At 48.2% G+C, this 141817-nt stretch overlaps 5 protein-coding genes, 1 long non-coding RNA gene and 1 pseudogene across 18 annotated transcripts in view; 4 read left to right on the forward strand and 3 right to left on the reverse strand.

Annotated features, from left to right (window-relative positions):
* Window positions 1–8482: 8482 nt before the first annotated feature.
* Window positions 8483–65214, forward strand: ADGRE3 (adhesion G protein-coupled receptor E3). The gene is made up of 16 exons (XM_021676170.2): window positions 8483–8651; window positions 18350–18400; window positions 21961–22083; window positions 23309–23464; window positions 28808–28845; window positions 31494–31677; window positions 34538–34657; window positions 36571–36755; window positions 41635–41802; window positions 42145–42342; window positions 46020–46255; window positions 49939–50005; window positions 50219–50310; window positions 56733–56901; window positions 62520–62627; window positions 65008–65214. Exons 1-16 carry the CDS (start codon window positions 8627–8629, stop codon window positions 65014–65016), a joined length of 1929 nt encoding a protein of 642 aa, XP_021531845.2. The 5' UTR covers window positions 8483–8626; the 3' UTR covers window positions 65017–65214.
* LOC105720974 (small ribosomal subunit protein eS19-like) lies at window positions 50322–53108 on the forward strand (annotated as a pseudogene).
* CLEC17A (C-type lectin domain containing 17A) lies at window positions 64867–95169 on the reverse strand. Of its 10 annotated transcripts, none has more exons than XM_064381727.1 (14): window positions 95042–95166; window positions 94806–94889; window positions 91731–91802; window positions 89816–89887; window positions 87378–87410; window positions 87245–87295; window positions 87127–87168; window positions 86614–86655; window positions 83930–84064; window positions 83782–83844; window positions 81776–81871; window positions 81414–81565; window positions 74662–74771; window positions 66043–70868 (listed from the first exon to the last, which is right to left on the reverse strand). In XM_064381727.1, the coding sequence occupies exons 1-14, from the start codon at window positions 95082–95084 to the stop codon at window positions 70736–70738; spliced, it is 1128 nt and encodes a 375-aa protein (XP_064237797.1). In that variant the 5' UTR covers window positions 95085–95166; the 3' UTR covers window positions 66043–70735. The 10 variants fall into 10 exon arrangements, with proteins under 10 accessions (XP_064237803.1, XP_064237798.1, XP_064237799.1 ...); XM_064381725.1 differs by having other exon boundaries at window positions 87091–87168; XM_064381724.1 differs by having other exon boundaries at window positions 83930–84067; window positions 87091–87168.
* On the reverse strand, window positions 83976–86570 carry LOC135276780 (uncharacterized). 2 transcript variants are annotated; one of them, XM_064381722.1, is made up of 2 exons: window positions 85825–86570; window positions 83976–85755 (listed from the first exon to the last, which is right to left on the reverse strand). In XM_064381722.1, exons 1-2 carry the CDS (start codon window positions 86218–86220, stop codon window positions 84856–84858), a joined length of 1296 nt encoding a protein of 431 aa, XP_064237792.1. In that variant the 5' UTR covers window positions 86221–86570; the 3' UTR covers window positions 83976–84855. The 2 variants fall into 2 exon arrangements, with proteins under 2 accessions (XP_064237792.1, XP_064237791.1); XM_064381721.1 differs by having other exon boundaries at window positions 83976–85497; window positions 85543–86570.
* Window positions 95170–107161: 11992 nt separating the features above from the next.
* On the forward strand, window positions 107162–112951 carry NDUFB7 (NADH:ubiquinone oxidoreductase subunit B7). Its single transcript, XM_012457791.2, has 3 exons — window positions 107162–107345; window positions 112088–112256; window positions 112763–112951. Exons 1-3 carry the CDS (start codon window positions 107234–107236, stop codon window positions 112896–112898), a joined length of 417 nt encoding a protein of 138 aa, XP_012313214.1. The 5' UTR covers window positions 107162–107233; the 3' UTR covers window positions 112899–112951.
* Window positions 112952–113047: 96 nt separating this feature from the next.
* Window positions 113048–141817, reverse strand: part of TECR (trans-2,3-enoyl-CoA reductase) — a 35887-nt gene continuing 7117 nt past the window's right edge. Inside the window, exons 1-13 of one of the 2 annotated variants that reach the window (XM_064381748.1) lie at window positions 116637–116769; window positions 116184–116234; window positions 115549–115626; window positions 115127–115171; window positions 114926–115029; window positions 114733–114848; window positions 114543–114648; window positions 114192–114264; window positions 114058–114101; window positions 113927–113984; window positions 113760–113848; window positions 113364–113409; window positions 113048–113283 (exon numbers count right to left, since the gene is read on the reverse strand). In XM_064381748.1, coding sequence (XP_064237818.1) covers window positions 113156–113283; window positions 113364–113409; window positions 113760–113848; window positions 113927–113984; window positions 114058–114101; window positions 114192–114264; window positions 114543–114648; window positions 114733–114848; window positions 114926–115029; window positions 115127–115171; window positions 115549–115626; window positions 116184–116234; window positions 116637–116754 — 1056 coding nt within the window. In that variant the 5' untranslated portion in view covers window positions 116755–116769 and the 3' untranslated portion in view covers window positions 113048–113155. Of the gene's footprint in view, window positions 113284–113363; window positions 113410–113759; window positions 113849–113926; window positions 113985–114057; window positions 114102–114191; window positions 114265–114542; window positions 114649–114732; window positions 114849–114925; window positions 115030–115126; window positions 115172–115548; window positions 115627–116183; window positions 116235–116636; window positions 116770–141817 lie in introns of those variants that run through there. The other variant, XM_012457790.3, reaches the window with a different exon arrangement.
* LOC105720980 (uncharacterized) overlaps window positions 118524–141817 on the forward strand; it is a 36278-nt gene continuing 12984 nt past the window's right edge. For both annotated transcript variants that reach the window (XR_001108246.3, XR_001108245.3), the window contains exons 1-3: window positions 118524–118679; window positions 123753–125260; window positions 127002–127130. This is a non-coding gene — a long non-coding RNA (uncharacterized LOC105720980). The remainder of the gene's footprint in view (window positions 118680–123752; window positions 125261–127001; window positions 127131–141817) is intronic.

Consider the following 141817-nt stretch of genomic DNA (forward strand, 5'->3'; position numbering starts at 1 on the left):
AAAAATAAAAATTTTTAAACTCTGTTTTTGTCTTTTTCGAGACAGTGCCACTCAGAGGGCACATGGGCGGGGCTTGCACCCCAATAGCGGAGTGGGCGGGGCCTTGGTTTGGAGGGTGGTGGTGTAGGGGCGGGGTGTGCGCCCTAGGGGCAGAGATGGGGCTGGACCTGTGCGTGGAGTGGGAATGGGGGCGGAGCTTGCACTCGGAGGGCGGGATGACAGAACTTGGGTTTGGAGGCTGGAGAGGGGACATCCCACCTCCCCCAGGGCTCTTTAGGGATGCTCAATATTTAGCTCACCCCTTTCTCCTTCCTTTCTCTCCAACCCCTTCCACCTTTATCCATGGGCTTAATCCAATCCCCTGCAAAAATATACCCGTATTAAGAATGTTTTTGTATTTTTATATGTGGCACCCCTTAGGCAACAGGGGTTGGGGCGCCACCCTGTGCAGTGGAAAATTCACTTCTAACTTTTTTTTTTTTTTTTTTTGAGACGGAGTTTCGCTCTCGTTACCCAGGCTGGAGTGCAATGGCGCGATCTCGGCTCACTGCAACCTCCGCCTCCTGGGTTCAGGCAATTCTCCTGCCTCAGCCTCCTGAGTAGCTGGGATTACAGGCACGTGCCACCATGCCCAGCTAATTTTTTGTATTTTTAGTAGAGACGAGGTTTCACACTTCTAACTTTTGACTCCCCAAAAACTTACCTACTCAGACTACTGTTAACCAGAAGCCTTACCAATAACATAAAGTTGGTTAACACATCCTTTACATATATATGTATTATATGCCATATTCTTAAAATAAACTAACCTCAGAGAAAAGACAGTGTTATTAAGAAAATCATGAAGAAGAGGAAATGTATTTACTCTTCTTTATGTGGAAGTGATCATAAAGATCATAAATAAAGGTCTTCATCGTCAGCTTCACCCTGAGTAGGCTGAGGAAGGGGAGGGGTTGGTCTTGTCCCAGGGAGGACAGAGGTAGAAAAAAATCTGCCTGTAAGGGGATAGCCACAGTTCAAACCTTTGTTGTTCAAGGGTCAACTTTATTTATTCTAAAAATAAGATAACGTATTTTTGTTTCTTCTACAGCTTGCCTTTCTCACTAAACATAAGGTGTGTGAATCTGTTTAAGACATAGATCTTTTTAAAATTATGTATTATGTAGTATATATAATACCTATAGGAAAAGTTCAAATGGGAGGCTCACTCTAAACTCTATTCCTAAATTTTCCTCCCCTGAAACAACCACTGTCACTAGTTCTCCAGTATTCTTTTTTTTTTTTTTTTTTTGAGACAGGGTCTCGCTCTGTCTCCAGGCTGGAGTGCAGTGGCACCATCTTGACTGACTGCAACCTCTGACTCCCTGGTTCAAGCGATTCTCCTGCCTCAGCCTCCCGAGTAGCTGGGATTACAGGCACATGCCACCATGCCCCGCTAATTTTTGTATTTTTAGTAAAGACGAGGTTTCACCATGTTGATCAGGATGTTCTTGGTCTCCTGACCTCGTGATCCACCTGCCTTGGCCTCCCAAAGTGCTGGGATTACAGGCCTGAGCCACAGTGCCCGGCTGGTATTCTTTATATATCAGGCACATGTGCAGTCATGCACCACATAACAACGTTTTGGTCAACCATAAACCACATACGCAGTTGTGATCCCATAAGGTTAGAATGGAGCTGAAAATTTCCCATCATTGTGGTAGCTGTCACAATGTGGCAATGCAACGAATTACTCACATGTTTATGGTAATGCTGGTGTAAACAAATCTCTGCCAGTCATTTAAAAAGGTTTTAAAAATATGAAAAGGCCGGGCGAGGTGGCTTTCGCCTGTAATCCTAGGACTTTGGGAGGCCAAGGTGGGTGGATCACCTAAGGTCAGGAGTTCAAGGCCAGCCTTGCCAACACGGTGAAACCCGGCCTCTACTAATAATACAAAAATTGGCTGGGCGTGGTGGCACGCACCTGTAATCACAGCTACTCGGGAGGCTGAGGCAGGAGAATCACTTGAACCTGGCAGAGGTTGCAGCCTGTGCGACCAGACGAAATTCAGTCCAAAAAAATAAAGAAAAGAAAAGAAAGAAAGAAAACAGCTTCTAGAACAAGGATATAAAGAAAGAAAATACCTTTATGCTGTATAATGTATCTCTTTTAAGCCAAACGTTCTTACAAAGAAGTGGAGCTGGGCACGGTGGCTCACACCTGTAATCCCAGCACTTTGGGAGGCCAAGGCAGGAGATCGCTTGAATCCAGGAGTTCCAGACCAGCCTGGTCAACATGGTGAAACCCCATTTCTCCTAAAAATACAAAAACTGGCCAGGCGCAGTGGTGGGCACCTGTAGTCCCAGCCACTGGGGAGACTGAGGCAAGAGAATCTCTTGAACCTGGGAGTTGGAGGTTGCAGTGAGCCGAGATCACGTCATTGCATTCCAGCCTGGGCAACAGACGAGACTCTGTCTCAAAAAAGAAAAGAAAAAGAAAGGAGTCCATGTATTTACAAGATTAACCCCGTTTTGTTTCTTTTTTCACTTGTATTTTAAGTCCAGGGCTACACATACAGGTTTGTTATATATGGTTAACAAAGGATTTATAGGTTTTTTACCTATTTAAAACAAATCTGCATGTGTACTTCTGAACTTAAAACACCCCCCTCATGTCACAGAGGCTTGTTGTACAGAGTATTTCATCACCCATATATTAAGCCTAGTGCCCATTAATTCTTCTTCCTGATCCTCTCCCTCCTCCCACCCTTCACCCTCAGGTGAAGCCCAGCATTTGAAGCTACGTTTTATTTCTTGTTCTTTAATCTTACCACAAGGTGAGCTCACGCGCCTAGCTCAGAGGGTTTAATCTTTATCTTATAGTGCCATCTTGTGGTAAGATTGAGGAACTTTATCTTATAGTGCTATCTTGTGGTAATCCCAGTACTTTGGGAGGTGAAGACAGGAGGATCACTTTGTCTTCCTATATATAAGCAAGAATTTAGCTTTTAACTTCAGAGCATTGACTCCGTTTCTCTAGAGTTTGTGCATCCAGAATGGTTATTCCTGGCTTTTCTCTTGAATAAGCTCTTTAACACTGGAATCTTATGCTTTTGATTATTTCAGGTTGACGTATCAGACAGCTGTGAGTGATAGCAACTAATTCACAACAGCTGGGGGATGAGTCCCGACAGAACGATGGGCGAAGAAATACGTTCTTGGTATTAATAAAATTTGATTTTATTTCTCATGGAAATAGTTCCAGGGAATAAACCAGGAAATGGGACCTGGGTGAGCCATCAACAGCATCCTCTCTATAGGGATCTACATCAACACTTAAATAAATTCAACCTGACTACCAAGCTGGCTTCCATGATAATCTTTGAGGCTGTCAAGAATTAAGCATTACAGCTAGGCGAGGTGGCTCACACCTGTAATCCCAGCACCTTGGGAGGCCAAGGTGGGCCTTGAGGTCAGGGGTTCAAGACCAGCCTGGCCAACTTGGCGAAACCTCTTCTCTACTAAAAATACAAAAATTAGCCAGGTGTGGTGGCATGCACCTGTAATCCCAGCTACTCAGGAGGCTGAGGTAGGAGAGCCGCTTGAACCTGCGAGGCAGAGGATGCAGTGAGTTGAGACCATACCACTGCACTCCAGCCTGGGTGACAGAGTGAGACTCCATCTCAAGAAATAATAATAATAATTAAGCGTTACATGCACCAAAGAATATGAAGTTCCAGTTAAATAGGAGAGACGAGTTTTCAAGATCTATTGCCCAGCAAGGTGCCAGTAGTTAAAAATTTGAAAATTATTTTAAAAAATAGATTTTGTCCAGGCGCAGTGGCTCATGCCTGTAATCCCACCACTTTGGGAGGTTAGGGTGGGAGGAGGGTTTGTGCTCTGGAGTTAGCAACATGGCAAGACCACATCTCTACAAGACATTTATATATACGTATAAATGAGCCCAGCGTCATGGCATGCCCCTATGGTCCCAGCTATTCAGGAGGCTGGAGCAAGAGGACCGCTTGATCCCAGGAGTTCAAGGCTGTAGTAAGCTATGAGCTATGATCATGTCACTGCACTCCAGCCTGGGCAACAGAGTGAGACCATATCTAAATATATATAAATATATATATATGACATTTAAACGTTCTCACTACAACAAAATATACAGGTATGTGAAGCAATGAACGTGTTAATTCACTTGGTACAATCATTACACATGCATACGTATATCAACACGTTAACATAGTACCCCATCAATATATAAAATTCTTATTTTTCAATTAAAAATAACAACAGAAATTGAAAAAAAAAATCATGTGGAAGCTGCTCGCCCCCACATCTATCTTGTGATGATGCAATATGGCTTATGAGAATTGTTATTTTGAACACTTTAAAATGAAGAGGAAGTGATGTTCACACTCTGTGTAACAACATTTGAGGCAGCGGGTGAGCATGACCCAGAGAAAGGTTTGAGCAATGCGGCCAGTGCTCCTGGTGCTCCACCCAGATGCCCTTCACGGTTGCATTCATTCATTTACCTGTAAGGTTTGGCTTGCACCCAACCCCGGGGCAGCCACAGCCAATGATTGATTGACACAGAGACCTTGCATAAGGGCCCTGCCTCAAGGTGGATCAACTCCAGGGTGCATAGTCCAGAGCTCCCCGTGGGATTAGCCTGAGGCTGGACTCTTGCTGAGACCACCTCTTTGTTTAGCTCCTTCCTCCGTCCTATCAATACTTGTCTTCTAGAAGCACCCGCTCTGTAAGAAATCACATGCATTACAACCCCTACCCCTGAAGTTATAGGCATCCCAACCTCTATGCCTCAAAGATCATGTGCATCCCACTCCCTGCACCAAAAAGAAAAAAATCCCATGCATTTTAATCCTTATCCTTCCAACAAATCAGGAGCATTCTAAACCCTGCCCCCCAGCAAAATCATGTGCACTGTAAACCCCACCCCAAAATCATGTGTGTGATGAACCCTACACTCCCCTCAAAATTCGGTGCATTCTAATCCTCGTCCCCCCAACAAATCAAATGCATCCCAACTCTTACTGCCAACAAATCATGTGCATCACAAACCCTACCCCCAAAAAAATCATGTGCATCCCAACCTCTATCCTTTGAAACATGAGCATCCCAAGCTCTAACTCCCCCAAAAAACATGCATTCCAACCACTATCCCCAAAAAGTCATTTGCATCCTAACCTCTATCCCCCCAAACATTATGAGCATCCCAACCTCTATCTCACCAAAAATCATGTGCATTCCAACCTCTATCCCTATCCCTAAAAAAAACCATGTGCATCCCAGCCTATATCCCCCACCAAAAATCATTTGCATCTCAATCTCTAACATCACCAAAATCATGAGCATCCCAACCTCTATCACCCAAGATGAAAAGTTGAGTGTGTGACTAAGTGGATGGATGAATGCATAAATGGACTGGTGGATGAAAAGGATAGGTGGGTGAGTGGATGGATGAAAGGTAGGTGGCTGGGTGAGCAGATGGATGGATGCATGGATGGATAGATGCATGGATGGATGGATGGATGCATGGATGCATGGATGGATGATGCATGGATGCATGGATGGATGGATGGATGGATGCATGGATAGATGGATGGATGCATAGATGGATGGATGGATGGATGGATGCATGGATAGATGGATGGATGCATGGATGGATAGATGCATGGATGGATGGATGGATGAATGGATGCATGGAAGGATGGAAAGAGCTATTCAGGGGCATCTGTGAGATGAACCTGTGAGAAACTCTGATATAACTGAGAAGACTTTTAGATTTCCAGCAAGAAAGCCCCTGGAATACTAAACCACAATAACTTGGTTATGAAAAGGAATTATAATATCATTTTGTCGTCACAGTTGAAAGACATTTGATTTATACTCAGGTGCTCCACTGAAGAATGTGAGGATGGCAGAGAACTAGCAATGGCCTCTGTTTCTCTCATGGGTTCTTTGAATAAACTCTAAATCACAATACTCCTGATGGTCCAGAGAAGAATACCATGCCAAGCTGTGTTCTCAAACTTAAGCATGTATCGGAATCACCGGAAGGTCTGTTAAAAACACTCACTGAGCTCTAGCTCAACGTTCCTAATTCAGCAGGTCTGGATATGGTCCAAGAATCTGCATTTCTAACAAGTTCCCAGACAGTAGTGTTGCAGCTGATCTTGGAACCACATCTTGAAAACTACTGATGTAGAGAAACATAGACATTGAAACATGGGCATCAATGACTGTGTTGAAAGTAATTTAGAAGATTCTGAATGTGAAGAAGCTTCAAGAATATCTTAACCAATTTAGTTCCCACTGCTAGTTTCCTTTGTATACATGCAACAGAGTCATGCATGACAAAAATTCATTTTGAAATAAATCTATAGCTCATTCAAGAATAAAATAAAAATTTCTAAGGAATAAGAAAGCATTGTGTCATAGTTTAATGGTTAGGTATAGTGGTACATAAAATAATGGTGCATCTTAATTTCTTTTTTTTTTTTCTTTTTTGAGACGGAGTCTTGCTCTGTCACCCAGGCTGGAGTGTAGTGGCATGATCTTAGCTCACCGCAACCTCCACCTCCCAGGTTCAAGTGATCCTCCTGCCTCAGCCTCCCAAGTAGCTGGAATTACAGGCATGTGCCACCACGCCTGGCTGATTTTTTGTTTTTAGTGGAGACAGAATTTCACCATGTTGACCAGGCTCGTCTTGAACTCCTGGCCTCAAGTGATCCACCCACCTCAGCCTCCCAAAGTACTGGGATAGGCATGAACCACCGCACCCAGCCAATGGTATACCTTAAAATTAATAATGCTTTAGATTTGATGAAGTGTGGTATGAACAGAGAAACGAGAAAAGCTAACTCTGTCTTAGAGGCAGGGAAGCGGACAGTGTAGCGTTTAAACCAAAAAGTGCCTGAGAAGCTGAGAAGAGGTCTCAATCCATTTAGAAGCTTATTTTACTAGGTTTAAGAACATGCCTGGTAGAAAGAAACACAGAAAAACTTACTGTCATCTGTTCATTTCTCCAAAGGTAATTTTGAGGGCTTCGCTATTTAAAGGGGAAAAGCAGACTAGTCGGGGAGGGAAAGAGGAGAGTTTGGTCACATTACTGAACCCACATGTTGCAAGAGAAAAAGGAGCAGGTGGGGGAATAATCAATGATGTATTCATCTTGTGCTCAGTAAATCGGCACTTTTCATAGGATAAAATGAATATACAGTAGCAAGCTGTGAAGATATCTGGCCTTTTATCTGTAGCTAGGAACAGAAGGAATGGCAGTTTCTTGCATGACCCTGCTTTCAGCTTAATTGTTTTCCTTTTAGAATAGTGAATTGGGGTCGTGAGACTTTATTTTCCTTTCACAAGAGCTTTTCAAGGAAAGATATGAAAAAGAATGCCACTTGAAGGGCATGGCCAGGAGTAGAGTGGCAAGAAAGAAAGGGCATTCTAGACGGGGCGTGGTGGCTCACTTTGGGAGGCCAAGGTGGGCAGATCCCCTGAGGTCAGGAGTTTGAGACCAGCCTGGCCAACACGAGGAAACACCATCTCTACTAAAAACACAAAAATTAGCCAGGGATGTGGCGGGTGCCTGTAGTCCCAGCTACTCAGGAGGCTGAGGCAGGAGAATCACTTGAACCTGGGGTGGGGGCGGAGATTGCAGTGAGCTGAGATCATGCCACTGTACTCCAGCCTGGGCAACAGAGTGAGACTCTATCTCACAGGAAAAAAAAGAGGGAGAGAGAGAGAGAAGAACTATGCAAATTCTAACTCAGGGATCAGCAAATTACAGCTGAGGGCCACAGCAAGCCTGCAGTCTGTTTTTCAAATACAAATAATAATAACAAAATGAAAAGAAAATTAGCCAGGTGTGGTGGCGTGCACCTGTAGTCCTAGCAATTCAGAGGACTGAGGTGGGAGGATCGCTGGAGCCCAGCAGTCTGCGCTTGCAGTGAGCTGTGATTGTGCCACTTCACTCCAGCCTGGGTAACAGAGCAAGACCCAAATAAATAAATAAATAAATATTTGTTGGAAGAAGGAAAGATTTAGAGACATTTTCTTCCAAATCCTGCAACTTGTCGGGGTTGGTCCAAATAAACAAATAATGTTTTACCCTCTATGAGACTTTGGGACTCTTAACTTCCTGCGACTCAGCGGTCATAACCAGTGAGTATCATTTACTGGGGCAAAAGGAAGCTATGTGGAAATGACTCCTCTGGAAACTTCCGATACCAACACAGACGCCCTAAAGTCTGGTTTATCCAGCTCAAAACCACAGGGTTTTTAAGATTTATTTTGGCCCCAAAGGTACTTCCTAATCCTCAGGCGATGTGATGTAACTTACATGGCATTTCTTTGTTAGGTTGGCTGATTCTGTCATCCCAGAGGTGATCAACAATAGCTAGGCAGAAAAGGTACAGCAAAGGAAAAGCGGAACCACGTGTCTGATGGCAAAAGAGGGGAAGCAGTTCACTTTTCTCATAGCAATTTCATGAGTCAGCTGACCTGAGATACATACGTCCACTCTCATGAGATTTCTTGAGCTAGGAAGGTGGTAGGCTTACGGCACGTAGGGAACTTCTACGGCTGACTGGTGTGGGATACCTGTGCCACAGGAATGCAAGGGCCATTGCTTCTTCCAGGTATGTGTGACCGTAACAATGACTGAGTCTTAATCTATCCCCCAAACAGGGGCCACTTGGTTCAACAGTTGGTTATTTTCTCCTCCTCTTTCTTCTCTGAACACTCTCACCTTTTCCCTTTGGACTGTGGTTTCCTTCCTGACCAGCCTATTCAAAATATGCTCTCAAATATCCCTAAAATGTTCCTTACCCAATCTAGTAGGTTGGGTTTTCATTTGTTTCATTTGTTTGTTTTGTTTTGGTTTTTGAGACAGAGTCTCCTTCCGTTGCCCAGGCTGGAGCGCAGTGGCACAATCTTGGCTCACCGCAAACTCTGCCTCCCGGGTTCAAGCGATTCTCCTGCTTCAGCCTCCTGAGTAGCTGGGATTACAGGCATGCACCACCATGCCCAGCTAATTTTTGTGTTTTTAGTAGAGACAGGGTTTCACTACTTTGGCCTGGCTGGTCTCGAACTCCTGACCTCTGGTGATCTGCCCGCCTCGGCCTCCCAAAGTGCTAGGATTACTGGCATGACCCACCGCACCCAGCCTCTAACAGGTTGTTCATCTTCCTCTCGGTGAGATTTGTTTTCTAATTGATATCCTCTCCTTCCTGATAACTTCTGCAACCTAGCCCCACCCTGTCTTTTTTCCTTTTTCTCCTGCTATTGTGTCTTCTTCCTCCTCTATCATTTTTCTGTGCTTTATCATTATCAAGAAAATTAATGGTAATTTTATTATTAACTTTAGAGGTCATTATATTAAGTGAAATAACTCAGACACTAAAAAACAAATACCTCATGATCTCGTTTATCAGTGGGAGCTAAATAATGTGGACACATGGGCATAGGGAGTAGAATGATAGACAATAAAAACTGGGACCACTTTGGGAGGCTGAGGCAGGTGGATCACGAGGTCAAGAGATCGAGACCATCCTGGTCAACATGGTGAAACCCCGTCTCTACTAAAAACACAAAAAATTAGCTGGGCATGGTGGCGCGTGCCTGTAATCCCAGCTACTCAGGAGGCTGAGGCAGGAGAATTGCCTGAACCCAGGAGGCAGAGGTTGCGGTGAGCCGAGATCGCGCCACTGCACTCCAGCCTGGGTAACGAGCGAAACTCCGTCTCAAAAAACAAAAACAAAAAAAAAAACTGGGACGGCTCAGGGAGTAGAAGGGGAGTGGAAAATGAGAAGTTACCTAACAGGTATGATGTAGATCATTCGGATGATGGATACTCTAAAAGCCCTGGCTTCACCACTATGCAATCTATGTATGTAGCAAAATTACACTCGTATCCCATAAATTTATGCAAATAAAATAATAGCAGCCAACACTTTCAAAAACTCACCATGCATCTCTCAGGTATTGATCTGGCATTAATCTGTTGCATCATCACAGTAGGCTGGGGTGGGGACACTCGCTATCCTCACCTTACAGATGAGAAAACTGGCACACAGAGAGATTATGTTATTTGTCCAACACCACACAGCTGGCAAACAAATAACAGAGCTGGGTTTTGAACCCAAACCATCTGTCTCCAGATGTTTGCTATAGTGCCCCGCCCACAGGATTCTTCCTGGGGTCTTCTGTTTTTCTACTCCTCCTCCCTATAGGAATCTCATAATGCCATGGCTTCCCCCACCATCTCTGTACAGATGAAACCCCATTCATCTTTCCAGCTCCAGATGAATTAACATTATTGATAGTCGCAATATCAATCAAAGCTTACATTTATTAAGCAGCTACTTTAGCCTGGCATTAGGCTTAAATTGCTTTACATTGTCACACAGCATCTCTGAATTATAGATAAGAAATTGCACCATAGAGAGATATATGAATTGCTCAAAGCCTCACAGTTATTCTGCTGCAGAGACAGCTGATAGACAGTAAATTCTATTGAAATAATACAAGCTACCCTTGAATCCAAATGTCATGTCTCCCTCACCTTTGCAACCCCTAGCATAGCATCTTATATATAAGAGGAGTTTCAGTGTATGTGGAATCAAATGTGAAAGAAGCCTGCTTTCTGGCAACTGGAGACGGAGTCCTCAACACTTCTGAGGTGGATTACTAGTGAATTTCAGTTATCCAAGAACTCTTAGTCCACATCACTGGATGGTACAGGCAAGGGCGATGATAGGAACACTGGGTCAAGAATTAGGATTCTAGGGTTGGGCATGGTGGCTCATACCTATAATCCCAGAGCTTTGGAAAGCCAAGGCAGGAAGATCGCTTGAGCCAGGAGTTCAAGACCAGACTGAGCAACATAGCAAGACTGTGTCTCCACAAAACATCTTTTAATTAGCCATGCTTAGTGGCATACACCTGTAGTCCCTGGAGGCTGAGGCGGGAGGATTGCTTGAGCTCAGGAGCGCAAGGTTACAGTGAGCTGTGATTGCATCACTGCACTCCAGCCTGGGCAGCAGAGCTCAGATGATAACAGAGGCAGCTAGCCAGAGCAATTAGGCCAAAAGACAGAAAGGAAAATCATCCAAATCAGAAGAGAAAGTCAAATGGTGACAGAGGCAGCCGGCATCAGTGGAGGGCTTTCTGCCTGACGTTGTGCTCTACACAGTCCCGTGTTTAAGTCAGCTCCAAAAACCCCACACAGTAGGTCATATTGCCACCCTATTTCACATAAGGAAACTTAGAGAAGTTAAACAACTTACCCAAATTTGCCCGATAAGTGTGCCAGCCCCTTAACCCCAGGGGCCCTGTTTCCTCGTCTACAAAATGAGCCAGTGGATGGTTGCTAAAGTTTCTTAGAACTCCGGGATTCCGACACACCGATGACTCTGCAGAAACCCTAACCGAAGACAGGTGCCCAGATTAGTGAGTACAGGCTTGCTGGCTAAGGACTAGTCTTTTTGTTTTTTTTAATTATACTTTAAGTTCTGGGGTACATGTGCAGAACATGCAGGTTTGTTACACAGGTATACATGTGCCATGGTGGTTTGCTGCACCCATCAAGCTGTCATCTACACTAGGTATTTCTCCTAATGCTATCCCTCCCATCCCCTGACAGGCCCAAGTGTGTGATGTTCGCCTCCCTGTGTCCATGTGTTCTCATTGTTCAACTCCCACCTAGGAGTGAGAACATGCAGTGTTTGATTTTCTGTTCCTGTGTTGGTTTGCTGAGAATGATGGTTTCCAGCTTCACCCATGTCCCTGCAAAGGGCATGACCTCATCCTTTTTTATGGCTGCATGTCATTCCATGGTAAATATGTACCACATTTTCTTTATGCAGTCTATCATTGATGGGCCTTTGGGTTGGTTCCAAGTCTTTGCTATTGTGAACAGTGCCACAATAAACATACGTGTGCACGTGTCTTTATAGTAGAGTGATTTATAATCCTTGGATGGTGCCCAGACTGCCTGCGTTTTAGGAACAGGTAACACTATTCAACCATATGGTTTATCAGTTGACCCCGTGAGCTGGTCATCATTTGGGCAGGTGTAAGGTTTGTGTGGCTGCTGCACTTCATGTTTACACAAAAGAAGAAAGGGCCGGGCACAGTGTCTCACACCTATAATTTCAACACTTTGGGAGGCTGAGGAGGCAAGACCACTTAAGGCCAACAGTTCAAGACCAGCTCGGAAAACACAGTGAGACCCAATCTCTACCCCAAAAATTTTTTTTTAATTAGCCATGAGTGGTAGCTCATGCATGTAGCCTAGAAGTTCAAGGCTACAGTGAGCTATGATTGCACCACTGCACTCCAGCCTGGGCAACAGAAAGAGAACCTGCCTCGAAAAAAAAAAAAAAAGGAGGAAGAGGACTTTAAAGGAAACATCAGCCTGACATTAAGCACAGCTGAGACTATTCAAAATGTTCTATGAATGCAATTGTGTAAGTAACTGATCACAAACCAGACCTGGCATCTTCTTGGGGAAAGAGTGAGAAGTCTGGGAAGATAAATAACAGCCCCCCAAGGATGTCCACATCCTAATCCCTGGAACCCGTGAATATGTCACCTTACATGGTAAAAGAGAATTTACAGATGTTGATTAAGCTAAGAATCTTGATATGGGGGTAGTACCCTGTTGGGAATGGGTTTGGAATGTCTGGAAAAGTCCACACTGAGACAATGGATCACTCAGCAGGGCTAGTTTACTTCCTGCAGAAAGGGTGCCACTCGACGGCAGTCTTGCCACAAGAGCACACCTGCACAAGGAGACGGGGACCTTTATAGTTCACAACCTGACGCAGCCGCCCTACTGCTGTGTCCAGTACCATTGGCGAGAACGGGACCGCACATTCTATGCTTGACCCGATTGGCTAAAGAACTTGGAAATTTACTGAATAGATAAGGGGAAACAAGATGAGGAAGAAGACAAAGAAAAAGAGGAAGCTAGGCAGGAGAAGGTCAGGAGGGTTTCCAAATGAGGAATGGCATACACCAGGGTTTGGAGTTGCCCAGTCCTGTTCAGACATGCTGGAGCAAGTCAGCATAGCTGATTTAGAGAATATATATACATGGGTATATGCTTATGCTAATAGCAGATGATGGCCATAGAGCAAGAGGTTGTCACTCCTTATAATGTAGTCTAAGATATTAACTTTGAAGAACTTTCCCATCTCTCACATACCCTGAATTTTCCAGGGGAGCCTAATATAATAATCAGAAAGGTCCTCTTAAGAGGGAGGTGGAAGATCAGGAAGAAGAGAATATGCCGTGCTGCGGGATTTAAAGAAGGAAGGGTCCATGAGCCAAGGAATGCAGGCAGCTTCTAGAAGCTGGAAAAGGCAAGGAGACAGATTCTCCCCTAGAGCTCTCAACAGGAACGAGGCCTGCTAACATTCTTGGTTTTCACCTATAGAGGCTGATTTAAGACTTCTGACCTCCAGAACCGTAAGAGAATAAATTAGTGCTGTTTTAACCGATTACATTAATGGTAACTTGTGATAGCAGCCATTGGAAATTTATACAAAGGGGTCCAGAAAGATTTAGATTGCTCCCATTGCCATCCTTGAAGACTCACACAGCTAGCCCCTAGGGCCTTTTCTCCAAAATCCTGCAATTCATCTGCACTGCCTGAAATGACCAAGTCACATATCACTCTCTACTGGACTTCGAGGCTCTGGTGAGATCTGGTGAGTGGCATCTGCTGGAGGAAAAAGGACAAGTCACTGTCACAATAAACGTGCCAACCTACAGTGTCTACAATCTGAACAGCACTTCCATGCATGCAGTGCCCTGTGGGATTTCTAAAAGAGAGGCCATGTGGTGTAATGGGTTATCAGCTAGAATCTAGAACCCGTGTTTAACCTCAGCTCTGCCACTGACTAGCCCCAGTGAATGGGCCAAGGTTACTTACCCTGTCTGTGCCTCCATTTCTTAATCTGAAAAATGGGGATGATGCCAATAGCACTTTCCTGCTAAAGTCTTTGCAAAGCTGAAGTAAGTTCACTTGTGTAAAGTGCACAGTATGTAGTAAGGGCTCACTTTATCTTAGACATTATGGAAGTAGAGTTGAGACCTTTGCTCAATTCCCTCACAAAGGAAATTTTCTCTCCAGGACATTAGTGAGCAATGGGGAGTGAGTGTTTAAGTTAAACAGAAATCCTGGAGCTCAAAAATGCAATTGACAAACTGAAAAATGCATCAAGTGTCTCAACAGAAGAATTGATCAAGCAGAGGAAAATTTATCAGCTCTAAGGCTATTTGAAAACACAGTCAGAAAAAAAAAAAGAAAAAGTGTTTAAATGCTAATGAGATATAGAAAATAGCCTTAAAATGGTAAATCTAAGAGTCACTGACCTAAAAGGGGGAGTGAACAAAGAGATAAGGATAGAAATGTAAACCGAAAATAGAATTCTAAGCCCTGCGACCATCTGAATGGACCCCTCCTCTGAGCAAGGGCATTCTAAAGCTAAGCTGAAAAACTGGCTCAGGCCATGCTAGAAAGTGAGAGAGAGTGGGACATGCCTCTTTATACACTCCTCCCTTTTGGAATTACTGATAATTCCAACAAACTCTTTAAGTCTGACAAGAAACATTTATAATCTATTCTCTCTGAAGCCATTACCTGAAGGCTTCACCTGTGTGATAAAACCCTGGTCTCCACAACCCCTTTATCTTAACCCAGACATTCCCAAGTCTTTAGACAATAACGTAATTCTTTCAACAATTGTCAATCAGAAAACCTTTGAATCTGTCTATGACCTGGAAGCCCAACTTCCAGTTGCCCCGTGTTTCTGGACAGAACCAGTGTATATCTTACATGAATCTGATTGATGTCTCATGCCTCCCTAAAGTGTTTAAAACTAAGCTGTATCATGTGCACCTTGGGCACGTGTTCTCAGGATATCCTGAGGGCTGTGTCAAAAAAATCTCTTCAAATATTTTGCAGAGTTTGACTCTTTTTGTCACAGAAGTTTTGCTCAGAAAAATAATGACAGAGAAGTTTGCAAATCTAGAGAAAGAAATTTATATCCACATAAAAGGTCCAAGATCACCAAGAACATTCAATTAAAATAAGAACACTCCAAGGCATATAATAATTCAACTCTCAAAAGTTAAGGACAAAGAAAGGACCCTAAAAGCAGCGTGAAAAAAAGAAACAAATAACTTGTAAAGAAGATCCAGTATATCTGGCAGCAAACTTTTTAGTGGAAAACTTGTAGGACAGCAAAAAGCAAGATATATTCAGTGGTATCAAGGTCTAGCTTTTGGGTTTTTTTTTGTTTTTGTTGAGTCAGAGTCTCGCTCTGCCTCCAGGCGGGAGTGCAGTGCCACTATGTAGACTCACTGCAAGCTCTGCCTCCTGAGTTCAAGCCATTCTTCTGCCTCAGCCTCCCGAGTAGCTGGAACTACAGGTGCACGCTACCATGCCCAGCTAATTTTCATATTTTTAGTAGAGACGGGGTGTCACCATATTGGCCAGGCTACTCTCGAACTCCTTATCTCGTGATCTGCCTGCCTCAGCCTCACAAAGTACTAGGATTACAGACGCGAGCCACTGCGCCCGGCCGAGTTCTAGTCTTATGAAATGAAGAGTTATGGAGATGGTTGCACAACACTATGAATATACTGAATTCCACTGAACTGTACACTTTAAAGTGGTTGAGAAGATAAATTTCATGTTATGTGTATTCAATCATAACTTTCAAAATGGGGAATAAAATCAGTAAGCAAGGTCGATTTTACTGTCACATTAATAGGCAAGACATAGGGATGCTTGCATTATATTTTATTCAGAAAAAGTCCCACCCGCTCCAAGTCTCGCTCTTAGCCATCAGCTGCCACATGTCCCTGCTGAGCCTTGTCTGGGCAGCCACAAGGTCCCTTCCCCACCTACTCTAGACTCAAACTCAGATCTTCTCTCAATCCTTCCAACCCCAGTTCTTTAACATGCACAGGAATCAAATAGTTCACTCTCATCTACACCCATGACCCTATTTGGTAGACAAAGACCCTTTTGTTACCAGGACCCACTTCTTAGGGGATAACCAAAGTTGCAAATCAGGTTGTGAGTCACCAGACCTACATTTCAACCAGTGCACACCACAAGACCATGGTGGTTGTTTATGCTGAAATATTCCACACCACTTGTAAATAATCATTGCCCGGAACCAGTTCATGGGACACTCCTGTCAGCCCAGACCTTGCTTGCAGACTCCACCAACCTCAAAATTTAGCAGCCAAAAGGCTAATGCCTGGTGCATCAGAGACTATCTCCAGTGTTTATTCTGGTTTGTCAATTCCTGCACCTTACCAGTTGTTAAATATTTTTAATACCATTTTTACAAATGGCAAATGATTCTATAAATAAGTATTCTAGAACCACCCAGCTGAGCCCTTCTCAGATTCTTGACACACAGAAGCCATAACAGAATGAAAAGAAGGTACAGTGAGAACAAGTGATCAGAGTGATGGAGGATTTATTAGGAAGATGAGAAAAGCAGTCCATCTGTCCAGCATCTTTGGGTCTTTGCAGAAGCAGGAGCATGACTGATGACACCACCTGATGTTGGAAAGGCATGGGAAAGAGCAAAGGGCTCTTTATATCCCCCATCTAAAATGTGTTTATCCCTCATCTAAAATGTGTTTCTAGAAATAATATCCCCCATCTAAAATGTGTTTCTAGAATCTTACTGGTCTCTTCTAGGAAGGAATAATTTGATTCTTCTCCACTTGGATCTGAATGAGCTTGTAACTTGTTTGTAACCAAGGGAATATGATAAAAGTAGTGCTGGGTGACTTTCAGGGATGGGTGTCAAGAGGAGATGCAGCCTCGTTGGTGGGACACTCATGCTTAGAGCTTCGATGTGCCATGAAAGCAGCCTGCTTCAGGTCTCCATGTTGGAAGGAAGCCCAAACAAGCCCACACCCTCAGACAACAGGTGAAGGGACAGCAATGCCCAGCTAGTTCTCAGCTGTTGCAGCCCCATCCACTAACTGACTACAATCATATGAGACCTTCAAGCTAGATCCACCCAGCTGAGCCCTTCCCAGATTCTTGAACCACAGAAACCAAGAGTGATAAGCAAACAAACGTTCTTTCTCCTTTGATTCAAGAGGTATATATGCTTGTTTGTTACATGGATATTGCATGCATAATGGTGAAGACTGGGCTTCTGATGTACCATCACTCAAATATTAAACATTGTATGCAATAGGTAATTTTTCAAGCCTCACCACCCCATATCCTCTCCTCTTTCAGTGGCTTAAAACAACATTTTGTTGAGTATGAATATCTATTAAAGAACTAAAAACAGAACTGCTGTCAGATCCAGCAGTCCCACTACTGGTTATCTACCCCCACCCCCAAAAAAAGTAAGCATTGTGCTGGGCACACTGGGCTCATCCCTGTAATTTCAGCACTTTGGGAGGTTGAGGTGGGTGGATCACTTGAGGTGGAGTTCAAGATCAGCCTGGCCAACATGGTGAAACCCCCTCTCTACTAAAACTAGAAAAATTTGCTGGGCATGGTAGCCAGCATCTGTAATCCAAGCTACTCAGGAGGTTAAGACAGGAGAATCGATTGAACCTAGCAGGCGAAGGTGACAGTAAGGCAAGATCTGGAGCGCCACTGCACTCCAGACTCAGTGAACAAAAAGAGACTCTGTCTCAAGAAAAAAAAGTCATTGTATCAAAGAGACACCTGCACTCATATGTTTATGGCAGCAGTGTTCGCATTAGCCAAGTCATGGCTATTGCAAAGTCCCCAGAGTCTGTTGTCTCCATCTTCATGCCCAGGTCTGCCCATTGTTTAGCTCTCACATATAAGTGAGAACATACAATATTTGATTTTCTGCTTCTGACTTAGTTCACTTAGGATAATGGCCTCCAGCGCCGTCCATGTTGCTGGTAAGGCCATGATTTCATTCTTTCTTATGGCTGCATAGTATTCCATGGTGCATATATACCATTTTCTTTATCTAGTCAACTGTTGGTGGACACTTAGGTTGGCTCCACGACTTGCCTATTGTGAATAATGTTGCCGTAAACATATGAGTGCAGGTGTGTTTTTGATACAATGATCTCTTTTCCTTTGGGTAGTTACCTGGCAGTGACATTCCTGGGTCCAACAGTAGTCCTGTTTTTAGTTCTTTGAGAGAGCTCCATACTCAACAAAAATGTTTTTGTAAGCCACTACATTTTGTGATTTGTTACACAGTGATAGATAACTAACACACGGTCCTTGGGAAATTTCTTTGAATCATTCCTCAATTGTTTCATGTCTCTCCCTTCTGTTTCCCATCTATTCCAGCCCTTGTCTTTCTGCTGAGCTTGTTTGGAGCTGTGATTCAGAAAACCAAAGGTGAGTGCTCAGAGCCAGAACAGAAAAGCTGTGGACCAAGGGCTGGACCTGGGGCCACCCACGTTCTCCAATGGGCTAGATAAAAGTGCCTGTTCTGAGAGTGAGATTTGGGAAGCCTTGCTCCTGTGTTTTATTATTGGCTTGCTTAATTGATCATTATATTAAACATGAATAGCCCTTCATTTATCTTTTTTTTCAATTGTAATTTGTCTGTTTTTGCTAACCACAATGGGTATAATGTCGAGCTAGAAGAGTAAATAAAACACACAAAGTCTCATGAAGTAGACATCCTAGTTGAGAGACAAAGCAGTGGTAATCTTTATCATTCTGATCATAAACAGTCAACATATAATGAACAAGATCGTTTCTGTTTAATGTTACTCCCCCGGACTCTCTCACTAGATTCTGATTCATCAGGTCTAGGGTGGAGCCTAAGAATCTATTTTTTTCTTTTCTTTTTTTGAGAGAGAGCCTCACTCTACCACCCAGGCTGCAGTGCATGGCACCCTCTCAGCTCACTGCAAACTTTGCCTCCTGCATTCAGACAATCGTCGTGCCTCAGCCTCCTGAGTAGCTTGGACTAGAGGCACACACCACACTGGGCTAAGTTTTGCATTTTTTGTAGAGATAGGGTTTCACCATAACACCCAGGCTGGTATCCAACTCCTGGCCTCACACCATCTGCCTACCTCAGCCTGCCAAATTACTGGGATTACAGGCATGAGTCACCATGCCCGCCCTGGAATGAGTGTTTAGTGGGTACAGAGTTTCAGTTTTACGAGATGAAAACAGTTACGGAGATGGTTCCACAACATATGAATGTATTGAATTCCATTGAACTGCGCACTTAGTAATGGCTAAGATGGTAAATTTCATGTTATGTGCACGTTACCATAATCTTAAAAAAAAAAGAAGACATTCATGAGCAAGGTAGATTTTACTGGCCCACTCGCAGGAAGGATGAAGGGGTATTTGCATTACAGGGCATGCCACGTTTCACTGCAAATAATTTCCATCTGCTTCAAGTATCACTTTATAGCCACCAGCTGCCACATCTCCTCTCTGCTGAACCTCCCCAGACAACCCCAACTCCCCTTCCCAGAGTTCTGGAGGCCATAAACAGCCTGCCTGAGGTCGCCATGTTGGAAGGAAGCCCAAACTAGCCCACGCCCTGAGACTACATGAAGGGACCACTTGTGCCCACCCTTCTCTGACTTAGTATGGCCTCGTCTTAACTTGATTACATCTGTGGAGACCCTGCTTCCAAATAAAGTCACATCCTGAGGTTCTGGGAGGACATGAGTTTTAGGAGGACACTATTTAAACCAGTATACTCAGTATGGTAAGGTATTACGTCCTGGAAAAGGTCAAGAGTAGACTTTCAGAACTAAGCATAACCTGGGCAGGAAGGGAAGGAAAAAAAATGAGTAGCAGAGGGTATCATCTCTCCCTGTCCCCCCAGGAAAATTGTGCATACTTAGTGGGTGACTATTTTGCTCCACTGAGTACAATACCACCTCTTCTATATACAAATGGCCAACAGGCCAGGCATGGTGGCTCACACCTGTAATCCCAGCACTTTGGGAGGCTGAGGCAAGTGGATCACTCGCAGTCAGGAGTTCGAGACCAGCCTGGACAACATGGTGAAACCCTGTCTCTACCAAAATTCCACAAAAATTATACAGGCGTGGTGGTGTACACCTGTAACCCCAGCTACTAGGGAGGCTGAGATAGGAGAATCACTTGAACCCGGGAGGTGGAGGCTGCAGTGAGCCAAGATCACACCTCTGCACTCCACCCTGGGCAACACAGCAAGACTCTGTCTTTAAAAAATGGCCAAGAAACATGAAAAAATGCTCAACATCACTAAGTATAAGAGATATGCAAATCAAAACCACAATGCAATACCACCTTACTCCTGCAAGAATGGCCGTAATCAAAAACATCAAAAAATAATAGATGTTGGCTTGGATGTGGTGAAAAGGGAGCACTTTACCCTGTTGGTGGGAATTAAAACTAGTACAACCACTATAGAAGACAGTATGGAGATTCCTCAAAGAACTAAAAGTAGATCTACCATTTGATCCGCAGTCCCACTCCTGGGTATCTACCCAGAGGAAAACAAGCCATTATACAAAAAAGATACTTGCACAAACATGTTTATAGCAGCACAATTCACAATTGCAAAAATATGGAACCAGCTCAAATGCCCATCAATAAACAAGTAAATAAAGAAAATGCACCCTGTGTGTGTATGTATATATCTTTTCCATGGTATATGTGTGTGTGTGTATATGTATATATCATGGAATACTACTCAGTCATTAAAAGGAACAAAATAATGACATAGGCAGCAACCTGGATGGGATTGGAGACTATTATTCTAAGTGCAGTAACTTGGGAATGGAAAACCAAACATCATATGTTCTCATTCATAAGTGAGAGCTAAGCTGTGAGGATGCAAAGGCATAAGAATGACACAATAGACTTTGGGGACTCAGGAGAAAAGGTGGGAGGTGGTGAGGGAAAAAAGACTACTCATTGGGTACAGTGTACACTGCTCAGGTGATGGGCACACCAAAAGCTCATAAATCACCACTAAAGAACTTATTCATGTAAACAAGAAATAAAAGAAAAAAAAAATACCACCTCTTCTGCCCAGACTCCCCTGCTTAACTATTAAGTTAAAAAACGGGAGCAGTTAGGCGACAGCTGTTAAAAGACAGGAGGAGAGGAGCAGGAATAGATGGATAAACCAGAGGCTGAGACTTGGGGGCTTAGAGTCAGGTCCTAATCCATTTGGGGATGGAATGGGCCACATCAGTGGGATTACAGGCACCTGCCACCACACCCGGCTAATTCTTGTATTTTTTAGTAGAGACAGGGTTTCACCATGTTGGCCAGGCTGGTCTCGAACTCCAGATCTCAAGTGATCCTCCCACCTCAGCTTCCCAAAGTGCTAGGATTACAGGCATGAACCACTGTGCCCAGCCCTCTTTTGTGTAAATTCTGCAGTGGTTTTGAGAATAACACAGTTATGTTGCATCAGAAATGTCTGCACTAAAATTAATTTGTTTAATGCCAACCCCAGTCCTTGATCATGCACAGGAATTCCACTTTTTCCTGTAATTATGGTTTGGTAGCTCTAATTTTTTAATGTGCTGAGATCTCACAAGAGGAAAAGGCACAGGCTTCCTCAGGCTTGAGAGGACCTGCCCAGAGGCAAGGCCTAAGTATTACTTATTTTTGTTGTTATTATTTTTAAACAGAGTCTCCCTCTGTCACCCAGGCTGGAGTGCAATGATGTGATCTGGGCTCACTACAACCTCCGCCTCCCAGGTTCAAGTGATTCTCCTGCCTCAGCCTCCTGAGTAGCTGGGATTACAGGCATGCACCACCACACACTGCTAATTTTTGTATTTTTAGTAGAGACGAGGTTTCAGCACATTAGCCAGGCTAGTCTTGAACTCCTGACCTCAGGTGATACGGAGGGGTGGCCTAATTATAACAGGTGAGCTTGTGGCCTCAGTGCATTTAACTTGTCTGTCTTCTCCCTGCAGCTTCCTGTCCTCAGTGCCCTGAAAATGCTTCCTGTGTCAATAATACTTACTGCACCTGCGACCCGGGATATACTTCTGGATCTGGACAGAAACTATTCACATTCCCCTTGGAGATATGTAAAGGTAAAGAAGTATTTTTTTTTAAGAGACAGTTTCTCACTCTGTTGCCCAGGCTGGACTGCAGTGGTATGATCAAACCTCACCACAGGCTGGGCATGGTGGCTCAGGCCTGTAATCCCAGCACCTGGGGAGGCCAAGGCGGATGGATCACTTGAGGTCAGGAGTTTAAGACCAGCCTGGCCAACAGGGCAAAATCCTGTCTGTACTAAAAGTACAAAAATTAGCTGGGCATGGTAGTGGGTGCCTGTAATCTCAGCTACCCTAGAGGCTGAGGCATGAGAATCACTTGAACTTGGGAGGCAGAGGTTGCAGTGAGCCAAGATTGCACCACTGCACTCCAGCCTGGGTGACAGATCGAGACTCTGATCAAAAAAATAAATAAAAATACTCACTGCAGCCTCCAACTCCTGGGTTCAAGCCTTTCAAGTAGCTGTGACTACAGGCATGCCACCACATCCAGCTAATTTTTTTTTTATTTTTTGTAGAGAAGCAATCCTCCTGCCTCAGTCTCCCAAAGTGCTGGGATTATAAACGTGAACCCTGCACCTGGCCAGTGGTAATTTACAAGTCATCCAGAGGCATGAGCGAAAGGGAGGCAAAATGGGGACTGTTTTGGAAATTTGGTGGTTCATTTAAGATAGTTTCTTGTTACGGTCGGGCACGGTGACTGACACCTGTAACCCCAGCAATTTGGGAGACCGAGGCGGGCAGATAACATGAGGTCAGGAGTTTGAGACCAGCCTGGCCAACATAGTAAAACCCCATCTCTACTAAAAATACAAAAATTAGCCAAGCATGGAGGCGTGCGCCTGTAATCCCAGCTACATGGGAGGCTGAGACAAGAGAATCGCTTGAACTCAGGAGGCAGAGGTTGCAGTGAGCCGAGATTGCTCTACTGCACTCCAGCCTGGGCAACAGAGCGAGACTCCCTCTCAAAAAAAAAAAAAAGATAGTTTCTTGTATCATTTCACGACATCCCTCCCAGTGTTTCCTCGGATCCTCTCCCAAATAAAGTGCTTGGACTTATATCCTTGTCTCAATGTCTGCTTCTTGGAGAATCCCGCCAAAGTCAATGAAGAAAGCAAAAAACCAAGATAAGCATGACCTAAACTGATTTGTCTTGGAAAGCCGGGCAGACCTTGGGGGAAAGAGCACAACTCCTGACACATAGTAGATGCTCAATAAATCTTTGCTGAATGAATGACGCAATTCCTTCTTTGTGTTCCAGATATTAATGAATGTCAACCACCCTTTAGTGTATACTGTGGGGTAAATGCTGCATGTCAGAATGTCGAAGGAAGTTTCTACTGTCACTGTGTCCCAGGATATAAACTCCGTTCTGGGGATGCACAGTTCAAGGGTTCCAGCGAGAACACCTGTCAGGGTAAGAACATTTCTATCCTCCTGCCTTCCTTCCTCTTTTTTCTTTTTTTTTTTTTTTTTTTTTGAGACAGAGTCTCACTCTATTGCCCAGGCTGGAGTGTGCAGTGGCATGATCTCAGCTCACTGCAGCCTCCGCCTCCTGGGTTCAAGCGATTCTCCTGCCTCAGCCTCCCGAGTAGCTGGGATTACAGGCGTGCGCCACCATGCCTGGCTAATTTTTTTGATCCACCTGCCTTGGCCTCCCAAAGTGCTGGAATTTCTTACAGACAAGAGTCCTTCCTCATTTTTTATTGAATCTAACATTGGAAAAGATGTTCTTGTTGTGGGGCCAGGGTACTTTTTTATTTTCTGCAGGGAACTAGAAGAAAACAAAGGAAAGGAGGAAGCTCAACTCGAGGGAAATAATGGGGTGAGAAAGGGAACTGTTGTTTGGAGATGGAGGAAGTGATAAGGTGATGATTGAGACCACAGTCTTTGAACTGCAAGGAAGTGAAACTCACTCAGGCTAACAGGCAGAAGAGATGGGTTTATGAAAAGGATGTGTGGCCACGCCCTGCAAGGACAGGAACACAGCTGGGCTTCTGGAATTATCCTTGTATCTGCTCCTTTCTTCTCTTTCACTGCAGGCTGGCTTTCTCTGCTTCCTAGACCCCAGGACAGAAAATATGACCACCGGCTGGGAGGGATGACTCACGCCTGTAATCCCAGCACTTTGTGAGGCTAAGGCAGATCAGTTGAGACCACGAGTTCAAGATCAGCCTGGCCAACATGGCGAAACCCCATTTCTACTAAAAATAGAATTTAACCAGATGTGGTGGGTGTCTGTAATCCCAGCTACTAGGGAGGCTGAGGCACAAGAATCTCTTGATTCCAGGAAGCGAAGGTTGCAGTGAGACGAGATTGCGCCACTGCACCCCAGCCTGAGTAACTGAGTGAAGGTCTGTCTCAAAACAAAAAGAAAAAAAAGGAAATATGCCCACCAACCACTCCAGATCTTACCATTTTTGTTGCACCAACCAACCAAAGAGAGATCAGTTGACTCTCTCAAAGACCCCATTGCAAATTCTTCGGGAATGAGCAAATTGAGCCAGTTTGAGCCCCATGTGCACCCTTGGCGCTGTGTCCAGGGAGAGGTGCTGTGTCATATAAACACGATCACTCCCACGGGAAACACTGATGGGAAAAGTCTATATGAGAAAAGAGATGAGAGTTGGCAGATCACCCACGAGATATTGGCTGCTGTTGGGATAATAAGAGAAAGACTTTTATTTTTCAGAGATGGGGTCTCAGTCTGTCACCCCGGCTGGAGTGCAGTGGCACCATCATAGCTCAGTGCAGCCTTAGATTCCTAGGCTCAAATAATCCTCCAACTTCAGCCTCCTGAGGAGCTGAGATTATAGGTGTGAATCACCATACCCGGCTAATTTCTTCTTTTTTTGAAGAGATGAGGGGGGTCTCGCTATTGTTATAAGTAAAATGTTGATGCTACAAAAGAAATTACCCTCGAAAATAAGTCCTCTCGGCAAGGCAGTTTACTTCTATAGAAGGGTATGGTGTACAGACGGGACAATGGTGGCCGCACGCTAGGACAAGGCGGGAAGGGGTAGTTATGCCTGACGGGGGTCGTCCCTACTCCTGTGTCATCCCCTATTGGCTAGGGTTAGACTGCACAAGCTAGACTAATCCGAATTGACTATTTTAAAAAGAGCAGGGGTCCGAGCTGGAGTGGGAGGGTGGGTGTTTTGGCGAGAAGGACAGTTACAGGCGGGTCAGAGCAGGTAGCCAGGGGTGAGCAAGTGACTGAGATGAGTCAGGATGGTGGGGGAAGGGGGAATAGATGTGAATTACTGATTAGAACTGGTGGAGAAGGTTGTTTACTGGAATTACAAGGAAGTTAAACTTTAAAATAGAGAATTAAAGAATAAGAGAACTGAACATACTGACATACCGATTCTTTGAAGAGACACTTGGGGTTCACTGTAACACTATGTTGTCCAGGCTGGTCTCAAACTCCTGGGCTCAAGCGATCCTCCTGCCTTGACCTCAAAGTGCTGGGATTACAGGCATGAACCAAGCCAATATGACATTAGAATTTAGTGTAGCCAACAATACATTCTAATGTCGTACTACAGACCTTCAATAAATGCTGAATGAATTAACATAAGAATGAAAAAAGAACTCCTGCTCCAACTAGTGAGGCCATGGGAAACTCCAGATACCTCTTTAATATCAAGAGTATTTCTTTCTGCCTGTGGCAGGAGCTCCTGCAGGATTCAAGCCCGTGTTCCTATACTTCCCCAGATTCAAAGCTGGAATCCACACCAGAGTCTAGAGACTGCATGAGCTCTAAACGTAGACTGGGGTTCATGTGGGGAAAGTGAAAGAAAAGGGGAAGAAAGAGTTGCTGGATCATAAATTCACCCTTTTCATGTTCCTCGTGTTAGTTCATTCAATAAATAGTTGTAGAATGAATGAATAAATTAATGAGACACTCAAAGTGAATCAGTCTTTTTATTTATTTATTTATTATTATTATTTTTTTCCCTTTGGAGACAGCACCCAGGGCAGTGGCATGATCTCAGCCCACTGCAGCCTCTGCCTCCTGGGCTCAAGTGATCCTCCCTCCCCAGCCTCTTGAGTAGCTGGGACTACATGTGTGCACCACCATGCCTAGTTAATTTTTGTATTTTTATTTTGTAGAGACAGGGTTTCCCTATGTTGCCCAGGCTGGTCTCAAACTCCTGAGCTCAAGCAATCCTCCTGCCTTGGACTCCCAAAATACTGGGATTATAGGCATAAGCCACAGTGCCCAGCCGTAAATCTGTCTTTTACTAAGCAATGGGCGCCTCTGTTGACAATGTACAAGCAGACTGCGATTCTACCTGGGTTCTGATGTTAATCTCTTAAAATTGCCTTATTTTACCAAAAAATGAAGATGCCTTTGGTTGTTTTCCTAATGTTAAGAGCTCTGCACTGTCCTTTTATAAAGATTGAGCCCATTTGGGGTTCGTTACTACCAAGGCTGGTAGGTCTAAGCAACTCCCACCCCCACTGAAGGGCAAAGTGTGCAGCTTTGGTTCAAAAGGGCAGTTTTCTACAGTGAATATGGTTTCCTATAAGAAACATATTCTACTGTTGATGTGGGAGGCAGGTAAAAAAGAAAAAAAAAGAAAGAAAGAAACATATTCTAAACTCAGGGTTGTAAGTCAGAATTCTTCAGCTCTTAAGATAAAATGTTCAGTATTAAAACAAAGCTGTTTGTGCTTTTAAGCAAATAGACTCAACTGAAAACCAAGATCTAGAATAAGTACAGATTTAATCTCAGCGTGATGATAATAGATATGTACACATTTGCTACCCTTTCCTTGTCCTTTTTTTCCCCCGGAGACAGGGTCTTGCTGTGTTGCCCAGGCTGGAGTGCAGTGGCACGATCATAACTCCTGAAATAGACTAATAGACTAGGCAAATAGACTCAGCTGAAAAGCAAGACATAGAATCAGTACAGATTTAACCTCAGCTTAATGATAACAGATATGTAAACATTTGCTAGCCTTTCCTTGTCCTTCCCCCCACCCCCAGAGATGGAGTCTCGCTCTGTCTCCCAGGCTGGAGTGCAGTGGTGTGATTTTGGCTCACTGCAACCACTGCCTCCCGGGTTCAAGGATTCTCCTGCCTCAGCCTCCCGAGTAGCTGGGATTACAGGCACCCGCCACCATCACATCTGGCTGATTTTTGTAATTTTAGCAGAGACAGGGTTTTGCTATGTTGGCCAGACTGGTCTGGAACTCCTTGGGCTCATGTGATCCTCCTGCCTCAGCCTCCCAAGCAGCTGGGACTACAGGTGCACCCTTCGTCAAATTTCTGAAATAGAGATGTTCTCACTAAGCATAGGAACCGACACAAAAGTCTTCACTAACAGCTGATGGCCAGCCATGGATGCTTCTGTTTCAGTTATCATTCCCAGCCAGGACGACTTTAAAAACAGAAGGCTTCTAATTTTCTGTTTTCTCAGCCATTTCAGTTGTAATTTCCAGCCAAGGTGGAAGAAAATAACTTGGAGACCAGGTGAGGTGGCTCACGCCTGTAATCCTAGCACTTTGGGAGGCCAAGGTGGGCAGATCGCCTGAGGTCAGGAGTTCAAGACCAGCCTGGGCAACATGGCAAAACCCCATCTCTACAAAAAATACAAAACAAAACAAAAAAAATTAACCAAGTGTGGTGGTACAGGCCTGTAGTCCCAGCTACAGCTACTTAGGGGGCTGAGGTGGGAGGATTGCTTGAGCCCAGGAGGTTGAGGTTGCAGTGAGCCAAGATTGTGCTACTGTACTCCAGCCTGGGCAACAGAGTGAGACCTTGTCTCAAAAAAAAAAAAAAACTAGGCTCGATGGCTTACACCTGTAATCCCAGCCCTTTGGGAGGCCAAGGTGGGCAGATCATGAGGCTGACAAGACTAGCCTGGCCAACATGGCGAAACGCCATCTCTACTAAAAATACACATGCACATGTATGTTCATTGTGGCACTGTTTACAATAGCAAAGACCTGGAACCAACCCAAATGCCCATCAATGATAGACTGGACAGGGAAAATGTGGCACATCTACACCATGGAATACTACACAGCCATAAAAAATGACAAGTTCCTGTCCTTTGTAGGGACATGGATGAATCTGGAAACCATCATTCTCAGCAAACTGTCGTAAGAACAGAAAACCAAACACTGCATGTTCTCACTCATAGGTGGGTGATGAACAATGAGAATACATGGGCATAGGGAGGGGAATATCACACACTGGGGTAGGTTGGGGGGTGGGGCTAGAGGAGGGACATCGCGGGGAGGGGAGGCTGGGGAGGGAAAACACTGGGAGAAATGCCTGATGTAGGTGATGGGACAATGGAGACTGCAAACCACCTGGCATGTGTGTACCTATGCAACAAGCCTGCGGATGTGCACATGAGTCCCAGAGCTTAAAGTGCAATTAAAAAAAAAAATACAAAAATGGGCCAGGCCTGGTGGTGCGTGCCTGTAATCCCAGCTACTTGGAGGCTGAGGCAGGAGAATCGCTTGAGCCCAGGAGGTGGAGGTCGCAGTGAGCCGAGATCAAACCATTGCATTCCAGCCTGGGCAACAAAATGGGACCCTGTCTCAGAAAAAAAAAAAAAATAATAATAATAATAATAATAATAATTAAGAATTTTAAAATTTTAAATAAACAAAAACTGTGAGTTCAGACTTTCACCTTTCTAGGTGCAAAGTTGCCCACCCCGTTACCTACCCCACCTGCCCACCCCTCTACCTGGACACTCTCAATTCCAATAGTAACTCCCTCATGACGTCTTTTGCAGACGCCACCTCCTCAGAGACAACCCAAGGCGGGAAACAGGTGAGTGGAGGCTGATCCCTGGACCCTAACCAAGTAACAAACATCAGGTAACAAATACAAAGCCCAAAGTGAGCAAACGGGGATGGATTTAGGGCAAGAGGTATATGTCATATATAAATATATAAAATATTATTACCATATAATATCATATTGCTACATAATAGTACATGTTTACACATTGTTCACATATTATATACAATTATATACTATATATAACTGTGGTATATATGCATATATCTATATATATCTAGATAGCTAGCTAGATAGATAGATATAGCCATTAGGTATACTACCATGTGTATCATTACATAGCTGACTATAGAGATATCACCATATATACAGGTGAACCACACACATTTGAACTGCAGGGATCCACTTACACAAAGACATTTTTCAATCAAATGTGAATCAAAAATACAGTATTGCCGGCCGGGCGTGGTGGCTCAAGCCTGTAATCTCAGCACTTTGGGAGGCCAAGGCAGGCAGATTACTTGAGGTCAAAGTTCGAGACCAACCTGTCCAACATGGTGAAACCCCATCTCTACTAAAAATACAAAAATGAGCCAGGTGTGGTGGCGCATGCCTGTAATCCCAGCTACCCGGGAGGCTGAGGTAGGAGAATCACTTATATCCAGGAGAGTGGAGGTTGCAATGAGCAGAGATGGTGCCACTGCACTCCAGCCTGGGCGACAGAGTGAGACTGTCTCAGAAAAAAAAATAAATAAATACAATATTGGCAGCATGCAAAACCCACAAAGAGGAAAGACTGACTTTTCATGAGCGAGTTCCAAAGGACCCACTGTGGGACTTGAGCATGCATGGATGGATTTAAGCATATAGGGATGGTCCTGGAACCAACACCATGTGTATACCAAGAGAAGACTGTATCTATTATCTATTTATAGACATCAGTATAGACAGACACACACACTGTGCATGTAGTTACATGCATATGAGTGTGTGTGCGTGTGTGTGTGTGTGTGTGTGTGTGTGTGTGTTGCCCTCTAAAGACAGGAATCTATCCCAGCCCGAGAAAGACAGGCTAAGAGAGAGTGTGTTAAGGTCTGCTGAACAGCTACACAAAAGAGACCCAGGTGTTCAATGGTAATCATCATTGTCTCTGGCCAACTGACAGCATTTATATAAATATGTAATCACATCACGTAATCAATCCCTAGACTGTAAGCTTCTTGAGAAAAGGAAGAAAACCGACCCCAAATTAGGAGTTGAAGACTTCAATGGTCATTGAAGTCATGAACGAATAAAGAATCACGTAATCCGGCCAGGCACAGTGGCTCACATCTGTAATCCCAGCACTTTGGGAGGCCAAGGCAGGTGGATCGCCTGAGGTCAGGAGTTTGAGACTAGCCTGGCCAACATGATGAAACCCCCATGTCTACTAAAAATACAAAAATCAGCCAGGCATGGGGGGTGCATGCCTGTAATCCCAGCTACTCAGGAGGCTGAAGATCAAGCTTTTTTCTGCACTTGTTGCCCAGGTTGAAGTGCAATGGTAAATCTCGCTGCAACCTCCGCCTCCCAGGTTCAAGCAATTCTCCTGTCTCCGCCTCCTGAGCACCTTAATTACAGGCATGCACCACCACACCTGGCTAATTTTGTGTTTTTAGTAGAGATGGGGTTTCACCATGTTAGACAGGCTGGTCTTGAACTCCTGACCTCAGGTCATCCACCCCCACTCGGCCTCCCAAAGTGCTAGGATTACAGGCATGAGCCACTGCGCCCAGCCCTCTCTTCTCTTTCTTTTGCCTACTAAACCTCCACTCCTAAACTCACTCCTCATGTGTGTCCATGTCCTTAATCTTCTTGGCACAAGATGAAAAACTCTGGGTATTTACCCCAGACAATGACACCGCTTCAATAGTGGCAACCACGCCCTTGTTGTGACAGTGACAACCAAAATGTCTCCAGCCATTGCCGCATGTGCCCAGTGGAGGGAGTGGCAGAATCGCCCCCCAGTTGAGAACCACTGTCCAGTTGCTAATAAACTTATCACTACCTTGTTGGCAAAAAAAATGTTCATAATAACTAACCCAGCTGGGCACGGTGGCTCACTCCTATACGCCCATCACTTTGGAAGACCAAGGCAGGAGGATCGCTTGAGCCCGGGAGTTCTAGACCAGCCTGGGCAACATAGCAAGACTCTACCTATACAAAAAATAAAACATAAAAAAAATTAGCCAAGCATGGTAGCATGCACCTGTAGCCCCAGCTACTCAAGAGGCTGAGGCATGCGAATAGCTTGAACCCAGGAGCTGGAGGCTGCAGTGAGCTGAGATCCCACCACTGCACTCCAGCCTGGGCAACAGAGCAAGACTCTGTCTCAAAAATAATAATGATGACTCACCCTTACATAGCTTTTGCCAGGCACAGACACTGTCCTAAAAGCATAGCATGTGTTAACTCTAATCTTCCAGAAAACCCTATGAGTTCCTTTTCCTGTCCTGGGACATAGAGTGATTGAGCGACTTGCCCAAGGTCAGACAGCTGGGACATAGTGGAGTGCCTGGATTTGAACGTGGTTCCTCCAGCTCCAGAGCCTGCTTTCTCGCACTTTCTGCTGCTGTTTTGGATGTGGGGACTTAACAGATTACATTTTTTAAAAAGGAAAATTCTTTATGTCTTCAAAGCTGCAAAAAATTGTGGACAATTTTGAGTTGCTTCTCACCAATCAGACTCTATTGAGAACAGGAGAGAGACAAGAAATATCATCCAGAGCTACCTCTATTCTTCAGGATGTGGAATCAAGTGTTCTAGAAACTGCCTTAAGAACGCCAGAACAAAAAGTCCAGAAAATCCAGAACAGTACTGTGGGTAAGACAATGATGACTAGTTAGCAGCTGGGGGGAACTGGTTAGCAGCCGGGGTCTGGGTTAGGCAATTAGAAAAAAATAATTGAATACACCACAAGAGTCCATTTATGTAAATTACATAAATCTGTATAAATACTAGAAGATACAGACTTATCTGTAGTGACAGGAAGGGGCAGGAGGGAGGGATGGCAGAGGCATGAGAAAGCCTGGGGAAACTATTGAGGTGATGGAAATCTTCCCGCCGTGACTGTGGTGTTGGTTTCAGAGGTGTATACACCCAATAAAACTCACCCAATTGTACACTTTAATATGTGCGGTTTGTTAGACATCAGTTATACCTCAATACAGTTGCCTATTCAGAAGATTGCCAATGGTTTCCAATCCCAGGTCTGGAATTTTCACTTAAATGTAGTTTGAGGGCCAGGCATGATGGCTCATGCCTGTAATCCCAGCACTTTGGGAGGCTGAAGTGGGAGGATTACTCGAGCCCAGGAGCTCAAGAACAGCCTGGACAGCATAGCGAGACCCCATCGATTAAAAAAAATTTTTTTTTTAATTTGCCAGGTGCAGTGGTTCGTACCTGCAGTCTTAGCTACTTGGGAGACTGAGGGAGAGGATGGCTTGAGCCCAGGAGTTTGAGGATGCAGTGAACTATGATCATGCCATTGCCACTCCAACCTGGATGACAGAACAAGACCCTGTCTCAAAAAATAAAAACAGGTTTTGGGCTGAGCATGGTGACTCCCACCACCCACACCTATATTCTCAGCACTTTGGGAGGCCAAGGTGGGTGGATCACTTGAGGCCAGTAGTTTGAGACCAGCTTGGGCAACATGGTGAAACCTCGTCTTTACTAAAAATACCAAAATTAGTCAGGCGTGGTGGTGCACAACTGTAATCCCTACTCCAACTCCTGACCTCAAGCAATTAATCGGCCTCAGCCCCACAAAGCGCTGGGATTACAGGCGTGAGCCACTGCACCCAGTCATAAAATAGTGTCATTCTTGAAGTGCTATTTTATTGCCTGCTTCTTTTTTTTTTAATCTTTTAATATACACAAAAGGAGATAGGAGAATAAAACCCCCGATGTACCTAAAAGTAGGCCAACATCCAAATACAGGAAAAACAATTCCAACTCACAGCCAGTCTTGGGCTGTCTGCTTTTAAGATACATGTTTTCATAAGCTTAACTTTTTTTAGCTTTATTGAGGTGTAAATGATAATAAAATTGTATATATTTAAGGTGTACAGTATGACTTGATATACATATATAGTGTGGAATGATCACCACAATCAAATTACCTAACACATCCATCACTCACCTGGTCACCTTTTTTTCTCATGAGTTTTCTTGATTGTAGTTCATTTGTGACTTTATTTTTATTTGAAGGCTGATTCCCCACTGTAGGGATATGTCATCACTTATTTATTTATTTACTTACTTATTTTTGAGACAGAGTCTCACTCTGTCACCCAGGCTGGAGTGCAATGGCGCGATCTCAGCTCACAATCTCCACCTCCCCGGTTCAAACTATTCTCTTGCCTCAGCCTCCCAAGTAGATGAGATTACAGGTGCACACCACCATGCCCGGCTAATTTTTGTATTTTTAGTAGAGTTGGGTTTCACTATGTTGGTCAGGCTGGTCTTGAACTCCTGGCCTCAAGCAATCCACCCATTGTGGCTTCCCAAAGTGCTGGGATTACAAGCCACTGTGCCCAGCCTACATCATCACTTATTTAATCAATTGCTTCTTGTTGAACATCTAGCTAATCTCCCATTTTCCACCATTATCATCTAAGCTGCTGTGAACTTTCTTGTACCTAAATCTGCCCTCTGTCCAAGATCATTTTCTGAGAATAAATTCCTAGGATTAGAACTGTTGCTTCAAAGGTGGTATGCTAGGGGCTGTTAGTTAAGAACTTGGGTTCAGGAGTTAGAGTCTTACCTAACTTCTCCACTTCCGTTTCCTCATCTATAGAACGGTCCCAGCTGGGCACAGTGGCTCACACCTATAATCCCAACACTTTGGGAGGCAGAGGCGGGCAGATCATGAGGTCAGGAGTTTGAGGCCAGCGTGGTCAACATAGTGAAACCCTGTCTCTACTAAAAATACAAAAATTAGCTGGGCATGGTGGCGGGCACCTGTAATCCCAGTTACTCGGGAGGCTGAGGCAGGAGAATTGCTTGAACCCAGGAGGCGGAGGTTGCAGTGAGCTGAGATCACGCCATTGCACATCACCCTAGGCAACAGAAGGAGACTCCATATCAAAAAAAAAAAAGAGGATGGTCCCTCATGAGGTTATGGGTTATCGTAAGACAACATGAGCTCTCAGCTCAGTGCCCAATACATCCCTAGACATTCAGTGTGTGTGAGCCCTTTATGCTGCTATGAACTTTTTTTTTTTTTTGAGACAGAGTTTCTGGAGTGCAGTGGCGTGATCTCGGCTCACTGCAACCTCCACCTCCCAGGTTCAAGCGATTCTCCTGCCTCAGCCTCCCAAGTAGCTCGGATTACAGGCATGCACCACCACTCCCAGATATTTTTGTATTTTTAGTAGAGACAGGGTTTCTCCATGTTGGTCAGGCTGATCTTCAACTCCTGACCTCAGGTGATCCACCCGCCTCGGCCTGCCAAAGTGCTGGGATTACAGGCGCGAGCCACCGCACCCAGCAACATTTTTTTTTTAAGGCAGCATCTCATTGTGTTGCCCAGGCTTGAATTGCTGGGCTCAAGCAATCCTTGTGCCTCAGCCTCTTGAGTAGCTGGGACTACAGGCATGCACCACCATGTCCTGTTCTAATGCACATGTTTTAAGCTTCTTACAATATCGCTAAGCTGGCCCATTGCTTTTCTTGCCAGCTGTTGAAACTCGAGTGATTACAGACAATTGCTCTGAAGAAAGACAGACATTCAACTTGAACGTCCAAATGAACTCCATGGACATCCATTGCCGTGACATCATCCAGGGAGACCCACAAGGTACGGTGAGGGCTGCACTGAGAATCCGTCACACGGAGTCGTGTCCTTGTGTGAGTCGTGGGGAAATAGCCCACTGGGCTCCTCCCCTAATGGGCGTGTTACCCTCAAACTGCAATATTGGAGACTCTCCCTTAAAAAAAAAAGCAATTTCCCCAAACGGAGGCTTTCTATTATTCAGTATGGGAGGGACTTCTTTGCAATTTGGGAGGGCAGGGGAGTGCTGTGCTGCCTGTGTCCCAGTTTAGGTTCACCCAGAAGCAAACCCTGAGTGAGGAGTTTCTTTGGGAGGTGATCCCCAGGAACAGCAGTGGTGTATTCATCAGGGTTCTCCAGAGAATCACAACTAAAGAGTTAAAGAGTGTAGGGTGTGGGAGGTGTGTGTGTGTGTGGTGAGAGAGAGAGAGAGAGAGAGAGAGAGCAAGACGTGAGAGAGATGGAGAGAAAGAGATGTGGAGAGGCAGATGGAAAGAGAGGGATGGGAGAGAGAGATGGATACAAAGGGATAGAGAAAGTGACGGGAAGAGAGATGGGGAGAAAGATGAGAAGAGAGAGATGCAATTAGACAAATGGGGAGAGAGAGATGGAATCAGAGATGGAAAGAGAGATACAGAAAGAGACAGATGGAATCATAGAGGTGGGGAGAGACAGAAGGGAAGAGAGATGGAAAGAGAGAGATTGGGAAAGAAATGGAATTAGACAGATGGGGAGAGAGAGATGGAGAGAGATGGGGAGAAAGAGTTGTGAAGAAAGAGATGAGGAGTCTCTGTCTCAAAAAAAAAAAAATAGAAACAAAGGCAGCACAGAGAGGTAAAGTAACTTGCTCAAGATGACATCACTAGGAGTGGGGAGCTAAGATTTGAACCTGGGCAGTCTGGGAGGAGACCACGGGTGGAGGCAGCGGTGGTGGGACTGGAAAGGTTGGGAAAAACGCCAGGGACTGGGCCGCATCTGCCCTGCCCACTGCTGTAAGGCCAGCGCCCAGGGAGAGCTTAGCACACAGTAGGTGTTCTGAGTGTGTTCCTGACACGTGAAGGAAGGGGAGGGGAAGGTGGGGAGGGGAGGGGAAGGGAATATAATGGACTGTTACTTGGTCAGAAAAAGCAATGAAGCACTGAGCCATGCTACAGCGTGGATGAACTTTGAAGACGTGATGCTGAGTGAAAAACTACAGACATAGAAGGTCACATAGTGTATGATTCTATTTATGTGCAATGTCTCGAACAGGTAAATTCACAGAGACAGAAAGCTGATTGGTGGTTTCCAGGGGCTGAGTGAGGATTGCTTATGGGAATGGGTACTCTTTTGGAGGTTATGAGAATGTTTTGGAATGACATAAAGGTGATTTAAAAAAAAAAAAAACATTGTGAATACTCAATTCCACTGAATACAATTCACTTTTTCTTGAGACAGGGTCTTGCTCTGTCACCCAGGCTAGAGTACAGTGGCACAGTCCTGGCTCACTGCAGCGTCAGTCTCCTGGACTCAAGTGATCCTCCAGTCTCAGCTTCCTAAGTCACTGGAATTACAGTCTCCTGAGTCACTGGAGGTGCAACTGTGCCTGGCTTTCAGGAAGCTTTTAAAGATTCCATTTTTCAGCTAGGCATGTTGGCTCACGCCTGTAATCCCAGAACTTTGGGAGGCGGAGGTGAGCAGATCACCTGCAGTCAGGAATTCGAGACCAGCCTGGCCAACATGGTGAAACTCGTCTCTACTAAAAATACAAAAATTAGCTGGGTGTGGTGGCGGGCACCTGTAGTCCCAGCTACTCAGGAGGCTGAGGCAGGAGAATTGCTTGAACCTGGGAGGTGGAGGTTGCAGTGATCTGAGACTGCACCACTGCACTCCAACCTGGGCTACAAGAGCGAGACTGTCTCAAAAAAAAAAAAAAAGATTCCATTTTTCTGTTTCCTCAGGTCCCAGTGCCGTTGCCTTTATCTCATATTCTTCTCTTGGAAATATCATAAATGCAACTTTTTTTGAAGAGATGAATGAGAAAGATCGACTATATCTGAACTCTCAGGTAGTGAGTGCTGCTATTGGACCCAAAAGGAACGTGTCCCTCTCCACGCCTGTGATGCTGACTTTCCAGCACGTGAAGGTGGGTCACAGGTGTGATTTGAGCTTCTCAGGTCTCAAGGAGGCAGCCTGAACGATGTGTGCATCATCCCAGGCTTCAGTTCTAGACCCGTGCTGTCCAGGGTGGAAGTCGTGATCACCTGTGGCTACTGAGCATTTGAAATGTGGCTGGTGTAAATCGAGATTTTGAAGACTTAATAAGAAGAAAACAATTAGCTTGATTTAAGCCAGGCAGGCTGGCATCCTCCTATAAGTTGCAACTACTTGGGAGGCTGAGGCAGGAAGATCACTTGATCCCAGGAGTTGGAGGCTGCAGTGAGCTATGATTGCACCACTGCACTCCAGCCTGGGGCACAGAGCAAGACACTGTCAGAAGAAGAAGAAAAATGAGAAGGAGAAGAAGAAAAAACATAGAGGAAGGAAGGAAGGAAGGAAGGAAGGAAGGAAGGCGGCGGGGAGGAGAGGGAGGGAAGGAAGGGAGGGAGGGACTGAGAATTTCCCCAGACCAATGTCAAACACCAAATCACAGATCCACAGATCCAGTAAGTTCAGAGAACCAATAAGAAATGAAAAAAAAAAAATTGGCTAGATTTAATCATTCTACATTGTAGGCAAATACAGGTATTGTAACATCACATTGCATCCCATAAAGATATAAAATTGTAATTTATAAGTTAAACATAAATTTTTTAATTTTACTTTAGGTTCTGGGGTACATGTGCAGGTGATGCAGGGTTGTTGCATAGGTGCATACATAACCAGGTGGTTTGCTGCCTCTATTCCCCCTTCATCTATATCCAGCATTTCTCCCCACGTTATCCCTCCCACCCCCCGCTGTCCCTCCCCTAGCCCCCACAACTGCCCCCAGTGTATGATGCTCCTCTCCCTGAGTCCACGTGTTCTCATTGTTCAACACCCACCTATGAGTGAGAATATGAGGTATTTGGTTTTCTGTTCTTGTGTCAGTTTGCTGAGAATGATGGTTTCCAGATTCATCCAAGTCCCTACAAAGGACATGAACTCACCGTTTTTTATGACTGCATAGTATTCCATGGTGTATATGTGCCACATTTTCTTTGTCCAGTCTATCATTGATGGGCATTTGGGTTGGTTCCAGGTCTTTGCTATTGTACACAGGGCAGCAGTGAACATGCATGTGCCTGTGTCTTTATAATAGAACGATTTATAGTCCTTTGGGTATATACCCAGTAATGGGATTGCTGGGTCAAATGGAATTTCTATTTCTAGTCCTTGAGGAATCGCCACACTGTCTTCCACAATGGTTGAACTAATTTACACTCCCACCAACTGTGAAAGAGTGTTCCTATTTCTCCACATCCTCTCCAGCATCTGTTGTCTCCAGATTTTTTAATGATTGCCATTCTAACTGGCGTGAGATGGTATCTCAATATGGTTTTGATTTGCATTTCTCTAATGACCAGTGATGATGAGGATTTTTTCATATGTTTGTTGGCCTCATATATGTCTTCTTTTGAAAAGTGTCTGTTCATATCCTTTGCCCACTTTTGAATGGGTTTGTTTGTTTTTTCTTGTATATCTGTTTTAGTTCTTTGTAGATTCTGGATATTAGCCCTTTGTCAGATGGGTAGATTGCAAAAATTTTTTCCCATTCTATTGGTTGCCAGTTCACTCTAATGATTGTTTCTTTTGCTGTACAGAAGCTCTGGAGTTTAATTAGATCCCATTTGTCTATTTTGGCTTTTGTTGCCAATGCTTTTGGTGTTTTAATCATGAAGTCCTTGCCTATGCCTATGTCCTGGGTGGTTTTGCCTACATTTTCTTCTAGAGTTTTTATGGTGTTAAGTTTTATGTTTACATCTTTTATGTTTAAATCTGGAGTTAATTTTAGTGTAAGGTGACAGGAAGGGGTCCAGTTTCTGCTTTCTGCACATTGCTAGCCAGTTTTCCCAGCACCATTTATTAAACAGGGAATCCTTTCCCCATTGCTTGTTTTTGTCAGGTTTGTGAAAGATTAGATGGTTGTAGATGTGTAGCATTGCCTCTGAGGCCTCTGTTCTGTTCCATTGGTCTATATCTCTGTTTTGGTACCAGTACCATGCTGTTTTGATTACTGTAGCCTTGTAGTATAGTTTGAAGTCCCACAGTGTGATGCCTCTGGCTTTGTTCTTTTTGCTTAGGATTGTCTTGGCTATGCGGGCTCTCTTGTGGTTCCATATGAAGCTTAAAGTGGTTTTTTCCAGTTCTGTGAAGAAGGTCATTGGTAGCTTGATGCGGATAGCATTGAATCTATAAATTACTTTGGGCAGTATGGCCATTTTCATGATATTGATTCTTCCTAACCATGAACATGGAATGTTTTTCCATCTGTTTGTGTCTTCTCTTATTTCATTGAGCAACGGTTTGTAGTTCACCTTGAAGAGGTCCTTTACATTCTTTGTTAGTTTTATTCCTAGGTATTTTATTCTCTTTGTAGCAATTGTGAATGGGAGTTCACTCTTGATTTGGCTCTGTCTGTTATTGGTGTTATGGGAATGCCTGTGATTTCTGCACATTGATTTTGTATCCTGAGACTTTGCTGAAGCTGCTTATCAGTTTGAGGAGATTTTGGGCTGGGATTTTGGCTGAGATTTTGGGTCTTCTAAATATACAATCATGTCGTCTGAAGTACAGACAGTTTGACTTCCTTCTTTCCTAATTGAATACCATTTATTTCTTTTTCTTGAATTTGAAATTGGAGTATATTCAATATATCCACTATATTGAATAGGAGTGGTGAGAGAGGTCATCCTTGTCTAGTGCCTGATTTCAAAGGGAATGCTTCCAGCTTTTGCCCGTTCAGTATGATATTGGCTTTAGGTTTGTCATAAATAGCTTTTATTATTTTATGATACATTCCATTGATACCTAGTTTGTTGAGAGTTTTTATTATGAAATGCTGTTGAATTTTGTCGAAGGCCTTCTTTGCATCTATTGAGATAATCGTGTGGTTTTTGTCTTTGGTTCTGTTTATGTGATGGATTATGTTTACAGACTTGCATATGTTGAACCAGCCTTGCATCCCTGGGATGAAGCCTAACATAAATTTTTAAAAAGAAGTAAATCTGAACAAAAAAAAAAGAAAGTAAAATATTTCCTTGATAATATCTATGTTGATTATATTTATTAATTTATACTGATATATTTAAAAGATACTATGTTGACTATAGTGGATTATATTAAAGTTAATTTCACCTATATCTTTACCTTTTCTGAGAAAGGCTCTCATTCTGTTGCCCAGGCTGGAGTGCAGGTGCACAATCATAGCTCACTACAGCCTCAAACTCCTGGGTTCAAGCGACCCTCCCACCTCAGCCTCCCCAGCAGCTGGACTACAGGTGTGAGCCACCATACCCAATTAATTTTTCTGTTTTGGGTAGAGAGGAGGACTCACCATGTCACCCAGGCTGGTCTCATACTCGTGGCCTCAAGTGATCCTCCTCCCTCAGCTTCCCAAAACCCAGAAATTACAGGTGTGAACCACTTCCTCCGGCCTCTTTTTCTTTCTTTCTTTCTTTTTTTTTTTTTGAGATGGAGTCTCTGTTGCCCAGGCTGGAGCTCAGTGGTGTGAGCTTGGCTCACTGCGACCTCTGACTCCTGGGTTCAAGGGATTCTCCTGCCTTAGCCTCCCATGTAGCTGGGATTACAAGCAAGCACCACCACACCTGGCTAATTTTTGTATTTTTAGTAGAGACAGGGTTTGGCCATGTTGTACAGACTGGTCTCCAGCTCCTGACTTTAGGTGATCCACCCACCTCGGCCTCCAAAAGTGCTGGGATTACAGGCATGAGCCACTGCGCCCAGCCTCAAAGCCTAATTTTATTCATTCTCCCCATGACGTTTCTTTCCTATACTATGCCTCTCATCCTATCAGAAATTATTGTGTTGTAAGGGAGTCAGAGACAGAATCGATTGTACAAGGAGCGGGGACATTTAGCTTAGAGAGACTTTGGGGGAAAACATTATGTGAGCTTCCAACTCCACTGGTTTTTTGGGTTTTTTTGTTTTTCTCCCATGATGGGTCAAGGTTCCAAAGCCAATGAAATCTCGTGAAACTGTGGTTTCCAGGGAGCCTTCGCTTTATTTTATGTTACATAAAATCCCAAAAGAGCTGTGGTTATGGATCAGGGGCCCTGGTGGCCACATAAAATAGAAATCAGACACAGTGCCTCACCCATAACTGCAGCACCTTGGGAGGCCAAGGCAGGAGGATCATTTGAGGCCAGGAGTTCAAGACCAGCCTGGGCAACATGTTGAAACCCCATCTCTACTCAAAACACAAAAGTTAGTCGGGCATGGTGGAGCACACCTGTAGTTCCAGCTACTCTGGAGGCTGAGATAGGAGGATTGTTTGAGCCAGGGAGGTCAAGGAGGCAGTGAGTTGTGATCGTGCCACTGCACTCCAGCCTGGATGACAGAATGAGACCCTGTCTCAAAAACAAACAAACAAAACAGAAATCACCTGAGTCACTCATCACCCAGGTGCCTTAGCAGGTAGCACCTTGATGTAGATCAACACTGAGAACGGTCCCTCCTGAGGAAAAAGATAATGAGCCAGCCTGGCATGGTGGCTCATGCCCGTATGATCCCAGCACTTTGGGAGGCAAAGGCAGGCAGATTGCTTGAGTCTCGGAATTCGAGACCAGCCTGGGCAACGTAGTTGACCCTCTCTCTACAAAAAATACAAAAATTAGCCAGGTGTCTTGGCACATACCTGCAATCCCAAATACTTTGGAGGCTGAGGCAGGAGAATCACTTGCACCCAGGAAGCGGGGGTTACAGTGAGTTGAGATCATGCCACGCCACTGCATTCCAGCCTGGGCAACAGAGTGAGACTCCATCTCAAAAAAAAAAAAAAGACAATGAGCCCTTTCTATTTTCAGATAAACCCCAGGAGCAAAAAAGTCTTCTGTGTCTACTGGGAGAGCACAGAGCAGGGCGGCCAGTGGTCCAGGGATGGCTGCTTCCTGATAAGCATGAACAAGAGTCATACCACGTGCAATTCCACTCACCTGTCCAGCTTCGCTGTCCTGATGGCACTCACCAGCCAGGTATTATACCAGACTGCTAATATACACTAGCAGTCTACATTAGCAATCTACAATCTACATTTTGAGTCTACATTAGCAATCTAGAATAACAGTCTACATTACCAATCTAGATTAGCAGTCTACATTAGCAATCAATATTAACAGTCTACACTAGCAGTCTACATTAGCAATCTACATTAGCAATCTACATTGGCAGTCAACATTGGCAATTACATTAGCAGTCTAACGATCCCACACTGCCACTGGGCTTGGTGCCTGTGTCAAGGATGCCCCAGTCCAAGGAGGGGAGCCATAATCCCAGTGCAGGAAAACATAACTGTGAACTCCTTTTCTTGGTCCCAGGAGGAGGATCCCATGCTGACCGTCATCACCTATGTGGGGCTGAGCCTCTCTCTGCTGTGCCTCCTCCTGGCAGCCCTCACCTTCCTCCTGTGCAAAGCCATCCAGAACACCAGCACCTCGCTGCATCTGCAACTCTCACTCTGCCTCTTTCTGGCTCACCTCCTCTTCCTCGTGGGGATTGATCAAACTGAACCCAAGGTACTGACCGTGTCTCAGAAGATGCCCTGCCCTGCCCCAAGGGACACTGAGCTTACGGAGCAAGGCTGCACTGGATACCTTAATAAAATGTCCTTGGGTCTGTACAGGAGAAAAATATAATTTTCCTGCTACCCTTCTGAGATCGTAGTTGGGACCCCTATAACTAAAGACAGATAAACAGATTAATGGGTATGTATATTTCATATATACATGGGAGATACCCAAGGAATGAGGTATTCTCAAAGAGGTAGTTTAGAACAACAGCACTTTTGACGAAGAATTATACGTTTCTGGAGAAGGGAAAAAGACCTTGGGTCTCTAGGGGCAGCAAAGTATGGGAATCAAATATCTGGGAAATGAGTGATAGATAAAGGCTTATTAGTATCATTGGTTGTATTAGTCCATGTTCAAGCTGCTGATAAAGACATAAATGAGACTGGGAAGAAAAAAAGGTTTAGTTGGACTTGCAGTTTCACGTGGCTGGGGAGGCCTCAGAATCATGGCAGGAGGTGAAAGGCACTTCTTACATGGTGGTGGCAAGAGAAAAAATGAGGAAGATGCAAAAGCGGAAACCCCTGATAAAACCATCAGATCTCGTGAGACTTACTCCCTACCACAAGAACAGTATGGGGGAACTGCCCCCATGATCCAAATTATCTCCCACCGGGTCCCTCCCACAACACCTGGGAATTGTGGGAGTACAATTCAAGATGAGATTTGGGTGGGACACAGAGCCAAAATATTTCATTGGTTATGTAGATTCCCCTGGCATTGACTCCAGGCCAATGAGGATCTAAAGTTGTCTTGGTCACCGGGTGCAGTGGCTCATGCCTGTAATCCTAGCACTTTGGGAGGCCGAGGCAGGCAGATCACCCGAGGCCAGGAGTTCGAGACCAGCCTGGTCAACATCCAAAACCCCATCTCTACTAAAAATACAAAAAGTTAGCCAGGCACAGTGGTGAGCACCTGTAATCCCAGCTACTCAGAAGGCTGAGGCAGGAGAATTGCTTGAACCTGGCAGGTAGAGGCTGCAGTGAGCCGAGATTGTGCAATTGCACTCCAGCCTGGGCAACAAGAGCAGAACTCCATCTCAAAAAATAAATGAAGTTGTATTGGTGATCAACTTTTGTCCTCTCCGTAGCAGGGGTAGGAGGGTAGAAGGAAGAGAATAGGTAGGAGGAATGCCTTAATGTCCTGGAATACTACTCGGCCTTTAGAAAAAGAAGGAAATTCTGCCATTTGTGATAATATGGATGAACCTGGAGGATGTTATGCTGGGTGAAATTAGCAAGGCACAGAAAGACAAATGCTGCATAATCTCACTTTATGTGTGGAATCTAAAATAGCCAAACTCACAAAATCCAAGAGGAGATTGGTTGTTAGCAGAGACTAGGAAGATGGAAAAGGGGTTTCGGGAGATGTTGGTCAAAGGATACCAAATTTCAGTTAGACAGGAAGAATAAATTCAAGAGAACTCTTGCACATCATGATGACTATAGTCAATCACAATATGGTGTATATTGAAAAATTGCTAACAGAGTAGATTTTAAGTGTTCTCACTCCCAAAAAAAGACAAGTATATAGCTGGGCGCGGTGGTGCGTGCCTGTAGTCCCAGCTACTCGGGAAGCTGAGGTGGGAGGATCGCTTGAGCCCAGGAGTTCTGGGCTGTAGTGCGCTATGCCGATTGGGTGTTCGCACTAAGTTCGGCATCAATATGGTACCTCCCGGGAGCAGGGGACCGCCAGGTTTCCTGAGGAGGGGTGAACCGGCCCAGGTCAGAAATGGAACAGGTCAAAACTCCCGTGCTGATTAGTAGTGGGATCGCGCCTGTGAATAGCCAATGCACTCCAGCCTGGGCAACATAGCGAGACCCTGTCTCTAAAAAAAAAAAAAAGACAAGTATATAAACGTACGTCCTCCTTTTAGGCAAGTAGGGGGAGGGCAGAGAGCTTTTTTTAAAAAAATCTACTTCTTCTCAACTGCCTTCAATTTAAAATAATCCCCTGGGCCAGGCACAGTGGCTCACACCTGTAATCCTAACATGTTGGGAGGCAATGGCAGAAAGATCACTTGAGGCCAGGGGTTCGAGGCCATCCTGGGCAGCATAGTGAGACCTTGTCCCTTCAAAAAACAAAGAATAACAAAATTAGCTGGGCACAGTGGTGCATGTCTGTAGTCCCAGCTGCTCAGAGGCTGAGGCAGGAAGACTGCTTGAACCCAGGAGTTTGAGGCTGCAGTGAGCTATAATTGCAACCACTGTACTCCAGCCTGGGTGACAGAGCAAGATCCTGTCTCAAAAAGAGAATCATAATCATAATCTCTTACGCTAAAGTGAAACTTTTTTCCTAAATTTTATTTTTCATTGAAAAATAATAATTGTATAAAATTATGGGATACAATGTGAAGTTTCCATTGAGGTACACATTGAGAAATGATCAGTCCAGGATAATGAACGTATCTATCACTTCCATACTTATCATTTCTTTCTAGTGAAAACATTCAAAATTCACTCTTTTAGGCCTGGGGGTGACGGCGCATGCTTGTAATCCCAGCACTTTAGGAGTCCAAGGCAGGAGGATCACTTCAGCTCAGGACTTGGAGACTGGCCTGGGCAACATAGTGAGACCCCATCTCTAGAAAAATTAGTGGGTAGGGTGGCACACACCTGTGGTCCCAGCTACTCAGGAGGCTGAGGTGGGAGGATCATTTGAGCCTGGGAGTTTGAGGCTGCAGTGAGCTATGATTGTCCCTGGTGACTCCAACCTGGGTGACAGAGTGAGATCCTGTCTCAAATAAAATAAAATCCACTATTGGCCGGACTCAGTGGCTCACACCTGTCATCCCAGCACTTTGGGAGGCCGAGGTAGGTGAATCACCTGACATCTGGAGTTCGAGACCAGCCTAACCAACATGGAGAAACCCCCATCTCTACTATAAATACAAAATTAGCCGGGCGTGATGGTGCATGCCTGTAATCCCAGCTACTCGGGAGGCTGAGGCAGGAGAACCGCTTGAGCCCAGGAGGCAGAGGTTTCAGTGAGCCAGGATCATGCCATTGCACTCCAGCCTGGGCAACAAGAGTGAAACTCTTTCTCAAAAATAAATAAATAAATAAATTTTAAAAAATAAAATCCACTCTTTTAGCAACTTTGAAATTCACAATATATTATTATTAACTACAGTCACCACGCAGTATAGCAGGAGTAGAGCGTAGAATGGAGGTTGCCTGAGGTTGAGGGGGAAGTGGATGAGGAAGGGAGACATTGCTCAAAGCATACAAAGTCTTTGAGCAGTTAAAAAGGAGGAATAAATTCTGGTGATCCATTGCAAAGTGGCATAGGTGAAGGTGGCACATTCTGCCACACTTTCAGTCCCAAGGGCAGGTTGAAGTGTGCCCAGGTGGCCAATGCCAGCCTATTTTTTTTTTAATATAATTGAGATGGGATCTCACTAAGTTGCCCAGGCTGGTCTCAAACTCCTGGGCTCAAGCAATCCTCCCACTTCAGCCTCCCAAAGTGCTGAGATTAGAGACATGAGCCACTGCGTCCAGTTCCCGTTGACTTTTAATGCCGTTGGTCTGATGTCAGGTGTTCTGAACCCAAAGCCAATGTCAAGGAGAGGTCCTAGGGCCACACACCCTGAAAACACCTTCAGGCATCCCTTTCTCCTCCCCCAGGTGCTGTGCGCTATCATCGCCGGTGCCTTGCATTATCTCTACCTGGCCGCCTTCACCTGGATGCTGCTGGAGGGCCTGCACCTCTTCCTCACTGCACGGAACCTGACGGTGGCCAACTACTCAAGCATCAACAGACTCATGAAGTGGGTCATGTTCCCAGTCGGCTATGGTGTTCCCGCTGTGATTGTGGCCATTTCTGCAGCCTCCAGGCCTCACCTTTATGGAACCACTGATCGGTGAGCCTGAATCCCACCATGTGTCATGGACAGTTTCCTAAGAAAGCTTTTGAGGGCAGCATTCATGATGAGGGTGGAAATATAGTAACCAATGCACTCTATGTTCCGCTTTATAACAGTTCTAACCTCTTTCCCAGCAAGGCAGGGTGAGACAGTGCTAAGAGTTTGCAAAGTTCTGGAAGTGTTATGCAACCAACAGGGTCATATGCCCACTGCACAGTAATATATCCATCCCCCAAGACAGCAGGGTTTGCAGCAGAGAAAGAGCTTAATGAGGCCAGGTGTGGTGGCTCACACCTGCAATCCCAACACTTTGGGAGGCCAAGGTGGGAGGATCACTAGAGGCCAGAAGTTCAAGACCAGCCTGGGCAATATAGCAAGACCCTCATCTCTACAAAAAAAAAAAAAAATTAAAAATCAGCTGAGCACAGTGACTCACACCTGTAATCCCAGCATTTTGGGAGGCCCAGACAGGAGGATCACTTGAGTTCACAAGTTCAAGACCAGCCTGGGCAACATAGCAAGACCTGTGTCTACTAAAAGTTTTTTTCAAAAATAGCCAGGTGTGGTTATATTATACACCTGTAGTCCCAGCTACTCAGGAAGCTGAGATGGAAGGACTGCTTGAGCCCAAGAGTTCAAGGCTGCAGTGAGCTATGCTCAGGCCACTACACTCCAGCCTGGGTGACAGATCAAGACCCTGTCTCAAAAAAAAAGAAAAAGAGCTTAATAATCTCAGGGCACCAGCGAGGAGATGGGAGAAGACTCAAATCAATCTCCCCAAGGAGTTCTGGACTGGGGCTTTTAAGGGGATCTTGGAGGGTGGGGAGGCTGGAAAATTTGGGTCATTGTTCGTGGTACAGTGAATGAAATTATCAGGAGGCAGAAACTGCCTTCTTTGGTGGCTCAGCTCCTCCTGCGGTCCTTCAGAGCAGCTGAGGCCAGTAGTTTCACTGGTACACAGGACCTGAAAGAATAACTCAAAGGAAAATTTTTTGTAGGGTTTGTTGTTGTTGTCGTTTGTTTTGAGACAGAGTTTCATTCTTGTTGCCCAGGCTGGGGTGCAATGGTACCATGGTCTCGGCTCACTGAAGCCTCCACCTCCTCCCGGGTTCAAGCGACTCTCCTACCTCAGCCTCCCAAGTAGCTTGGATTACAGGTGCCCACCATCACACCCAGCTAATTTTTGTATTTTCAGTAGAGATTGGGTGTCACCATGTTTTCCAGGCTAGTCTGGAACTCCTGACCTCAGGTGATCCACCCACCTCAGCCTCCCAAAGTGCTGGGATTACAGGCATGAGCCACCATGTCTGGATGAAACTTAATGGTTTTTTTTTTTTAAAAGGAGTGTTGCTCTTCTTGCCCAGGATGGAGTGCAATGGCACGATCTCGGCTCACCGCAACCTCCGCCTCCTGGGTTCAAACAATTCTCCTGCCTCAGCCTCCCGAGTAACTGAGACTACAGGCGTGTGCCTCCATACCTGGCTAATTTTGTATTTTTAGAAGAGATAGTATTTCGCCATGTTGGCCAGGCTGGTCTCAAACTTCTGACCTCAGGTGATCCACCAGCCTCAGCGTCCCAAAGTGCTGGGATTACAGGCATTAGCCTCCATGCCAGGCTGAAACTTAATGTCTTATAATATTTAAGTTGTTACCTATAGAGCAGTAAACTGAAACTGTTACCCAGAATCTGTGATTCTAGGATAATAGGCACCAAACAGCTAGGAGGAAGCAGCTCAGAGAGCAAGCTGACCTGAAACGAATCCTGGATGTGTTGAAAGCTTGGTCTATTTTCATTTCTCCCATTTTCTTCTTCTCTGATTATTTTTATAAAGTTTATAGGGATGGCTTCAGAAGGAGAGGGCTTTGGGTGTTGCTCAAAAGACCGTCAAGATGAATAAATAATAGAAGAGCTTTAAGGCTGGGCGCGATGACTCATGTCTGTAATCCTAGACTTTGGGAGGCCACGGCGAGAGAATCCCTTGAGGTCAGGAGTTCGGGACCAGCCTAGCCAACATGGTGAAATCCCACCTCTATTAAAAATAGAAACTTTAGCCAGGCATGGTGGTGCAGGCACCTGTAATCCCAGCTACTCAGGTAGCTGAAGCAGGAGAATCGCTTGAACCTGGGAGGCAGAAGTTGCAGTGAGCTGTGATTGTATCAATGCACCGCAGCCTGGGCGACAGAGTGAGACTGTCAAAAAAAAAAAAAAAGAAAGAGAGAGAGAGAAAGAGAAAGAAGAAAAAAAGAAAGAAAGAAGAAAGAAAGAAAGAAAGAAAAAGAAAGGAGAAAGAAAGAAAGAAAAAGGAAGGAAGGAAGGAAGGAGAGCTTTATTGGCAACATTGGTTTGCAAACCAAAAAGAGAAAGTCTCTAGCATGAGCCAAAGTGCTCTCTCTTTGAGAAGGGAAAGGACAGGTTAGGTTTTATGCCTCACTAGATGTGTGTTACACAACAGAGTCATATGCATTCAGCAGGTTTCAAGGAAAAGCTGTACCTGTTTAAGACGGGAGCAGAGTGCATGCACAATGGATAAACATATATATGTACATATAACATACATCCCACGTTTACTTTGGGGCAGGATTTTAGCATTAAAATAAGATGGAAGACCAGGCTTGGTGGTTCCTGCCTATAACCCCAGCACTTTGGGAAGCCAAGGAGGAAGGATTGTTTGAGCCCAGGAGTTCAAAACCAGCCTGGGAAACAGCAAAACCCCATCTCTATGAAAAAAATTGTTTAATTAGCTGAACGTGGTGGTGCACACCTTTAGTTCCAACTACTCAGGAGGCTGAGGCGGAGGTTGTGGTGAGTCGAGATTGCACCATTGTACTCCAGCTTGGGTAACAAGTGTGAAACTTGGGAAAAGGAAGAAGAGAGGAAGGAAGGAAGGAAGGAAGGAACGAAGGAAGGAAGGAAGGAAGGAAGGAAGGAAGGAAAATTTGCTGTGCCAGCCAGGCCCTGAACCCTTGACCCATCTGTAATTTGGTTTCCTTAACCTTAGGATTTATCTTAGTGGATATAAGAGTGTCTATTTCAATCTCTCGGATCACGAGAGTTAGGTCCCAGCTTTATTCTTCCTGCGATTTGAGCTCTCAAAATCCTTCATTAGTGAGATGAGAATAATAGTTGTCCCCATTGTCCCAACCTCACAGTGCTAGTGTGAAAATTCAACAGAACTGTGCTCGTAAAATGCTTAACAGGACGCTAACACATGATGTATGGATCAAAGTTGCAGTCAAAATGTGTAATCAGTGCTGATTGTTGGCCAGGCAGAGTGGCTCACGCCTGTAATGCCAGCACTTTGGGAGGCCAAGAGGGGCAGATCGAGGTGAGGTCTGGAGTTTAAGACCAGCCTGGCTAACATGGCAAAACCTGATCTCTACTAAAAATACAAAAATTAGCCAGGTGTTGTGGTGCACGTCTGTAATCCCAGCTACTTGGGAGATTGAGGCAGGAGAATCACTTGATCCCAGGAGGCAGAGGTTGCAGTGAGCCGAGATTGAGCCACTGCACTCCAGCCTGGGCAACAGAGCAAGACCCTGTCTCAAAAAAAAAGGTTGGTTGTCATCAGCTGACTTTTGGGACAAATTGGAAACAATTCTCTGGTAGGAAAAGAGTCATTCTGTGTTCGTGTCATGCACTTTCTCTGATCTCTTTGTGTCTCTTTTCCCATTGTTCATAGGTGCTGGCTACACCTGGACCAGGGATTCATCTGGGGTTTCCTTGGCCCAGTCTGTGCCATTTTCTCTGTGAGTATGTGCCTTTGATGTTCCCAAACTAAGAAGAGCCAAGAGAAGTTCTGGGTACAAGGGGCTTGCATTTCCACTGTTGCATGGTTTGATTTTCCACCCGCTACCAATTCAATCCCAGGTATAGGGAGGTAGGACTCTCGTGTGCAATTTAAAGTGGGCATCATACATTATTTTCACGTGCATTTTGCCTTGTTTCTGTTGCTCCTGCAGGTGAATTTAATATTTTTTCTCTTGGTGTTTTGGATTTTGAAAAGAAAACTTTCCTCCCTCAACAGTGAAGTGTCAACCATCCAGAACACAAGGTAGGATGTGACAAACGGTACTTCCTTCTACCAATCCGTCCTGCATATCCACACACACATACACTCAACAGCCATGCTCCCAGGGCTAGCAAGACCACTGTAATCTTCCACTGTCACAATTAATGAGAACCGGTATTAGCTAGACTACAAGCTAAACTGCTGTGATAAAAAGATCTCAAAAAAAAAAGGAATAAAATATAAGTTTATTTCACTCTCATGTTGCAACCCAGAAGTGAGCAGTCCAGGGCTAATAAAGAAGCTGTGCTCCACACAGTGATCCATGGTCTGAGGTTCTTTCTACTTTGTTGCTCCACCATCCTCTAGAAGGGTGTTGTCTTTGTCAATATCCCATCCATGGGAAGGAGGTAATATAGAAGTTGCACATGCCACATTTGCTCATATCCCATTGGCTGATCTTGGTCACATGGTCACACCCAGCTGCAAGGGAAGCTGGGAAAGGTAGTCTCTAACCAAGCGACCATGTGCCTTGTTTTAAAACTCAGAGAGGCCTTTTCCCCTGGCTGGCAGCGGGGAGGCTGCACGATGCCTGGAGTTACTGTAAAAGACGTGAACCAGCAGGAGTTCGTCAGAGCTCTGGCAGCCTTTCTCAAAAAGTCCGGGAACATAAGTGAATTGATGGAGCTGAAAAACACAACACGAGAACTTCGCGAAGTATGCACAAGTTTAAACAGTCGAATTGATCAAGCAGAAGAAAGGATATCAGAAGTCGAGGACCAGCTCAGTGAAATGAAACGAGAAGACAAGATTGGAGAAAAAAGGATAAAAAGGAATGAGCAAAGCCTCCAGGAAATATGGGACTATCTGAAAAGACCTAATTTACGTTTGATAGGTGTACCTGAATGTGACGAAGAGAATGAATCCAAGTTGGAAAATACTCTTCAGGATATCATTCAGGAAAACTTTCCCAAGCTAGCAAGGCAGGGTAATATTCAACTTCAGGTAATACAGAGAACACCACAAAGATATTCTTCAAGAAGACCAACCCCAAGGCACATAATCGCCAGATTTATTAGGGTTGAAATGAAGGAGAAAATACTAACGGCAGCCAGAGAGAAAGGTCAGGTTATCCATAAAGGGAAACCTATCAGACTTACAGCAGATCTCTCAGCAGAAACCCTACAAGCTAGAAAAGAGTGGGGACCAATATTTAACATCCTTAAGGAAAAGAACTTTCAACCCAGAATTTCCTATCCAGCCAAACTAAGCTTTATGAGCGAAGGAAAAATTAAATCTTTTGCAAACAAACAAGTACTTAGAGACTTCACCACCACCAGGTCTGCTTTACAAGAGCTTCTGAAAGAAGCACTATACATATAAAGGAACAACCAATATCAGCCTTTCCAAAAATATATCAAAAAGCAAGAACATTAACACAATGAAAAATTTACATCAACTAATGGGCAAAACAGCCAGCTAGCATCAAATACCAGTATTAAACTTATATATATTCTAATTGGATAAAAAGCCAAAACCCATCGGTATGCTGCATCCAGACTCATCTTACATGCAACAATACACAAAGACTCAAAACAAAGAGAAGGAGGAAGATTTACCAACCAAACAGAGAGTAAAAATAAATAAACAAAAAGCAGGAAATGCAATTCTCGCCTCTGATAAAGTAGACTTTAAAGCAACAAAGATCAAAAGAGGCAAAGAAGGACATTACTTAATGGCAAAAGGATCAATGTAACAAGAAGAGCTAATGATTCTATAGATCAACGAGACAGAAAATTAACAAGGACACTCAGGACTTGAACTCAGACCCGGAACAAGTAAACTTAATAAACATTTATAGAACTCTCCACTTCAAATACACAAAACATACATTACCACCTCACACCTATTCCAAAAGTGACTATATAATTGGAAGTAAATCACTCCTCAGTAATCGCATAGCATATCATAGGTTTAAATGAAATATTGGTTGGCTGTTTGTTTGTTATTTTCTTCCCTTATTTTTTCCTGACTACATCATTAAGTATAATTATCGGTATAAAAGAGGTTTTCAAAACTCATTACTAAATTGCATTCTAGCCTGGGCAAGAAAGCAATACTCCCATTCTCTCTCTCTTTTTCTCTTTCTTTTTCCTCCTCTTCTTCATTCTTTTTTTTCTTTCTTTCTAAAAAAAAAAAAAAAAACTATCATGTCCTCTTCCATCTCATCTCTTTTCTGCCTTCCTCCTCTGCTGCATCTCTCTAACTGTTCTTTCTTTTCTGCAAAAAAAAAAAAAAAAAAAGTTAAAGAATGCCATGAAGCTTTTCCAGTGGAAAAATAATCAGAAATCTTTGGTGATCATCACCACAGGGGTTATCAGATGTGACTTCAAATCAGATTTAAAGGCTAAGGGGGCTTCGGGAAAAGCAAGAGGCAGAGGGGCTGGCATGTATTAAAAAAAAAAAAAAAAAAAAAAAAAGTCCGGGAAGCTGAAAGTTCCTGAATGGGTGGACACTGTCAAGCTGGCCAAGCACAACCAGCTTGCTCCCATGAGAACTGGTTCTACATGCGAGCTGCTTCCACAGCGCGGCACCTGTTCCTCCAGGGTGGCGCTGGGGTTGGCTCCATGACCAAGATCTATGGGGGACGTCAGAGAAATGGCGTCATGCCCAGCCGCTTCAGCTGAGGCTCCAAGAGCGTGGCCCGCCGAGTCCTCCAAGCCCTGGAGGGGCTGAAAATGGTGGAAAAGGACCAAGATGGAGGCCACAAACAGACACCTCAGGGACAGAGAGATCTGGACAGAATCGCCGGACAGGTGGCAGCTGCCAACAAGAAGCATTAGAACAAACCATGCTGGGTTAATAAAATTGCCTCATTCTGAAGAAAAAAAAACTCAGAGAGGAAGAGATCTCACACCAAAAGGAAGATGAAAATGGAGGAAAACATTCGTTTCTGCCACACAACACAAGATGCAAACAGGAGTACGTTTTTTGTCAAAAACAACCAACTCAGATTTGCTATTCCAACAGTTACTAAAAAGCTTAAATTCTATAGAAACCCTAAAGATTAATCCAGTAATGTCACAAAGCTGTGTCCACCCCAGCCAGTCGAGATCAATCTAGCTATATTAAATCACATGCTTAAATTACAAATTATATTCTCTGTACACATGCCAATTTAAATGTATATCTCCAATTGTGTGTCAGGTTCAATAAGGATCTAGATTAAAATATATTTTGTAGGCCGGGCGCGGTGGCTCAAGCCTGTAATCCCAGCACTTTGGGAGGCCGAGGCGGGTGGATCACGAGGTCAAGAGATCGAGACCATCCTGGTCAACATTGTGAAACCCCGTCTCTACTAATACAAAAAAATTAGCTGGGCATGGTGGCGCGTGCCTGTAATCCCAGCTACTCAGGAAGCTGAGGCAGGAGAATTGCCTGAACCCAGGAGGCGGAGGTTGCGGTGAGCCGAGATCGCACCATTGCACTCCAGCCTGGGTAACGAGAGCGAAACTCCGTCTCAAAAAAAAAAAAAAAAAAAAAAAAAATATATATATATTTTGTATAATACTACTTCAAAATATCTTGAGGTATGAGTATTTTTATGTTGCACCATCCATTTTAATTTGAGCACATAATTTGTTTTCATTTTAATCATAAAAATAAGTTTGTTCAATTCTTTTCATAGTTTTTTGAAATGTATAAAGCAAAAAGTGAAAGTGGCTAACTGTCCCTTTTCCTGCTAATTCCACTTCCCAGGAAGCCAGAATTAACAGCCTATTTGATGTGTGAGATATGATATCTATGACATTTTCCCGGAGCTTTCTCTGTGCACTTTAAGTAGAACAGACAGACACACACACAATAGGATCACAATATACAAACTGTTCCTTGGTCGGGTGTGCTGGCTGACACCTGTAATCCCAGCACTTTGGGAGGCTGAGGTGGGTAGATCACAAGGTCAGGAGTTCGAGACCAGCCTGACCAACATGTTGAAAGCCCATTTCTAATAAAAATACAAAAATGAGCCAGACACGGTGGCGGGCATCTGTAATCCCAGCTACTCGGGAGGCTGAGGCAGAGAACTGCTTGAACCCAGGAGATGGAGGTTGGAATGAGCTGTTGTTATATATAACAAATATCAGATTATATATTATATATAAATATGTATATTCATACCTATATCTTATATATCATATGATATATATGCAGATATCATCTATATGTATATATGATATGTATAATATGGAGTTTATATATATAGCTTACCTTCAGCTTACCTCAGATTATATGTATCTCAGCTTACCTGGGACGGCTGTGTCTGTTGACTCAATGTAATTATTACAGTACCCCCCTTTTATTTTTACTTTTTAATCATATATACATATGTATATGTGTAACATGCATGTTGTATGTAGATGACATAAATGCTATATGTATATGACTATATATAATATATGATATTTATATATACATATTTCATGTACGCTATCACTCTATATTGTGATGGTATACTACTGTGATAGTGCATATGAAATATATATGTACGTATATTGTGTGTGTGTCTGTATATATGCCGTAAATACTGTAAGTAGGATGGCTTTATGTTTCAGCTTAACTGGGACAGTCTCAGTTTATGTCTGTTGATACAATATAATTATTAACAGTACCCCCTTTTATTCTTATTGACACATAATATTTATATACATTTATGAAGTATTTGTGATATTTTGGTTCATATCTAAAATATGCAATGATCAAATCAGGGTATTTAAGATATCCATCACCTTAAACCTTTATCATTTCTTTGTGTTAGGAACATTACACCTCCTTTTGACCTCAAAAGCCTTCCTTTTTGAATAACAAATTATATGACCCTGGCTGGGCGCAGCGGCTCATGCCTGTAATCCCAGAACTTTGGGAGGCTAAGGCGGGCAGACCATTTGAGGTCAGTCATTTCTGACCAACATGTTGAAACCCCGTCTCTACTAAAAACACAAAAATTAGCCAGGCTTGGTGGCGCGCCCCTGTAATCACAGCTACACTGGAGGCTGAGGCAGGAGAATTACTTGAACCCAGTGAGGTGGAGTTTGCGGTGAGCTGAGATCATGCCACTGCACTCCAGCCTGGGCGACAGACCTCATCTATAAATGATAAGAATGAGAGTGATAAAAAGCACTCAGGTTTTAGAATGCCTTATGTATGTGTGGCACTAATTTTGTACCATACATTGTCTTACATACTTTCCCATGTTAAAGTCTCATGTAATCTGTAAGGCCAGTTGCCTCACCGGGAGCTCGGACGCACACCTCCCCCCCGCCTTTGTCCGAAAGCTCGGACATGCTCGGGCATGTTCCCTTCTCCCTTTCTCGCACAGCCTGGCTTTCCCTTAAAGAACCCAGTATGCAAGCAGGGTCTTGTGATTCTAGCCAACAGTAGCCAAGTCTTTCTAGCCAGTAGCAGCCGAGTCTTTCTAGCCAATAGCAGCCGAGTAATTCTAACCAATAGCAGCCAAGTCCTGTATGCAAACAAAGGCTTGTAACCTTATCTAATAGTAGTCCTGCTCTCCCACAACCAATCGAGCTCCTTCACTCCCTATAAAACCCCACGTCTGAGAGGAGTCCATGCGACTTCTCCGGCCCCTCCTGTCAGACCGCAGAACCTCGCACGGGAGCCTGAATAAACGCTTCATATTGGATCTTCTTGTTTTGGCCTCAGTTTCTTCTTTTTAAACTCGGCAAGAATAAACCTTACATAATCTTTATAGCAACCCCAAGAAATAGGGCAATTATTAAATAAGGGAACTGAGGCCATGTGCAATGGCTCATGCCTGTAATTCCAATACTCTGGGAGGCCGAGATGGATGGATCTCTTGAGGTCAGGAGTTCAAGACCAGCCTGGTCAACATGGTGAAACCCCATCTCCACTAAAAATACAAAAATTAGCCAGGCATGGTGGCACATGCCTATAGTCCCAGCTATTCGGGAGGCTGAGGCAGGAGAATTGCTTGAACCCTGGAGGCAGAGGTTTCAGTAAGTTGAGATTGTACCATTGCACTCCAGCCTAGGCAGCAGAGTGAGACTCCATCTCAAAAATAAAATAAAATAAAAATAAGATGAGGGAGCTGAGTTGCAAGAAGGTAAACTGACTTTCCCAAGGTCACACAGGTAGCCAGTACTGGCTTCCATTTAAACCTAGGTAGCTTAGCTCCAGACTTCTCACTGCCTTTTTCCCAGTTTTCCTGCTTGTAATAGTCAGCTAATGCTGTGTAACAAACAACCTCAAAAATCTCATTGCTTTAGGCTGGGCACGGTGGCTCACACCTGTAATCCCAGCACTTTAGGAGGCAGAGGCAGGTGGATCACCTGAGGTCAGGAGTTCGAGACCAGCCTGGCCAGCTAACCAGAGGGAGTTTCATGCCCATTATTAGTTTTTTGATATCCTAATCTCTGACTTCCTCCTCCCAGGATGCTGACTTTCAAAGCAACAGCTCAGCTCTTCATCCTGGGCTGCACGTGGTGTCTGGGCTTCCTACAGGTGGGTCCAGCTGCCCGGGTCATGGCCTACCTCTTCACCATCATCAACAGCCTGCAGGGCTTCTTCATCTTCTTGGTCTACTGCCTCCTCAGCCAGCAGGTAAACACTGACCCCTTTCTTTGTCATTTAAAACTTGAGAAAATTTTGGAAGTGGAGTTTAAATGAGGATTTAAGTCAATATTCTCTAAATGTTCCATATGAGATTATAATCCATGTATAAACACTCCCTCTATTTTCTCTACTTTAAAAATGTTGGCTGGGCACAGTGGCTTACGCCTGTAATCTCAACACTTTGGGAGGCCGAGGTGGGTGGATCATGAGGTCAGGAGAACGAGATAATCTTGGCCAACATGGTGAAATCCTGTGTCTACTAAAAATACAAAAATTAGCTGAGCGTGGCAGCACGTGCCTGTAATCCCAGCTACTCGGGAGGTCGAGACAGGAGAATGACTTGAACCTGGGAGGCGGAGGTTGCAGTGAGCCGAGATCATGCCACTCCACTCCAGCCTGGCGACAGAACTAGACTGTCTCAAAAAAAAAAAAAAATTGCTTCTGGTCGTAAGATACATCATTTGTTAACACATTTCAGAATATAAATAATTGCTATGTCCAAAAAAAAATCATGCCTTTTTATCAGTTTTCCCGCTTGTAATAGCTAATGCTGTGTAACAACCTCAACAATCTCAGTGGTTTAGGCCCAGCACAGTGGCTCACGCCTGTAATCTCGACACTTTGGGAGGCTGAGGTGGGCAGATCTTTTGAGGTCAGCAGTTCAAGACCAGCCTGGCCAACATGGTGAAACCCCATCTCTACTAAAAAATACAAAAAAAATTACCTGGGTGTGGTTGGAGGCACCAGTAATCCTAACTACTCGGGAGACTGAGGCAAGAGAATCCCTTGAACCCAGAAGGTGGAGGTTGCAGTCAGCCGAGATCGCACCACTGCACTCCAACCTGGATGGCAGGGCAAGACTTCCTCTCAAAAAAAAAAAAAAAATTTTCAGTCAACACCAATTATATGGCTGGGATTACAGGGGTGAGCCACCATGCTGGGCTGACTTATCTCTTTTTCTTCAAGACTTATCAGATGATACACGCCCCTTGAAGCCCTCACTGTCCCGAACTAGGTCACATTCCAGGATCACACAGCCTTCTTTGTAACACTGGGTGTCTTCAAGGGCAAACTCATAGATCCATTCCATCTGCTATTGCAGTTTTTGCAGCTCACATCTCAAACCATGGAACAGCAGTGGGCATGATGAGATCTTGAACTTCACTGTGCTGCAGGTTAACTGCCTTGTTAAAGAGAAACTGGGGCCAGGCACAGTGACTCATGCCCATAATCCCAGCACTTCAGGAGGCTGAGACAGGAGGCAGAACTCATCTCCACTCGGTTCACAGCATCACTGGCAGAGTGTTTTTTCATCAACATTATTTTTATTATTATTATTAAATTTAAGGCTGGATGTGCTGACTCACATCTGTAATCCCAACACTGTGGGAGACTGAGGTGGGCAGATCACCTGAGGTCAGGAGTTTGAGACCAGCCTGGTAAACATGGTAAAACCCCGTCTCTACTAAAAATACAAAAATTAGCTTTGTGTGATGGCACAAACCTGTAGTCCCAGCTACTCGGGAGGCTGAGGCAGGAGAATTACTTGAACCCAGGAAGTAGAGGTTGCAGTGAGCCAAGATCACACCACTGCACTCCAGTCTGGGTGACAGAGAGACTCTATCTCAATCAATCAATCAGTCAATCAATTTAAGACAAGGATCTCACTACATCGCCCAGGCTGGTCTCCAGCTCCTGGGCTCAAATGGAATCCTCCCTCCTCGGCCTCCCAAAATGTTGGGATTACAGGCGTGAGCCACCTACCACACCTGGCCACAACAGGAATTTTTTATTTTTTTTTTAAGATGGAGTCTCGCTCTGTCACCCAGGCTGAAATGTAGTGGCACGATCTTGGCTCACTGCAACCTTCAACCTCCTGGGTTCAAGCAGTTCTCCTGCCTCAGCCTCCGAAGTAGCTGGGATTACAGGTGCCTGCCAACATGCCCAGTTAATTTTTGTATTTTTTTTAGTAGAGATCAGGTTTCATCATGTTGGTCAGGCTGGTCTCAAACTTCTGACCTCGTTCCCAAACTGAAACTCGCCTCCCAAAGTGCTGGGATTACAGGCATGAGCCACCACACCGCGCCAAATTCTTAAGCACATTTCCATATGCTGGTGTAGTCTCCATATCAATATGTTTTAAGTTCTGCCATGAAATTTCATAATAAGCCAATTTTTCCAACATTAACTATGAACTCTTTCAAACATCCAAAAGAGTTTAAAGAATTATACAGTGAGCACATATGTACCAATCACCTAGATGCTGTCACTAACCTTGTGCAATATTTCCTCTGTTACATAGTGAACCTTCTATTCATCCATTCCTCTATTTCATTACAAACAAGTGTAGCTTACCTGCATAGCCAAAGAAAACCGTGGGCAGCTTTTCTCAGTGCATGTACACATCTGAATGAGCATACCAAAAAGACTTATATGTACTCTTCTTGCAGTTTATCTCAGTTTTTGAAGCATATCAGCATCCAGTTTTTAAAGATATATACGGTTTTATATATATGTCACATGGCTACTAAATCCAAACCACTTTGCGGCTGAACAGTAGTGTGTGTCCTTCAAGATGTTCCCTTACTAAGGTGTGCTTGGGGATCATCTGGACTGCACGCTGGCTCTAGAATTGACCCTGACCCCGGACATGGTGGCTCACACCTGTAATCCCAGAACTTTGGGAGGCCGAGGCAGGCAGATCACCTGAGGTCAGGTGTTCAAGACCAGCCTGGCCGACATGGTGAAACTCCGTCTCTACTAAAAAATATAAAAATTAGCCGAGCATGGTGGCAGGCACCTGTAATCCTAGCTACTCGGGAGGCTGAGGCTGGATAATCACTTGACCCCAGGAGGCAGAGGTTGCAGTGAGCTGAGACCACGCCTTTGGACTCCAGCCTGGGCGACAGAGCAAGACTCCATCTCAAAAATAAAAGTAAAAATAAAAAACATTACTCCAGAGGGTCTCATTGTGTTTATATAATGGGTATAAGCACTCATTGTTTGTTCTTGTTATGTATTTATTTATGTGTAGGTATAGATGTGTATGGCATATCCAAATGGTTTCTTTGTTTTGTTTTGTTTTGTTTTTTGAGAAGGAGTCTCACTCTGTGGCCCAGGCTGGAGTGCAGTGGCAGGGTGATCTTGGCTCACTGCAGCCTCCACCTCCCAGGTTCAAGCAATTCTCCTGCTTCAGCCTCCCGAGTAGCTGGGACTACAGGCGCACACTACCATGCCCAGCTAATTTTTTGTATTTTAGTAGAGACAGGGTTTCCCTGTGTTAGCCAGGATGGTCGCGATCTCCTGACCTCGTGATCCGCCCGCCTCGGCCTCACAAAGTGCTGGGATTACAAGTGTGAGCCACTGCACTCAGCCCAGAGTGGTCCTTACCAGGAGCAATTGTGTTCCCACCAAGGGACAGTTAGCAATGTCAGGGGAAATGTTTGATTGTCTTAACTGGGGTTGGGGGGTACTACTGCCATCTTGTGGGTAGAGGTCAGAAATGCTGCTAAACATCCTAACAATGCAGGCAGGACAGCCCTCTCCAGCAAAACATGATCCAACCCAAGATGTCAATAGCACCAATGCGGTGTCATGGTATGGCAGATGCTGTCTATGGCCCTCTCATATCCCTTTGACCTTCGTCTCTACATGCCTGGAGCTGCTTGTTGCAAACACCCATGACTGTGCCTGAGGGCTTGTTACTGCCCACAGAATATGCCTGGCCCATGCACAGGGCAAACTGGTGACACCCAAGAGTAATGACCCTTGAGAGCGACCATCAAACCTTGACTGATGGGAGCTGGTGGATAAATACCCCAGCTCCCTCCTCCCTCAGGCAAGTTGACTCTGAAGTAGTTCCATGCTATACTGCAGAGCTCCTAAATGGGGCTGAGCCCTGGATGCCCACAATGGAAACATCCTTAATTATACATCCTTTACTAGCTGCCTTCTCTTCCCTGTCCTGCGTCCTCACTGCCCTACTGGTGCTTTTTAGGCTCACCCCTCAAATAAACTCTTCACACTTCAACCCTTGTTGCAGAGTCTGCTTCTGAGGTACCCAAAACCCAGATACATGGAAGGATGCTGCCAAAATATTATTGGTGATTTTCACTAGATTGAGGAATTATCTGTAACTCCTATTTTCTTCCTTTTGCATATGCAAATCTTATAAATTTTCTTTCTTTTTTTTTTTTTTTTTTGAGACAGAGTCTCACTCTCTCTTCCAGGCTGGAGTGCAGTGGCAAGATCTCAGCTCACTGCAAACTCTGCCTCCCATGTTCAAGCAATTCTCCTGCCTCAGCCTCTGGAGTAGCTGGGATTATAGGCATGTGCCACCATGACCGGCTAATTTTTATATTTTTAGTAGAGATGGGATTTCACCATGTTGTCCATGCTGGTCTGGAACTCCTGACCTCAGGTGATCTGCCCGCCTCGGCCTCCCACAGTGCTAAGATTGCAGGTGTGAGCCACCGTGCCCTACTATAAATTTTCTACAACAATTATATACCCTGTAATGGAAGATTTTTTATTGTGGCAAAATATATATAATATAAAATGTATCTTTTTAATTATTTTTAAATGTACCAGTCGTTCAGCAGCATCGCATTCACCATGTCATGCAACCATTGTCAATATCCACCTCCAGAACTTTCATGTTCCCAGACTGAAACTCCATCCCCATTAAACACTAACTCCCCACTCCCCTCCCCCCAGACCCTGGAAACCACTATTCTACTGTATGTCTGTATGGATTTGACTACTTTAGTGTGGGAAATAGAAAAGTTCCTCTTCAAAGTTTCTTGTTTAAGAAAAATTTGTGTTAGAAATAATAGTTGTTTTAAACACTTTCTTTAAAAGCCGTCTTGCTTTTTATTGGAAGCCCTATCCTATGTAGCTGTTAGACACGCTTACAGGCGCATAGTACATTCTATGTCCTTGTACTTTAACCAAGATATCTGTGCTGAATGTGCTCACAGGCATGTCCCAGCTCGCAGCCTATGCCCTTTCCTTATTTGGACTTCCCTTTTTTGCCCTCCATTGCTTGTACCTGTTAGTTTCAAGTTATTAGCCAATCGGGTTTTAGTTTAGATTGTAAGGTCTGGCTCCAACCAACAGAGATCAGACACAGCAGTAAGGACAACCCCAAATGTGTAAGGAATAAATTTGTCTGCTTTCCTTTGTTCATTGTACTCTCATGGCAAGATGGCTAGTGGGAATACCCTTTCTGCAGGAAGTAAAAAGAATTGCTTTGCTGAGAGATCCTTTGTCCCAGTAACAATTTTTCTTTGTGGCAGCGAGCATCTATTTCCAACTTCTATTTTCAACATTTAGGGACCTCATATAAGTAGAACCATACAGTATTTGCCTTTTCGTGACCAGCTTATTTCATTCAGCCTGATGTCCTCAAGGTTCATCCGTGTGGTAATATGTGTCATAATCTCCTTCCTTTGTAAGACTGAATAATATTCAATTGTATGAATAGGCCACATTTTGTGAAAAGAAATAAGTAATAATGCATTTCTATCCTCTTCCTGACTCACTGACTTTTCTGCTCTTCACTAATGTTAGCAAAACCCATCCAGGTATTTCCTTTGATGTTCCAGGTCCAGAAGCAATATCAAAAGTGGTTTAGAGAGATGATCAAATCAAAATCTGAGTCTGAGACATACACACTTTCCAGCAAAGTGGGTCCTGACTCAAAACCCAGTGAGGTAAGTGAACGTGTGAATTGTTCTGTTTTACATACTCCTTTCTTGACACTGCAAACCCCCTCTAGTTTTGGGGAGTTTTTTGTTTGTTTGTTTTTTAAGTTCTGAGGTCATATGTGCAGGACGTGCAGGTTTGTTACATAGGTAAACGTGTACCATGGTGGTTTGCTGCACTTATCAACCCATCACTTAGGTATTAAGACCAGCATTAGCTGGGTGCAGTGGCTCATGCCTGTAATCCCAGCACTTTGGAAAGCTGAGGCGAGTGGATCATCTGAGGTCAGGAGTTCAAGACCAGCCTGACCAACATGGTGAAACCCCTTCTCTACTAAAAATACAAAAAAATTAGTTAGTCTTGGTGGTGGGCGCCTGTAATCCAGCTGCTTGGGAGGCTGAGGCAGGAGAATCCCTTGAACCCTGGAGGCAGAGGTTGCAGTGAGCCGAGATTGCACTGCTACACTCCAGCCTGGGTGACACAGCGAGACCCTGTCTCAAAAAAAAAAAATGGTTAGTTATTCTCAACAAGAGTAAAATTATTATAGGTGCAGACTGTTGACTGTGACCTATGAAAGGTTTCCCAGATAATCCAGAATAATTCCCAAAGCTGCCAGCATTCCAGTTACTGGTTCTCCACCATAAAATAAGGAAATCATTTTCATCACTTAACATTTTGGAAATTGAATAATATGAGTGTATCTTTGGAAGGGGAAAATATCAAATATTACCTGGGCAATATAGTCAGACCCTGTCTCTACAAAAACATTAAAGAATTAACCAGGTGTGGTGGTGCATGCCTGTAGTTTCAGCTATTTGGGAGCCTGAGGCAAGAGGATTGCTTGAGCCCAGGAGGCAGAAGTTGCAATGAGCCAAGATCATGTCACTGCACTCCAGCCTGGATGACAAAGCAAAGCCCTGTCTCAAAGAAAGATAAAATATATATATATACATATATATGTGAGTATGTGTATATATATATATACACATATATACACACATACACACATATATACATATCTTTTTTCTTTTTTTTTAATTTATTTATTTTACTTCAGGTGCATACTATATCTGGCATTTCTCCCCATGTTATCCCTCCTATTAATCTCTCTTTAAGAAATACATTAGCTTTGGCTGAGCGTGGTGGCTCATGCCTGTACTCCTAGCACTTTGGGAAACCAAAGTAGGAGGATCACTTGAGGTCAGGAGTTTTTTGTTTTCTTTTGTTTTGTTTTGTTTTGTTTTGTTTTGTTTTGTTTTGTTTTGTTTTGAGGTGGAGTTTCACTCTTGTTGCCCAGGCTAGAGTGCAATGGTGCGATCTCGGCTCACTGCAACCTCCACCTCCCGGGTTCAAGCAATTCTCCTGCCTCAGCCTCCTGAGAAGCTGGGATTACAGACATGCACCACCACACCCAGCTAATTTTTGTATTTTTAGTAGAGACAGTGTTTCTCCATGTTGGTAAGGCTGGTCTCAAACTCCCAACCTCAAGCGATCCACCCACCTCAGCCTCCCAAGTGCTGGGATTATAGGTGTGAACCACCGCCCCCAGCCCAAGGTCAGGAGTTTGAAACCAGCCTGGGCAACAACGTAAGACCCCATATCTACAGAAAAATATCTTATGCTTTTACTTTTTAGGCACAAAGTTTGAGTAAAAAGCTAATAGAGAAACTCTTTCTCTACAGACAAATTTGACCTTGGGTTAACTTTCTAGCTCTGTTCCCAAGAAACTTGATAAAGTTGGAAGATCAGTTATATCTTCAGGCAATGCTGCCTATAGGAAAAGCCATGCTTGACTTGCAAGTTGCATCTGGATGGGAAATTCTGTGAATGAACCATAAATACCAGGAAGGAAGACATAACTTTGAACTTCTTGCACACGATAACTCCTATAACTAGGCTAGGAACCACTAACCTCATAGGCTTCTACAGGAGATGTTGGTTCCTCTATGGAGCTTGGGGCTGTTAAACTAAGCTGTAAGTTGTGGGGTGCAAAGAGAATGACTGTTGAGTTCTACAGTGTGTCAGGCACTATGTTAGATAATGGACATTCAAAGAGGAACAAAGCCAACAAGACTCTAATCTTTCTTCGTAGACAAAAAACATCCAGGGGGCTAAAATTCCAGAGTCAGATATTATGTCTGAAAACTTGTCAAAAATAAGAATTCTTCTTGCTGAATTTTTGATAAGTCTTCCCACTCTATGCCATAGAAGACCACATTTGCCCTAGTATTTTTAAATGCTAGATCATGCCATCCTTGCCTACAGGTTCAAGCGGGGTTTAAAGCACTCCTGCTCTTTCTCCATGCTGTTGATTTCGTTTGTTTGCTTTATTATATTATTATATCTGCCTTTAATCTAAACCTCTTTTATGGGGGGGGTGGTTTCCAGGACAAGTGAAGAGAAAATATTAAAACTAGAACATTCAACTCCATATGGAAAATCATACCCATGGATCTCTTTGGCATTATGAAGAATGAAGCTTAGGACAAGGGAACTCATGAAACATATCATCCTTGGAGAGGAAATAAACAACCTTTACTTCCTGAAGTGTTTGTTCTGTGTAATAGGCTCTCAATAAATGTGTGGTAAATTGCATCTCTCTTCACTATGGCATATTCAGTCAATGCTTGTCCCTGGAAACCCAAATCATGACCACTGCAAATATTTCCTTTACTTTTTGTAAATGAAGGGGTCCTTTTCCTCAAGTTCTTAGTCTGACTCACTCTAAACTTACTCTTTTTTTAAAACAGGGTTTCACTCTGTCACCCAGGCTGGAGTGTAGTGGCATAATCTTAGCTCACTACAGCCTCAAACTCCTGAGCTCAAATTATTCTCCCACCCGGGAGAATTCCAGGTGGGATTACAAAGTGCTGGGATTACAGGCATGAGCCACCACACTTGGCCATAAACTTGCTCTTTGAACTCATTCATTCCCTCAAACCATTGGCTTCCTACTGCCTTTACTTCCTTGCTGATACAGGCTAACTTCTTTTTTTTTTTTTTTTTTTTTTTGAGACAGTCTCTCTCTGTCACCCACACTGGAGTGCAGTGATGTGATCTAGGCTCACTGCAAGCTCTGGCTCCTAGGTTCAAATTATTCTCCTGCCTCAGCCTCCCAATAGCTGGGACTATAGGTGCATGCCACCACATCCAGCTAATTCTTGTATTTTTAGTGGAGACAGGGTTTCACCATGTTGGCCAGGCTGGTCTTCTTGTATTTTTAGTGGAGACAGGGTTTCACCATGTTGGCCAGGCTGGTCTTGAACTCTTGACCTCAAGTGATCCACCCACCACGGGCTCCCAAAGTGCTGAGGTTACAGATGTGAGCCATTGTACCCAATGAGAGATTTTAAGTGAGCTATGATTGCACCACTGCACTCCAGCCTGGATGACAGAGTGAGACCCTGTCTTTAAAAAAAAAAAAGAAAGAAAGAAAGAAAAGAAAAGAAAGGAAATGGGTCTGGGCACAGTGGCTCACACCTGTAATCCCAGCACTTTGGAAGGCTAAGGCAGGTGGACTGCCTGAGCTCAGGAGCTCAAGACCAGCCTGGCCAACATGCTGAAACCCCATCTATACTAAAAATACAGTAATTAGCTGGGCATTATGGTGCTCCTGTAATCCCAGCTACTTGGGAGGCTGAGGCTGGAGAATCACTTGAACCCAGGAGGCACAGGTTCCAGTGAACTGACATCAGACCACTGCACTCCAGCCTAGGCAACAGAGTGAGATTCTGTCTAAAAAAAAAAAAAAAAAAAAAGATTGGTGGGAGTTGATAATTATTTCGACCTCACAAAGTCATGGTGAAGATTCAATGAGAGCCACTGCATTTATCTACCATGCAGTACATGTTTGATAAACCAGGGTTATTATTTTTATCCAACTGTTGCTCCCCTGGACCTAAAGTGGTAAAAAGTGACCTCTTTCATGTCTACCTCTCTGTCCACAATTAGACAATCGTGAGCGATGTGGAAAGGAGCTAGGTTGGAACCAGCTCCTCCAGGCTTCCCCCGGAGCATGACCCAGAGATGTGACCACAGCCCCCAGCTTCCCCATTTCTCAATACATGTATCAGAGAACACTCAAGTTCCCTCTTCTGAAATGTGAGAACTTCCCCTGACCCCAGATAAAGTTGCTTGCCACAACAGTCCCCTGGATGGATGGTTTACAACACCACACCCACCCACTCAGCAGGCTGCGGACAGCACCGGAGCTGGCTTTGGTAGTGATGAGTTGGGGCAGGTGCAGGGGTGGGCAGAGGTGAGAACAGACGACACAGTCGATCAAAACTCAGTAGTGGGATCGTTTGTGCCTGTGAATTGCCACTGCACTCCAGCCTGGGAAACATACTGAGAACCCACCTCCTAAAAATAAATAACGTGGCCAGGTGCGGTGGCTCACGTCTGTAATCCCAGCACTTTGGGAGGCCAAGGCGGGTGGATCACCTGAGGTCAGGAGTTTGAGAACAGCCTGGCCAACATGGTGAAAGCCTGTCTCTACTAATAATACAACAATTAGCTGGGCGTCATGGCACACCCAGCTACTCAGGAGGCTGAGGCATGAGAATCACTTGAACCTGGGAGGCGGAGGTTACAGTAAGCCGAGATCGCACCACTGCACTCCAGCCTGGGTGACAGAGTGAGAGTCCGTCTCAAAAATAAAAAAATAACGAAATAAAAGAACAAGTAGATTTAAAACAAATCAAAGAAACAGGAAGTGAAATCAGCCCCAACCTCCCCCACCCTTGCAGTCTCCTTGCTATAATCACCTGTTCTCAGACAAAATAGGAAAGAGTCTGCTATTAATAAAGGGTGATTGTTGATGAATAAATTGATCACAATCCTTGCACTTTGGAAGCTGAGGCAGGAGGATGGGATTGTTTGAGGCCAGAAGTTTAAGCCCAGTCTGGGCAACATAGCAAGACCCCTACCTCTATAAAGAAAAATTTTTTTAATTAGTTGGGTGTGGTGGGGCACACCTGCAGTTCTAGTTATATATACAGGAGTCTGAGGAGGGAGAATCACTTGAGCCCAGGTGTTTGAGGCTGCAGTGAGCTATGATTACAACACTGCACTCCAGCCTGGGTGACAGAGTGAGACCTTGTCTCAAATAATAAAATAAGGCCAGGCATGGTGGCTCACGCCTGTAATCCCAGCACTTTGGGAGGCTGAGGCAGATGGATTACTTGAGGTCAGGAGTTCGAGACCAGCCTGGCCAATATGGCAAAGCCCCGTCTCTACTAAAAATACAAAAATTAGGCAGGCATGGTGGCACGCACCTGTAATCCCAACTATTAAGGAGGCTGAGGCAGGAGAATCACTTGAACCTGGAAAGCAGAGGTTGCAGTGAGCCAAGATCGCGCTGCTGCACTCCAGCCTGGGCGACAGAGCAAGACTCTGTCTCAAAAAAATGAAATAAAATAAATTGATCGGTTTGGAGAATGTCTACCCATTCTTGGATGCAATTTGTGGATTGTCCAAAGGGAATACTATGCTGAGTATTCCTAGTCGGGAGTAATACCAGCCCTCTAATTGATGTTTGGTTGTCATGTGGCCGGGGGTCACTCTGGCAGTTTGTAGATGCTATGGGCCGAATTGTGCCACCCTTTCCAAGTGCATGTGTTGAAATTCTAATTCCCAGGACCTCATAATATAACTATATTTGGAGACAGGATCTTTAAAGAGGTTATCGTAGGCCCAACACAGTGGCTCACACCTGTAATCCCAGTACTTTGGGAAGCCAAGGTGGGCAGATCGCTTGAGCCCAGGAGTTCAAAACCAGCCTGGGCAACATGGTAAAATCCCGTTGCTACAAAAAATGCAAAAATTAGCCAGACGTGGTGGTATGCACCTGTAATCCCAGCTACGCAGGAGACTGAGGAGGGAAGATGGCTTCAGCCTGGGAGGTGGAAGTTGCAGTGAGCTGAGGTCATGCCACTGCACTCCAGCTGGGGCAACAGAGCAAGATCCTGTCTCAAAAAAGAAAAAAAAAGAGGAGGAGGAGATTAGAACCCAGACACACACAGAGGGAAAACGAGGTGAAGACACAGGGAGAAGAGGATCCTCTACAAGCCAAGACGGGAGACCTCAGAAGAAACTAATCCTGCCAACACCTTGATCTTGGACATCCAGCCTGCAGAACTGAGAAAAGGCATTCTGTTGCTGAAGCCACCCAGTCTATGGTCTTTTGTTATGGCAGCCCCAGCAAACTAACACACAGTAGACAAGGAACACCCAACTAAGTGGCATTTTTGAGAAGCACTAACATTGTAAGAGCTAATAGCCCAAGGAAGTTCACACAGAAGTAAAGTGAATTTTTTTTTTTTTTTGGGATGGAGTCTTGCTCTGTCACGCAGATTGGCATACAGTGGCACGATCTTGGCTCACTGCAACCTCCACCTCCCCTCCTGGGTTCAAGCAATTCTCCTGAGCCAGCCTCCCAAATAGTTGGGATTACAGGCACAAGCCACCATACCCAGCTACTTTTCTTGTGTGTTTTTAATAGAGACGGGGTTTCACCATATTGGCCAGGCTGGTCTTGAACTCCTGACTTCAGGTGATCTGCCAACCTCAGCCTCCCAAAGTGCTGTGATTACGGGCGTGAGCCACCATGCCTGGCCAGTAAAGTGAATAATACCATCAAAGATGTTACAACCCACAGACAGCTCAAGGGCACGTATTGGCAGATATGTCCATCGTTGTCCTGTGTGGATCTGACCAGGTTAAGGCCTGGCCTGGCCACACTATGTAAGTCTTGCTTTTCAGCTGGTATGCCTTTCTAGAAGTTCCAGGGGCCAGCCAGATATGGGGGTGCACGCCTGCGGTCTCAGCTACTTGGGAGGCTGAGGCAGGAGAATCACTGGAGCCCAGGAGGCGGAGACTGCAGTGAGCTATGATCGTACCACTGCACCCCAGCCTGGGCGGCAGAATGAGATCCTATCTCAAAAAAAACAGGATAGAAGTTTTATGGGGCAAGTCTTCTGGCAAAGGTCTGATTCTGCCACTTAGTTTGTACAAACCTCACCCAAGACATTGAGAAAGTTGCTTGTCGAAAATAATTTTGATGGCTTCTGGGTTATTTGTGCTGTTTAAGATGACAAAGGAAGCAGTGTCTGGAGAGTAGGACATGGGGTGGGTATGGAAGCTCTCCTGTCTTCTCTGCTGACGTTCTGTAATTGTTAGGTTTGTAATTTGCAATGATGGTGGAGACGATGTGAGACCAGCCCACTTAACGTGCAAGGCACATCCAAAGGTCTAGCTCAAAGGCAAATTTTGCTGTCTGTCACCACTTTCAAAGCTTTTGTTAAAAAAAAAAAAAAAAATAGGAAAGACGGGGAAGGTAAAATAAAAATAAAAATATTGGCCAGGTGCAGTGACACATACCTGTAATCCCAGCACTTTGGGAGCCTGAGGCAGAATGATTGTTTGATCCCAGGAGTTCAAGATCAGCCTGGGCAACATAGTGAGACCTCGGCTCTATAAAAATAATAATAATAATTTTGAGCCAGGCACAGTGGCTCACACCTGTAATCCTAACCATCTGGGAGGCCCAAGGAGGAGGATCAGTTGAGGCCAGGAGTTTGAGACTGGCCTGGGCAAAATAGTGAGACACCCTCTCTTTAAACACTACAAAAAATTAGCCAGGCATGGCGGTGCGCATGTATAGTCCCAGCTAACTCAGGAGGCTGAGATGGGAGGATCGCCTGAGTCCAGAAGTTTGAGGCTGCAGAAAAGGGAGCTCAGTGCCAGAAGAGGTGCCACGATGTTTCATCCCAGGTTCAATAGCAGCCCCAGGGTCCTCAGAGCTGGTATCACTTCCCAAGAGTCATGATCAGGAACTTGGTGACGATCCTTTCAACCCCAGAACTGGGAGACCTCCCACCCCCAAGCCCTGAGTGTCCTCCCAGTTCACCGTCTACTGGGGCAAACCCTAGTCTTCACTCTAGAAACAGCCTGACTTGCATCCCTGGAAACTTGCTGCATCCAAGGTGCCAATCCTGTCTGGGGCGCATCTGTGTCTGTCCATGAAGAGGCAAGGCCATCCGTGAAAGGTCAGGAGAGTCTCATCTCGAAGAGTGAGGGACGCTTGAATATGAACCCCCAGCCTCGGCCCTGAGCTTCAACAGGAACACTTCCGCTCGCAAATCCAATACGTAGATTTGTGGCAAGAGAGATCATTCCAGGTGCCGTCTTTGTTCATGCTAGCGCAGTCCTCTTCTTGGATGTTATTGGGTTCCTCTGGCTCCCAGAAGCTGGAAGGAGGAAAAAGTGGGCAGAGGGAGGGGATTTTTTAGGGTAGTGAAACTCTTCTGTATAATACTGTAATAGTCAATATCTGGTATCAGGCATTTGTCAAAACCCGTATCAGGCCGGGCACGGAGGCTTACACCTGCAAGCCGGACGCCATGAGCCACCATGCCTGGCCCTGAATCAATTTCTGAATCTGGTCAGTTTCCGTCTTGTCTTCCAAGGACTCTTTCCTTTACAACCTCCCAACCCAACCTCCCCAACCTCCTGGGAATTGTCGTGTCTTAGGTCACGTAGGGTCTGCTTAAAGCAGAGCCTGATTCAAGGACTCAGGAGTGGGTTTTTTTTTTTCTTTTGAGACGGAGTTTCGCTCTTGTTGCCCAGGCTGGAGTGCAATGACACGATCTCAGCCCACTGTAACCTCTGCCTCCCAAGTTCAAGTGATTCTCCTGCCTCAGCCTCCAGAGTGGCTGGGATTACAGGCATGCACCACTATGCCCATTAATTTTTGTGTTTTTAGTAGAAACAGAGTTTCTCCATGTTGGTCAGGCTGGTCTCAAACTCCTGACCTCAGGTGATCCGCCCTCCTCCGCCTCCCAAAGTGCTGGGATTACATGGGTGAGCCACCACGCCTGGCCGTGTGTGGAATTTATTAAAGGATGTTCTTAGGAGGGAGGTGAGGGAAGCCAGATGGAGAAGGGAAAGGAATTGAGCAGGAACGTGGACTCAGATGATCCTAGCCTCAGCCTGCCCCACAGAGACCACTGGGATGTGAACAGCATCAGAGTCATCCCAACTTGTCGTAAGGTGTCCAGGCTTATCTTAGGCTGTCACTGGTTGTGAGCTGACCCCAATAGAGTTGGGTAACATCTTTGGTGAGCACGCTCCCATTCAGCTGAGAACAACTTTCTGGAAAAAGCATTCCTGTGAGCTTTTAGTAGCCAAAATTCCACTGGGCATGGTGGCTCACACCTGTAATCCCAGCACTTTGGGAGGCTGAGGCAGGTGGATCTCTTGAGGTCAGGAGTTCAAGACCAGCCTGGTCAACATGGTGAAACCCTGCTCTAAGGAAAATACAAAAATTAGCCAGGTGTGGTGGCAGGTGTCTGTAATCCCAGCTGCTCGGGAAGCTGAGGCATGATAATCGCTTGAACCAGGGAGGCGGAGGTTGCAGTGAGCCAAGATGGTTCCACTGTACGCCAGCCTGGGCAACAGACCAAGACTCTGTCTCAAAAGAAAAAAAGAAACCAATGTTGGAAGAAGCCAGGCACCCTCAATGCCTCACCATGCCATACCAGCTCTCCAGAGAGTTATGGAATCTTCAGTTAAAAATGAGAGTTTGGCAGGGCATGGTGGCTCACACCTGTAATTCCAGCACTTCAGGAGGCCAAGGTGGGTGGATCACCTGAGGTCAGGAGTTCGAGACCAGCCTAGCCAACATAGTGAAAGCCCGTCTCAACTAACGATATAAAAAAATCAGCTGAATGTGGTGGCAGGTGCCTGTAATCCCAAGTACTCAAGAGGCTGAGGCAGGAGAACTGTTTGAACCTGGGAGGCAGAGGGTGCAGTGAGCCGAGATCATGCCACTGCACTCCAGCCTGGGCAACAAGAGCAAAACTCCTCAAAAAAAAGTGGGGGGAGAGAGAGAGATCTTGTAGAGATTATCCTCTAGTTTGTTTTTTTAAAAAATGAGATCCTGGCCAGACACAGTGGCTCTTGCTAATAAATCCCCATACTTTGGGAGGCTGAAGTGGGAGGATCACTAGAGCCCAGAAGCACCAGACCAGCCTGGGCAACACAGCGAGACCCCATCACTATAAAAAAATTAAAAATTAGCCAGGTGTGGTGGTGCACACCTGTAGTCCCAGCTACTCAGGAGGCTGAAGTGGGAGGATCACTTGAGCCCAGGAGTTGGAGGCTGCAGTGAGCTGTGATTACATCATTGCACTCCAACCTACATGACAGAGTGAGACCCTGTGCCTTTTTTTTCATGAGATCTTGCTCATTATTTTGGCAAATCAAAATCCTCCTCATCAGGCCTGGTGTGATTCACCTGTAATTCCGGCACTTTGGGAGGCCAAGGCCGGAGGATGACTTGAACTCAGGAGTTCAAGACCAGCCTGGGCAACATGGCAAAACCTCATCTCTACAAACACGTAAAAATTGGCCAGGCCAAGCGTGGTGGCTCACGCCTGTAACCTAGCAATTTGGGAGGCCGAGGTCAGCAGATCACTTGAGGCCAGGAGTTTGAGACCAGCCAGGCCAACATGGCGAAACTCTGTCTCTACTAAAAATACAAAAATTAGCCGAGCATGGTGGTGCGCACCTGTAATCCCAGCTATTCAGGAGGCTGAGGCAGGAGAACCGCTTGAATCCAGGAGGCAGAGGTTGCAGTGAGCCAAGATTGTACCACCGCACTGCAGCCTGGGCCACAGAGTGAGACTCCGTCTAAAAAAAAAAAAAAAAAGGAGGGCAGGGCATGGTGGCTCATGCCTGTAATCCCAGTTACTCAGTAGCCTGAGGTGGGCGAATCATTTGAGCCTGGGAGCCGGAGGTTGCAGGGAGCCAAGATCACATCACTGCACTTCAGTCTGGGCAACAGAGCAAGACTCTGTCTCAAAAAAAATCTTCCTCATCCTCCCACCCTCCCTTGTTTCTCCCAACTGTTAGCCCTGGAAACTTGATATACTTGAGTAGTTGTACGAAAAGGCTGAGATGTTGCAATGGAGGAAATATTGAAGGTTCAGGGTCCAGACAACCTGTCACCAAAAAATTCCCCTGGTGCTGTCCTGTCTGGCCCAGCCTGGGATTCTAGACAGCCTGTCTGCTTGGACTGCAAGGATGCCAAGCACACAGTGAAGAGGGAATGCTGGCGGAGGGGAGGGTGGTGCGCCAAAATAACAAGCAATGCCACCTGTGCACACACACCCAGCAATCAGGGTCTCTAGCCCCTTCTGTGCCAGGGACAAACCCTTTAGAGGTTAGGTGACGTGAAAGTCCAGGGGGCAGCAGAGGGACTCGAGAGACTTAAAGCAACGGCAATTTACCAAACGGGACAAGAATTTTTCTGTATTTAAAATTAGTAGAGGCCAGGAGCAGTAGTTCAAGCTTGTCATCCCAGCACTTTGGGAGGCCGAGGCGGGCAGATCACTTGAGCTCAGGAGTTTAAAACCAGCCTGGGAAACATGGTGAAACCCCAACTCTACTAAAAGTGCAAAAAACTAGCCGGGTGTGATGGTGCGTGACTGTGATCTCAGCTACTTGGGAGACTGAGGTGGGAGGATTACCTGAGCCTGGGAGGTTGAGGCTGTAGTGAGCTGAGATTGCACCACTGCACTCCAGCCTGGGTGACAGAGTGGACCCTGTCTCAAAGAAATAAAATAATGTCGGGCGCGGTGGCTCACACCTGTAATCTCAGCACTTTGGGAGGCTGAGGTGGATGGATCACCTGAGGTCAGGAGTTCAAGACCAGTCTGGCCAACATGGTGAAACCCCATCTTTACAAAAATTAGCCAGGTGTTGTGGTGGGCACCTGTAACAGCTACTCGGGAGACCAAGATGGGAGAATCACTTGAAACCAGGAGGCAGAGGTCGCAGTGAGCCGAGAGCCCTCCACTGCACTCCAGGCTGGGCAGCAGAGAGACTCTGTCTCTATAAATAAATAAGAAAACAAGTAGAGCTGTACCGCTAAGAACCAGCTCCTGACTCCTTCAATCATGTACTCCATCACCTTCTTCTCTCCCCATGATCAGGGCCAACAGAGGAAGCAGAGAGACCCCAGGAAACCTGGGCACTTGCCTTAATGTCACAGGAGACCCATCCAGCCACCTCCAGTCCCCTTCTTGTTCCCTGTCATTCAGCCCCAGCCAGTACACCCGTGGAGAGCCGTGAGCTTTGGCCACAAAATTCTGCAAATACAAACTCCATTCAGCCAGCCATTCCTCTATATGACCCTCGGGGCGAGAGCCTACCCCCTACCCTGTCCCACACATTTAGGGCTTGGGAACATCACCTCCGGAACCCCATCCCCATCCCCATGGCATGCAGAACAGGACCAGCACCATTCTCCCACTGTAGCATGTGTGGTGGGAATAATCGTGCTACTTTCTCTCATGCAATCTGTGAACTGCTCTGTGCCTCAGTTTCCTCATCTGTAAAATGAGTTAACATTAGCTATCTCCTGGTAGTGTTGTGAGGATTAATTTTTTTTTTTTTTTGAAACAGAGTCTTGCTCTGTCACACAAGCTGGAGTGCAGTGGCACGATTTCAGCTCACTGCAACCTCCACCTTCCTGGGTTCAAGTGATTCTCCCACCTCAGCCTCCTGAGTAACTGGGATTACAGGTGCACGCCACCATACCTGGCTAATTTTTGTATTTTTTAGTAGAGACAGGGTTTCACCATGATGGCCAGGCTGGTCTCAAAACTCCTGACGTCCAGTGATCCATCCACCTCAGCTTCCCAAAGTGCTGGGATTATAGGCATGAGACACTACACCCAGCCTAATTTTTTTTTTTTTTTTTTGAGACAGAGTCTCACTCTGCCACCCAGGCTGGGTGCAGTGGTGCAATCATGGCTCACTGCAGCCTCCCAAAGGTCACTGTAAGTATCCCAAAGAGCTAGGATTACAGCTAGGATTGCTATGCCTGGCCTCATACTGTAACATCTTAGTATTTAGCATTATGCCATTTAAGTGACATTTTTAGCAATAGTAACTGATGTTTTTCAGTTTCTCTTGCACTTTTGCCCCACCTGTAGCCTTAATCTGCATCCAAACAGCACAGGAGTTCGTTGTTTCAGGGAAAGAAAGAAGGAAGAGGAAAAGTAGGTTTCCTGGTTTTGGTATTTCAAAAGCCCAGACCCTTCACAAACTGCCGCATACCTGTAATCCCAGCACTTTAGCCAAGGAGGGAGGCTCACTTGAGCCCAGGAGTTCGAGACTAGCCTGAGCAACATACTGAGACCCCATCTCTACAAAAATTTTAAAGAATTAGTCAGACATGATGGTGCGTACCTATAGTCCCAGCCACTCAGGAGGCTGAGGTGGGAGGATCCCTTAAGCCCAAGAGTTCAAGGCTGCAGTGAGCCATGAATGCACCACTGCACTCCAGCCTAGACAACAGAGCAAGAACCTGCCCCGAAAAACTATCAAAATCCTGGCAGGGCGCGGTGGCTCACGCCTGTAATCCCAGCACTTTGGGAGGCCGAGGTGGGCAGATCACCTGAGGTTGAGAGTTCAAGACCAGCCTGACCAATAGGGAGAAACCCCGTCTCTACTAAAAATACAAAATTAGCTGGGCTTGGTGGTGCATGCCTATAATCCCAGCTACTCGGATGGCTGAGGCAGGAGAATCGCTTGAACCCAGGAGGTGGAGACTGCAGTGAGCTGAGATCTCACCATTGTATGCCAGCCTGAGCAACAAGAGCAAAACTCCGTCTCAAAAAAAAAAAAAAATTAAAATCCCAGACCTTTGGAAGACAAGAAAGGACTTACGTCAAAGATTAATGATAGGGAAGAAAATATAGTTAGAAGCAACTCCTCTCCAGGCAAACTAATTTATGGCAAAAGAAATCAGACCAGTGTGCCTGGGCATGGTAGCTCACACCTATAATACCAACACTTTGGGAGGCCAAGGTGGGCAGATCACGAGGTCAAGAGATCGAGACCATCCTGGCCAAGGTGGTGAAACCCCATCTCTACTAAAAACACAAAAAATTAGACAGGTGTGGTGGCAGGTGCCTGTAATCCCAGATATTCAGGAGGCTGAGGCAAGAGAATTGCTTGAACCTGGGAGGTGGAGGTTGCAGTGAGCTGAGATAGCGCCGTTGCACTCCAGTCCAGGCAACAGTGTGAGACTCTATCTCAAAAAAAAAAAAGAAAGAAAGAAATCAGACCAGTGGTTGCAGTCAGGGGCAGGGAGGGATTACTAGAAAAAGGATATGAAAAAACTTTCTAAGGTGGTGGAAAGATTACAAATATTGGTTAGTTTCACAGTTACACAGGTGTATGCATTTGTCAAAGTTCACTGAACATACACCAAAGACCTGTGCCTTTTACTATATGCAAATCACATCTCACTCACCCAACTTATCACCAAACCAAGATTCCTTAAAATATGGGGAGGTCAAAGTGCTGGGATTACAGGCATGAACTACCCCGCCCAGCCCATTTTAGACTTTTTGATTGCCCTATGATCTCAGTTATCTAATGAGTTTAGGAAAAGTTATGATTTTGTAGTTTACCTGGCTTTTATCGCTTTAGGATGTGAGTAACGCTCGTCCCAGCTTTTTACATGCTGGAATTCTTTGCATTTTAAGAATTTTTTACTAGAATCTATTTCATATGTTCTACTGTAGACAATGCCAGTTGATGTCTGCTTTTATTTATTTGCAGTTTTGATTTCTTCTTTGACCCAAAGTTATTTAGTGACTTTAAAAAAAAAATTATTTCTTTTTTTGAGACAGAGTCTTGCTCTGTCTCCCAGGCTGGAGTGCAGTGGTGTCATCTCAGCTCACTGCATCCTCCACCTCCCAGGTTCAAGTGATTCTCCTGCGTCAGCCTCCCAAGTAGCTGGGACTACAGGTGCCCGCCACCACACCCGGCTCATTTTTCTATTTTTAGTAGAGTCGGGGTTTCACCATGTTGGTCAGGCTGGTCTCAAACTCCTGACCTCAGGTGATCCACCTGCCTCGGCCTCCCAAAGTGCTGGGATTACAGGTGTGAGCCACCGTGGCCAGCTGAATTTAAACATGTTTAAGGTGATTGAAATTTTCGTAAAAAAAAAAAAATGTATATATATAATCCTGTAGTTATACCCATTGTGTTCAAAGAATGTGAGCAATAAAATTTCTGCTTTGAGAAAAAAAATAAAATGTGGAGAGGTAAGGCCACCATGGGAAGGAAGTAATAGATGTGGAGACCACAAGTCCCAGAGAGAAGAATCCGGCATCTCATTTCCGGCGAGCACCAGGCGATTGTAAAAACCCCAGGTGGGTTTAGAGACTCTAAAAAGCAGAAGGGGCCTGGGCACTATTTCCTGGGTAAAGTCCCAGGGAGGGGACAGGAAATCAGAGAGCGGAAAGGGTTCCTGTCCCATCCGGTTAGATGGAGGCTTAGAAGGCCTCATGGTGTCTTAGACCCCCGATAAGGGATAGAAGGAGCAGAAAGATCTCTTGTGCCCAAGAACAGCAAGAAAAGACCTCTAGGCCCAAAATGCTTTGATGATGGAAGACTTATCCCAATGACGGCGTCCCAGAAAAACAGAAGACTCTTTAACATTTAGAGAGTCCTTGCCATTTCTATGAACCAAAATCAGAGCAGTTTAAGAAGAGGGAACTCAGCTGGGCACAGTGGCTCATGCCTGTAATCCCAGCACTATAGGAGGCCGAGGCGGACAGATCATCAGAGGTCAGGAGTTTGAGACCAGCCTGACCGACATGGTGACACCCCAACTCTACTAAAAAAAAATACAAAACTTAGCTGGGAGTGGTGGTACCTGCCCTGTAGTCACAGTTACTTGGGAGGCTGAAGCAGAAGGATCACCTGAACCTGGGAGGTGGAAGCTTCAGTGAGCCAAGATCATGCTACTGCACTCCAGCCTGGGCAACAGAGCAAGACTCCGTCTCAGAAACAAAAAAAAGTGAGCTATGCTTCTTTGCACAGATTGCCTCATTGGATCCTTATCATGACTCAGGAATTATTATTATGCCCATTTTGTAGATGAGAAAACTGAGGCACAGAGAGGCTAAATAACTTTCCCAGGATCATTCGGTCTGTAGATGTCCTAGTAGATACCAGTTTGGAGTGAAGACAACAAGGACCCGATGTGTGCGCTCCTCCACCTTGACCCCATAAAAGCTGTCCCCATTTAGAAGTAAAATGGGGGACCCCAATTGACTGAGAGTAAATGTCCACCAGCCTCATAGAATGAGAACTCAAGAGAGAAACTAAAATGAGTAATTTAAAGGAAAAGTAGTTGTATTTCTTGTGAAACTGAGTTAGGGAATATGATTTGTACCTGCCCCATTTACACTATCTAATTTAATTCCTTCAGAAGCCCTGTTTTGGCCGGGCACGGTGGCTCATGCCTGTAATCCCAACACTTTGGGAGGCCGAGGCAGGCAGATCACCTGTGGCAAGGAGTTGAAGACCAGCCTGGCCAAAATGGTGAAATCCTGTCTCTACTAAAAATACAAAAATTAGCCAGGCATGGTGGTGCGCACCTGTAATCCCAGCTATTCAGAAGAATTGCTTGAACCCAGGAGGCGGAGGTTGCAGTGAGCTGAGATCGGGCAGACGCACTCCAGCCTAGGTGACAAAACAAGACTCCGTCTCAAAAAAGAAAACAAAACCCTGTTTAACTACTCATACAAATAATGATATGAAACAGAGATATAAAAAACAGAAGAAACATACAGGAAAATAATAAGATGATAGACCTAAATCTAACCCAATCAGTAATTATATTAAATGTACATGGTCTAAAAATACCAATTAGACTGAGTACAGTGGCTCATGCCTATAATCCCAACATTTTGGGAGGCAGAGGCGAATGGATCACTTGAGGTCAGGAGTTCCAGACCGGCCTGGGCAACATGGAGAAACCTTGTCTCTACAAAAAATTTTAAAACTTAGCTGGGTATGGTGGCGCACACCTGTAGTCCCAGCTACTTGGTTGGGAGGCTGAGGCGGGATCACTTGAGCCCAGGAGGCCAAGGCTGCCGTGAGCTGAGATTGCACCACTGCACCCCAGCCTGGGTGACAAAGTGAGACCCTGTCTCCCAAAACACATAAATAAATAAATGAAAACACCAATTAAAAGCCAGAGAATGTCAGATCAGATTTTAAAAACCCAAACCCAACTATATACTGTCTGGAAAAAAATATATAATGACGTTTTATTTTTAAATATAATGACATAAATAAATTAAAAGTAAAATGGGCTGGGTGCGGTGCCTCATGCCTGTAATCCCAGCACTTCAGGAGGATGAGGCGGGCAGATCACAAGGTCGAGAGATCGAGACCATCCTGGCCAACATGGTGAAACCCCATCTCTACTAAAGATACAAAAATTAGCTGGGTGTGGTGGTGCACGCCTGTAGTCCCAGCTGCTCAGGAGGCTGAGACAGGAGAATCACTTGAACTTGGGAGGAGGAGATTGCAGTGAGCCAAGGTGACAGAACGAGACTCTGTCTCAAAAAATAAATAAATAAAAAATAAAATGATTAGAAAACATAAACCGTGAACCTAGGCAACACAGCATGACCCTGTCTCTACAAAAGTAAAAATAATTTGCTGGGTACAGTGACAAGTGCCTGGTAGCCCTAGCTACTCAGGAGGGTGAGGAGAGAATTGCTTGAGCCTAGGAGTTTGAGGCTGCAATGAGCTATGATTATACCACTTCATTCCAGCTTGAGTGACAGAGTGAGACCTTATCTCCAAAAAGCAGAAGAAAAGAAGACATAAACCATGCTGTAGTGGTATGCCTATGCTCAAGACCGCGGACTTGAAAGCCAGCTACCCAGGCTCAAATCCCTCTAGGTGTAAGTGACCACAGGCAAGTTGCTGAAGCACACTGTACCTCGGTTTCCTCATCTGTGAAGTATGGATGATACATGTTGTGTACAAATAGTGATACTTCCTAAATTGCAGTAGCAAGTCAGTAAAGCTGTTTACGAATATTCCAATCCTCCTCCTGGTTGCACAAAGGTGAGACTTATTTCCCTACCACCTTAAAAGATAGGTGTGTACATGTGACTTCTTTGTGAGCAAAAATAAGTGGAAACCCTGACATCGATGTATGATTTGTCTCATCTACTCTTTTTTTTTTTGAGACAGAGTCTCTGCCCAGGCTGGAGTGCAATGGTGCAATCTCGGCTCACTGCAACCTTCGCCTCCTGGGTTCAAAACGATTCTCCTGCCTCATACTCCCAAGTAGCTGGGATTACAGGCACCCACCACCACACCCAGCTAATTTTTGTACTTTTAGTAAAGACGGGGTTTCACCATGTTGGCCAGGCTGGTCTTGAACTCCTGACCTTGTGATCTGCCCACCTTGGCCTTCCAAAGTGCTGGGATTACAGGCGTGAGCCACCGCGCCCGGCTGCCTCATCTACATTCCCCATTGGGCTATGGAAACTGTCTGTTACTGCATCATAAAATAATGTCTTCTGACTGACATACTAAATTACAGGTTGTCATGAGGATTGCCTATGTTAATGAATGTAAGATGTAAAGCATTTGGAATACGAGCTGAAAAACAGAAGGTGCCACCTAACAGGTATTCATTATTGTATTTTCACGTTAGAGATAAAACCGAACCTTGAAACTTGTAGAGGTTAAATCAACACAATCAGAATTCGAACTCAAAAACAAAGCATATCTTCTTAACTTCTGCATGATACTATCTCAGGAAGAGCTTGATGCTAAAGTTTTAGTAACTGAAAAGTAATTCTAGTTACTGCCACCCAGAGAAGGGAGGGATGTGTGCATCCTGAAACAGAAGCAGGCTGTCCCTGAAGGTTCTCAAAGATTCAGTGGGAACAACTCACGTGCTCAGCAAAACTATTGATGATGACCAAGTGTGAGTAATTCTCCTGGCAGAACATCCGGGCTCCATCCCATGACTTTGTGGTTGGGGAGAAGTAGTAACACTTGCTCTCAAAGGGGAGCCAACCTTCAGGACAGGTAACTCGGGAGCAGTCTGGAAACCAGATAGGATGCTGTCAGGATGGCCCCAGAACCTGAGCCATGTACATTGTATGCCACATACAGTTGTGCAGGCTGTACACTGCTCAGCTCCAGGGGAGCACCATTCACATAGACTGCACTGAGAATCACTTCAGTGGAGTAATGTAATGTGCCAGCTCTGCCATGGCCCCCATCCCTGGGCAATTCCCCAAGTCTCACTCACCTAATAAGCCCCAAAGTTCCACCAGGGACTGGTTGGTGTCAGCTCTTACACGGTCAATGTCACGCTTCAGGCCAGCTAGCCCTGCCGTGCCAGTCACTGTCAGAAGGGATGGGCTTGAGGGTTAGAGACTCAGAACCTACCCCATCCATCCACCATGGACTGCAGACACATCACAGAGAAGCAAAGTTTGCGCTCCCCACGGTGTCCACATTCCAGTGGGTCATGCTTGAGCTCAAAACCCACATATACAGTGCTCAGAATCCGAGAATGGCTCAGAGGAGGGATCAATCCCTGGAACCTGGGGAAGAGTAAGGATGGTGGGCACCCTGGAGGAAGTGGGTTTTAAAGGAAGACAATGCCAGGCGCGGTGGCTCACGCCTGTAATCCCAGGACTTTGGGAGGCCAAGGCAGGCAGATCACGAGGTCAGGTGATTGAGATCATCCTGGTTAACATGGTGAAACCTCGTGCCTACCAAAAATACAAAAAATTAGCCGAGAGTGCCAGAACACGCCTGTAGTCCCAGCTACTAGGGAGGCTGAGGCAGGAGAATCACTTGAACCAGGGAGATGGAGGTTGTGGTGAGCCGAGATCACACCATTGCACTCCAGCCTGGGCAACAAGAGCAAAATGCCATCTCAAAAAAATAAATAAATAAAACAAAGGAAGAAAGTGATTTGATAACCATGAAGTGAAGAAGAAGCCCACCAGGCAAGGACTATCTTAAAAGCAAAGATGCAGGCTGGGTGTGGTGGCTCAAGCCTGTAATCCCAGCACTTTGGGAGGCCAAGGTAGGCAGATCATTTGATGTCAAGAGTTCAAGACCAGCCTGGCCAACATGGTAAACCCCATCTCTAATAAAAATACAAAAATTAGCTAGGTGTGGTGATGCATGCCTGTAATCCCAGCTACTCAGGAGGCTGAGGCAGGAGAATCGCTTGAACCCCGGAGGCAGAAATTGCAGTGAGTCAAGATCACACCACTGCGCTCCAGCCTGAGCAACAGAGTGAGACTCTGTCTCAAAATAAAAAAAAAAAACTAAAAAAGAAAGCAAAAATAGCAAGTATGTTGCGGTGAGCTGGCAAAGCCTATAAGAGTGGAGGGAAAACTCAGAAAAGCTTGAGATCAAAGTAGAATGAGCTCGGATGTCTGTATCCTTTATTTTGTTTTTTTTAGACAGAGTCCTGCTCCGTCCCACAGGCTGGAGTGCAGTGATGTGATGGTGGTTCATTGCAGCCTCGCCCTCCTGGCCTCAAGTGATCCTCCCACCTCAGCCTCCTGAGTAGCTAGGACTACAGGCACACAACACCATGCCTGGCTAATTTTTTTTTTATTCTTTGTAGGAACATGGTCTTGCTAGATAGGGCATGGCAACTCATGCTCATAACCCCAGCACTTTGGGAGGCCAAGGCAGGTGGATCACCTGAGGCCAGAAGTTTGAGATCAGCCTGGCCAACAGGGTGAAACCCTGTCGCTACTAAAAATACAAAATTTAGCCAGGCATGATGGTGCATGCCTGTAGTTCCAGTTACTCTGGAGGCTGAGGCAGGAGAATCACTTGAATACAAGAGGCAGAGATTGCAGTGAGCCAAGATCACACCACTGCACTCCAGACTGGTGGCAGAGCGAGACTCTATTTCAACAAAAAAAAAAAAATGAAAGAAAGAAAGAGAAAGTGCTGGGATTACAGGCAGATGCCACTGTACCTGGCCCAGTGTGTATTTTATACGTAGACCACATCTCCATTTGGACTGGCCACATTTCAAATATTCAACAGCCACATGAGGCTTGTGGCCACCATATTGGACGGTGGAGGTCAGGGCACATACACACGCATGCACACCTTACAGGGACAGGGGCTGTGTCTGACATGTTTACCATTTTACCCCCCTGCTATCTAGCACAGTGCCCAGCAAAGACGGGGATGAGGGTGGATCTTGGAGTTGGATCTGAGGATTGGGTTAAGGCTCAATAGGAACGGCACGAAGGAATGGGTGAAAGCACTCACCATTTGCTCGCCACATCATCTGCTGAAAGCTTAACATTCTCAGTTCTTTCACCAACTCTTCATCTATGAGCAAGAGTCCAAACTGAGCCCAGGTCCTCCTGCGCACCCTCCCCAGTATCTCCCCATGTCCCGTCCTGACCCTACTCACACTTAGTCAGGGTCACAATGAGACCAAAGCAGCTCAGGATCAGGGAAGTCACCACCAGCAGACACAGGCACACTATCAGCCTCTTCTGGCAACACCCAGGACCTCCAGATGTCTGACTGAGCCAGGGCGCTGGAGCTGCTGGGGAGTGGGGATGGGGACAGAGAGACTGATACTGGGGCTTTAGAGAGCGACGAAGAGACCCTTAAGCCTTTCTCCAAGAGCAGGAGGCAGAAATCTGTAGTCATGACTGTTTCAGCAGATGAGGTCAGCAAGAGAGGGTTAGGAGAGTGAACCTAGGGAGGCTCAGGGTCCTTTTGATGCATTTACTGTTCGCTAAGCATCATGTTTCATCCTTCTCTTTTTCCTTCTTTCCTTCTTGAAACAAGGTTTCACTCTGTCTTCCAGGCTGGAGTGCAGTGGCACAATTATACCTCACTGCAACCTCTTACTCCTGGGCTCAAGCAATCCTCCCACCTCAGCCTCTCAAGTAGCTGGGTCTACAGGTGTGTGCCCCTAGGCCCAGCTAATTTTTTTTTTTTTTTGTAGATGGGGGTCTCACCATGTTGCCCAGGCTGGTCTTGAACTCCTGGCCTCAAGCAATCCTCCCTGCTCCAGCCTCCAGGTGTGAGCCACTGTAATCCCAACCTACATCCTTCTTATCTTATTAGAGTCTCATCCTTATAATGTATGTTATAAGTATTATTCACATTTTGAAAGGAGTAAGCTGAGGCTTAGTGAAGTTAGACATGACTTGGACCCAGTTTTGTTCTTAGAATCTACGATGCATCATCCTCTACTCTCAAGAAGCCTGTACCCAAGTTGCTCCTAGGTCAAGAAAGCTTGTGGACCCCGGCTTCTAGAGCAGAGAACATTTCCCATATCTTATGAAAGCAGACACCCTGAGTTTCTGGAGATCTGGCCTAGACTCAGAGAGGAACAGCTTCTTTTTTTTTTAATATGTTCATTACCAACACCATCATTACCTCCACCATCACCACCATCATCACTACCAACAACACCATCACCACCTCCACCATCACCACCATCATCACTATCTCCACCATCACCACCTCCACTATCACCACCATCATCACTACCAACAACACCATCACCACCTCCACCATCACCACCATCATCACTATCTCCACCATCACCACCATCACTACCAACAACACCATCACCACCTCCACCATCACCACCATCATCACTATCTCCACCATCACCACCTCCACCATCACCACCATCATCACTATCTCCACCATCACCACCTCCACTATCACCACCATCATCACTACCAACAACACCATCACCACCTCCACCATCACCACCATCATCACTATCTCCACCATCACCACCATCATCACTACCAACAACACCATCACCACCTCCACCATCACCACCATCATCACTATCTCCACCATCACCACCATCATCACTACCAACAACACCATCACCACCTCCACCATCACCACCATCATCACTATCTCCACCATCACCACCATCACTACCAACAACACCATCACCACCTCCACCATCACCACCATCATCACTATCTCCACCATCACCACCTCCACTATCACCACCATCATCACTACCAACAACACCATCACCACCTCCACCATCACCACCATCATCACTATCTCCACCATCACCACCATCATCACTACCAACAACACCATCACCACCTCCACCATCACCACCATCATCACTATCTCCACCATCACCACCATCACTACCAACAACACCATCACCACCTCCACCATCACCACCATCATCACTATCTCCACCATCACCACCATCATCACTACCAACAACACCATCACCACCTCCACCATCACCACCATCATCACTATCTCCACCATCATCACCATCACTACCAACAACACCATCACCACCTCCACCATCACCACCATCATCACTATCTCCACCATCACCACCATCATCACTACCAACACCATCACCACCTCCACCATCACCACCATCATCACTATCTCCACCATCACCACCATCACTACCAACAACACCATCACCACCTCCACCATCACCACCATCATCACTACCAACAACACCATCACCATCATCATCACTACCAACAACACCATCACCACCTCCACCATCACCACCATCATCACTACGAATAGCACTGTCATCCCCCACACCATCACTGCCTTAACCATCACCATCATCACCAACAACATTGTCATTGTCAACAATACCATCACTATCTCTACCATCACCACCAACACCATCACCACCAACACCGTCACTGCCACCACTATCACCATCACCATCCCACTAACACCTGCACTACCTCGACCATCATCACCTCCAACATCATCACCACCACCACCATCACCAACAACACCATCACTACCACCACTATCACCATCACCATCCCACTATCACCATCACTAACTCCACTATCACCACCATCATCAGTACCAACAATACCATCATCACTAACATCATTACTTCCACAATTACCAACGACACCATCACTACCTCCACCATTACCACCATTATCCCTATCTCCACCACCACCATCAGCCCTAACACCATCACCATCAGCACTAACACCATCATCACTACCTCCACCATCTTTACCACCACCAACCATCATCTTCCTTTCCATCACCTCCTTCCTCATCCTTCCTCATCAACACCTGCAAGGCATGAGAACTTACCAGCCATGGGTGGCTGCAATGGAGAAGGCTCAAGATCCACAGCTGGGAGAAAGGGGGAGAGAGATTTAGTCAGAAGATGCTGAAAGACTGTCTTCCAAGATCAACAACCTCTGCTTTATTCTCTGGTCAGAATTTAGGGGGCTGGCTGAGCACAGTGGCTCATGCCTGTAATCCTAGGATTTTAGGAGGCCACAGAGGGTGGATCACTTGAGGTCAGGAGTTCGAGACCAGCCTGGCCAACATGGTGAAATCCCATCTCTACTAAAAATATAAAAATCAGCCCGGCATGGTGGCTCTTGCCTGTAGTCCCAGCTACCCGGGAGGCTGAAGCAGAAGAATCACTTGAACCAGGAGGTGGAGGTTGCAGTGAGCCAGATGGCGCTACTGCACTCCAGCCTGGATGACAAAGTGAGACTCTGTCTCAAAAAAAAAAAAAAAAAAAAAATTGGTGATTGAAAGGAAACTTCCAGGTGTCACCTCTTAGGCTTCTTGAAGGGTCTTCCCACTGCTCACCCAGTTGAGGAGGTGTGCAGGTGACAGTGGTGAGGTCCAGTCCTGGAAGAGATGAGAAAGTCATTCCAAGAAGGGCTTCAGCCAGGTGAGCAGGACGACCCCAGCCCTCAGCTATCACCTGTCATCTTCCGGGGCTTGCAAGGAAGTGGGGGTTTCTCTGTTTTCTTTTCTGAGGAGGGAGGAATGGTTGCTCAGGCCCAGAGCATGGCAAAGCCATCTCTCATTCTCCTACACCCTCAGCCCAAACTCACCTGCCCGTGGAGGTCTTGGTGGAGTAATTGAACCTGGAGAAGAGAAGCTCAGGGTGAGGGCTGGGCTGAGGATGGGAACGCGGCAAAAGGAAGTGAGGGAAACAGGGTTAGGACTGCAGTGGAGGGTTGGAGATTGGCTTAGAGATGGGGTTAGACGTGAGAATGGAATTGGGATGAGGGATGGAGATGGGATTAAGCTAGAGTAACCAACCAATATGTATTGCCTGGGTATCTCCCTTTATTTATTTATTTATTTATTTATTTATTTATTTGAGATGGAGTCTTACTCTGTTGCCCAGACTAGAGTGCAGTGGCACCATCTTGTCTCACTGCAACCTCCGCCCCCTGAGTTCAAGCAATTCTGCCTCAGCCTCCCAGGTAACTGGGATTACAGGGGTTTGCTACCACGCCCGGATAACTTTTGTATTTTTAGTAGAGACAGGATTTTGCCATGTTGGCCAAGCTGATTTCGAACTCCTGACCTCAAGTGATCCATTCACCTCAGCCTTCCAAAGTGCTAGGATTACAGGCATGAGCCACCATGCCCAGCTATATTTTTGTTTGAGAAGGAGTCTCGCTCTGTCACCATGCTGGAGTGCACAATCTCAGCTCACTGCAACCTCTGCCTCCCAGGTTCAAGCGATTCTCCTGCCTCAGTCTTCCGAGTCACTGAGACAACAGGCATCCACCACCACGCCCAGCTAATTTTTTGTATTTTTAGTAGTGACAGGATTTCACCATGTTGGCCAGGATAGTCTCGAACTCCTGACCTTGTGATCTGCCCGTCTCAGCCTCCCAAAGTGCTGGGATTACAGGCATGAGCCACTGTGCCTGGCCTATTTTATTTTTTAAAGACAGTGCCTTGCTCTATCACCAGATGGCAGTGCAGTGGTGCCATCATGGCTCACTGCAGCCTTGAACTCCTGGGCTCTAGCAATCCTACCACCTGGGCCTCCTGAGAAGCTGGGACAACAAGCACACATCACCACAACTGGCTAATTTTTTAATTTGAAAAAAATTTTTTTGTTGTATAGCTGGGGGTCTCACTTTGTTACCCGGGCTGGTCTCTATTCTTGAGTTCCATCGATCCTCCCACCTTGGCTTCCCAAAGCGCTAGATTTACAAGCATGAGTCACCCTGCCTGGCCCAAACATCCACTTTTTTTTTTTTTTTTTTTTGGTGGAGATGTGGGTCTTGCTATATTTCCCAAGCTGGTCTCAAACTCCTGCCCTCCAGTGAACTCCTGGCCAACTGATCTTCCCACCTTGGCTTCCCCAAGCAGTGGGACTACAGACACACACCACTGCAACCAGCCCAAACCTCCACTGTGACATCCTCTGATCAGACTCTTGTTGAACCCTGGGCCGTGCCTTGGGGTTTACTGAGATCCAAGCCTAAATAAAACCCTAGGCTTTTGGTGATAATGACAGGAGATTGAGGAACCTACGATCTACTCTCAGTTTCTCAAGCACCAGCTTTTTGATTCAGGTCTTTGCAGCCAACAATTCTCTCCTGTGCTTCTCTTCTGAATAAATGTCTACTCAGCCAGCCACGGTGCCTCATGCCTGTAATCCCAACACTTTGGGAGGCCAAGCCGGGTGGATCACCTGAGGTCAGGAGTTTGAGGCCAGCCTAGCCAATATGGTGAAACCCCATCTCTACTAAAAATACAAAAATTAGCCGGGCATGGTGGTAGGCACCTGTAAATACTCAGGAAGCTGAGGCAGGAGAATCACTTGAGCCCAGGAGCTGAGGCTGCAGTGAGCCGAGATCACACCACTGAACTATAGCCTGGGCGGCAGAGTGAGATTCTGTCACAAAAAGAAAAAAGAAAAAGACATGTCAGGCCAGGCACGGTGGCTCACACCTGTAATCCCAGCACTTTGGGAGGCTGAGGTGGACGGATCATGAGGTCAGGAGATCCAGACTAGCCTGGCCAACATGGTGAAACCCTGTCTCTACTTAGAATACAAAAAAAAATTAGCTGGTCACAGTGGCACGCGCTTATATTCCCAGCTATTCGGGAGGTTGAAGCAGAAGAATCGCTTAAACCCAGGAGGCAGAGGTTGCTGTGAGCCAAGATTATGCCACTGCACTCCAGCCTGGCGACAGAGGGAGATTCCATCTCAAAAAAAAAAAAAAAGAAAGAAATGTCTACTCGTCCCTCAAGTCCCACCTCAAAGTCCCTCCTCTAATTGAGCCCTCAATCCCCCAAGGATTTTTCCAATTTCCTGACTCCTCTCAGCCCTGCTCACCAAGGCTGTGCCCAGAACTGCCTCCCCCGTCAGACTGGCAGATCCTCCTGGCAGGGTGTGGGTTCCACGGTGCCCGGCATGGGCTGAGTACAGAGGAGACTGTGTCTACAATGCCCACCCAATGCCCCCTGGAGACCCTGTTCCCTGTATTCCCCCAGGTCACACTCCAAAAAGTCCTCTTACCTGGCTTGGGAGGAAGGTCCTTGTATGGAGGTGCTGAGTTCTCATAGTCATCCTCCTCCTCCTCCATGGTCCCTTCCAGGGGAAAGGCAAGTCAGAGCCCAGCTATTCCCTCCTCCCTCCATCCCTCAAGCCCTGGTCTCTGCCTCAGCTGCCCCATGGAGGGGATTCTGTACCCTGGGTCCTGACCACACCTGGGCCCCAGCCTGGCCGGGGCCTTACCTGGTGGGTCTGGACACCCAGCGATAGTATACAGGTTGTGCATGGCTACAGCTAACACAAGGAACATAAGCAGCTGCAGCCAGGGCTTGTCCCTCCTACTCAGGTGTCTAAGGCATCTGTCTGTTTCTCTTTCCTTTCAAAGTCAAGTACATGTAAATCCATCTAGGAGGGAAGCCCCAGACCACCTCACACAGACACACACACACACACACACACACACACACACACACACACACACACAAAGTTAAATAAATGCAAATCCATCTTGGAGGGAAGCCTCCAGACCTCCCTCTCTCTCTCTCACTCACACACACACACACACACACACACACACACACACACGTCTTTCTCTGGAGTTTGGATTCACACACAGAAGAAGCAATGACAACAGTCCCCTCCCCATTGAGCTCCCCTACAAAGCACCAAGCCCTGAGTGGAAGAGATGGATAAGCTCCTTCATTCAATCTAGACCAGAGAGACAATAAACCAGTAAAGAGACATAGAAATAGGCTGGGCACAGTGGCTTGTGCCTATAATCCCAGCACTTTGGGAGGTCAAGGCAAGAGGATCACTTGAGGCCAGGAATTCAAGACTAGTCCGGGCAACACAGCAAGACTCTATCTCTGCAAAAAAAAAAATTTAGAAAAAACCATCCAGGTGTACACCTGTAGCCCCAGCTATCGAGAGGCTAAGGTGGAAGGATTGCTTGAGCCCAGGAGGTTGACGCAGCAGTGAGCCATGATTGCACTACTATACTCCAGCCTGGGCAACAGAGGGAGACCCCACTCTTTAAAAAGAATAAAAAGAAAAGAAAGTTGGGTGTGGTGATTCAAGCCTGTAATCCCAACACTTTGGAAGACTGAGGCGGGCAGATCACAAGGTCAGGAGCTTGAGACCAGCCTGGCCAACATGGTGAAACCCCATCTCTACTAAAAATACAAAAATTAGCCAGGAGTGGTGGTGCGCACCTGTAATCCCAGCTACTCGGGAGACTGAGGCAGGAGAATTGCTTGAACCCAGGAGGTGAAGTTGCAGTGAGCCGAGATCGGGCCACTGAACTCCAGCCTGGATGACAGAGTGAGACTTCGTCTTAAAAAGAAAAAAGGTCAGGCGCGGTGGCTCATGCCTGTAATCCCAGTACTTTGGGAAGCCAAGGAGGGCAGATCACCTGAGGTCAGGAGTTCAAGACCAGCCTGACCTAGATGGTGAAACCCTGTCTCTACTCAAAATACAAAAATTAGCCAGACATGGTGTGCATGCCTGTAACCCCAGCTACTCAGGAGACTGAGGCAGGAGAATAGCTTGAACCTGGGAGGTGGAGGTTGCGGTAAGCTGAGATTGCACCATTGCACTCCAGCCTGGTAACAGAGGGAGACTCTGTCTCAAAAAAAAAAAAAAGAAAAAAGAAATGTCTACTCGTCCCTCAAGTCCCACTTCAAAGTCTCTCCTCTAATTGAGCCCTCAATCCCCCAAGGATTTTTCCAATTTCCTGACTCCTCTCAGCCCTGCTCACCAAGGCTGTGCCCAGAACTGCCTCCCCCGTCAGACTGGCAGATCCTCCTGGCAGGGTGTGGGTTCCACGGTGCCCGGCATGGGCTGAGTACAGAGGAGACTGTGTCTACAATGCCCACCCAATGCCCCCTGGAGACCCTGTTCCCTGTATTCCCCCAGGTCACACTCCAAAAAGTCCTCTTACCTGGCTTGGGAGGAAGGTCCTTGTATGGAGGTGCTGAGTTCTCATAGTCATCCTCCTCCTCCTCCATGGTCCCTTCCAGGGGAAAGGCAAGTCAGAGCCCAGCTATTCCCTCCTCCCTCCATCCCTCAAGCCCTGGTCTCTGCCTCAGCCGCCCCATGGAGGGGATTCTGTACCCTGGGTCCTGACCACACCTGGGCCCCAGCCTGGCCGGGGCCTTACCTGGTGGGTCTGGACACCCAGCGATAGTATACAGGTTGTGCGTGGCTACAGCTAACACAAGGAACATAAGCAGCTGCAGCCAGGGCTTGTCCCTCCTACTCAGGTGTCTAAGGCATCTGTCTGTTTCTCTTTCCTTTCAAAGTCAAGTACATGTAAATCCATCTAGGAGGGAAGCCCCAGATCACCTCACACAGACACACACACACACACACACACACAAACACACACACGTTCATCTTTCTCCAGAGTTTGGATTCACACATAGAAGAAGCAATGACAACTCTCCCTCCCAACCCCAGTTGAGCTCCTCTACAGAGCCCCAAGCCCTGGGTAGAAGAGATGGATAAGCTCCTTCCTTCAATCTAGACGAGGAAGAGGAGGTTGCAGTGAGCTAAGATCACGAACTCCAGCCTGGGCGACAGAGTGAGACTCTGTCTCAAAAAAAAAAAAAAGAAAGAAAAGAAAAAAAATATCTACTGGTCCCTCAAGTCCCACCCCAAAGTCCCTTCCTCTAATTGAGCCCTCAATCCTGAAGGATTTTGCCAATCTCCTGACTCCTCCTCTCTCAGCCCTGCTTACCAAGGCTGTGCCCAAACCCAACTTCACCATCAGAGTGACAATAAACCAGTAAAGAGACAAAGAAATAGGCTGCTCACAGTGGCTTATACCTATAATCCGAGCACTTTGAGAGGGCAAGGCAGGAGGATTGCTTGAGGCCAGGAGTTCAAGACCAGCCTAGGCAGCATAGCAAGACCCTATCTCTGCAAAAAATTTTAGACAAAGCCATCCAGGCATGGTGGTGCACACCTGTAGCTGCAGCTTTCAGGAGGCTGAGGTGGGAGGATTGCTTGAGCCCAGGAGGTTGATGCAGCAGTGAGCCATGATTGCACTAGTACACTCCAGCCTGGGCAACAGAGGGAGACCCCACTCTTTCAAAAGAAGAAGAAGAAGGCCGGGCGCAATGGCTCATGCCTGTAATCCCAGCCCCTTGGGAGGCCAAGCTGGACAGATCACAAGTTCAGGAGTTTGAGACCATCCTGGCCGACATGGTGAAACCAACCCCGTCTCTACTAAAAATACAAAAATTAGCTGGGCGTGGTGATGTGCACCTGTAATCCCAGCTACTCGGGAGGCTGAGGCAGGAGAATCACTTGAACCTGGGAGGCGGAGGTTGCAGTGACCATAGATCGTGCCACCGCACTCCAGCCAGGCAACAGAGCGAGACTCCATCTCAAAAAAAAAAAAAAGAATTGCTGTTGGGATGGGGTGGGACGGGATGGAAGATGGGCTGGGAACAGGGATGGATGTGGGGTAGGGTCATGCTGTGCTTAGGATGAAGGAGAAAGTCCTTGCCAGGTTTGGGGATGGGGAGGGAGTTGAGGCTGGGTTGCAGTAGACAGGGTGATGAAGTTGGATTGGAGGGCAGATGTGGGGCTGCATGTGGTGGGGGGGACAGGACTGTGCTTTGGAGGAGACATGGCCCTGAAGAAGGGATTGGGATGGGTGGGTCATATATGAAGACCCCGGGCTTGAGGGTGACATTAGGACCATAAGTTAGAGATGGGGTGGAGAAAAACACAGCCCAGTTCACCTCCTGCCTCATGCAAGTCCCACCGTACTTCTGGGCCGCCCAGGGGGCCCCACACTGGACTCAGCGATGGTGATATACAGCCTTAGCCCTCGTGGAATGGCCCCTGTCTAAGGACCCCAAGACCAGGCCATCAGCATATCTCAGGGACTTTGTGTTTTGGGCCCCTGGGATCTCTCATGGTCTCAGGGCCCCTGGTGGCGGTAAACTCAGGAAAACCTCAAAAACTTCCACTTTCATTTTCTATTCTTTTTTTTTTTTTTTGGTAAGTGGGGTCTCACTATGCTGCCCAGACCAGGGAAACCTCTATTTTTTTTTTCTTTTTGGCAGAGACGAGGTCTTGCTATATTGCCCCAGCTGGTCTCAAATTCCTGTCCTTAAGCAATCCTCCTGCCTTGGCCTCCCAAAGCATTGAGACTACAGACACACACCACTGCGACCAGCCCAAACCTCCACTTTTAGAACCACTCATCAGACTCTTACTGAACCGTATGCCATGCCTTGGGTTTGAGATCCAAGTATAAATAAAACCTGGGCTTGGGGTGTGAAGGTAAGGAGGTTGGGAGCCCACAGTCCACTCCCAGTCTCTCAAGCACCAGCTTTTGTGACTCAGGGACTTTGCACCCAACACTTATCTCCTGGACTTCTCTTCTTAAGAAATACCTACTTGCCGAGTGTGGTGGCTCACACCTGTAATCCCAGCACTTTGGGAGGCTGAGGCGGGTGGATAATGAGGTCAGGAGATCGAGACCATCCTGGCTAACAGTGTGAAACCCTGTCTCTACTACAAATACAAAAAATTAGCCTGGTGTGGTGGTGTGAACCTGTAATCCTAGCTACTCGAGAGGCTGAGGCACAAGAATCGCTTGACCCCGGGAGGCAGAGGTTGCAGTGAGCTGAGATCACGCCATTGCACTCCAGCCTGAGCAACAGAGCGAGACTCCATCTCAAAAAACAAACAAACAAAGAAATATCTACTCATCCCTCAAGTCCCACCTCAAAGTCCCCTCCTCTAATTGAGCCCTCAATCCCCTGAGGATTTTCCCAATTTCCTGACCCCTCCTCTCTCAGCCCTGCTCACCAAGGCTGTGCCCAAACCCACCTCCGCCATCAGACTGACAGATTCTCCTGGACAGGGTGTGGGCTGCACGGCGCCTGGCATGGGCTGGGTACAGAGGAGACTATGTGTCTACAATACCCACCCAACACCTCCTGGAGACCCTCTTCTCTGCATTCCCCCCAGGTCATGCTCCAAAAAGTCCTCTTACCTGGCTTGGGAGGAAGGTCCTTGTAGGGAGGCGCCATGTTCTCATAGTCATCATCCTCCTCATCCTCCTCCTCCTCCATGGTCCCTTCCAGGGAAAAGGCAAGTCAGAGCCAGCCATTCCCTCCTCCCTTCATCCCTCAAGCCCTGATCTCTGCCTCAGCTGCCCCATGGTGAGGATTCTGTACCCTGGGTCCTGACCACACCTGGGCCCCAGTCCCACCATGGCTGAAGCTTTACCTGGTGGGTCTGGGTACCCAGCGCTGCTATACAGATTATGCATGTCTAACACAAGGACACTGACAAGTGGCAGCCAGGGCTTGGCAACCTCTGCCCACTGTCCCTCCTACTCAGGTGTCTGGGAGCTCTCTCAGTTCCCTTTTCCCTTCAAAGTAAATTACATGCAAATTCATCTTGAGGGAAAGCCCCCAGACCTCACACGTGCTCACACACACACACACACACACACACACACACACAGCCTTTCTCCTCATTTGGATTCAAGCACAGAAGGTACAATGACAACTGGCCGGGTGCGGTGGCTCACACCCATAATCCCAGCACTTTGGGAGGCCAAGGCGGGCAGATCACTTAAGGTCAGGAATTCGAGACCAGCCTGGCCAACATGGTGAAACCCTGTCTCTACTAAAAATACAAAAATTAGCTGGGTGTGGTGGCGTGTGCCTGTAATCCCAGTTACTCCGGAGGCTGAGGCAGGAGAATTGCCTGAACTCAAAAGGCAGAGGTTGTAGTGAGCCGTAATCGCGCCACTGCACTCCAGCCTGGGTGACAGAGCGAGGTTCCTCAAAAAAAAAAAGAGAGAGAAAGTGTCACCAGCTCGGACTCAAATAGAGTTGGCTTCTTTTCTTAAAACTTGGTTCTTGTCGGGGTGGTGGCGTGTGCCTGTAGTCCCAGCTACTTAGGAGGCTGAGGCTGGAGGATCGCTTGAGCCCAGGAGTCCTGGGCTGTAGTGCGCTATGCCAATCAGGTGTCCGCACTAAGTTCGGCATCAATATGGTGACCTCCCAGAAGCGGGGGACCACCAGGTTGCAAAAGGGGTGAACTGGCCAGGTTGGAAACGGAGCAGGTCAAAACTCCCGTGCTGATCAGTAGTGGGATCGCGCCTATAAAGAGCCGCTGCACTCCAGCCTGGGCAACATAGCAAGACCCCGTCTCTAGGGAAAAAAAAAATTGGTTCCTAATAGTTTAGATGTTTACAAGATACATGTGGTATTTGTTGCATGCACAGAATGTATCATGATCGAGTCAGGTTATTTGGGGTTACCTTGAGTATTTCTCATTTCTACATGTTAGAGACATTTCAAGTTCTCTCTTCCAGCCACTTTGAATTATATGAGATATTGTGGCTAACTGTAGTCACCCTACTCTGTTATCAAAAATTAGAACTTCTGGCCAGGCATGGTGGCTCATGCCTGTAATCCTAGCACTTTGGGAGGCTAAGATGAGAGGATCGCTTGAAATCAGGAGTTTGAGACCAGCCTGGTCAACACAGACAGACCCCATCTCTATTTTTTTTTTAAGTAAAAAAAGGCCGGGCGCAGTGGCTCACGCCTGTAATCCCAGCACTTTGGGAGGCCGAGGCGGGTGGATCACGAGGTCAAGAGATCAAGACCATCCTGGTCAACACGGTGAAACCCCGTCTCTACTAAAAATACAAAAAATTAGCTGGGCACAGTGGCGCGTGCCTGTAATCCCAGCTACTCAGGAGGCTGAGGCAGGAGAATTGCCTGAACCCAGGAGGCAGAGGTTGCAGTGAGCCGAGATCGCACCATTGCACTCCAGCCTGGGTAACAAGAGCGAAACTCCGTCTCAAAAAAAAAAAAAAATTAATTAAAAAAAAAAACTTCAACCTTACATCTAACTGTGTACCCATTGACCAATCTCTCTTCCTCTCCACCAGCAATACTGTTTTTTTTTTTTTTTTTTTTTTGAGGCAGGATCTCATTCTGTCACCCAGGAGGGAATGCTTATAGCTCACTGTGACCTTGGACTCCTAGAGACGGGGTTTCACCATGTTGGCCAGGCTGGTCTCAAACTCCTGACCTCAGGTGATCTGCCAACCTCAGCCTCCCAAAATTCTGGGATTACAGGCGTGAGCCATCGTGCCTGGTCGTGACTCTCTTATAACCAACAAAACGTGGTAGAAGGCAATGAGAGAAGCACGTGAGATGATGCTCAACCTAGCCATTCCACAACGCATCCATATTTTAAAACTCATGTTGAACACCATAAATACATGCAATTTTTGTCTGTCAATTTAAGCCAAATATATAAACAGTTTTAAAATTTGTATTCTATGGCCGGGCACGGTGGCTCACGCCTGTAATCTCAGCACTTTGGGAGGCTGAGGAGGGCGGATCACAAGGTCAGGAGATAGAGACCATCTTGGCCAACATGATGAAACCCTGCCTCTACCAAAAAATACAAAAGTTAGCTGGGCGTGGTGGCGGACTCCTGTAGTCCCAGCTACTTGGGAGGCTGAGGCAGGAGAATTGCTTGAACCCGGGAGGCGGAGGTTGCAGTGAGCCAGGATCACTCCACTGCACTCCAGCCTGGCACCTGGCGGCTGAGCGAGACTCTGTCTCAAAAAAAAAAAAAATTGTGTTCTAACCACAAAACATGAGAGTATGTGAAGTGCATATATGTTAATTAGCTCAATTTACCCACTCCACAATATATACATATTTTAAAACATTAAGTCATATAATGTTTATGTCATATAATGTCACAAAATGTAGTATTTTATGTGTTAGGGGTTTTTTGTTGTTGAGATGGAATCTCTCACTCTGTTCCCCAGGCTGGGGTGGAGTCTTGCTCTGTCGCCCAGGCTGGAGTGCAATGGCACAATCTCGGCTCACTGCAACCTCCAACTCCTGGGTTCAAGTGATTCTCCTGTCTCAGCCTTCTGAGTAGCTGGGAATGGCAGGTGCCCGAGTGGCAGGTGCCCGCCACCAAGCCTGGCTAATTTTTGTATTTTTAGTAGAGACGGAATTTCACCATGTTGGTCAGGTTGGTCTCGAACTCCTGACCTCAGGTGATCCACCCGCTTCAGCCTCCCAAAGTGCTGGGATTACAGGTGTGAGCTGTAATAGGCCACTATGCCTGGCCTATTTGTCAGTTTAAGATCAATAAATAACTTAGAAAAAAAATTTGTGTTCTCACCACCAAAAACATGCAGGTGTGGTCGGTAATGCATATGCTAATTCACGCAATTGAACAATTCCACATGTGTATGTATTTTAAAACATCATGTTATTGGCTCACTCCTGTAATCTCAGCACTTTTGGAGACCGAGGCAGGCAGATCACTTGAGGTCAGGAGTTTGAGACCAACCTGGCCAAAGTGGAGAAGCCCTGCCTCTACTAAGAATACAAAAAAATTAGCTGGGTGTGGTGGCACATGCCTATAATCCCAGCTACTCGGGAGACTGAGGCAGGAGAATTGCTTGAACTGGGAGGTGGAGGTTGCAACGAGCCTATATCCCTCCACTGCACTCCAGCCTGGGCAACAAGAGCCAGTCTCAAAAAAAAAAAAAAAAAAGAATGTATCTGCAGAGGCTAGAAAAAGCAAGAAAAAGGATTATTACACCACAACCTCTTGAAGAAACATGGCCCAGCTAACAAACATCTTGGTTTCAGCCCAGTGAGACTCATGTTGGTCTCTTGACCTCCAGAACTATAAAATAATTAATATGGCTGGGCGCAGTGGCTCACACCTGTAATCCCAGCACTTTGGGAGGCCAAGATGGGTGGATCACTTGAGGTTCAGTGTTCAAGACCAGCCTGGCCAACGTGGTGAAACCGCATCTCTACTAAAAATACAGGAAAAAAAATTAGCTGGGCATGGTGACCAGTGCCTGTAATCCCACCTACTCAGGTGGCTGAGGCAGAAGAATCACTTGAACCCGGGAAGCAGAGGTTGCAGTAAGCCAAGATTGTACCACTGTACTCCAGCCTGGGCGACAGAGCAAGACTCTGTCTCAAAAATAGTAATAATAATAATAATCCATTTCCGTTGCTCTGGGGCACTCAATTTATGGGTAATTTGTTATAGTCACTATAGGAAACTAACACGTACCCCAAGGGGCAAGACCCCAACTTTCCTTTGTGGGGGCTTTTCACTAAAAGTAAGAGGAAATGCAACTCAAATTGGCTTCAACAACAAGGAACATTCATCATGCCCACGGGGAGCATTAGGCTGGGTTTCCACAACTGAGACTCAGAACATGACTGCCTCAAACAAAATAGAATGTATTTCTCACCTGACAGCCTCAGTGTAAGCCATATACTTCACCTTCCCCTGCACCACACGTGGGCAGTGGGGTAGCCCCAGTCTTAATCGAGGTAGGAGGGCAGGAGCAGATGAACCTCCTTTTCCATTCAAAGCTGACTCTGGGGGCTGGGTTTTCCCCGTTGTATGGCCTGATGTCATAGAACCTTCCCAACCCATAGGAGGGCAAATGTGGCTATACCCGTTGTAGAGGTGAGGAAACGGACATTCATCTGAAAAGGAGGAAAAAGTCTGTCTGCTCAGCAAACACCTGCTAAGCACCACAGTGCTAATCAGGCTCCAGATGGATGGGGGTGGGGAGCAGCTCCAAATAGACATAGGGGGATAGGAAAAGGGGGAAAGTAACGGGGCAGGGGACAGGTAAATAGGTCAAAAGGACTGACCGTATGTCTGCCCATCAAGAGCACCTTTTGGGCTGGGCATGGTGGCTCATGCCTGTAATCCCAGCACTTTGGCAGGCTGAGGCAGGAGGATCTCTTGAGGCCAGGAGCTCGAGACCATCCTGGGCAACAAAGCGAGACCCCAACTATACCAAAAAATATTCCTTTTCTTTTCTTTTTTTTTTTTTTTTTGAGATGGAGTCTCACTTTGTCGCCCAGGCTAGAGTGCAGCTTCACGATCTCAGCTTGCTGCAACCTCTGCCTCCCGGGTTCAAGTGATTTTTCTGCCTCAGCCTCCCGAGTAGCTGGGATTACAGGTGCACGCCACCAGGCCCAGCTAATTTTTGTATTTTTAGTAGAGACAGGTTTCACCATATTGGCCAGGCTGGTCTTGAACTCTTGACCTTGTGATCTGCCCTCCTCAGCCTCCCAAAATGCTGGGATTACAGGCATGAGTCACTGCACCCAGCCAAAAAAAAATTTTTTTAATTAGCTGGGCATGGTGATGCCTGCCTTTAGATCCAGCTACTTGGGAGGCTGAGGTGGGAGGATTGCTTGAGCCCAGGAGATTGAGGCTGCAGTGAGAGGCTGCAGTGAGATCTGATCACACCAGTGTGCTCCAGCCTGGGCAACAGAGCAAAACCCTGTCACCAAAAAAAATAAAAAAAGAAAAGAGCACTCGTAGAGGTGAGAGGACCTTCCTACAATAAAGGCTGGGTGGCCTCATGGTACAGGGGTGATAGCTACATGGCCAATGCCATCCCTGGGGACCTGGCACCCCGCATATTTTCAGGAACAGATGTTGGAATCCAGCCTCATTAACTGAATAAAGCAAGGGTATGAGCCCAGGCTGCTTCCAGCTCAGGTCCATTCTTGCTGTGTGAACTTGGGGGCGTAGAACATCTCTGAGCATTGGTCTCCTGACACGTCCAACGGGGATTTATTTGTTCATTCATTGATTCAACAGATGTGTACTGACCACCTAGTCTATGTTAAGCTCTAATGCATCAGAACCAGGAATACATTGGTGAACAAACAAAAAATTTTACCCTTGGGAGCAGCAACAGGAAGAAAGAGAATGAATAAAATAAATAACTCAGCTATCTTAGAAGTTATGTCAGTTAGTCATAAGTAGAAAAAGAAGGAAAATACACGTGCAGTGGCAGGAGCCTATAGTCTCAGCTACTCAGGAGGCTGAGATGGGAGGAGTCCTCGAGCCCATGAGCTTGAGGCTGCAGTGCATGGTGATTACAGCTGTGAATAGCCACTGCACTCCAGCCTGGGCAACATAGTGAGACCCCATCTCTAAAAACAACAAAAGAAAAAGAAGTAGATGGCGGGCACAGTGGCTCATGCCTGTAATCCCAGCACTTTGGGAGGCCAAGGCAGGTGGATCACCTGAGGTCAGGAATTCAAGACCAGCCTGACCAACATGGTGAAAAACCAGCCTGGGCAAGACAGGGAGACCCTGTCTTTATAAAATTAATGAAATATCGCTCTGACATTTATTATGTCACATTTTAATACACTGTAGATATTAGTGAAAAAATTAGCCAGGTATGTTGGTACGCGCCTGTAGTCCCAGATATTCAGGAGGCTGAGGTAGGAGGATTCCTTGAGCCCAGTAATTCAAGGCTGCAATGAGCCATGATTGCATCACTGCACTCCAGCCTAGGCAACAGAGTGATACCCTGTCTCAAAAAAAAAATAAAAATAAAATTTCAGACCAGCCCTTCTCATCCACTCTATCTGCCATTTTTCCCCTTAACTGTCCCCTTGTCACAGAGTGTGTGTGTGTGTGTGTGTGTGTGTGTGTGTGTGTGTTTGAAAACAGCATCTCAATCTGTCACCAGGCTGAAGTGCAGTGGCGTGATCTCAGCTCACTGCAACCTCCACCTCCCGGGTGCAAGCGATTCTCCTGCCTCAGTCTCCCGAGTAGCTGGGACTACAGCAGCCTGCCACCATGCCTGGCTAATTTTTTTGTATTTTATTAGAGATGGGGTTTCACCATGCTAGCCATAATCTCAGTCTCCTGACCTTGTGATCCACCCTCCTCAGGCTCCCAAAGTGCTGCGATTACAGGCTTGAGCCAACACACCTGACCTGTCACAGTCTTATCCCCATCTCACATTTCACGTACCTCACTTCCTAATCCTGTTATCTGCCTGTCTTCCACCTATTAGCAGCTCAACTCCATGAGGGCAGGAATTTGTATCTGTCTTGTTCATTGCCTCCCACACAGTAGGTGCTCAATGTTTGTTTGTTGAATGAATGATTGACCTGAAGCCCCACCCCTCCAGGCTCTCTCATTCCTCCAATACCAGCCAGCCACCCTCAGCAATCCTTGGGTGTCCCTAGCACTCTCGCTTGATTAGAGACAAACGTTCTGTCTGCCCCTATAAGCAGAAATGCGATCTGCTGGGAATTTTCGGCTGAGGCCTCACTGACCTTGTTTTTCCTCCTTCCCTAAAACTGAATCCCCCAGAGCACCTGGTCTCCCAACCAGCAGACTGTGGCAAGGGGCAGACACCACTCAGAATTTCCTTCCCCACCTCAGGTCCCACATGGGGCCTCTGAGGTTGCTCTGCTCACAAAGTGCTAATGCAGCCCCTGCCTGGTGCAGGCCAGATGGGGATGGACAGGAGGTGGGGGAAGGAAAGAAGGGGAGAGGCAGGAACTGTGGCCAATAAACCAGGTCTGGCCAGGCATGGTAGCTCACGCCTGTAATCCCAGCACTTTGGGAAGCCGAGGAGGGAGGATCATCTGAGGCCAGGAGTTCGAGATCAGCCTGGCCAATATGGCAAAACTCTATTCTCTACTAAAAATACAAAAATTAGCCGGGTATGGTGGTGCCCGCCTGTAATCCCAGCTACTCAGGAGGCTGAGGCAGGAGAATTGCTTGAACCCAAGAGGCAGAGGTTGCAGTGAGTGAGATCACACCACTGCACTCCAGCCTGGGCTACAGAGCAAGACTCTGTATTTAAAAAAAAAAAAAAAAGTCCCCTGGGGTGGTGGGCAGGGGACCCAGGAAGTTCTCCTTGGTGGGTGGTTGACAAAGAAAAAAACAGGAAGGATACGGATCACGGGTGATGGAGGCTCAGCACAGGCTGCTAAACTTACGTTCACCCCGGCCGGGAGCAGGGGCTCACGCCTGTAATCCCAGCACTTTGGGAGGCCGAGGCGCGCAGATCACGAGGTCAGGAGTTCAAGACCAGCCTGGCCAATATAGTGAAACCCTGTCTGTACTAAAAATACAAAAAAAAAAAAAATTAGCCAGGTGTGAAGGTGGGCACCTGTAATCCCAGCTACTCAGGAGGCTAAGGCAGGAGAATTGCTTGAACCCAGGAGGTGGAGGTTGCAGTGAGCCAAGATCACACCACTGCACTCCAGCCTGGGCGACAGTGCAAGACTCCATCTCAACAACAACAAAAAAATCACCCTCAACAAGAGATAGAAAGAGATTATTTAGGGAGATAGTGAGGGTAAGAGAGTCTTCCCCAGAGCTTCCCTTTTAACAAAAAGCAGCCCAGGCCAGGCGTGGTGGCTCACGCCTGTAACTCCAGCCAAGGTGGGTGGATCATTTGAGGTCAGGAGTTTGAGACCAGCCTGGCCAACATGGTGAAACCTCATCTCTACTAAAAATATAAAAAAAATTAGCCGGGTGTGGTGGCATGCACCTCTAATCTCAGCTACTCAGGAGGCTGAGGCGGGAGAATCGCTTGAACCCAGGAGGCAGAGGCTGCAGTGAGCTGAAATCCTGCTATTACACTCCAGCCTGGGCAACAGAGCAAGACTCCAACTCAAAAAATTAATAAATAGGCCTGGAGGGTGACTCACACCTATAATCCCAGCACTTTGGGAGGCTGAGGCTGGCGGATCACCTAAGCTTAGGAGTTCGAGACCAGCCTGGCCAACATGATGAAACCCCATCTCTACTAAAAATACAAAAATTAGCCAGGCATGGTGGCAGTGCCTGTAATCCCAGCTACTCGGAGACTGAGACAGGAGAATCACTTGAACCCAGGAGGTGCAGGTTGAGGTGAAGCAAGATTGTGCCACTGCACTCCAGCCTGGGTGGCAGAGAAAGACTCCGTCTCAAAATAATTAAATAATTAAATAATAAAATAAAATAAAATAAAATAAATATAAACTTCCACTCTTTTTTTTTTTTGAGATGGAGTTTCGCTCGTGTTGCCCAGGAGGGAGTGCAGTGGCGTGGTCTTGGGTCACCGCAATCTCCACCTCCCAGGTTCAAGCAATTCTCCTGCCTCAGCCTCTCAAGTATATGGGATTACAGGCATGCACCACCACGTCCAGCTAATTTATATATAGATACACACATATATATATATATATATATTTTTTTTTTTTTAAGTAGAGATGCCATCTCTCCATGTTGGTCAGGCTGGTCTCGAACTCCTGACCTCAGATGATCCACCTGCCTTGGCCTCTCAAAGTGCTGGGATTACAGGTGTGAGCCACTGAGCCTGGCCAAACATCCACTCTTAACCTCATTCTTTGTGTGTCCACGTCCTTGGTTTCCTCCGCTGTGAGACAACGAACCTCAGTTATCACCCCAGTCAACAGCCCTTTCAATATCATTTCCCCCAGGTCCCCAAGGCTCAGTAAGTCTAGGCCAGGCTGAGCCATTCGAGTCTTGGAAGCTTAGGATGGAATGGGCCACATGCCTCTGCCCCCACCCCCAGTAATCCCTGGCTTGAATCCCTTCAGCCTCTGGTGAAATGACTGGTCACAGCAGCCTCCTTTGTTTGGATTTCTAGCACTAGAGTGTGACCTGGAAGAAAGTAACATAGTGAGCATGTATTGAGCGCCTACTGGATGCCAGGCAGTAAGCGCTTTTCATGCAACTATCTGATTCTTCCACCTTCCTTATTTATTTATTCGTGTGCTTATTCTACAAATGTTTTATTTTATTGTATTGCATTCTATTTATTTTCAGAGACAGGGTCTTGTTCTGTTGCCCAGGCTGGAGTACAGTGGCATGATCATTGCTCACTGCAGCCTCAACCTCCTGGGCTCAGGCAGTCAACCCACTTCAGCCTCCCAAGTAGCTGGGACTATAGGCGCATGCCACCAGCCTGGCTATCTTTTTTATTTTTTGTAGAGACAGGGGTTGCCCAATATTGCCCAGGCTGATCTCATAGTCCTATTCTCAAGTGATTCTTCTGCTTCCGCCTCCCAAAGCTGTGCAATTACAGTTATGAGCCACCGCACCCAGCCTACTCAACAAAGATTTACTAAGAACCTGCTACAGGCCAGCTCTGTTCTAGGTGCAAGAATATGGCGGCGAACAAGACAGACAAAACTCCCTGCTTCACAGAGCTGAGTTGAGAGGAGAAGCTAATAATAAACAAATAAGTCAAATGGATCACAGCTTAAATGGTGCTAAGTGCTAAGAAGGAAACCATGGCCAGGTGCGGTGGCTCACACCTGTAATCCCAGCACTTTGGGAGGCCAAGGTGGGAGGTTCACTTGAGCCCAGGAGTGTGAGATCAGCCTGGGCAACATGGCAAAACCCCATCTCTACAAAAATTAGCCAGGCGTAGTAGCACACACCTGTAATCCCAGCTACTCGGGAGGCTGTGGCAGGAGGGTCACTTGAGGCCAGGAGGCAGAGGCCACAGTGAGCCGAGATCATGACATTGCACCCCAGCCTAGGTAATAGGGCAAGACCCTGTCTGAAAAAAATAAAAAAATAAAACCAGGAAAGGGGTGGGATCCATCAAGAGGGGAGCCCTCGCTGACAGGGAATATTATAAGATAGGTATTGCAGACCTCATTCTACAGATGAGTAAACTCAGTCTCCAAGAAATAAAATCACTTCCAGAGGTCACACAGGGAGAGTGAGCTAGTACTGTAACTTGCCTCTCTGGGCTCCCTTTGAGCTCTGACCTCTGGGTGAGTAGCTGAAGCACAGAGGAAGGGAGGTTAAGGAGAGACACCCAGAACAAGGCAGGGTTATCGGGTGCAGATGTGCAGGCTGTGCACTGCACAACTCCAGAAGCACCATTCATAGCGATCACAATGTGAATGCTGCCCCCTTGAGTCTGGAAGGGCACAAGAATCACAAATTAACGTGGCCTGGAGATAGGGACAGGTCACACAGGTAGCCCTGGAAAGAAAGTCTCTAATGCCAGTTGTCTATTCTCTATAGCTTGCTTTTTTCACTAAATATATCAGCAGTCACTTCCCCATGTCAACACATGAAGATCTAGCTGAGTAGATCTCCCAAAGCTGATCCCTAGAGCAGTGACAGCACATCACCTGGGAATTTGTATAGAGTCTCACTCTGTTGCCTAGGCTGGAGTGCAGTAATGGGATCACGGCTCACTGCAGCGTGGAACTCCCAGGCTCAAGCTATCCTCTCACCCCAGCCTCCCAAGTAGCTGGGACTACAGGCGTGCACCACAACACTGGCTAATTTTTTTTTTTTTTTTTTTTTTGTAGAGACAGAATCTCCCTATATTACCCAGGCTGGTCTCAAACTCCTGAGCTCAAGTGATCCTCCCATCTCAGACTCCCAAAGCTCTGGGATTACAGGTGTGAGCCACCACCCTAGCCCATCTATTTTTATGGTTTTCTCTTCCATTAGACTGTAAGCTTGCAATGCAGGAACCATGCCTACCTTTCTGACCTCTAGACCCAGCATACAGCAGATGGGTCTAATACATGCTTTGTCAGATTGGGGCAAAATATAGATTAGACATTAATATTATTTATAAGATATATATTTTAAAATTATATAAAGATTACATTTATATATCATGATACAATTTATTTAAAATGTCAGCTTTAAATAATTGTTTTTGGCGGGGCACGGTGGCTCATGCCTGTAATCCCAGCATTTTGAGAGGCTGAGGCAGGAGGATCTCCTGAGCCCAGGAGTTCAAGGTTGCAGTGAGCTATGGTTGTGTCACTGCACTCCAGCCTGAGCGACAGAATGAGATCCTGTCTCAAAAAATAATAATATAATAATTGTATTTATGAATAACTTTTATTTATATTAAATTTAATCAAAATATTTCTTGGACAGACGCGTTGGCTCATGCCCATAAACCCAGAACTTTGGGAGGCTGAGGCGGGGGGAATCACTTGAGATCAGGAGTTCGAGACCAGCCTGGACAACATGGCGAAACCCCGTCTCTACTAAAAATACAAAAATTAGTTGGGTGTGCTGGCGGGTGCCTGTAATTCCAGCTACTCAGGAGGCTGAGGCAGAAGAATCATTTGAGCACGGGAGGAGGAGGTTGCGGTGAGCCAAGATCGCACCAATACACTCCAGTCTGGGCGACAGAGACTGTGTCTCAAAAAAAAAAAATTAAAGTAACTTTATTCAAAATTACATACATTACCGATATAATCGATATTGTGCCTTTTTTTAAAGAGAAATTTTAATGTTTTAGAAGAATATACTTTTTGGAAAATATATGAAAAATAATTTTAATATGTGCTTTAGCCTCGGGCTACCAGAAGAGTCCCAGATAGGGTCGAGGGAGGCCTCAGTCCCACGTCGTCCCCTTCTGCCCCGCCCACCTGTCCCGCCTCTGCCTGTCCGCGAGGTGACGCCATGCGGACCGGAGCGGCCCTTGGAGTCCTTCATCTCTATGATCCCCGCCGCGGCCTAAGCGACCCGGAAGCCACGCCTGGTTGAGGGGTCAGTGCTTCCGGGTAGGAGCGAGGTGACCCTCGGCTGCTGCAGGAACCTGCGGCGACTGCAGCCATGGGGGCGCACCTGGTCCGACGCTACGTGGGCGATGCCTCGAAGGAACCCGACCCCCTGAATTTGCCAACCTTCCCTCCCGACTATGGCTTACCGGAACGCAAGGAGCGCGGTGAGGCCTAGTGCGCAGGCGCGGCCGGAGGGCGTTGGGTACCGGCGCCTGAACCCCCGAACCCCGGGCTCCCCACAGCTGGGCTCTAACTTCGCGTGTTGTATCTGGGTTTGGGTCTAGACTGGGTTCGGAGGAGTTCAAAGGACGCGCGTGACCCCGCCTGAGTGTGGAGGCGTTCCAGGCCAAGGGTACGGCTGGAGAGGGAACAAAAGAGAGGCGACAAGTTGGGGATCGGGCAGGAATGCGGCGCGCAGAGCTGGGCCGAGCCTTTTTTTGAGACAGGGTCTCACTCTGTTGCCCAGGCTGGAGTGCAGTGGCGCGATCTCGGCTCATTACAGCCTCCACCTCCCGGGTTCAAGCGATTCTCCTGCCTCATCTTCCCGAGTAGCTGTGATTACAGATGTGTGCCACCACGTCCGGCAGATTTGTTGTACTGTTCGTAGAGATAGGGTCTTGCTCTGTTGCCCAGGCTGAGTGCAGTGGCTCCATCACAGCTCACTGCATTCTCGACGTCCTGGGCTCAAGCTATCCTCCCGCCTAAGCTTCCCGAGTAGCTGGGACTACAAGAGTGCGCCAGGATGCCAGTCTGATTTTTTATTTTTTGTAGAGACGGGGGTCTTGCTATGTTGCTCAGGCTGGTCTCAAACTCCTGGGCACAAGTAAGTGATCCTGTTCAGCCCCCCAAAATGCTGGGATTACAGATATGAGCCACTACTGTTTTTTGGTTCCTGTGTTTGTTTTTGTTTTTAATGTAGTAATAATGTCACAGGCATGAGAGCACCAGCTCTGGGCCATGTCCCACGTTAGGCACTGCAGATACTGCAGGGAACAGGAGGGATGCAGGCCCTGTCTCCAGAGAACTCACAGCTCAGTGGGAAAGGTAGTAGAATCAGGCAGAGCTGGGGGGTATCCAGGCAGGCTTCCAGGAGGCGGTGGCTGGAAACAAAGATGTGAAGGGTGGCTGGGCCCAATGACTGATGCCTGTAATCCTAACACTTTTGGGGCTAAAGTAGGGAGATTACCTGAGATCAGGAGTTCGAGACCAGCCTGGCCAATATGGTCAAACGCCATCTCTACTACAAAATACAAAAATTAGGCCAGGCACAGTGGCTCACACCCGTAATCCCAGCAATTTGAGAAGCCGAGGACAGCAGATCACCTGAGGTCAGGAGTTCGAGACCAGCCTGGCCAACGTGGTAAAACCCCATCTCTACTAAAAATATAAAAATCTGCCGGGGGTGGTGGCGCGCGCCTGTAATCCCAGCTACCTGGGAGGCTAAGGCAGGAGAATTGCTGGAACCAGGGAGACGGAGGTTTCAGTGAGCCGAGATTAGGCCACCACACTCCAGCCGGGGTGACAGAGTGAGACTCCGTCTGAAAAAAAAAAACGAAAAAGAAAAAGATTTGACGGGGCGTGGGTAGAGATTGACCAGAGGTGGCAGAGCCAAGGCTTCTAAGCAGAGGAGGGACACAATCAGGTTTGGTTGGTCCAGAGGTCCCGCTGTCTGCTGAGTGGGCAACAAGCTTGAGACAGACCTCTAAGCAGCCTGGATTTGAGAGAAAGTTGGGAGGTGGTATCACGACTCCAGTGTCCTCGCTCCAGGTAGTCCTTCCACCCCAGTGAACCTGCAGTCCACTGGTCCGTCCACCTCCCTCCCACTGCCTCACATACCCTGCTTTGCCCAAGATCAGCTTTGCAAACGCCAGCAACACGCTGCCCTTCTTGCTCACTTAACTCTGGATAAACTCATCCCCTTCCCTTCCTTGGTGCCTGTCCCTGTGCAACTGAACATAATGATGGGGGAGATAAAAAAAAAAAAACTCTGAGCCAGGCAGAATGGCTTGTGCCTATAATCCCAATGCTTTGGGAGGCTGAGGCAGGAGGATTGCTTGAGGCCAGAAGTTCAAGAACAGCCTGGGCAACATAGCAAGACCCCGTCTCTACAATTTTTTTTTTTGAGATGGAGTCTTGCTCTGTTGCCCAGGCTGGAGTGCAGTGGTGCCATCTCCAGCTCACTGCAACCCCTGCCTCCCAGGTTCAAGCGATTCTTCTGCCTCAGCCTTCGGAGTAGCTAAGATTACGAGCATGCACCACCACACCCAGGTAACTTTTTGTATTTTTAGTAGAGGCAGGGTTTCACCCTCATGGTGGTCAGGCTGGTCTTGAACTCCTGACCTCAGGTGATCCACCCACCTCAGCCTCCCAAAGTGCTGGATTACAGGAGTGAGCCACTGCGCCTGGCCAAATTTTTTTTTTTTACTATTAAATTAGCTGGGCTTCCGTTCCTGCAGTCCCTTCTGACTGGTCTCCCGATTGGTTCTCCCGTGGCTCTTCATGCTACCTGGCCTTTCTCTTACCTCCCAGTCCTTCACTCTCTCCCTCCCTCTGAGGCCACCGTCCCCTGCCCTGCTTTCCTCCTTTCCACCCCCGTTCAGCCAGTCACTCCGCTCACTGCAATATCCGCCTTCCCAGTTCAAGTGATTCTCCCATCCCAGCCTCCCGAGTAGCTGGGATTACAGGCGCGCGCCACCACGCTTGGCTCATTTTTGTATTTTTAGTAGAGACAGGGTTTTGCCATGTTGGCCAGGCTGGTCTGGAACTCCTGACCTCAAGTGATCCACCCATCTCAGCCTCCCTAAGTGCTGGGATTACAAGCGTGAGCCATCGCGCCAGGCCCATATTTATTTACTTATTTATTTACAGAGGTGGGCTCTTGCTCTGTTGCTTAGGCTGGAGTGCAGTGGCGTACCTGTCACTCACTGAAGCCTCGAACTCATGGGCTCAAGCGATCCTCCTGATAGCTCTGGCTGCAGGTGTGCACCACCATGGCCAGATCATTTGATTATGTTTTTCTAGACATGGGGGTCTTCCTGTGCTGCGCAGGCTGGTCTCCCTAATGCTTAAGCACTGCCAGACACGCTGTGGCGCTCTGTGTTCTGTCTGTTCTGTGTCTCTGAGGGCAGGGACGCTTGTGCGTTGTGTTGCCTGCTGTATCCCAACTACTAAGCACACAGTGGGTGTTATGAGGTCTTTGCTGCTAGCTGATTGTAAGTTTGAGGCAAAAGGAGAGGAGTCTAGGATTGCCACCTGGAGCTCCAAGCGCCGATAGGGAACAGCCAGGGGCTGCAGGTCATACCCAGGCCTGGGGCTCAAGCGAGGTGTCAGGTAGAGGGACCACATTGGGCTCTTCTACATACGGGGTGACAGCAGAAAAAAAGGCTCTCAGGCCGGGCATGGTGGCTCACGCCCTGTAATCCCAGCACTTTGGGAGGCTAAGGTGGATGGATCACTTGAGGTCAAGAGTTCGAGACCAGCCTGACCAACATGGTGAAACTCCATCTCTACTAAAAATACAAAAATGGGCTGGGTGTATTGGTGGGCCCTTGTAATCCCAGCTACTTGGGAGGCTGAGGCAGGAGAATTGCTTGAACCCAGGAGACGGAGGTTGCAGTGAGCCGAGATCGCTCCACTGTGCTCCAGCCTGGGTGACAAAGTGAGACTCCATCTCAAAAAAAAAAAAAACGGCCGGGCGTGGTGGCTCACGCCTGTAATCCAAGCACTTTGGAGGCCAAGGCAGGCGGATCACCTGAGGTGGGGAGTTCAAGACCAGCCTGACCAACATGGTGAAACCCCGTCTTTATTAAAAAAAAGAAAAAGAAAGAAAAAGGCTCTCTGAACAAGGCTGCGGGGCAGCCATAGAGATGGGAGGGAACCTGGGAGGTGGGATGTGGGAGGAGCCACAGGAAAGAAGCAAGCAAGCAGGCAGGATGCTGGCATCCTGGGCTGTTGGGTGGCCCTGTGAGAGCAGGGTCTGGGCAGTGAGGGGCTGGGGCAGAAGCCGGAGAGGAGGACCTGGGCCTGAGTGGGATGAGAGAATTGCAGCTGGGAAGCAGAGGGGAGAGAAGCCAGCCTGGAACAACTGCCATTGAGACGTGAATGTGTCTGTCTCACTTGGTGGATGGGAAGGAGCTGGGACAGTGAAAGATGAAATCAGGAGGGCCAGGGGCTGGGTCTGAGGGAGGCGGCGGGGAAGGAGTGCAGGATCACCAAGCACAGGCTGGGGGTGAGTTGCCAAGATTCCTAACACCCCCGTCGGCATCCTCCTGAAGGTTTATTTGTCCTGAGTCAGGTTTGCTAGGTGAGTGGGGCCCCAAGACTAGTCCAGCTGTCTTCTGAGCCCATGCCTAAGTAACTTACAGGTTCTGTTAGCTCAGTGGGTGCTTGGGTAACGTTCATGACCTGAGGGTCAGTTCTGAGACTCAGAGAGAGGCCATGCCTCCAGCCAGTGCAGAGCTGGGACTCAGGCAGGTTTCAGACAAGAAAGGCTAGGAGTGCTGACTGCAGCTTCAGGTGCAGGTTGGGGGCTGGGGTGCTCTGGGAGAAGGTAGATTCTGAGCTGGGACTCTGCATGCATAGCGGGGCTGATGAGAGTTGGGGCAGGCATCCTTGGGGGAGGTGAGGCGAGGATCCCATGCGGCCGTTGAGGTGCCTTGGGTGATGGAGAGCCTTCTGTCTGGGCCTGGGTGTCTGGAGTGGCCTTTGTGCAAATTGGAAACGGAGGCCCCTTCAGGACAGTGCATCTGAGAGAGGCAGCTGCCATCCACTGCCATCTGCCACCTGGATGTCCCTGGGGGACACCTCGAGGTGTGGCTTCCTGGCGCCACGTGCCTCGGTCCCTGTGGGATCCCTGGAATTGGAGCGGGGGCCTCTGGCCTGGTTGAACCCCACCCACTCCCTGCAGAGATGGTGGCCACACAGCAGGAGATGATGGACGCGCAGCTGAGGCTCCAGCTGCGGGACTACTGTGCCCACTACCTCATCCGGATGCTCAAGTGCAAGCGCGACAACTTCCCCAACATCCTGGCCTGCAAGCACGAGCGGCACGACTGGGAGTACTGCGAGCACCAAGAGTGAGTCCCCAGCCCCCCACACCCGGCCCCCCCACGACCTGGCCTGGCACGACTGGGAGTACTGCAAGCACCAAGAGTCCCCGGCCCCCAACACCCGGCCCCCCACGACCATGCCCGCCGGAGTCCCCCACATCTGTGGTCTGCACCCCCCACAACCCAGGCCCTGGCCCTAGGCAGGATGTGGCTCCTGAGGCCAGGATCCTGAACTGACCCCGAGGTTTCTAGCCGGGCCCCACCTTAGTCCCAGAGAGGGCTCTCTAGGGGCCTGTTGGATGGGGACAGGGCAGGTGGTTGAAGCCTCCTGGGGGAGTGGCCAAGCCAAGGTTCCAGTGGGAGGCCCTGCCACCTGCATAGGCAGACCCCAGACCCAAGCCACTGGCACACAGGTCTGTCTTCTTCAGAGGCCCTCCAGTGCTCTGGGACAGCTCCTCCGCTTCCCAGGGCTTGGAGGGTGGGGGCCATGTCCTGGCCAGGGACCTGACAGTCCCTCTGGCGCTCTGCCCCAGCTATGTGATGCGCATGAAGGAGTTTGAGCGGGAGCGGCGGCTGCTCCTACGGAAACAGCGGCGGGAGAAGAAGGCAGCGGCAGAGTTGGCCAAAGGCCAGGGACCCGGAAAAGTGGCCCCCGAGGTGGCCGCCTAGGGGGTGCGCCCCCCACCCTATGAAGCAGTCAAATAAAACCTTCGAGCCCCTCAGCCTGAGCCCCCTCTTACCGTGCCAACTTGAGGCTGGAGAGAGTGAGGGGCAGTGTGGTGGTTCCCAAGCCCAGAATGAAACACACAGAGCCTGAGTCCAACTGGGGCAGGTGGGTTTTATTCCAGGTGCTGGAGAGCTGTGAGTCCCGCCCCTCCCCCGGGACGTCCCCGGGGTGGGGGCTGAGCCCAGGCAGGGGTGAGCGCTCAGAGCAGGAAGGGGATGATGGGCATGCGCAGGGGCGGGTAGTCCCGGAACTCCTTCAGGTAGCTGCGGTGCTTGCCCTTGGCCCAGATGGTCATCTGGGTGAAGCCCACCAGGGAGAACAGGGCCACTGCAGGGAAGAACGGGCGTTAGGGAGGAGCTGCCTGCCCAGAGGAGCAGGGCCTCACGGAGGGAGGGCGGCAGGCTCACCTGGGAGACACTGCGTCATGATGGCGAAGCCGATCCAGGACCCCACCTGTGGGCAGGGGCGGAAGGTGAGGGCTGGCAGGGCTGGGCAGGGACCGCTGTTCCGCCAGCCCCACCCACGCCATGCATGTGGCTACCCTGGACTCGCCCAGCCACCTCCCCACACCCCTGCTTTCTGAGTCAGGGGTGGAAGCCCAATTCCAGCATAGGCATGGGTGTACACAGCAGCACACACCTCCCAGCCCCCAGAGCAGGGAGGCAGCAGTCTCCACCTCCCAATGCTCCCCGTGCAAGGGGCAAAAGCAGCTGCCCAGCCAGGCACCCCCTCCTAGAGGCTGGCCCCTCCACATGGGACCCCAAGCCCCAGGGCAGAGAGGGATGAGCAAGGCAGCCCCTCACCTCGTACGTATAGTTGGGGCAGGACACCAGCAGGAAAAGCCAGGTGAAGGGGTTCTTGGTGGGGTACGGGATCTTCCGAGTCTTGGACCCTGGCAGGCAGGGCGGAAAGAGAAAGTCAGACCCCCTCACCCAGCCCAGCTGTCCCCCTGCCCCCAGCAGGCACTCACCAGCGGGCCGCAGGTCCCGCAGGGCCATGTGGATGGAGAAGTTGCCGAGCTGGCAAATCTGTCAGAGAAGCAGGATCAGCCCAGGGCCACCCAGGCTCCCCCAACCCCATCCCCACCCCCAGCCTCCTTACCACAAAGATGGCGAGTGCCAGCTTCACCTGCTGAGCACCGTAGGCTGAAAAGGAAGCAAGGAGGGGAGCCCATAAGGGGAGGGCCCGGTGGGTGGGGGCCGTGGGGGAGGGAAGCATGGTCTGAGGCTACTTACTAGGGGGCGTGTAGAGAGGGTGGTTGATATAATAGGCCATCCACGCAGCGAAGCCCCAGTAGTAGGTGCAATTCTGAAAGGGAGCAGAGCAGGGATGGGACTTGGGCCAGCACTGGAGAGGGCAGGTTCTGCCCATGTCTCATCCCTAGGGGCTTGGAAGCATGGTAGGGGAGGACAGGAGCCTAGGGGTGAGGCTGGGGCAGAACTCTGTGGGGGTAGGGCTGCAGAGAATAGGCAGGGCCAAGGGGTGATGCTTACGCAGGGCTCTGTGAGGGCGTGGCGAACAGGAGGGGCCTAGGAGTGGGGCTCGGCAGGGGCGGGATGGGGCGGAGAGGCAGGGCGGGCTCTTACCTTGAAGATGTTGCGCAAAGGCATGGTACCATGGGAGAAACGGTGCACGAAGAGCGTCTCCAGCAGGCGCTTGACGTAGTGGAATGAGTGGCAGATGCAGGCGAGGCTGGTCGGGGGGAGCGGGCTCAGCGGGGGCTGGTCCGGCAGGTCTTCCGCCTTCCCCTACCCTCCCCGCGCCTGCCCCACTTACTGCACCACCGTGTGCCGGCTGGACGTGAAGTCGTATTTGTGGCCATAGATGAAGGGCACTCGGAAGTAAAAGAGCAGGTAGATGAAAAGGGGCCCCGCATACTCCGTTAGGAAGACCTGAGGGTAGAGGGGGCAAGATGCGTCACCCAGTGCGGCTGACGGGAAAGGAGGCCGTGGGTAGTGTCAGGACTCACCGTCACCCAGCTGATCTGGGCCCCCAGGTCCCGGAAGTAGAGCGTAGCCGTGGTGCCCACGGGCAGCTTCTGCAGAACATCCTCATCCTTCAGGGACTTGCCCTCTGCAGAGAGGCAGGCCAGGGCTCAGGGGCTGCCCCGGCCTTCTCCCACTGCCACCCAGGAGCCCAGGGGGTGGGCTGAGCGGACAGCTATACTCACTGGGGTCCAGGCGGAGGGACTGGCGGGCAGGGTACCACTGTGGGTCTGCGGGGAGAACAGGGCAGTCACAGCCTACAGCCTGGCAGGGCTCAGCAGGTCCGCTGCCCAGCCGCTATGTCAGCGTCTCAGGGTTCCCAGGATGCAGGGACCCCCACAGCTCCTCCCCGCTAGGGGCAAGGCCTCAGGCCACTGGCCGGAAGAGCACGGACAGAAACGGGATCCTGTCCTTCCCGGAGCCCAGCAAGGGCGTTCCTGCGGAGTGCCACGTGGGGGCGCCTGCCCCAGTCACACCCCAGAAGCCTGGGCCACACACGGGCATCTCTGCAGGCCCTGGGAGAGGCGTGCAGGATGGGATCCCTCCCACCCTGAGGTTCCTGGTCAGAGGGGTTGCAGATGGCAGTGCGGCCAGGCCTCGGACTTACGGGTCTTGGTGAAGAGGTTCTTGATCTCCGCGATGGTGGCGTGGGGCTCCACCTGGGGGAAGCACAGGCCACAGGGACCTAGGATGGAGGGGAGCCCAGACCCAGGATGGGGAGGTAATGAAGGGGAGGACAGGCTGTGAGTTGGGCTGCAGCTATGGGAAGCGGGAAGGGCTAGGGTCCAGGCCTCTGCCTCCATGGTCAGGGAAGGAGCAGCAGTGGGGACAGAGTGGGCCTCGGCCAGCGTGCCCCCAGCCCAGCTACAGGCAGATTAAGCATTTCTTTGCCCCTCCTCTCCACTCCTCACCCATGACTCCCCCAGGAGCAAAGGCCCTCTGTCCCCAGGGACAGACAGCCCAAGCCCCTTCCCCCAGGCCTGGCCTCAGCAGGGACAAGGCTCACTCCTCTACCACCCTCCCAGAACCCAAATCCCTGCAGGGTCCACTGAGGCTGCTGTGCCTCCATTTCCGCCACAACCAGGGGCCACAGCTATCCACCCTACCCCAAGTGAGGGCATACCCCTCCATAGGGCAGGGGGGTGGGGCATGAAGGGCCCAGCTGGACAGCTCCTGGGCTGGAAGGAACGGGGTCCCAGGCCCAGTGCCCTTGGCCCAGGGCAGCCCGTACCCCAGTCCTACCTTGTCCAGGAAACACAGCTTCTCCCTTGTCTTTGCGTCCAGAATCTCCACCTCGAAGAAGAGAACAGCCTTTTTAGGTTTCTTGGCCACCTTTGGGGGTACAGGCCTGGGGAGCCCGTTGAGACCAGGGAGGAGGCCTGGGGTGGCCTCCCGGGCCACCAAGCTCAAGTTCACGTCCATGCTGCCTGCCACCCGCCCTGCTGCTCGGCTCTGCCCACGGTGGCCAGCAGCCCCAGCTGCCGGCCGTCAGCCCCCACCACCGACCTCCCCACGGGAAGCAGCCCTGGGCCGGGCGGGCGCGATCAAATTCTGCCGCGGTGCTGGAAAGGAGCCCGTGCCGGCCCTGGCGCTGCCGGCTCCTGTGCCAGATGTAACCCGAGTGGCAACCACAGCCACGGCCCAGCTAAATATAAAACCACCAGATTGCGCCCCCCCAGAACCTAAGCCACAGACCTTCTCTGAACGGGGTTTGGGAGTCACCCCCAAGGAGCCAGGCTACCCTGAAAGCAGCTTTTGAGTGTTCACAGCCCGTCAGCAGCACCAGGGGAGGGAGAGCCCCAGGGGTGGGCATGGCAACACCTCCCAGCCCCCACCCTGCACAGAGCCAGTGGCCGGGGGAGGGGGAGAGACCAGCAGGCCACCCAGGCCCCGGCTCGCAGCTCAGGCCTGGAGAGTTGACTGGGCTTGGAGAAATCCCAGCTATTTTGAGACTCTGCCAGACAGATCATCCATTTCCCCTTCTGAGCTGTAAGAGACACTTTGGATTATTTTCCTTGTGCATTTGTGTTACCAGGGAGGTGAGAGATTCCAGAGTTATTGGTGCAGAGAGCCTCTCTCGAAGTGAGGAAAGGATCAGGGCTCGGGGAAGTTTTAAGCAGGCGCCCCCTGCCTGGGCTGAGGCCTCCCTGACCTCCCTCCCCACCCGCTTCTCACTTGTAGCCACCTGTGGGGCATGCTTCCCACTGAGTTAGTGCAAACACCGCACTCCCAGCCAGGACCTGCGCCCCCTAAAGCCCGGTGCTTCCTGCGTCCAAGAACCAGGCCTGTGCCAGCCCCTGAGGGAGGAGCCCGGCCCAACCCTCCCTGAGCCCCCAGGCCAGTGATGGATGCTGGGGATGCAGAGAGGCAGGGCTAGACAGAAGTAGTCCCTGGGGATCCAACCCCCACACACAGGGGTCAGTGCTATCCCATTATACAAGGGTCCCTCCCAAGGCAGCCACCAGCCAGCGATTCTTGGGGGACCCTTCCTACCCATAGAAGGGGGCCCCCGAGGCTGCCTGAGGAAAAGGAGCAGGACAAAATGCTCAGAAACAAACCTCAGGAACAGGCCCATCCCCAGGCAGCCCCACCCACCCAGAGCCCAGGGAGACCAGGCCAGGCACCCTGAAGGAGAGGGCACCATGGTGAAGCCAGAGAGGCTGGGCACCCCTCCCACATGCTCCCAACCACAGTGGGAGACGCAAGGGGCTTGGTAGCCTGCACGCGGGGTCTATACAAAACCAGCCCTGTCATGCAGTTCCTGGGGGACCCCAGGCATGTCACCTCTCTCTAGCCCTCAGCCAGGGGCAGGTAGGAAGCAGACAACCTTCCTGGACTGTGAAGTTCCCCTGAGACTATGTGTGTGATGTACCAGGTGACTCCTGACAGATGGGGGGCACCCCATGGGATGGGAGGCTTGGCTCAGATCCCCACTCCCCTGATGGCCTGGCGGTCACCACAGCATGGGGACCTACTTCCCCAGCTAAGACACACTCACACCCCTTCCTGGACATGAGGGTGGGAATGGGCCCAGCAGTGAGGAAATTCTGGCCCATGGGGCCTCCTGAGTCCCTGTCAACTCCACGCTCTGCCTGGCCAGGTGGCCTTTCGGGAAAGGTTACTGAACCCCTCCGAGCCACAGGGATAACAAGAGCAGAGAGCTGGTCCATGGCGGGGCCCAGGAAAAAGAGCTCGGTCACACCACACAGGACACCAGGCCCCAGCACGGGGATCTGTGGGAGAGGGATAGAGGACACGGGGCAGGATACATGGGAAAGGGTTAGCACAGCAGGGCCCTGGGCAGGCACGGGGCCTACCCTGTGGCTGCAAGTATATTAATAGTTCCTGGGCCCCAAGCAGGCAGTGCCCACATGCCTCCAAGCCCTTGTGGCCCGCAGGAAGGCAGCCCGGCGTCCACAGAGAGAGGAGGCCTCCGAGTTCCTGCTGAACCACTCAACAGCTTAAAATACAACCAGCCCCTCTCCCTGTCCAGCCAGCTGCTAGTGGGAGGGGTGAAATCCTACCCTGCTCCCCCAACCCGGGCACCGAACCAGGGCCCGGGAGGGAGAGACCAGCCGTCGAGTCCCGGCTAGCTGCTGGGAGAGGACGATGGGCAGCGGCAGGAGGGGGCGGCCAAGAGAGGGGCCACGCTCACAGCTGCAGTGAGCGGCTAGGCCACTGCAGTGGCCCAGGCCAGCCTGAGGCCCTAGGAGAGGAGACGCCAGAACCTGCAAGGAGGTAAGCCCGGGCTGCAGGGCAGTGCCTAGGGGCCCCCGAGGGACGGCTGCCCTCTCCCAATGCCTGCCCCAAATCCCCAGCCCATCGCCCATCTCCCCCTACAGAGAGAACGGAAAGGCCCTGGGGGAACATGGGACCTCTCCGTAATGTTTTTACAAATCCCCATGACTCTGTATTTCATTTTTTTTTTTTTCTTCTTGAGACGGATTCTTGCTCTGTCACCCAGGCTGGAGTGCAGTGGCGAGATCTCGGCTCACCACAACCTCATCTCCCGGGTTCAAGCGATTCTCCTGCTCAGCCTCCCGAGTATCTGGGATTACAGGCACATGCCACTATGCCCGGCTAATTTTTTGTATTTTAGGAGAGATGGGGTTTCACCACGTTGCCTAAGCTGGTCTTGAACTCCTGAGCTCAGGCAATCCACCCACCTCGGCCTCCCAAAGTGCCAGGATTACAGGTGTGAGCCACCGCGCCTGGCCTATAATTATCTCAAAGTAAAAAGTTAAATAAGCTATTCCAGGTCGGGGGAAAGAAACAAGTTACACTAGGTGAAGGAGGCCACACACAAACAGTCCCATCTCTATGCGAAATGCCCAGAGCAGACAGAAAGCAAACTGGAGGTGGCCAGGGGCTGGGTGGGGGACGGGGATGGGGAGGCTGCTGCTGGGCACCTGGTCTCCTCTGGGGTGACGAAAATGTTCTGGAACGAAACAGAGGTGGAGGCTGCACAACACTGTGCATGCACTCAGTGCCACTGTTCAGTTTTAAATGGTTAGTTTCACATTATGTGAATTTCAACTCAATAAATTACTTTTTAAAAGGGCCAGGGATAATAAACAGGCCTCAAATACCCATCAAAATAACAACAGTCGGGTAGGAGGAGCAGGAGAGGTTCCCCGCCCCCCCAGAGGGAGGGTCTAATGTGAGACCTCAGCAAGGGCTCACCCCCCACACCCCACTGCCACCCCAACCCCTGCTCTGTGACACACACACACACACGCCTGCCCAGGCCTGAGGCCAGCAGAGGGCCAGGGCTCCCAGGGGATGCCCAGGGCTGCAGAGGGCACAGGTGGCTGCTGAGAAGAGCCCCAGGCAGGGGGTCCTGGGCACAGACGGGGAGGTGGCAGGCTCCCACCACATCTCTGGGAGAAGCGGTGAGGCAGAGAGGAGAAGGGGGCCCTTCAGAGGAAGCCCATAGAGGGGCTGATATTTCTGGGCAAATGAAGGGAGGCCTGTGGTGGGGGCTACTGGTGTCAGCGAGGTCTCAGCGCTGGTCACGGGCAATGGGTGTGGCCCCAGAGCCTCCAGCACGATGGGCAGGGAGAGGACAGGAGCGGGCAGGCAAGCAGGCGCTCTGGCGGCATGTGGCTCTGTGATGACAGTTCCACTAGCCTGAGAGGAATTCTCACCAAGAGGCCCAAGATTCCCGGGCCCAGCCCATAGCAACTCGTGGCAGCACGAGGTCAGGGCAGCCGAGGGCCAGGACACAGGGTGGGGCCCGAAGCCCACCCTGCAGGAGGGGAGCGGGGCGAGGTCTAGGCCTCCGCAGCCCAGAGGGGAGCGCCCAGGGCTGCAGGCAGTAACAGGGCCCCGGTCTCCACTGTCTTTGTGATTATGAAGATATTACAAATGGGGGTAGGAGGAGTGGAAAGAGGGGCTCTCGGGGGACCACACCTGCCTGGTGGGTCAACAACCCAGAGAAGCAGAATCACAGGGCGGTCCCCGGGGAGGTGGGGCTGTGCCCTCTGCCCTAAGGCTCTCCTCCGCACCACAGGGTTCCTCCCTGCCCTCCTGAGGCCTTCAGAGGACTGCTTGGCAAGGCCTTCCTGGCCGTCTTTCTTTTTTCTTTTTTTGAGATAGTATCTCTCTCTGTCACCCAGACTGGAATACAGTGTCACGATCTCAGCTCACCGCAACCTCCACCTCCTAGGTTCAAGCGATTCTCCTGCCTCAGCCTCCCAAGTAGCTGGGACTACAGGCGCCTGCCACCACGCCCAGCTAATTTTTGTATTTTTAGTAAAAATGGGTTTTCACCATGTTGGCCAGGCTGGTCTTGAACTCCTGACCTCAAGTGATCTGCCTGCCTTAGCTTCCCAAAGTTCTGGGGTCACAGGCATGAGCCACCGCACCTGGCAGGGACATCTATTTAAAAGAGTGACCCCCTCCCCACCTCCAGGCCGGGCTCAGTGGCTCACACCTGTAATCCCAGCACTTTGGGAGGCTGAGGTGGGCGGATCACCTGAGGTTGGGATCCAGACCAGCCTGACCAACATAGAGAAACCCCGTCTGTACTAAAAATACAAAATTAGCCAGGCGTGGTGGTGCATGCCCGTAATCCCAGCCACTCAGGAGGCTGAGGCAGGAGAATCACTTGAGCCCGGGACGGCGGAGGTTGCAGTTAGCAGAGATGGCACCACTGCACTCCAGCCTGGGCGACAGAGTGAGAATCCGACTCAAAAAATTAAATAAATAAATATGATTAGACCAACGCTAGCAGAACACCCATGCCAGATGCACAGTGGGCCAAGCCCTGGCAGGACACGCAGGTCCTTTCTCCTGGGACACTGACCATGCTGTTGAAGGGCCCCATCTACAGGAAGCCAGGGCCAGACAGCTGGTGCAGTGCCGCCTCACGAGCAGGTCATAGTGAACCCAAACGCTAACAATAGAGAGATACTTTCCCTGCAGAGGCCAAGCCAACCCATCACCACCAGGATGACTGGCGGCAAGCAGTGGAGGCTGCAACGCTCTCCACTGCCCCCTTGTGGCCGCAGCCTCGCTCCCACCTGCCATAAGGGCGCCCGCAGCAGCCGGCTCAGGCACAGTCCCAAAGCCTGTGTCAGAGACGGAGACAGCTCTGGTGCAGAATGCAGAATGTGACCTTAACGCTAGCCCTGCCATCAGCCAAGAGAGCTCAGGGAGCCTACGTTCATATATCCATTCATTCATTCCTGCCTCCCTCCATCCACATCTCAGGCGCTGTTCCAGGTCCCAGGATATGGCAGTGAAGAAAACCAGGCCAGGAGTCCGGCGCGGTGGCTCACACCTGTCATCCCAGCACTTCGGGAGGCTGAGGCGGGTGGATCACCAGGCCAGGAGTCTGGCGCGGTGGCTCACACCTGTCATCCCAGCACTTTGGGAGGCTGAGGCGGGTGGATCACCAGGCCAGGAGTTTGAGACCAGCCTGACTAACATGGAGAAACCCTATTTCTACTAAAAATACAAAATTAGCTGAGTGTGGTGGCGCATGCCTGTAATCCTAACTACTGGGGAGGCTGAGGCAGGAGAATCGCTTGAACCTGGGAGGCGGAGGTTGCAGTGAGCCGAGATTATGCCATTGCACTCCAGCCTGGGCAACAAGAGCAAGACTCCATCTCAAAAAAAAAAAAAAAAAAAAAAAAAAAAAAGCCAGGCTCTGGGCTTCATGGGACCTGAATTCTAGCCTGTGTGTGCAGGGGGAGCAGCAGGGTGGGGACAGACAGCCATGCCATGTTTTGTCACCAAGTGTCATGAGCAAAACTAGAAGGTCCGGGGGATATCAGGAGTAGAGAAGATGGCCTTTTTTTTTTTTTTTTTTTTGAGACAGACTCTCACTGTCGCCCAGGCTCAAGTGCAGTGGCAATACCCTCCTCTGCTCAAGAACCCTCTATGGCTGCCACTTCACTCAGGGTAAAAGCTAATGTCCTCCCCATGGCCCACAAAGCCGTGACACTATCCGCCACATCACCTTGCAGCCCTCACCTCCTCCCACCCTCTCCCTGACTCACTCCACTCGGGCCACACAAGCCTCCTGGCTGCTCAGACATGCTGGACATGGTCCAGCCCCAGGACCTTGGCACTTACCATTCCCTCTGCCTAAACTGCACTGTCTACTGGCCTTTGTTCTGTCTGGGATTAAACACCTGTAATCTCAGCTGCTTGGGAGACTGAGGCACAAGAATCACTCAAACCCAGGGGACAGAGGTTGCAGTGAGCCAAGATTGCACCACCGAACTCCAGTCTGGGTGATAGAGTGAGACTCTGTCTTAAAATATATATATATATATCATATATCATACACACACACACACACACACACACACACACACACACACACATTAAAATTTTGTTTTAAAATTAGCTGGGCATGGCAGTGGGCACCTGTAATCCTAGCTACTCAGGAGGCTGAGGTGGGAGAATCACTTGAACCCAGGAGGTCAAGATTGCAGTGAGCCAAGATTGCACCACTGCACTCCAGCCTGGGTGACAGAGCAAGACTCCATCTCAAAAAAGAAAAAAAAAAAAAAAAAAGGTGGAGACAAGTGGTGAAATTCTGGACAGACTGTGGAGGTGCAGGTAACACGACCTGACAGTGGAGGGGGTGTGGGGCTGAGACGTGCAGGGAATTGGGGTTTCTGACCTGAGCCCCAGGAGGGAGGAGGCAGCACCGAGCCCAGGCTTGAAGAGCTGAGCCTGCAACTCCTGCTCACCCCCTGGAGGCGCAGCCCGTGGGCCTGGCACGCGCAGCCATGCCCAGAAGGCTTCTGGAGCTTTGCTTCTCCAGCTTCACAAGCCAAGCCTGGTGCTTCCCAGTCCCCTCCTGGCTGTAAACAACCAGGCTCAGTGGCCTTGCTGGCGACAGAGTCCACATCACAAGACCCAGCAAGCCACCTGCCCGCCCTCTCAGTCCTAGATGAGGGGCAGACTCCTCCACCTCCTGGGTTCAAGCGATTCTCCTGCCTCAGCCTCCTGAGTAGCTGGGACTACAGGCGCCCACCACCACCACACCCAGCTCAGTTTTGTATTTTAGTAGAGATGGGGTTTCACCATGGCCAGGATGGTCTCGATCTCTTGACCTCGTGATCCTCCCGCCTCGGCCTCCCGAAGTGCTGGGATTACAGGCATAAGCCACCATGCCTGGCCTGTTTTTTTTTGTTTGTTTGTTTTTGAGACAGAGTCTTGCTTTGTACCCAGGCTGGAGTGCAGGAGTGCAATCATGGCTCACTGCAGCCTCAAAGGGGAGAGCGGGAGCTTGGATTCTGGGCCGGCCCCACCACCCATGGCTTATGCACCTGTAACTTCTGTGTGTCCTAGGATGTGACCTGCCTGATGGTTATGGGTAACAACAGTGACCAACAGTTATTTCACGTTCCCTGCCCGGAGCTGGAACTGCCGCAGCTTCCCAGATGTCTCTCCCACAGGGGCCGGAGGGAGCGGGAGCCATTAGCTCCATTTCACAGATGAAGAGGCCGAGATCTAAGCAGTAAATCCCAGAGCCTGGAAGACCACAGGTGCATGTTGAAAGCCAGGCCATACCCCACCACACACGGGCCCCAGGGCCCCTCGAAGAGCTGATGTGGTTCAGCGCAGCCCACATCTTGAGCTCAAAGTTCCAGCAGGCTCCCTCGGACCCCACAGGGGACTGTGCTCCCTGGGAGGAGGCATCTTCTCCCAAGTCGGGGGCACAGGAGGCCTAGCTGGGGGTGCGAGCCCTGGTCGGTGCAACCAGGGCCCCAGGTAAAGACACAAAGGGCCCGACGGGTCCCGCCACTAGCCAGCTGGGCACAGGCACTGCTGCCCGCATCGCCTGAGCTCTGTCCAGGTAACGCCCAGCACAGAAGATAGAGGTCTGGCCCAATCATGCCCAGCACCACACCGGCCACCTCATCCCCATCGCAAATGCAGAGACTCCAGCACGTTCATCTGGACTCCAGCTCAGCGGCTGGGGACTCTCGGCTCCCTCTCCTTCCAGAAATATCAAGTCAACCTGTTAATGCCAGGATGGCTGAGAAGACCTAGGGCTCAGCTGCCAGGAGCCCTGCACAGGCCACACCTGCTCGGCCAGAAATACCACCTTCCCCAGTGGCCTCAGCGCATGACCTCATTTCTCAGTAGCACCCAGGGGCAGCTGCGCCAGCCTCCCCGAGGCACCACAGTGGAAGGAGACTGTCACCCAGGGTGGGGAGGAAGGGCTGAGAGACACTGGCCTCTCACTCCCAGACCCCCTGACTGCTCTGCTCCGGTCTTCCACCCCTGCTGGCAAGACGAGAGGTGCCAGGGTCTGAATGCCAGTGTCCCGAGGCTCTTGGTTCCAGGGCCAAGGCCAGGTGCAGGGGCAGCAGTAGCCCAGGGCCTGGAGAACCTGGGGTTGCTGATCCCACCCAGCAGAGCCCCGAGTGAGCAGGCAGCAACCCAGACTTGAAGGATGGCCATTGGACGCAGGAGCTCCTAGCTTGGGCAACACAGCCACGGGAGTTGAGAATGAATGTGACACAGGACAAACACAGTGGGAAGTCGGAGAACCTGGGTCTCACCCTTGGGCCGGCCCCGAGTGCTTCATGGCACCCACAGCCTAGGCCCCTCCCTGGGACTGTGCTTTCAGGGCCTCCAAAGACCACTGGCCCACCCAGAGTGGTGCTGCTCTGGCCTGTTCCATCCAGATGTGCCAGCAAGAGTGACATCTATCAGATGCTCACCCCGTACCTAAGACTGTGCTGAGACCGCCACCCAGGCCTTGCCCAGGCCCTGTAAGCAAGGGACTGTGACACCTGTTAGGTGGCTTGGAAAACCGGGACTTAGGAACAAGGAAGCCCTTGTCCGAGGTAAGCAGCCTGGAAGTGCCAATGCGAGTGCCCACCCAGCTTAGGCCAAAGCTCCTACAATAAAATAATGCCTCCATTCTAGAGAGCAGGGCTGCATGCAACAGAGAAAGGAAAAGGCGGGCTGGACACAGTGGCTCACGCCTGTAATCCCAGCACTTTGGGAGGCCGAGATGGGCAGATCATGAGGTCAGGAGATCGAGACCATCCTGGCCAATATGGTGAAACCCCATCTCTACTGAAAATACAAAAAAATTAGCTGGATGTGGTGGCTCATGCCTGTAATCCCAGCGACTCAGGAGGCTGAGGCAGGGGAATCACTTGAACCCCGGAGAGGGAGACTGCAGTGAGCCAAGATAGCACCACTGCACTACAGCCCGGGTGACAGTGCAAGACTCCATCTCAAAAAAAAAAAAAGAAAAAAAAGAATGGATAAAGAAGGGAAAAAAAAAAACCCACCCTGGATTCGATCCTCCAGCAGGCACTGAGGACTGAGCCCCTCTGCCTGGCCTGAGGACCCAGCCCACTGGCCTCTGCCCCACAGCCTCACATGGCCAGGCCATACCAGAGCAAAAGGTCTGTCAGCAACTCATACCACAGAAAGGCCCAGGCAGCGTTTACAGCCGTGCCAATGCCTTTTATCACAAGCTAAGACCCCCGATGCGCCTGGAAAGGCAGGGGCATGTCCCTGATGCTGACGGAGAGGCAGTGCCACAGGGGCTTGTGTTACACCTGCCTTGCCTGTCTGAGCCTTGGCTTCTCCAACTAGTAAATGGATGTGTCTGTGAAATCTAACACACAGGGCTGCATAGGAATTAGGGAATTCCTGTGGCCTGGACCACATTTCACAGCTCCGTCTCTACACAAAATACAGTAATTGGCCGAGTGCGGTGGCTCACACCTGTAATCCCAGTACTCTGGGATGCTGAAGTGGGCGGATCACCTGAGGTCAGGAGTTCAAGACCAGCCTGGCCAACATGATGAAACCCTGTCTCTACTAAAAATGCAAAAAAAATTAGCCAGGCATGCTGGCAGTTGCCTGTAATCCCAGCTACTCGGGAGCCTGGGACAGGAGAATTCCACGAACCTGGGAGGTGGAGGTTTCAGTGAGCAGAGATCACGCCACTGCACTCCAGCCTGGGTGATGGAACAAGACTCCATCTCAAAAAAAAGAAAAAAAAAATAGGGTCTTTGCAGACATAATTAAGGATCTTGAGATGACATTATCCTGAATGTACGCAGTGGACTTAATAAGAGAAAGGAGTGTCCTTATAAGAAAAAAGGAAGAGCCAGGTGTGGTAGTTCACGCCTGTAACCCCAGTACTCTGGGAGGCCAAGGTGGGCAGATCATCTGAGGTCAGCAGTTCAAGACCAGACTGGCCAACATGGTAAAACCCTGTCTCTACTAAAAATACAGAAATCAGCTGGGCGTGGTGGCGTGTGCCTGTAGTCCCAGCTACTTAGGAGGCTGAGGCAGGAGAATCAATTGAACCCGGGAGGCAGAGGTTGCAGTGAGCCGAGACTGAACCACTGCACTCCAGCCTGGGCAACAGAGCAAGACTCCATCTAAAAAAAAAAAAAAAAACTGACACTGCTGGGGCCAGCGCTCAAGGAACTCCAGCGCAGGGACCAACCACGCAACTCCCCAGGTCCCCAGGGGATGGTCTAGAACAGCATCTCTGCATCCCTGCACCCACGGCTGGGGTGCAGTTGGTGACCACACTGGGGTCTCTTTCCATCTCAGGGCAGGAAGGCGCTGTTGGACCAGGAAGCTGAAAGTGCGCCAGAGGCTAAGCCCTTCGGACACAGCTGACTGGAGGAGCAAGAGCAGCTCATCCCGGCCAACCCCCGACTGCTCAAGTCTAGCAGACAGGTTAGTCCACCCCTACGAGCTCAGCTTGCCAAAGAGCCTAGACTGGTATCTATGGTGGCCGACCTTATGCACGCGGTGGCAGCTAACACCTCCCCCCAGTCCCAACCAGCCAGGCACAGAGGCTCATCCTCCACCCGAATCATCTCCTTTATAAGGTATTCATACCCTTTTGCAGATGAGGAAACGGGCTCGTTTGTTCACTGACACGTGCCAGGCACAAAGTTAAGGACTTTGGGATTCAGCTTTAGAAGGAGAGACAAAAATCCCTTTGGGACTGACATCTTAGCAGAGAGTGACAATGAAATAAATCGCTGTATGTAATATATTCAAAGGTGACATGTGACACGGAAAGAAGAAAGAAAGAAAAGGGGACAGGGAGTGGCGGTTGAAGGGGGCAGGCAATTTTTTTTTTTTTTTTTTTCTGAGATGGAGTCTTGCTCTGTCACCCAGGCTAGAGCGCAGTGGTGCGATCTCGGCTCACTGCAACCTCCACCTCCTGGGTTCAAGCAATTCTCCTGCCTCAATCTCCTGAGTAGCTGGGATTACAGGCATGAGCCACTGTGCCCAGCCTACAGTTTTTTATAAAGTGGCCAGAAGCTGAGTGCAGGTCAGATACGCTAGCTCATGCCTGTAACCCCAGAACTTTGGGAGGCCAGGGCAGGAGAATCACTTGAGCCCAAGAGTTTGAGGCCAGGCTGGGCAACATAGCAAGACCCCTGTCTCTACAAAAACGTTCAAAGACTTAGCCGGGTTGGGAGGCTGAGGTGGGAGGATCATGAGGTCAGGAATTCGAGACCAGCCTGGCCAATATGGTGAAACCCTGTCTCTACGAATAATACAAAAATTAGCCGGGCGTGGTGGCTCATGCCTGTAGTCCCAGCTACTCGGGAGGCTGTGGCAGGAGAATCACTTGAACCCAGGAGGCAGAGGTTGCAGTGAGCCGAGATTGCACCACTGCACTCCAGCCTGGTAACAGAGTGAGACTCTGTCTTAAAAAAAAAAAAAAAAAAAAAAAAAAAAGTCCAATTAAAGGTTGTGGAAATAAGTTTGTGAAGATAGTGATGGCTTAGACAAAGGGTCAGTAAACTACAAGCCATAGGGCAACTCTGGTCTACTGCTGGCTTTTGAACAAACTATAAATAGCTTTAAAAATAAATGAGGTTTTTACATGTTTAAGCGGGTGGAAAATAAATCAAAGAAACCTATTTCATGATACGTGAAAATTAAATTCAAATTTCAGTGTCCATAAAGAGAGTTGTATCGGAACACGCCATGCTCACTGGATGACATCTGTGGCTGCCACTATCGTGGGATCACTGCCACTAAGATCTCTGAAATGGCCGGGCGCTGGGGCTCACGCCTGTAATCCCAGCACTTTGGGAGGCCGAGGCAGGAGGATCACCTGAGGTCGGGAGTTCCAGACCAGCCTGGCCAACATGGAGAAACCCTATTTCTACTAAAAATACAAAAAATTAGACAGGCGTGGTGGCGCATGCCTATAATCCCAGCTACTCAGGAGGCCGAGGCAGGAGAATCGCTTGAACCTGGGAGGTGGAGGTTTCGGTGAGCCGAGATTCTGCCATTGCACTCCAGCCTGGGCAACGAGAGCAAAAGTCCATCTCAAAAAATAAAATAAAATAATAAAAATCCACATGGAAGCCGGGCACGGTGGCTCATGCCTGTAATCCCAGCACTTTGGGAGGCCGAGGCGGGGGGATCACGAAGTCAGGGGTTCAAGACCAGCCTGGCCAACAAGTTAAAACCCCATCTCTACTTAAAAATACAAAAAATTAGCCGGGCATGGTGGTGCACACCTGTAATCCCAGTTACTTGAGAGGCTGAGGCAGGAGAATTGCTTGAACCCAGGAGGCGGAGGTTGCAGTGAACCAAGAGCACACCATTGTACTCCAGCCTGGGTGACAGAGCAAAACTCCGTCTCAAAAAAAAAAAAATCCACATGGAGAGATCCAGTTCATTGAGAAGCACCAGCTGCCACCACCCTCCCACCTTGAATCAGACAGAAATATCTATGAGTGTGCAAACTCAGGGCTCTGCAAACTTTTTGCTCCAAAAATAATTTTGCAAATGTTATATACACCCCCAACATTTTTAAGGTGACATCTAGTATTTTCTACCTAAGCTTTAAGAGTTGCAAAAGATGTCATTTCTGGCCTACTGTCAGTATTAAACATTTTATATAAACATTTACCGGGTTCCATTAAATCTAGCTACAGAGTCTAAATGGTTTAGTAATTTGAAACCTACTATCATCCCTTTTAAAAAAAAATAGCTATGAATAAGCTCTTTAACATTTGCTCTCTTTTTGGTCTCTGTTCCCCTCCTTCACAAGATCTTAATAAATACATGTTGATGACTGAAGGTTAGTACTGATTACCCTATCATATTGATCTAATTGAAATTTAATTTTTAGGCTGGGTGCAGTGGCTTATGCCTGTAATCCCAGCATTTTGAGAGGCCAAGGTGGGCAGATCACTTGAGGTCAGGAGTTTAAGACCAGCCTGGCCAACATGGTGAAACTCTGTCTCTATTAAAAACAACAAAATTAGCCAGGCATAGTGGCCTGCACGTGTACTCCCAGCTACTTGGTAGGCTGAGGTGGGAGGATGGCTTGAACCCGCCCTCAGAGGCAGAGTGAGCCAAGATGTCGACACTGCACTCCAGCCATAGCAACAGAGCAAGACTCCTTCTTAAGAAAAAGAAAAAGAAAAAAAGAAATTTCATTTTTTTTCAGATGGAGTTTCGCTGTCTTGCCCACGCTGCAGTACAGTGGCGTAATCTCAGCTTACCATGTTGGCCAGGCTGGTCCTGAACTCCTGACCTCCTGATTCGCCCAGCTCAGCCTCCCAAAGTGCTGGGATTACAGGTGTGAGCCACCGTGCCTGGCCAGAAATTTAATTTTTTAAAAATATTTCAGTGACCAAAAGTTTTCAAGCATGAAAAGAAAAATCCAGGCTCGACATGGTGGTGCATGCAGCCAGGTCAAGATAGTGAGAGCTCTGTCTCTATAATAAATAAGAAAAAGAAAATTCCTTCAGGAGGCTGCTCACTACAACCTCTGCCTCCTGCGTTCAAGCGATTCTCCTGCCTCAGCCTCCCAAGTAGCTGAGATTACATGCACATGCCACTGCACCTGTCTAACTTCTGTATTTTTAGTAGAGATGGGGTTTCACCAGGTTGGCCAGGCTGATCTCAAGTGATCTACCCATCTCAGCCTCCCAAAGTGCTGGGATCACAGGTGTGAGCCACTGCACCTGGTCTAGGGTGGAGTTTTCTTAGAGCAAAACAATCCCAAATCTACTCATTCTGAGTTAGATGCCCAAAAACCTTCACTCTGATCTATGATCAGAAATATCTGTAATGATCTCGCAGCTGAGCAGCCCCCAGCCCCGCCCCCACAATTTTTCTGAAAGCAGATTTGTGACCACCTGAGGTGCAACAGGACTTGGTCCCCAGGGATAAGGTGGCACGGATCCCTTCCTCACCTTCCAGGCAGGTCCCCAAGAGTCAAGTGGCATGGCGGGCATGACCCAGCCAGGGTGGGAGATCAGGGTCCCAACTCCTGGTCCACCATCTCCTGGTGGCACTACGTGACCCAGAGGAGCTCTGATCAAGCCTTGGAGGGAACACTGAGCCACTCAGCTCTGCCTGAGGGGGGCTGCAGTTACCACCTGCATTGTGACCCATTTCCAATGCTCCTCGGGGACAGCAGGGAGAAGCCAGGAAACCCGCACAGCCCAGGAAGCTGCAGCCCTTTCCCAAGCAGATCAGGGTTGTACTTGCCACACAGAGACCTACAAAGGGCTCCTGTTGCCGGTCGCGGTAGCTCACACCTGTAATCCCTGCACTTTGGGAGGCCGAGGCAGGTGGATCACCTGAGGTCAGGAGTTCGAGACCAGCCTGACCAACAGGCTAATTTATACTAAAAATACAAAAAAATTAGCTGGGCGTGGTGGTGCATGCCTGTAATCCCAGCTACTCGGGAGGCTGAGGCAGGAGAATCGCTTGAACCCAGGAGGCAGAGGCTGCAGTAAGCCAAGATTGCACCATTGCACTCCAGCCTGGGCAACAAGAGTAAAACTCTGTCTCCAAAAAAAAAAAAAAAAAGCTCCTATGAGGGAGCGCCTGTCACTCCCAAAAGCCCTTTCTGCTAACTGTGCACTTTGCAGTCACCATTCAGGCAACCAACACAGGCTGCACCCCTTGCTGCACCCGGCCTGCCTGTGCCAGCTGCTGGGCTTGGTCACCAATGGCAGTCAGGCGGGTCCACGTGTCACAGGAGCATGTGGGCAGCGGCCCAGCAGCCGGGATACAACAGCAGTGCCCACGACTGAGAGAGGCCATGCCCCCCACCCCCCAGGATTGCTGGTGCTCAAGGGGATGCTAACAAAGCACTTATTACATAATATGAGGTCACGATATACCAGGCGCCGTGGAGAGGAGACAGCAGGACAGAGGGCCCAGAGGGCCACAGTGAGTGTGCCGGGGAAGGCCCTGCCGAGGGAATGCAATCTGAGCTGAGGGCCAGCAGGAGGCTCCCTGGTGGGGGGGTGCAAAGGCCCTGGGGCAGCACAGAGCTTTCAGGGATCAGGTGACACCCAGAGGCTGGAACAGGGTACATTTTTTTTTTTATACTTTAAGTTCTGGGGCACATGTGCAGAACGTGCAGGTTTGTTACATAGGTATACATGTGCCATGGTGGTTTGCTGCATCCATCCCCCTGTCATCTACATTAGGTATTTCTCCTAATGTTAGCCCTCCCCAATTCCCCCACCCCTACTATCCCTCCCCTACCCTCCTCATCCCGACCCCCCGCCGACAGGCCCCGGTGTGTGATGTTCCCCTCCCGGAACAGGGTAAATCTTAAGGGGAGCAGCCGAGCAGGAGGCTGGAGCAGAGCCAAGACAAGTGTTTTCGTTTTAACCCTTCAGCAACGGGAAATTGCTGGAATGCCACAGGCTGGTTTGGTTTCTACAAGAATCATCTCACTGCTGGGGACAGAGGAATACTAGGGGAGCAAATGTGGCTTCGGAGACAGCAGTGAGAGGCTTGGAAACAACCCAGGGCAGAGACACAGGTGGCTTGGACCAGGGAGGGAATAGAGGAGGGAAGTGGTGAAAAGGGCACCCTAGTTCCTAGATTCTGAGGTGCCACTGGTTCAAAACAAGCTACCAGCCAGGTGCGGTGGCTCATGTCTATAATCCCAACACTTTGGGAGACAGAGGCAAGAGGATCACTGGAGCCGAGGAACTCAAGACCAGCCTGGACAACATAGCAAGATCCTGTCTCTATAAAAAATTTTAACATTAGGCGGATGTGACCAGGCGCAGTGGCTCACGTCTGTAATCCCAGCACTTTGGGAGGCCGAGGAGGGTGGATCAAGAGGCCCAGAGATCGAGACCATCCTGGCCAACATAGTGAAACTCCGTCTCCACTAAAAATACAAAAATTCGCCAGGCAGTGTGGCACACAGCCTGTAGTCCCAGCTACTCAGGAGGCTGAGGCAAGAGAATCGCTTGAACCTGGGAGGCAGAGGTTATGGTGAACCAAGATCAGACCACTGCACTCCAGCCTGGCGACAGAGCAAGACTATGTCTCAAAAAAAAAAAAAATTAGCTAGGTGGTGGCATGCACCTGTGGTCTCAGCTACTTCGGAGGCTGAGGCACAAGAATCCCTTGAACCCAGGAGTCAGAGGCTGCAAGGAGCCATGATCATGCCACGGCACTCCAGCCTGGGCGACAGAACAAGACCCAGGCTCAAAAAAAAGAAAATAGGAATGGCCTAACTCCGCAGCAGCAGAGCCAGGTTCTTGGAAGTGCAGAACCCTCCACTACCATCATCAAGGACATGCTACAAGCTCAGGACCTGCGCTCAAAGCCAGACCTCATCCCACAGAATGGCCACACACCCCAAGATCACGCAAGCATCCTCGTCCCCATCAGCGGCAATGATTTTGGAGGGCAGGCACCAATGACGCAGCTGAACGCCTGAGCCTGTCTTGGGTTTGCTCACTAGGACAGTGGCCTGTAACTAACATTCACATACTCGTTCCACAAGTATCCAGAGACCCTCCCCAGGGCCAGGGGTCCCAGGGGACAGCCAGGGGCTTACACAGACATGCCTTATCAGAAGGCGCCAAGTGCTGTGTGGAGAACTCAAACATGAGTGGTGACAAGGTGATGAATATGGCCTGAGTGGGTCAGGGGCAGAGGCTTCTCGGAGGTATTTTGTCATATTCAGACCAAGACCACACAGCTGGCCTCTCCAGAAACCTTCCCCACACCAGCATCTGGCATAGGGATTCTCCAGCTCGGTCCTCTGTGGATCCTCCACCCCTAGCTGGGAGAGTTTGTTAAACTATTCTCTGGGCCCGGCATGTTGGCTCATGCCTGTAATCCCAGTGCTTTAGGGAGGCCAAGGTGGAAGGATCATTTGAAGTCAGGCGTTTGAGACCAGCCTGGTCAACATGGTGAAACCTATCTCTACTAAAAATACAAAAATTAGCCGGGGGTGGTGTAATGCCCACCTGTAATCCCAGCTACTCAGGAGGCTAAGCCAGGAGAATTGCTTGAACCTGGGAGGCAGAGGTTGCAGTGAGCTAAGATTGCACCAGTGCACTCTAGCCTGGGTGACAAAAGGAGACTCCATCTCAATTAAAAAAAAAAAAAAGGCCGGCCACAGTAGCTCACACCTGTAATCCCAGCACTTTGGGAGGCCAAGGTGGGCAGATCACAAGATCGTGAGATTGAAACGATCCTGGCCAACATGGTGAAACCCCGTCTCTACTAAAAATACAAAAAATAGCTGGGCGTGGTGGTGCGCACCTGTAGCCCCAGCTACTCAGGAGGCTGAGGCAGGAGAATCGCTTGAACTCAGGAGGTGGAAGTTGCAGTGAGGTGAGACGTGCCACTGCACTCCAGCCTGGGCAACAGAGTGTGACTCTGTCTCAACAACAACAACAACAAAAAGGCCGGCTGCGGTGGCTCCTGCCTGTAAATCCCAGCACTTCGGGAGGCCCAGGAGGGCGGATCATGAGGTCAGGGGTTCCAGACCAATCTCGCCAACATAGTGAAACGCCATCTCTACTAGAACTACAAAAAATTATCCGGGTATGGTGGTGTGCACCTGTAATCCCAGGTACTCAGGAGGCTGACGCAGGAGAATTGCGTGAACCCGGGAGGCAGAGGTCGCAGTGAGCCGAGATTGAGTCACTGCACTCCAGCCCAACAGACAATGCAAGACTTCATCTAAAAAAAAAAAAAAACTATTCTCTATAACAAGTAGTATACAGACAATATACTGCTTCCGACTACACACGTCTCCCCAGGAATTCCAGTATCTGCACACACACCCCCACCCCACCCTCGGCAATCCTCCAGCCCCACCCAGCTCCTGAGAAACGTTCATTCAGCACCTCCTCATATCCACCCACCTCCTGAGTTAGATACTTGAGGTGTTGGGAAACAGCTTCTCCCCACAAGGAGCCTGGAGGCTCGGCTCCATGACTTCAGCCTGCTTCCAGATGGTTCCTGAAGCCCCAGGGCTTGTGTTCACTTCCCACCCCCACCCCCACCCCCAATTTGGCACCCCACCCTGAGGACAAGCCTAGTTCCCACGCTCTGGCCAGTGATCCCTGTCCAGAGGGATCCATTTTTTTTCAAATGGAAAAAAAAAAATTGGAAGTACCCAGAAGACTATGCAAAGCTCTGCAGTCTCTCAGGCAGTCTGTGAATGGCTGGTGGGCTCAGCTTACATTAGAACCTGGTTCAAGCAGGGCCAGGGCCAGGGCCAGGGCCCCGCCAGCCTGTCAATGTGCCACAGCTACAGGGCCACGGAGAGGGCATTTACATCTTGCAGGGCTGGGAAACACTCGTGACCCATGTCCAGCTAACACGTCACTGGGGTGAGTCGCTCTGCTCCCACTAAGCCCCACACACAATCCACAGTACACTTCCCAGGGTAAGGAACAAGTGCTCTGTGCATTTTTATTGCAAACACTATGGTGGCCGGGTGCAGTGGCTCACGCCTGCAATCCTAGCACTTCGAAAGGCCAAGGCGGGTGGATCACTTGAGGTCAGGAGTTCAAGATCAGCCTGGCCAATATATCGAAATACCGTTTCTACTAAAATACAAAAATTAGCTGGGCATGGTGGCATGTGCCCATTGTCCTAGCTACTCAGGAGGCTGAGGCAGGAGAATCACTTGAACCCAGGAGGCAGAGGTTGCAGTGAGCCGAGATTGTGCCACTGCACTCCAGCCTGGGTGACAACAGCAAAACTCTATCTCAAAAAAAAAGAAAAAAAAACCCACTATGGCATGAGGGCCTCCTAAGGACTTAAAAACGAACTGCCCTCCAATAACGAACCTTTTAGGTAAAATCAGCAGAACGTGGTCGGGCATGGTGTCTCACACCTATAATCCCAGCACTTTGGGAAGTCAAAGCAGGAGGATCGCTTGAGTCTAAGAGTCAGAGGCCAGCCTGGGCAACAGCAAGACCCATCTCTACCAAAAATAGTAATTCATAGGTAATTGAAAAAACAGAAAAGGCACTTTTATTGCCATCAAAATGAGGCCAGGCACAGTGGCTCACGCCTGTATTCCCAACACTTTGGAAAGCTGAGGCGGGTGGATCACTTGAGGTCAAAAGTTCTAAACCAACCTGGTCAACATGGTGAAACCCCATCTCTACTAAAACTACAAAAAATTAGCTGGGCGTGGTGGCACATGCTTGTAATCTCAGCTACTCAGGAGACTGAGGCAGGAGAAGCACTTGAACCCAGGAGGCACAGGTTGCAGTAACCCGAGATCACGCCATTGTACTCAAGCATGGGTGACAAGAGTGAAACTCTGTCTCAAAAAAAAAAAAAGAAATGAAGTCCACAGGTCTCTCTGGGTGGCTGTAAAGCCCTGCCCTGTCAGCCTCATCCCTCAGGGTGGGACGTCAGCAAAGCCTGGGCCCCATGCCTCTGCACACACCTCTCCATTCCCTCTGCCCAGAACCTTGTTCTTCTCCCTGGCCCCAAAGACCTCGTCCTTCAGGCCTTGGCTTAAATGAAAAGATCATAAGGGCAGAGAATGTGGTTTGTTCATCCCAGGATTCTTGGCATTGGTAAGAGGGGGGAAAAAACATGTTGAAACGAATGAACTAATGAATAAGTGAAGAACTAGAAAACAGAGGCCCCATGACAAGAAAAAGCCTGGACCAGCAGAACCTGCCCACAAGCTGTGTGACAAGGGGCAGGCCCAGGTGCTGTGCTGGCAGCTCCCATCTCAGAATAGCCCCAGTGCCAGGAGGGGTGAGATGATGGGGAACAGGATAGCCATGGGTAGGATGGACCCAGGGCTTGTGGCTAAGAGGCCAAAAGCAGCTGGTTTCCAGCCAGGCACAGTGGTACACAGCTAGAATCCCAGAGCTTTTGGAGGCTGAAGCAGGAGATCACTTGAGCCAAGGTAAGGCCAACCTGGGCAACATGGTGAGACTGTGTCTCTACAAAAAAATCCTTTAAAGATTAGCCAGGCACTGGCCGGGTGCAGTGGCTCATGCCTGTAATCCCAGCACTTCAGGAGGCTGAGGCAGGTGGATCACTTGAGCTCACAAGTTCGAGACCAGCCTGGCCAACATGGCGAAACCCTGTCTCTACTAAAAATATCAAAATTAGTCAGGTGTGGCCTATAGTCCCAGTTAATCGGGAGGCTGAGGCAGGAGAATGGCTTGAACCCAGAAGGCGGAAGTTGCAGTGAGTTGAAATCATGCCACTGCACTCTAGCCCAGGCAAGAGCAAAACTCCAACTTAAAAAAAAAAAAGTAGTCAGGCATAGTGGTACATACCTGCAGTCCCAGCTACCTGGGAGGCTGAGGTGGGCGGATCACTTAAGATCAAGAGTTCATTGACCCAGCAATCCCATTACTGGGTATATATCCGAAGGATTATAAATGGTTCTATTATAAGGACACATGCACACGAATGTCCATTACAGCACTGTTTACAATAGCAAAGACTTGGAACCAACCCAAATGCTCATCGATGATAGACTGGACAGGGAAAATGTGGCACATACACACCATGGAATACTATGCAGCCATAAAAAACGATGAGTTCGTGTCCTTTGTAGGGACATGGATGAACCTGGAAACCATCATTCTCAGCAAACTGACACAAGAACAGAAAATCAAACACTGCATGTTCTCACTCATAACACCACATGTTCTCACTCATAAGCAGGTGTTGAACAATGAGAACACATGGACACAGGGAGGGGAGCATCACACACTGAGGTCTGTTGGGGGGAACTAGGGGAGGGACAGTGGGGGATAGGGAGTTGGTGAGGGATAACATGGGGAGAAATGCCAGATATAGGTGATGGGGAGGAAGGCAGCAAACCACATTGCCATGTATGTACCCATGCAACAATCCTGCATGTTCTTCGCATGTACCCCAAAACCTAAAACGCAATAAAATATATATATTTAAAAAAAAAATAGATCAAGAGTTCAAGGCCATACTGGCCAACATGGTGAAGCCTCCTATCTACTAAAAATACAAAAATTATGGCTAGGCACGGTGGCTCATGTCTGTAATCCCAGCACTTTGGGAGGCTGAGGTGGTGGATCACTTGTGGTCAGGAGTTTGAGACCAGCCTGCCCAACACAGTGAAACCCTGTCTGTACTAAAAATACAAAAAGTAGCAGGGTGTTGTGGTAGGCACCAGTAGTCCCAGCTACTCAGGAGGCTGAGACAGGAGAATCGCTTCAACCCCAGAAGCGGAGGTGGCAGTGAGCCAAGATTGCCTACTGCACTCCGGCCTAAGTAAAGGAGCAAGACTCTGCCTCAAAAACATTTTTTTAAATAATGAATAAATAAAAATACAAAAATTAACCCAGCGTGGTGGTGGGCACCTATAGTCCCAGCTACTCAGGAGGCTGAGGCAGGAGAATCACTTGAACCTGGGAGGTGGAGGCTGCAGTGAGCCGAGATGGCACCAGTGTACTCCAGCCTGGGCAAAAGAGCAGGAGAAGGAAGGGAGGGAGGGAGGGAGGCAGGCAGGGAAGGATGAAAGGAAGGGAGGAAGGAGGGAAATAGAACCTGAGCTAGATGAGGAAGGAAGGAAAGAAATAGAACCTGAGCCCAGATGGGCTGCAAAAGAGATGAGTGGGGTGCCAGGGGGTTGAACTCTAGACAGGATGACCAAGGAAGGTCTCTCTGAGGGACATGGAAGCTGAGCACTCAGTAACAGGAAGGGCCAGGCATGAGAAAAAGCAGAGGGAAGGGCGTCCAGGGCCGAGGGAACAGCATGTGCTCAGGGCAGGAACGTGGCTGTGGGTGTCTGCAGAGATGAAAGACAGTAGCATAGTGACGAGTGAGGAAAGCAGGGGACAGATGACAAGAAACCTCTGAGGGAGGGTTCTGAGCCATGGCACACTAAGATCCTCCCACTTACACGCAAAAAGGCCTTCTGCCTGTGGCTGGATGGGGGACAGACAGCCAGGAGGGGGCAGGAACAGAAGCAGCGTGCTCCTGGGGTGAGGTGGCTGTGACAGGCACCTGCTGGCCAGGCTGTCTTCCAGCATCCACTTCCTGGGATGGTTCTTTGTCACAACAGGTTAAAAAGTGGGCTCTGAGTGTGTTGTGGCTTCGCCAAGGGTCTTCCCATGAGGAAGGAAAGAGCTGATCATCACAAAATGTGACTTGCAGCCAGGTGCCTTGGCTCACACCTGTAATCCCAGCACTTTGGGAGGCCGAGGTGGGTGGATCACCAGAGATCAGGAGTTCAAGACCAGGCTGGCCAACATGGTAAAACCCCGTCTTCACTAAAACTACAAAAATTAGCTAGGCATGGTGGCAGGTGCCTGTAATCCAAGCTACTTGGTAGGCCAAGGCAGGAGAATCACTTGAACCCGGGAGGCAGAGATTGCAGTGAGCCGAGATTGCACCACTGCACTACAGCCTGGGCAACAGAGCAAGACTCCGTCTCAAAAAAGCAACAACACTGAAGCTTAGACAGGTTAACTAACTACCCTAAGGGCAGAGCAGGTGGCCTCCAAGTCCTTTATCACCACCACCACACGCTTCATTCTTTCTCCAGTGCACGACCCACAGCAAAGCCCACTCTGGTTTTAGAAGAATCCCAGCTCTGCTAACCACTAGCTGTGGACAAGTCACTTCACTTTCTGTGCCTTAGTTTCTCCATCAGTCAGATATAGATAAGAACAGCATCTACTTCTTATGTTTAGTATGAAATTTTACTAGATAAGATAGCAAGATAATAAGCACTTAGACTGCAGTGGCTCATCCCTGTAATCCCAACACTCTGGGAGGCCATGGGTGGATCACTTGAGGTCAGGAGTTCGAGATCAGCCTGGTCAAATGGTAAAATCCTGTGTCTACTAAAAATACAAAAATTAGCCGGGCCTGGTGGTGGGCACCTGTAATCCCAGCTGAGGCTGAGGCAGGAGAACCACTTCAACTCAGAAGGTGCAGTGCAGGTTGCAGTGAGCCAAGATAGCACCACTGCACTCCAGCCTGGGCAACAGAGCAAGACTCTGTCTCAAAAAAAAAAAAAAAAAAAAACAAAGAATTAAGCACTATGCTCACAGTAATTTACTAGGATGATTACTATGTTCCGGCTGCTGCGGGAAGTGTCCTCAGGTATTAAAACATTCTCAGCTGCCACTGTCAATACCAGCAAGAGGGTGTTAAGACCCAGCCTGAATTTGACCAACTAGCTCAAGGTCTCTGGCCTTTCTCACGCAGCCAGGCTTGTCAGTTAAAGTGCAGGATTCCAGATCAAACCCAACCACCTTATCAGAGTTGCAAGGCCTTTCCCCGCACCGCCCTCACTCAAGGCTGTCAATCTTCCTCCGTTCTCCTCAGGAACCAGTTAGTCCAGAGGGCTTTGCTGGGCCCACCTGGTGGAGCCTCTAAATCCACCTGGGCGCGGCTGAAATAGCTACCCCACCTGGCACACACCAAAGCCCACCACTCAGCCTGTCCCACTTTCTTGCTCCTCGCCCCGCCTACCCCCACTGGCCCCACCTCCTCCTCAGCCTAGGCTCCCCCTCCCTGACACCATCTCACCTATCCAGGCCCCGCCTCCTCCTCCTCGTCCCTGCCTCCCCATCCCTGGCCCCGCCTCCTATATCCTGGCCCCGCTGCCTCAGCCCAACCTCCTCCTCGACCTCGCCTCCCCCCGGCCCCGCCTCTTCCGTCTCAGCCCTGCCTCCTCAACCTCGGGGACCACTTCCTCCACCTCGGCCCTGCCTCCTCCTTCTCCTCCTCAGGACACGCCTTTTCCTGCTCAGCTCCGCCTCCCACTCCTTAAGACCCACCTCCCCCTCCCAGTCCTCCTCCCCCTCCTCGGGGCCGCCCTCCCCCCCTTAGCCCCCCTCCTATTTCTCAAGCCCCGCCTCCTCCTCGGCCCCGCCTCCCCACATCTGCCCTACTGTGTCCAGAGGTACGGCCGCAGTACTTGTCAAATGTTAGCTGCTGCACGGTGCTGCACCAAGCTGAGGCTTTCCACGCATGTATCTGCCTGGAAAGTGCTCATCAAACCAAGAACCTCTTGAAACGATAACCCTGAGAGGCAGGGACAATTATCTCAGTCAATATGAACATCCGGCAGGAGAGAGGAAGGGGCCTGAGCTGCAGCGTTTGCCACTTCCCCTGGTGTAAATACCCTACCCGTGACTTAAGAGATGTTAGCCTGATGTCCCTGAACACAGAGTTGGGAAGCTGCACACCATCAGCCAATGTGAGCCGGGTCTCGCACACCCAGGTGTCATTTTATGGATGAAAAAGCTAGCTCAAGGCCAGCCGCGGTGGCTCACGCCAGTAATCCCAAAACTTTGGGAGGCCGAGGCGGGAGGATCACTTCAGGTCAGGAGTTTGAAACCAGCCTGGCCAACACAGCGAAACCCTGTCTACTAAAAATACAAAAATTAGCCAGGCATGGTGGTGGGTGCCTGTAATCCCAGCTACTCAGGAGGCTGAGGCAGGAGAATCGCTTGAACCCAGGAAGCAGAGGTTGCAGTGAGCCAAGATGGTGCCACTGCACTCCAGCTTGGGCAACAGAGCAAGACTCTGTCTCAGGGGAAAAAAAAAAGAAAAGAAAACTAGCTTGAGGCTAAAGAACATCCCCATGAGCTCCATACCTTCTCAGTTACTGTTAAGCATCTGAGCCTAGCTCTGATCCAAAGCCCATAGGCATTGCTGCCTTCCCAGGAATAGTATCAATCATCAATACTGCCCAACCCAAAGGGGAACTGGCGAGCGGCCCTGGGAAATGCCTTCCCCTCTGGGTCTCAGGTCCCTCATCTGTAACTTTACAGAATTTTAAAACAGAAAAATTCCCTCAGGCCTGGGGCTCTGAGATGCTGAGTGCCTACAGCAAAGAAACAGCCTAAGTACAAAGCTACAGCCAGGGAGACAGAAGGGACTCCACCAGGAGAATCTGCCCAGTGAGTGACCATCTGTTCAGAGCAAGAAGCCTGCAGGGAAATCTGAAAAGCCTAAGATCTCCCCACCCTCCCCCTCAGAATCTTGGCCTAAGTCAGGCTAACACAGGAAGGCTCACTGCAACCTCCGCCTTCTGAATTCAAGCAATTCTCCTGCTTCAGCCTCCCGAGTAGCTGGGATTACAGGCACGTACCAAGACACCCAGCTAAATTTTG

This window comes from Aotus nancymaae, unplaced genomic scaffold (genome assembly GCF_030222135.1).
Source record: "Aotus nancymaae isolate 86718 unplaced genomic scaffold, 86718_ANA_hifiasm-v0.15.2.pri h1tg000028l, whole genome shotgun sequence".
NCBI classification, from domain to species: domain Eukaryota; kingdom Metazoa; phylum Chordata; class Mammalia; order Primates; family Aotidae; genus Aotus; species Aotus nancymaae.

Excerpts from the sequence above, each read along its gene's own strand:
- ADGRE3 (XM_021676170.2), top strand. The coding sequence starts at position 8,627 with ATGCAAGGGCCATTGCTTCTTCCAG. Across the intron at positions 8,652-18,349 it reads AGGGCCATTGCTTCTTCCAG|CCCTTGTCTTTCTGCTGAGC; the intron begins GTATGTGTGACC and ends CATCTATTCCAG. Across the intron at positions 18,401-21,960 it reads TGTGATTCAGAAAACCAAAG|CTTCCTGTCCTCAGTGCCCT; the intron begins GTGAGTGCTCAG and ends TTCTCCCTGCAG.
- LOC135276780 (XM_064381721.1), bottom strand. The coding sequence starts at position 86,220 with ATGGTGATGGTGATAGTGGTGGCAGTGACGGTGTTGGTGGTGATGGTG. Across the intron at positions 85,498-85,542 it reads TGATGGTGGTGATGGTGGAG|GTGGTGATGGTGGAGATAGT; the intron begins GTGGTGATGGTG and ends GTGATAGTGGAG.
- CLEC17A (XM_064381724.1), bottom strand. The coding sequence starts at position 95,084 with ATGCATAATCTGTATAGCAGCGCTGGGTACCCAGACCCACCAG. Across the intron at positions 87,169-87,244 it reads CAAGCCCCGGAAGATGACAG|GACTGGACCTCACCACTGTC; the intron begins GTGATAGCTGAG and ends CATCTCTTCCAG. Across the intron at positions 81,566-81,775 it reads GGAACTTTGGGGCTTATTAG|ACTGCTCCCGAGTTACCTGT; the intron begins GTGAGTGAGACT and ends TCTGGTTTCCAG.
- NDUFB7 (XM_012457791.2), top strand. The coding sequence starts at position 107,234 with ATGGGGGCGCACCTGGTCCGACGCTACGTGGGCGATGCCTCGAAGGAA. Across the intron at positions 107,346-112,087 it reads ACCGGAACGCAAGGAGCGCG|AGATGGTGGCCACACAGCAG; the intron begins GTGAGGCCTAGT and ends CACTCCCTGCAG. Across the intron at positions 112,257-112,762 it reads GAGTACTGCGAGCACCAAGA|CTATGTGATGCGCATGAAGG; the intron begins GTGAGTCCCCAG and ends GCTCTGCCCCAG.